This window comes from Rhinoderma darwinii, chromosome 4 (genome assembly GCF_050947455.1).
Source record: "Rhinoderma darwinii isolate aRhiDar2 chromosome 4, aRhiDar2.hap1, whole genome shotgun sequence".
Classification (NCBI taxonomy): Eukaryota; Metazoa; Chordata; class Amphibia; order Anura; family Rhinodermatidae; genus Rhinoderma; species Rhinoderma darwinii.
In genome coordinates, this window is record NC_134690.1 from 245,316,903 (window position 1) to 245,461,081 (window position 144,179).

At 40.4% G+C, this 144,179-nt stretch overlaps 1 protein-coding gene across 1 annotated transcript; it reads left to right on the forward strand.

The window, feature by feature from the left end:
- The first annotated feature begins 3,525 nt into the window (after positions 1-3,525).
- Positions 3,526-86,690, forward strand: RSPO3 (R-spondin 3). The gene is made up of 5 exons (XM_075864256.1): positions 3,526-4,332; positions 42,015-42,206; positions 43,666-43,812; positions 46,010-46,199; positions 84,813-86,690. Exons 1-5 carry the CDS (start codon positions 4,236-4,238, stop codon positions 84,943-84,945), a joined length of 759 nt encoding a protein of 252 aa, XP_075720371.1. The 5' UTR covers positions 3,526-4,235; the 3' UTR covers positions 84,946-86,690.
- Positions 86,691-144,179: the final 57,489 nt, after the last annotated feature.

The following is a 144,179-nucleotide window of genomic DNA, read 5'->3' on the forward strand; positions in this document are numbered from 1 at the left end:
CCCGGTGGCAATGCTTAGTAATGCTGTTACATCCATGGTATAATTGGTGCACAATAGTATCTACAGCTGCTGCCAACAGTGGACCAAGGAGCCACTTGTAGCGGAACATTTGTACCATTAGTGGAACACTTGTATTTTTAGGAAGATTGTCCCCTTCTTGATCCCTAGTTGGTAACAGTGTCAGTTATACATTTATCTTTAAATATTTGTATAAGGAGATAACCTAAGACATCTACTCCATTTAATAATAATAATAATATAATAATCTTTATTTATATAGTGCCAACATATTACGCAGCACTTTACAATTTAGAGGGGACATGAAACAAACAATATCAGACATTACATAGTGACAAAGTTCATTTACAATTCAAATCTGGGGAGTGAGGACCCTGCTCGCAAGAGCTTACAATCTATGAGGAAGTAAAGGAGACAGGCTTCGTTCACATCTGCGTTAGGGTTCCGTTCCGACGTTCCGTCTGAGCTTTCCGTCGGAACGGGACCCTGACTGACACAAACGGAAACCAAAGGTTTCCGTTTTCATCACCATTGATTTCAATGGTGACGGATCCGGTTCCAATTGTTTCCGTTTGTCTCAGTTGTGCGAGGGTTCCGTCGTTTTGACCGAATCAATAGCGTAGTCAGTCAGGGTCCCGTTCCGACGGAGAGCTCCGATGGAACGTTAGAGCGGGACCCTAGCGCAGATGTGAGCGAAACCTAAGGAGGTTTAGTAATCAATACTTTTTTAGGTTATTAGATTATATTGTATATGGTACTATAGATTAAATGTAATTTATATAGTATATTTGGTTATTGAAATATTTAAAATATGTCTTATATGTAATGAAAACAAGTATTCTATCTAATAATTGTCATGTTATTACTAATTACTTTATTGTATGGGGTTTATTGTATGTTCATTTTGTGGCGTTGCTAACAAGAATATTACAAAGATTGCAGATTGCAAAAACATTTATTAAACCCTGGGTTGAAACACATTGGTTTAATATTTATTACCTACATATAAATACATGCACATACAAATGTATTAATATAAATTATGATATATAATTGTGATGATAGTGATTATTTGTAATGGATGTGTTTGGGTGCATTAGGGTTCGGATGCTTCTTTCCATTGTATTCAGGAGAAGAGTAAAAAAAATAGACTTTAATAATTCTTGTAGTCAAAGCAATAGAACTATCGAAGAAACCACTTCTAGTCAAGTATCTCACATACCTGAATAACAATATATAAACTCCTTGGTTTTTCACCTGATGACTTTATCACCTAAGGCAGTGCCATTGTGGAAGAAGAAGATACGGATTAGCATATGGAAGGTGAGGTTAATCCCTGTAATTTCTGACCTCTCTATCTATCTTCCTATATTTACTTTGTAGGAGAACAATTCTTCTCCATTATGGTTGGACATGACAATTCTTTTCTTAAATGGAGTGTCATTACTGTGACTGGAATTTGGACATACAGAGCACAAAATAACTATAATTTAAATTTCCAAGTGTCTGTGTTGGGATTATTTTCCCACTTATCCAAATAGACAAAAAACGCCATTGAACAAATGACCAAGGGGATGACTAAAAAAGAGAGAGTTAATAAATGGACAAAAATTTTATTCATTTGTACTAAAATATGTCTGTATTTTTGTATCGTTGCAATATTTTGTTTGGCTATATACGGCAAGCCAAAGGACATGTCTTTTTGTTCCATATTCCGTACACGTTTTCATTCCAAACTTTCCAGGACTTTAATTGGCTGTGCCTGACGCGTGGTTAATGAGTTTAACATGAAATACTAAGTACTACTATTACTGCTAGTAATACTACTACTACTGCTAATGTACTGAGGCCGTTGTTGATATTATTACTAATATTATTGGTGGTAGTAGTAGTATATAATAACTGATGTTGATACTATTGATATTTGTTGATAAGCAGTAGTAGTAATTGTTGTAATAATGCAGTATTAATGTTGATATAAACAATATTAAAGTTGGATTTGCAGTAGTAATAAGATATACTGGTCTTGCGTTATTCAAGAGGATTAAAGAAGTCTATAGTACAGATAATATCACATTTTGTATTCTTGGTTATACTTCTACTCATAGTGAAAGCAGTATCGTTGTATTGGGTATATGTAGGTCATTGTTAGCAGCTAGAAAAACAGTTTTGCAATTTTCGATCTCTCACAAGATACCAACTGAGTCATAATGGTTGACTCGTTTAGGCCTAATTGACCAAATTGAAAAAATAACATGGACAACTTTGTAGCCATTTCGAGCCCATGGTTGAGCACGTTGAATCATATTGCTGTGCCAGGCTTGGAGACGGTGGGTCTATAGGTAAGTAAAATGTACATTTATGTGGTTATTATGTTCTTTTTATTTTTTATGAATGTTGTTGTTTTTTTGTAAGAATAAAGACTGTGGAAATAAATGTTCGATTTATTGGTTATGTTGATATTTTGACTATTAATAAGGAAAATACTAATACATTCTTGACATTATTACAATTAGTAGTAGTATTATTACTAATACTAATAACTGTCAGTGCCTTACTTTTCTGTCTGCTGGAATGAGTGCAAGGATGTCTATATGTAATACATTTATTTCAAATATTCTATAATATATACTTCGCTTACAAAAAAAAAAAGTTCTAGTTCTAGTTGACCTTATTTGTGACTATTTTCTTTGGTAATGGACACTTTACCAAATTAGGCTCATACAGGATTTCTGGTAATGCACATACACATTGGTGGTGCAATCACCCATGAAAAAAGCCCGTTAAGGAAAGTGTCAGCATAGCCATATAATGTGTGAAATGTGTTGAGAGACCACAAGAAAGTTGAGAAGGACAGTGACTGATACAAGCCCAGTGCAGACAGGATCCAGGACTGCTCCACACAGTCATTCACCTATAATGATGAAGTAAAAAGCCAGATGTGTTCTATTTACTTTCCCATCCAGTGAAAGCATTCAGTGTATGTGTGCGTGCGTGTGTGTATGTATTTGTAGGCACATACAGATGTAGCAGAGCTCCGTTTGTCATTTGGCTTAACTCTAGTTGATATTATATTGTGATATTTGTGGTTTTACATGGGACTGCAGGCAAACCATTTACATTATCATAACTCAGAGAGTTTTTACCATGCAACTTATGCAACCCTCACCAAATCAGCTCTTCTATAGCTACATGTATACAGAGATCTTTTCTATTCAGTTATTCTGTGTACTGTAGGTACTGTATGCTCTATGTAACTTCTATGCTGCAGTTATACATTTCACCCCTCTCGCTCTATGGTATAATTCGTCCCAGAGCACAGACTAGGACTGGCTTCCCTTTACACTTTTCTTTCCCCCAAGCACTGCCCAGGTCCCATTGTAATTGACTTGCACACTTAATCTTCGGCTTTCTTTTAAAAAGAGGAGGGGGTGTGTGGAGAGGGATAGGGGGAGGTTAAGTCACTGACATCGGTGTAGTGAGGGGAGTCTGACAGAAGCAGCCAGTCTTATAGAGTACAGCCCTGTGAGAGTAGGCAGTCAGCTAAGGGGGAGGCAGTTGATTTACAGTAACCTATACCAGGCACTCTGGCCTCAGCAAGTCTAAATGGTCTATGTGTTATGAAAGCTCAGTATATATATATACACACATATATAGTATATAGGCAGACCACCTTCTGATGCTTCATCACTTCATCTGGATGGATCACTGAAGCACAGGGAGCAGCTTGGATGTTATATATTACAGCAGAAAAGGATCTTCTGCATGACTTTACCTGGTAGGGCTTCTGGTGAGGTATCCCTTACATTTGGCAATCAGGGATCCTGGATGTTAGATGGATGTAGGAAGCACTTCACAAAGGAGGTGAGTGGTTTTTGGAAATTGACAGATGATCCCACCTGTGTGCAGGAGTTATCTAGTCAAGAAGACTTCTTTCTTGGACCTCTACTACCAGCATAGACTTTGGTGGCAACATGCTACCTGCATCCCACCAAGGGATCCTATCTGCTGACTTGGCCACATCCCTTGTAGGGTAATCTGCCTATCATACCATGCACAAATAGTCCTCTTATCATCCTGTTTAACTAATTGTCCTGTCCACTTATCTTCTGGAAGTCCTTGTGGATTGTGTTTGAATCACCTGGAAGAAGTAGAGACCTGAAGGACACTCCACTCCACACTGAAGAAGCTAGGGGGGGAATCATTACAAGGTTACTATGCAATTGCGACTGCTTTCTTTGTGTTTGATCATTGTGAACTTCTTGGAATACATTGAAAGTCAACACATCCCTAGAGGGAGGCGACATCGAAGAAGTAAGTGTAACTGCTGGTGCATGCAAATATTCACCTGTTCTTGTCTGCTGGGTCCAACCTCTATTATTAGTTCAACCAAATCCTAGGGAAGGTATGATGCACCTGCCCCATTAATGGGTACCTGTGTGTGTATCCTAAGAAAAAGTAATAAAGTCACAAAGACTCACTCTTTTATCCCTTGAAGCTGCTTATTCTATTACCTACCACTATTTTAGAAGGGTTATGTATACAATTAAAGAAGCTGTATACTTTTATGAAGCTGTGCACCCCTTCCCGATAAGCCTGTATAGACATTTTTATTATTATTATTATTATTAGTATTATTCTTTTAATGTACATTTTCAGGCTAAGTTATGCCACTTTATAGCACAACTCACACATTTAAGGACAGACTATGACTATTTCCTTTATGTATTTCAACAAGTAGATGGCAGAGGTAAAACACAAAAGTTCCTTAAATATGTCGTATTTAAGTGATGCACCTATATCTTTACAATAAATGAAGAGCTAGATTAACTACATTTCAGATCTGGACTAAACCAGTCATTTCTATATGTTCAATAAGGAATTCTAGAGACAGACCAAGTACTGGACCATTAAAAAAACGTTATTTCTTGTCAAGGTCTGAATCCATCTTATCAGATACAGATGGAGCTTTTCTTTGTCTTGTTTTGACTGAGCTGGTTAACAGGGGAAACATATACAGTTTCACCTTATGACCGATGGATCTATGCAATTTAAACTGAGATTAAGCCCAGACCACACCAGTGGCAGACGGAATCAGGAGGCAGCTCTGTTCTCCCTTCCATACACTCCTGTTCACATATCTCCAAGTTATTGGCTGGTGTGTTTCTAATGTTAAATCTACATACTCCATCAAACTTCACTGATATAGACAATAGTATCCTAGTTAAGCTCGACCTAGTATTAATGCAGTTTAATACCAGAAATGTAGTGTTACATACTCTACTCCATGAACTATTATTTAGATAGATTTCCTTCTAAGACCAAGACACTGATGTGTCCCCAGGCTGTGATTAAATATGTTAATATCTAAGCCTGATCCAACACTATCACTGGCTTGTAATGAGTTTGTCTGTATACACAGCCCCAAGCAGGATACACAAGTAATACAACAACCCGGCACTCTACTAGTTAAGTTTATTTACTCAGCACATCACTGGTAATTAGTTTGTAATTGGAATGTCTAGCAAATCCTATTATAGCAGATCCCAGCCCGTAACCAGGATCTCATATATATTGTTAGCATTTATCCCCCACATTTTTGTTTCTGTAGATCTGATTACTTCTGGACTAATATTGCTTCCCCTGGAGATGACTATTTCTATGTTTAGATTCCTATTAAGTCGATTTCTAAAAGATATTCTACAAATGATACATAGTAAAGTTGGTCACATATAGCAGAGCTGAGTTTCAGATTTGACACAATTCATTGTGATATCACCATGTGTTATCTACAGGTAATCCCTATGATAATGCACAACGAAATCAGCCCCAAAAAAGTTGAATTCACCTGTGTTAAATTTAATATGGTTTTAAGTATCCGCCAATTACTACTCCGTCTCCCACAAACTTTTAATCTAGATGTACCTGGGGCCATAGCAGATAAGCTTGGCTGGGTAATAAAATGCAGATGAACTGACCAATATGGAAATCCCTGTATCAGTAGGGACATACATCCAGCCCTGTAATCTGATCGTGATAGCAATAAAGGGATTTAAATGTACTTTTCAAGTCCGGAAATTCCTAGGAGGAATATTTAATACATGTGTGATCTCCCCTGAAATGACAGCACATAGTTGTGACTTGCCTGTGCCTATGTGGCTAGATGGAAGGTACATGTGTTCTGACTCTTACTAAACTACCTCAGCAAGAGAGCTCAGTGCGTTACTGTGAAAGTGCTTACAGATGGTACATGAAGGGTGGAAAGTGTCTGCCCTCCAGCAGGCACCAGCAATATGATCGGATCTCCAGACTTTTCCTTGTAAAGCGTTTGTGGCTGCAATGTGTTGCAGATGATACAAAATTGCCTGCATGCAGTAGATAAGTCACATCGCCGTCTTCACACCAAGAAGTTGGGGTGGTTGTGGTCCAAAAATAATATATACTCTAAAAACATAGAAAGTGTCTTAAATTCAAACAATACACATAGTCGATGCAACACAATTGGGATTGTTGAATTAACCCTTAGCTGTCTACTTCACTAAATCCATTTATTTGTATATTGTGTTTTATATACTGCACCAGTTCTTATGTAAATTAAGGACTAGTCTGCAAATTTGTTGGAGCACCATAGTCATGTAAGGCTATGTTCACATCTGGGTCAGGGCTCCGTTCCGACGTTCCGTCTGAGCTTTCCGTACGAACGGAGCCCTGACTGACACAAACTGAAACCCTAGGTTTCCGTTTCCATCACCATTGATTTCAAATGGTGACGGATCCGGTGCCAATGGTTTCCGTTTGTCTCAGTTGTGCAAGGGTTCCGTCGTTTTGACGGGATGAATACCGTAGTCGACTACGCTATTGCCACCAGCATCCAGCCATGTTGTTCCTATAGTGTATCACATGTGGATGACAAGACATAAACTTAAAGGCTATGGAAGCCTTCAAATGTTTTTGGGTTTTTTGCAAATTTAAATCAATGTATTTTTTTTATTCTAATCACTTTTTTAATTGACTGTTATTAAAAAACTGTTTTACTTTTTAAGATACAAATATGTCATAAACATATAATATACATATAGACTGAATTATTTTTTTTTACTAATTTGAAATATTTAAAAACATTCTGATAGAGTATTACTAATAGAAAATGTAAAATTTCACAAGTTTTAGAAGTTCTGTCTCCATGCACCTTGTGCATGCATTGAGATGTATAGCGTTAAGGCAGCTGTGCAATGCACCTCCAACCTCACAATGACGCACAACTATAGTTAGTGTCTAACCCTGACCTTAATATGTAGACTTACCTGCAGTGTTACAGAAACCCACTATCTATCTATCTATCTATCTATCTATCTATCTATCTATCTATCTATCTATCTATCTATCTATCTATCTATCTATCTATCTATCTATCTATCTATCTATCTTTCTCATATCTATCTATCTATCTATCTATCTATCTATCTATCTATCTATCTATCTATCTATCTATCTATCTATCTATCTATCTATCTATCTCTCTCATAATTGTCTGTCTGTCTGTCTGTCTGTCCATTAGCTCTTCTATGTATACAGTACTCTGCCACTCACATTGACATGCCTTTTAAATTAATTACAACTGATAAAGTCTTGGAGAATTGATTCAATTCGGTTTTAATCCCTATTTGCCTATTAAAACACTGTCCTTTGCATCTTTATTTTTTGTTTAAACCTTCACTTATCAAGTTATCATAGCTCATCGTTTTGGCTTTATTTCCAAACGACTCCAAATCCACTTTACATCACATATGGAGAGTATGCATGCTAAGAAAATGGAATAGTATTTGTTGAAACCTTGTCTGCTACTGTCCTTAAACTGCGTGACCAAATAGAATGGAAAAATTATGCAATACATTCAATTCTGTGTCTTTTACTGCCCTCTAGTGGCCCATGTGTGGGGTTTCTGTATAAATAAAACAAGGAAAAGTTTCATTGTAGCAGTAGTGCAGCCTACTTCAACCCTGCTTTTCATTTCTAGATTAAGTTTTGATATACTATATTCTAAAAGGAAATATTCCTTGCCATATGTTTCAGTAACTGTTAAACACATCTTCTGCCATTTCATTGTATCTATTCACCTATAGATGAAGTAAATTAATTTCTTACAGAACAACCTGCACAAATGCAACAATGGTGTGATATACACAAAACCAGGTACCTATAGACCCATATCTATGTTAACAACAGTCACTAATGTTTATTTAGACCAAATTGCAGCAGTGGTTCCATGGTCTGCCACCAGCATCCAGCCATGTTGTTCCTATAGTGTATCACATGTGGATGACAAGACATAAACTTAAAGGCTATAGAAGCCTTCAAATGTTGTTTTTTCCAAATTAAATTAATGTATTTTTTTATTCTAATCACTTTTTTAATTGACTGTTATTAAAAAACTGTTTTACTTTTTAAGATACAACTTCTATATTTCCTGTATACATAGACGCTGTATCGTTCTTTCTTAACCAATTCCGTCAGTTCACTGACACACAGGATCCAACGATCACAACTAAGTTATGAACTTACATGTAATCGATATTAGGTGGAGTTAAGACATGCAGGACCTCTCTCAGCTGAGCCGTCAGTTTAGCTGGACTGACAGAATCAACTGAGACAGAACAATACAGCTTTAATTTATCCTGTATACCTAGAAGCTGTACTGTGAAAAGTACAAAAAAAAATAATAACAGTCAATTATAAAGGTGCTTAGAATAAAAAAATACATTAATTCAATAAAAAACACACCATTCAAAGGTGTTCATAGCCTTTAAAATGTAAAAACTGGTGTCGTTATCAACATTTTCATCTGATTTTGGTGGTTGTAAGGCTTCGTTCACATTTGCGCCAGGGTCCTGTTCCGACGTTTTGACAGAATCAATAGCGTAGTCGACTACGCTACTGATTCCGTCAAAATGACGGCACTCTTGCACAACGGAGACAAACGGAAACCATTGGCACCGGATCGTCACCATTTGAAATCAATGGTGATGGAAACGGAAACATTTGGTTTCAGTTTGGGTCAGTCAGGGCTCCGTTCCGACGGAAAGCTTAGACGGAAAGGGATCTTGGCGCAGATGTGAATGAAGCCTAAGACTGGGAATTGTATTGCTCAGACAGAACAGGATGACCATTTGACCCTTGTTTGCATAAATTAGTAGATACCTTGAACTTATCACCAATCATTGTTAGTTTACATCAGCAAAACAACAAAGTGAAGATAAGAGTCTGTTTGGCAATTGTAGGCTCCATGTTTATCTCACTGAAATTACCTGGATTGTTGTTTTTTTAGGCTAAACATTTAGTAGATTATTTTATACATGACTCCCAGACATATGTATGTATCTAATTATCTTCTCATGACTATAGAAAATATCAGAAGCATTTTGTTCACGGATACTAATATTTATTTAACTCTTGAATTATTTATTATAATATTGTGTTTATATAAATTTTGCCTATTCAAATATAGGGGCATAGCTATAGGGGTGTAGAGGTAGCAATTGGACCCATGCTTTGGTTCCCCAGAGGCTCCTCTATCACATAAGAAGAAAGGAGTATTATTAATGGCACAGTGGTCGCCCTGTTACAGATTTTTCATTGGGGTCCGGGAACTTTAAGTTACGCCTCTGAACAAATATATAGCACTTCACTATAATAAGGAAGTAATATACAGATGTAGCAGGCCTGAATAATTAATGTTAACCTTTTATATGATCCACATATGACACACTGAAATATCACAATGATTTGTGCCAGATGACGGAAGTCAGCTCTGCTGCATCAGTCATTTTCCTGCAGCTATAAAAGTAGACATAGCAGTATTTTTATGATCCTATATTTACATAGCACCATCATATTGTGAACCTTATGACTTGCTGGAACAATATTTTCCAACCCCTGCAGTTGACAGTTGATAAGTTGTTGTAATTTATGACGTAAAAGCGAACATTTGATATGGTTCACAGCTATTTTCTTTTCTTCACTAGATATTATCATGAATACCCCTTTATTCACCAAGTCAAAAATGGCAATTTAATGACAGTAAAGTGTAAATTCATATATAATAAATGGAAGATTCTTCATTGTGACATATTGGAGCAGTTTACAAATATTGAATTGCTTTGCATTTACTTCAGTATTGATTCTTGACATATTGAACTGAGTAAATGAGTAAACTGTGTTCTGATGGCTACCACTTATAGAATGGACTGTAATGCACATTAGTTTTTGGTAGAATCTAGTAAACGTAATACAAGAGATGGTCAGATTCATACAGCTTCATGCCCTTTTACACAGGTACTCATATGAAGGCTTGTTCCCGATCATTGCCCAGTGTAAACAGGGCAGCGACCAGCTCTCGTTTCCATGGCTAGTATTGGGTCATCTAAAAGTTCCTTTAGAAGACAAAGTAACAATGATGACTATAGTGGTGCATAATAAATAATTGTACAAAGGAACATGACAAATAAGCAGGTGTAACACTCCCACAGTATAGATTCCATTGCTCTGATAACTTCAGGTTGGTATTTTGACTGTGTTTTTTGGCAAATGTGGAAATGTAGTCTAGACTGGACTCCATAGGAATATGTATGGAGTAGTTTGTAGGCCTAACCCCTTATTATCTAACAGATGTAATTTGGGTTTCTTTGTTTGTCATTGACCAGGCTATAGGTCCATATGGGCTTAAAGAGGTTGTCCCATGAAGGAAACTAATCACCTATTCACAGGATAGGTGATAAATGTCTGATCACTGGGACCCCCACTGATCCGTAGAAAGGAGCCCCCTTCATCCTCACTGCAGGACAGCAGTGAGAAGGAGTTAAAATAAAGCAGTGATCACGCATGCCGCTCCATTCAGTGTCTATGGGGTTGAGCGCTTTACCTGGCTGTTTCTGCAAGCCATATAGACATTGAATGGAGTAGCAGGGGACATGTGTGAGCAGGAATGGGGGGCTCAGGACCCCCGTTATAGTGATCAGTGGGGGGTCCCAGCGATCAAACATTTAAAAAAAAGTAAAACGCAAATCTCAATCCTAAAACACTGGAGTCATGCAGGATTTCTCTTTACTAATAACCTAGATGCAATGTAAATCGAAATCCATGAGTGGAAGACGGATATCACACGTAGGATACACTAAATCTGATCAAATCTGCCACGGCTACAAAGCATTGTTTGTATAATATTGCAGTTCTAGATATTTTTAAGAAGAAAACATTGACAGCTTGTTCAATATAAGGGTCATGGGTGTGAATTGTAATGAGTAACTAATAAAGCATTAAAGAAATGTGACTATAATGCATTATGTCAACAATGTGCAGGATTAGACAATTATTTTGACATATTGAATGCTGACTTTCATGGGTGAAATATAAACATAAAAACGTAAGAAATGCCTTGTCTTTTTTTTGGAGTATTATCATTATAGAGTTGACCAAGTGGGCGACCTGCTGTGACAGCACAACTGATCTAAAGAATGACTAATATGACAACATAAATGAGCTCAAAATGACATTGAAGAACATAATCACTGTTTTGAATGGTTCAAGATTGTATTGGTTGGAAAACCACATTGGGAGATGACAGCTAAAGACCATATCAGTATGAAACTATACATTACTTTCAGATGTAGAAATATCTGGACCTAAGGGGCTATATTGATGTATCTCATGTGGTCTGGTATCCATGTATATGAGTATATGAGACGTCAGGAATTTTCCAAGTAGTTAGACCCGCAGATTTTTGTACCAGGCACCTACTTGTGCATCCCAATATATGTCAGTCGGTAAACTTAGCTTTGGGAACCCAAACACTGTTTTATTTATGAGCCTTTCCTGTAAATATCATAACGCTAATATCATCCTAGACAAATATTTTATAAACCCACCTAACATGTACTTTCTAATAGCAAAAGCACATACAGACAGTGTTTAGTTATACAATGATACTATACATTTGTATGTGTGATGAAAAGTCAACTTTAAACACCAAAGCTTGGCTTAAAGATGCCATGACAAAGCAGTGAAGGATGGTGTATATAAAATGTATGCCATATTACAGATTGGGTTGTACGAATCTGTAATATGATGCCCAAAGCCTGCTTTGAGCCCATACTGTACCTCCAATTTTATACAGAGGCATGCTGGCATACCATATTACACAGATATTTGTATTGCTTCTAGAGTAGAATATAGTGTCTCATGGATGGACACAGACTTCCTACAGACCCATAATACCATATTGACTATATAGACTGCTGTACAGGGTCTGTTCTAACAGCTTTGCTGTGTGCATGGGCCCTAATCCAGATATATATTTAACTTACAAGTGAAGGACCCAAGATCTTTTATTGTGTGTGTGTGTGTACCTCATAGAGTCCCATGCGTAAAACTTGCATTAAACTAGCCAGCTCTGACTATTGCATATTAGCACTTTTTGTTTCGTACTATTTTATATGACCACTATGCTAGACTAGGTAATACTGTCTAAATACAATATATAGATACATTTCAAATTGTCTTTTCCTGAAAAAATGATTGCAGTCTTTCAAGGTAGTATCCATATTAGTTCAATACTTTTCTTTCTAGACATATGCAATTTAGAAAACACGTTGACAATATTATTAAACACATACAAATATAGGGCTAATTTTCAGTCCACTTTATTTTATTACAATAACAAAACAGTGTATGGTGGGTCTTTAAAAGTACCTAGTTGTTGGTCTTTAACACGAAGAACAAGTCTTGCTGATCTAGAATATGTTGCCCAACTACTATAAACGTCAATGATTTTTTATGAGACTGCTAAAATTCCAAGTCTACTTCTCTACTTTTGGATTAGGAAAAATGTATTAAACCTGATCTACATTTCGGTGGTATATGCACATACCTCCCAGGTGTTCCCAATTTTTAGAGCAACACTCCCTTCATTTGACCCAAATCCCTCTGTCCCCTTTTATTCCTGAAATGTCCTTCTTTTTGTGCAGATTAACTAATACATGTACTGTACTATATTTCACCTGAAAGTGTATATCTGGTTTCCTGGACAGCTTGTATATTTAGCTAATTGTATAATTACAGATTGAGGAGCATGGAAAACATAAGTAAAGTAGATATTTTGCACAATGAACCATAAAGGCTGGGTAGTTTATATTCCATTCCCCTCCTTATATAATACTGAATTTAGAGTTGTATATTAATTTGATTGATTTCAGATTTTATTACCATTAAAAATGAATATACTTAAATGGAATATAAGAATGATAAATATGTTAAACTGGATCTAAGTTTCTTACAGGTCACCATTCAGTTCCATTACCAAAGTCTGAAAAATATTTTATCAAGGCATAAAAGGTTAAGTGTCTGGATAAAAGTGGTAAGAAAAAGTCTTAAATGTTGACCTACATCAGTATTTTCTTTTCTTAATGTTGCCTTCTAATATGCATAGATATTGCATTAAATCTAGGATATACTCATAAAATAAGATCCATAATTCCATTGAAGTGTGAATATGTATAGCCGAAATTGCATTTAAGCATTTCTAGTACATTCCAAAGCACCCAAATTGGTGTTCCGGAAGGCGTCTTTCAGACGTAGTGCGGCTAGAATGTGCTTTCCAATTATATCATTCCCTGTCTACAGACAGAGTCTTGGTTTCCAGAATATCCTTTATGAATTATAATGATGTGGCATCTTAAAGACCCAGCTGGCGCTACTTAGTATGCCATCATACGCTTCGGTAGCTGGACATGCTGAAAATATGTTACAATTATGATTTTGCTATAACCCTATCTGTAGCTAAGCAGTACACCAAATGTTTAATTTAAGATTAAGAAGAACACTATAATAAATACCAATATTATTGTAGTCCTAATTACTTTACATAAGCAAGTCCTCAAAAACGTCTTGCTTTTAGGTTTACATTTTGTAATGTTAATGCATATAATCCATGCGTGCAGATCTTTTAATGCAACTGGATTTTCAAAGATGAAATAGAAACTTAAAACAGATTTGCAGCTCATCTACAAGAATTACAAACAGTATGAAAGTCCATAACAAGTCTGAAAAAGTAATATATGGAAAATGCGTATTAAACTTAGTAAGCTATGTGTCTATGCTTCATATTTTGGACCAAAAAGTGAGTCAATTTGAAAATGAGGTATTATGGTGGATATAGACTTAGAAGTATTGTCTATAAATTTATACTTAGAATGCTAGATGTGTCCTGCAGTCTTACTTTTTTACTACTGTGGTCTATGAAACTTATATGAAGGATTTATTAATAAAAACAAAATCCATTTTTGTTAATCCATTATGTTTTCAAAAAGTGATATATACAAATCTACCATACAAATTAAAAACATTCAAATGAAACTTAACTAGTTGTTATTAAGTTGAGGTTGTTGACATAATACCCATTACCTATCACCAAAAAGACCTATGTGCCTAAAACATAACCTTTATTGTATCGGTTAAAAACATAAACAATAAAGTGTCGAAATTGATACATGACAAAAATGCAATTTGCATGTAACAATGCATCCAAAATGCTTCGGTCACGGATGGGCAAAAAAACCTGTAGACTTAAGGTGATATTACACGGCCCAACGTGGGCCATATAAACGAGTGCCGATTAACGAGACTGCTTGTTGATCGGCGCCGCTTTGCTCTTTTCACAAGGAGCTAGTATGGGGACAAGCGCTAATTACTTGCATCAATCGTCCCCATACATTTGTATCATGTCGGCAGGGAGATGTGCTGCCGACAATAATAATAGTTTAGGCATTTAAAACTATACAATCCGCTAATGAACGATCGCTTTCTCGTTCATCGGCTGATCGTTGCCTTGTTAACACTGGGCAATTATTGTTAATGCTCGTTTGACTGATAATTTGATAATTGGCCGGTGTAAAAGGGCCTTTAGACCAAACGAGGAGCCATTCTGAGTTTTCTTAGTGGCCTCTGAATAGGAATTTTTGCAGAAGTTATTAGGAAAACACAAATTTCCAGTCATGCTGGCTATCTGGCTCCTGGGATGCCTTATCTACACTATGTTTAGTGTGTTAAATTGAGGTTTATTTGCAATTGAATCTGTTACAAGGGCAATAGTAATTGTATAATGTAGGACGTGCAATCATTTTCCTCCTTGACTTCTTGTATGTGTGTTCTTGTGTAGCCATCCACATGTTTGATCTTTCCATTGAGCCAAGAATCAAGTCATGTTTATATAAATTACAATCACATATGTTAATCAGAAATCTTCAATATTGCACGAGGAGATGTGCCAGCATTTTGGAAAATATTGTTTGGGTATACCAGGTTTTTCCACCATAAACGTTTATGATATGTCAACTACTCTAAGTCTTATTGGTGTGGGTCCAAACTGGGAATCCATGGATACCAAAAAATGTGGGTTCACAGTTTCGATTTCCAAGGTAAATCTCCATTAAAGTGAATGACAGATATACTGTATAAACAGGTGAATAAGCTTTAATAATAGAAACGTGAGCTTTATTCATAAATAGAGTAAGAATCGGCAATCCCAGCAACTCCTAATAATTTAAGGATTGGAAGAAGTCCTAATGACAGAGCTTTTAATACTGAAACATACAAACTGTCAAAGCAAATTTGGAGATATATATCTTGTATTTTTCTGCTTGTGTTTCTTGGTTAGTGAGTGAATGCTCATAGGTTAGTCAAGGAAATTCCTCATTGACATAATTGCTTTGTGGGGATGTAGTGCTATTTAGTTCTCAGAGACATTATAAAGCCCGGTTCATACATGTCGTTTTGGAACAGTAGATTTTAATCATTGTTGCATTGTCTCAATAACTTTCCTAGCAGCATTATATGTTCCCACACACAGACAAACATCAGTATCCAAACATTTCAGTTGTTGCCATTCACCATGTCAGTTATATATTCAAAATAAGAAAAAAAATGTTAATTTTAGTATCTTCCTACTTTTCCATTATGCAGCACTCTACATATATATATATATATATATATATATATATATATATATATATATATATATATATATATATATATATATATATATATATATAGATCATCATATTCAGGAGAATTTTTACCATCATAATTGCATAAACTGTCACAATATTGGTAAGCAATGTTCTGTAACTAACCGAAAGTTTATTTAGTATATATACTTAAAGAGTCTCTGTCACCACATTATAAGTTCCCTATCTCCTACATAAGGAGATGGGCGCTATAATGTAGGTGACAGTAATGCTTTTTATTTAATAAAACGATCTGTTTTCACCACTTTAGTAGCGATTTTAGATTTATGGTAATGAGTTGCTTAATGCCCAAGTGGGCGTGTTTATACTTTAGACCAAGTGGGCATTGTACAGCGGAGTGTATGACGCTGACCAATCAGCGTCATGCACTCCTCTCCATTCATTTACTCAGCACATAGAGATCCTTTTAGATCACTATGTGCTTTCTTATACTAACACATTAACGATACTGAAGTGTTTAGACAGTGAATAGACATTCCATGGGATGTCTATTCACTTCGTTACTGTTTCTATGGTAGTTACAGCAGAGGAGGCGTAATCTCGTTGTAACCTGTAATTTACTGCGTAATCTTGTGAAATTACGCTTCCTCTGCTGTAACTACCACAGACAGAGTAACGAAGTGCACAGACATTGTGAATAGACATCCCGTGGAATATCTATTCACTGTGTAAACACTTCAGTATCATTAATGTGTTAGTATAAGACAGCACATAAGGATCTAGCAGGATCCCTATGCGCTTAGTAAATGAATGGAGAGGAGTGCATGACGATGATTGGTCAGCGTCATACACTCCTCTGTAAAACGCCCACTTGGTCTAAAGTAAAAACACGCCCACTTGGGCATTAAGCAACTCATTAGCATAAATCTAAAATCGCTAATAAGGTGGTGAAAACAGATAGTTTTTTTCAATAAAAAGCTCTGCTGTCACCTACATTATAGCGCCGATCTCCTTATATAGGAGATAGGGCACTTATAATGTGGTGACAGAGCCTCTTTAACATTATGCCACCTACCAGTGTTTATATCACCAAAATCCATGTGAATTCAAATCTAAATTACATGAAAAAGACATACACAAAATATTCTATAGCTTTATACGGTACAACGTAGTCAGAGTGTCGTGAAATTGGCATCATAGGAGAGCAGTACTGACAATTGCTGTTCTCTATCATCATAAAACAGTACATGATGATCTCCTGCCGCTGACAAGCCTGCAGCAGTATCATCTGCTGTTGACATAATAAGTTCTACTTCAGAATTAGGAAACATATACAAATTCATGAGCATCCAGAAAGGGCTGAAAAAACAACAATGCACACCAACCAGAAACTCAAATCATTTCATGGATGTTCTTCAATTACCATCACACTGGACTGTATTTGTAGCTTTATGGCAAATACAAGATGCAATTCAAAATTTAAAATACTCAGGTCTAAATAAATTATCTACTAAATTGTAGAATATATTCTTAGACATATTAGTTGAAGTATTTGTACATTGGTAGCGTTCCTCCAAGAAACTCATATAAGCTTATTAATGTATGACCCACAAACTGGGCAAAGATAAATCATGATACCATTAACTGCAAAATGTACATACAAATTCTGGTATACAGAACAAAGAGATTTCATGCAAATTAGACAAGCGACAGATGATTAGAATTAAATATGATTCATTGTAAGACTTCAAGGAATGCATAAAACTGGCATAAAACACCCCTATCTTCTTGAAAAAGTGCATCAGAAATTGTTGCCCTGAATCTTCTGCCCCTTTGATTTAGCAATAGAAGCACCAGCTGAAGCAAGAGTCTATCTAGACACTAGAAGATGAATATCTCATGGCCATATTGAATTGAAAATAAACTTCTAGGCTAATGACATTTTACTATACCTTTAAAGCCAATATGTAGCCTTCAAAGTCTCTTCATTTCTCTCTTCAAAGTCTCTTCGTCTGAAACCACTTCTCACTTCTCACTTCCCAGTTCCTATCTTCACAGTCAAGTTTGGCCTTCAAATGCAAATATTTTTTAGCTTTTGCTACACCTCATTCTGAATACTTTTTTATCGACATAGCTATGTAGGGTTCTTTATAAACTTTATGAAATTTACTCGGAGGGTGAGTTATAGTTTTTTAGGCACAATGTAATAGTATGGTACATATACATTAGTGTTGAATTTATATAGATTTTTATTTTAAGGGAAACGAGACAGTTCTATCACATGATATGTTACAAGTATTTTTCAGGTTATTGGGGTAATGGGGATACCAATTATGTGTATGTTATTTGAGGTGGTGGGGAATATACTCAGTAAACATTTATTTTTAAAAATAACTTTTAATGTAATATTTATGACTTTTTTTTAATATAATTTACTTTTCTTAATTTTTTTTTAAATTCTCTTTAAGGACACTTTGATCCCAATTTCTAACTAATAATATACTGGCATATGTCTATTATTACACATGTAGTTGTTAGGCAATGGGAAAAGCCCCAAAGTCCCATTTTCGCAGACCAATTCTGGCTATTAAAGTGGGAGTGTGGCTGAGACACACACACACACACACACACACACACACACACACTTATCTTCGCTTGAATTTGGTCAAGGACTGCTAGTTCTCATGAAACCAATTCAATACAGTATCGCGACATGCTGGCAAAACCCTCAACAGGCTGCAATCCACATCACAAACACTGGGTGGCCACACATAGACATCTTGTGACAGAGTCTTGCGAAATCAGTTTTTTCTTCAAAGCTGTTCATCTCGCGCCACACATCTCAGGACATGTTGAGATAAGGACAGGCAAGGACATGTGTATGATTGAAATGTACCCAGCCTGGTTCTCTAATCATTACATACCCCTAGATGTCTCGTTTTTATAGGCTGTTTTATCTGATTTACTAACTATTGGAAATGTATTATCTGTTAAATTAATTCTTTGTTCAAGTTGAACTAATTATTTTGCCCAATTACAGATTGTCACTGAAAAATTTGCCTTGGATAAACCCATAGTAGTTATATATGAAATATCTTAATTATAAATCTGACCCTTTTAGCGTCTATAAACACTTTTGGTTTGTTTACACTGTAAGTTTACATGGGTAGGGTTAATACTTAACATATGCCTTTACTGTTATATTAGAGAGGATTGTTTCATTGACATTTGTACTTTTATTTTTATTTTATTTTACCCCTTCCCCCAATGGGGCACTTCCATTGTTAGGCTGGATTCACACGATCTATTTTCAGACGTATACGAGGCGTTTTTTGCCTCGTTTTACGTCTGAAAATACGTCTCAAATACGTTGTCAAACATCTGCCCATTACTTTCTATGGGTATAACGCTGTATTGTTCCCACGACGCGTAATTTTATGCGTCGTACGGCAATTACGACGCGTAAAATTACACCTGGTAAAAAGAAGTGCAGGACACTTCTTTGGACGTTTTTGGAGCTGTTTTCTCATAGACTCCAATGAAAACAGCTCCAAAAACGGACGTAAAAAACGCCGCGAAAACAGACGGAAAAAACGCCGCGAAAAATGCGAGTTGCTCAAAAAACGTCTGAAAATCAGGGGCTGTTTTCCCTTGAAAACAGCTCTGTATTTTCAGACGTTTTTGGTCACTACGTGTGCACATACCCTAAAGAAAAAAAATAAGTGTTAGGATATATTGATGTAGCAAAGCTGAATTTGTCATTTTAATATCTGGCATTATAGTTCTCGGAGGTAAATTAATACAGTAGGTGCACCTACAGATTACCACAGGATATACAATTTCATGTCACATGCAGTAAAGTCAAAAGCTAAACCTGTTTGCTATATTTGACAATCTTAGCTCTCCTACATCTGTACATGAATATGGCACAAACCGGATCATTTAGGCCACATTTAGACGAGCGTAGCTAACCTCGGACGTGAAAAACAGCACCTTGCAGAGCACGTTGTCACGGATCCCCCAAAGACTAGTGTCTATGGAGGAATGTGTGACACGCAGTAAAATCGGACATGTCCTATTTTTTCACGGACCCTCCACACCCTCCGTTAAAACAACAGTTGTGTGAACGGCCCCATTGAAGTACATGAGTCCGTGTGACGGCCATTGTTTTAACAGCCGTCACACGGACTACATATATGCTCCTCTGAATGAGCCCTTAGGGTATGTTCACACGTAGTCAACAAAAACGTCTGAAAATCCAGAGCTGTTTTCAAGGGAAAACAGACCCTGCTTTTCAGACGTTTTTTTACCAACTCGCATTTTTCCCGGCGTTTTCACGCCGTTTTCGCGGCGTTTTTTACGTCCGTTTTTGGAGCTGTTTTCATTGGAGTCTATGAGAAAACAGCTCCAAAAACGTCCAAAGAAGTGTCCTGCACTTCTTTTGACGAGGCTGTATTTTTACGCGTCGTCGTTTGACAGCAGTCAAACGACGACGCGTAAATAACAGGTCGTCTGCACAGTACGTCGGCAAACCCATTCAAATGAATGGGCAGATGTTTGCCGACGTATTTGAGACGTATTTCCAGACGTAAAACGAGGCAAAATACGCCTCGTATACGTCTGAAATTTGGCCGTGTGAACATACCCTTAGAGTGATCCCTGTTTGGGTGCATAGACGACATAGCACTTTCCTTGGAACGGTTTGCTATACTCATCTGTGCAAATGATGTCTTATAAATATTTGTTCTTAATCCTTTTCGCTGAAATTAAACAAAGGGTAAGTAGCATCTCCTAAGTGATAACGCTCGTTCATTTTAGTTAGTGTAAAGGCTACGCCTGGAGAAAATAGCTTAATGCTCCATAAAGCTTAGTGTAAAACCTGTACTGAAGACAGTGTAGTGTGCAGTAATGTGAGCCGCACTGTGTTATCATTAGGAACAATAATTGCAGATGCCGCAGACTGTTATTCTAACTTGTGATGCTTCACGGTCTACATGAAAAACGTGTTGGTAAATCACACAGAAAGAATGTGGACATTACCCTTTGAATCAGTTTTGTTTTTTTAATAACGGGCTTCGACTGAAATTTTAGAAAAAGCATTAAGGGCCACTATTATGATTAACGTGCATCAGTAAAAAGAAAAAGTACACTCACTACTCATGCACAATTTACCAAAAGCTGTTGGAATGTTGCATAAGAAGGGAAAAATGTGGTGAAGAACACATCAGATTCACTTGATTCTGTACGAGAATATGGTTGTCAAGGGTTTATTGCATGTCAGGACCCCACACATCAAACAATAATAGACAGTGCACAGATTCCTTTCACACTGATGTAAGAAAAATGGAGCCAGAATGGATGACAACTATATGAAATGAAAATATATGCCATTTTCTACTATATTGTATCAATTCCACATGCTCTTCAAGATCTCTGCTTGTAATCATTGAATGTGAATCTTCATTGTTTAATTCCAGAGGGTAAACATCTGTCCAAGTCATGTGATTATCACACAAGGGTACGAATCATTATATTTGACATAACTGTATTATTATCAGCAATGCACTTGTGTGATCATTAACTGTATAAGCTACACAATGAATTAACTTTTTAATGCTCGGACCCAAATACACCTTTAAATGATAATTTATCACAGTAGTACATTATTTTTTTTCCTAATCCGACAATAATTTTGAGGTTCTTAGGAAGTATATTGAAAGAGAACTGTGCATGACACTGTCGTTGACATGATTTTCACAGGGTAAATCAATTCTTTGCACAGCCTTGAGTACATATTTTCTACTCATACCTTTATACACATTATAGTCATAGCATCTGGGACCTGCACCCATCTCCCAAACGTGGTCCACTGACCCCGTCCTACCTGGTGAGGCAGTCGCCGGCCTCTGCATCTAGGCGACGCATAGGTGTACAATTGAGCTACGCTGTTTCATACCTCTAATTCATTTCTATAGGGGTTATGGAAATGGCGTAGCTCATGTCCTGTGGTGGCAAAACCCCTTTAACTGGTCCAGGTCCGGGCTATTTTGAGCCATTAAGTTAGTAAAAATGGCCTATTTAAACGGTGTTAGTTAAAGGGCTATAACTTTTTTATTTGTTGGGCTAGCGATGGTTTTTGTAACATTTTTTCCATAAACAACGCAGGTCTTTTAATACACATTATTTTCACTATTTTAGAATTTTTAGGCTTATACGATAGCTTGAAAATAATAGTCAAAAAATAAGCTTTTTACCGTCAGCTAAGTTTTTCAGGTAATAATATAGTTTTACTCTAAAATATAACTTTTATTTGTGATAGTCATTGTCTACTGTCAATTTTGATATATTCATATCTATTTTAGGGTAATGTGGTCAGGGCTAGCACTACGACAATGATTGGCGGAGGGAACTATTTTTTGGGTGGGTATTTTTTGTGTATTTATTATTTTGTTTATTTGCACTTTATTTTACTTTTATTATTTTTTTGTTATTATGGTCTGTCCCTCAAAAGGTCAGATAAGAAAAGGTTTTTTTCTTTTACACCATGTTTTTTCCATTGAAACATTTACAGGGGAAATCAGCCCTCTTATAGTGACTATTGTCACTAAGGGCATGTTCACACGTGGCGGATTTCCTCCGCAACTGTCCGCATCAATGCCGCACAGAATCTGCGTTGCAGATTCTGCGGCGGATCTGCCCAAAATGTGCAGAAAATTGATGCGGACTAGCTGCTGCGGACTGCGGGAAAAGTGCTTCCCTTCTCCCTATCAGTGCAGGATAGAGAGAAGGGACAGCACTTTCCCTAGTGAAAGTAAACGAATTTCATACTTACCGGCCGTTGTCTTGGTGACGCGTCCCTCTTTCGGCATCCAGCCCGACCTCCCTGGATGACGCGCCAGTCCATGTGACCGCTGCAGCCTGCGCTTGGCCTGTGATTGGCTGCAGCCGTCACTTAGACTGAAACGTCATCCTGGGAGGCCGGACTGGAGACAGAAGCAGGGAGTTCTCGGTAAGTATGAACTTATATTTTTTTACAGGTTGCTGTATATTGGGATCGGTAGTCACTGTCCCGGGTGCAGAAACAGTTACTGCTGATCGCTTAACTCTTTCAGCACCCTGGACAGTGACTATTTACAGACGTCTCCTAGCAACGCTCCCGTCATTACGGGAGCCCCATTGACTTCCTCAGTCTGGCTGTAGACCTAGAAATACATAGGTCCAGCCAGAATGAAGAAATGTCATGGTAGTAAAACCAATATGCTCCGCAGCACACATAACATGTGCATGACAGCTGCGGACTTCATTGCGGAAATTAGAATCTCCATTGAAGTCAATGGAGAAATTCCGCCATGAGTCCGCCACTGCTCCGCAACAGACAGAGCATGCTGCGGACACCAAATTCCGCTCCGCAGCCTATGCTCCGCAGCGGAATTTTACGCATCGTCTAAACGAACACTGCTAAATTAAAGTGGAAGTCAATGGACAAACGGCTCCGCTGCGGATTAACGCTGCGGAGTGTCCGCAGCGGAATTTAAGTGAAATTCCGCCACGTGTGAACCCAGCCTAATAGTGCTGTGCTGGGTCTAGTTAGACCCAGCAGCAGCCTCTTACTAACAGCATCCTGGCGATCATGTAAGCAGTCACATGATTGCCTGGACCAATAGTCATTGAGCGCTATGTACAAGCGATCTGAGAAGACAAAAGTAGTGAAAGCTGCTTCTGTCTTCTCTTCAGGGTTCCTGACAGTCATTGATCGCTCGGGCAGCCAACCAAAACCTGTTCCGTAAATACACTATGGCGCTTTTTTTAAAAACCTCAAACCAGGGAACCAGTTAAAGCAGTTCTCTTATAAAGACAACCCCTCCCAATATGCCCTATTAGAGCATATGGACATCACTTTGTTGCACTATGTACTTTGTAGAACATTCATCTGCAAGAAGCTACTGAAGGGGCTGGCTGGGGATTCCTCCAGAACAATCTGCTCCAAGGGGAAAAATAATACCCCCTGAACACCTATTTTTCTTTTTCCGATTTTTATAGCTGGTTATACCAGGTCTGCTGTCCTCCAGCTGTTTATTTACATCGATCCGTTTATACTGGGCATGCGCAGTACCTTTCATTTGCAGTAAAACCCAATGGAAGGGCTGTGCAGGCACAATGTATGGATTTGTACAGAGCATGCGTGGTTCAAAGAGAGATTCTCATGTGCAAACTGGATGCCTCGACGACTGGACAACTGAGGGAACGTCACTGATGACGAGCCGTTCGGGGAACAAGCGGGAAAAAGACTTAGTCCGGAAATTCAGAACAGTGAAACACGAAAATTTGATAGGGGCAGCGTCACGTAACCGAAGTTGCAATAAGAAGATATCAAGATCTTTCAAAAGGTAAGTATATTACAAAGTTTGTTTAATAGACATTTATTATGTGTCAGTAAATAGTTTTTTAAAAGTGGGAAAACCCCTTTAATAACTACCAAGCATGAAAACTTTTGAATCATGTCTGATCATTTTAATATAATAGGGATAACAATTATCATTAACGATTATTAATATCTACCATTAAATGTATGGGCAGCTTTTAGTCCCACTTACTGGAAACCTACACTTGAGCAAACTGTAGTACGAGTGCTTATTTTCACTGTAAAAACAAAAGAATTTAATCGAGTCCATTGAAATCAATGGGTTTCCACTGTTTTTAATGAATGTCAAGTCTCCCTTTTTGGCAGTTTTTGACTCTACATGGGACCCTTCATTTATCAACTCAAAATACCCTAATAGAAGAATTCTATATTTCCATAGAAGTGATTGTTTGAATCAGACAACCCCTAGAATAATATTAATTATATTTAGGCCCCATGCACACGACCGTAAAAATCGTCCGTAATTTCGAACCGCATTTATGGACACCTTCTCGTTTATTTACAGGAAGGTGTCCGGGCCGTAGAAGTCTACCGCAAAGATAGGACATGTCCTATCTTTTATTTTTTACGGATGTGCTCCCATACTCTGTATGGAAGCACGGTCTGAAAATGCAGGCGGCTGTCCGCTGCCGGCCATGCCCTCGATCGCGGCCCGTGATTACGGGCACGGCCATGTGCATGGGGCCTTATATGGTGATCACCAGCTATGGAGTTAGAAAGAGCTTATTTTGTTATCACAAGTACAACATTTTTTTTTCTTCTTTTATCTCTGGATCACAGAAGAGTTTATAATAGGTTGAGTTTGATGTATCTCTTTTCGTTTTCCTGACAGTGTTTGTGTGTGTTATGTTGGGAATATAAGCAGTATTAGGACTAGATCATTCAGATCAAAAAACGGAGGATGCCAATTTTAAATAACTATGGGCTGGGCTTTTTTTCAAAGGAACACAAGTCTGACCTGAGAAGTTAAATAATATTTCCCATATGAAGAACCTAAGAAACTTTACTAACATTTGTCAGTCACATCCAGATGTTTGCCAGCACACATCTGGCAGTAGCGCAATATTGTACATTTATGGGGTTTCCAAAAATGCATGCTTCTTAAAGGTTTGTTCTACTTATGTATTAGGCCTTGACAAAAGTAGATATATCAATGCTTATGTCTGTGTTTATCCCTTGCATGTATGTCTGTTGTAATGTTTACTACGACCTTATTATTATTTTTTCTATGACATGGACACCTTTTACAGCCTAAGGTCCAAGGTAGATTTTAGATCACAAATTTCAACCATCTTAATAGAATAGAGTTTATAAATGCTCACATGTAGGAAATGTCAAGAATTGCAACCAATAATGCTACAATCGTGTAGTTCTAGTGTGAGCTAGAGAGTATTATTCTTGACCTGCTATGTAAAATCTAATACAGCCTTTAAAATCTTACAACTTGGCAGCAGTCAACCTGTGTAAAAGTAGCCAAAGAAGGTCAAATGTTTCAGCCCAACACAACAGTGGGTGCAAGAATAGGGCCAAGTAGGGAGAGATATAGCGTACAAACAGAATTAGACCACATTTTTACATATACTTTAGATATCTATCTATCTATCTATCTATCTATCTATCTATCTATCTATCTATCTATCTATCTATCTATCTATCTATCTATCTATCATCTATCTATCTCTCTATACATAACAACTCTTGTCCAGATTAAACACTCAGGGGAAAATAAGTGGATCATAATTTTCACATTTCTTAAGTTATCTTAGGGTTACTGGCACTCTGACTATCCTAGGAGTTCAACATGAGATTCTTCAAGTTTATTCCCTGAATACACCAGGATAAATCACCAGATTAAAAATTGAGGCTAACCAATGCACTCGGTTGTACATAGCCATGGGTGAGATATTGTCTTCCACAGGCAAGCAAAGGTGTAATGAGTAATCATGTCAATGGTTGGCTGTAGCAAGGCTTTTAGGTACCAAATTACCAGACAGAGGCATCAATGAGGTTCAGGCAGGAAACACAGGAGCAGGATTAGGTTAGAAGTCACTCATAAAGGGGAAAATAAATAGGGACAAGAAGCAGCAGGAAATGTAGCTGGCATGTAACTAATGCAATAGGTGAAGTTACATATAGTATGATGTCTTATGAATGGCATAAAGAAAAGTGTACTGCTAGCTGCAGAGTTTTCGAGCACCATTAAATCACAGCCAGACACGTTAAATACAAGTTGCCAAGCATAGATATCAAAGGATGGACAGATATACTTGTATTCATAAATATAGTCCACGTAGAACAAGGCAGAACACATCAGTAGAAACCTCTCAGCTTTGTTCTTTTTTGTACCCCAATTTCTTATCAGGCATAAGCTTTGATTTCTACATTTAAGTTGTCTCAGATGGCCGTGTGTTTAATCTGCACATGTGTGTTTATATTCCCCATACTCAAATGACCCTTGGCAGGTAATTACATATGTGTTTTATACCAGTATTCTTGTCAGTACATCCCTATTACTCCTGTTCACGATAAGTGCTGAACATAATAGATGATATGTGTGACAGCCCAAGGCCTAGGAGAAAACATGCAGGAAAAATTAAAATCAGTAGTCAAATATGTATTCAGCAAAAAGGGTTTCCATCTCATTGGTCGTCATCAGTATCAACCTCATGACATTCCATTTTACATCACCAATATTTTACAGATGTGTGAAAGTGATCACAGCTGTCCGACACATGCATGTTTTTTCCTGATAAGGTCTAAAGATCGTGTAAGATGCACCAATAATTACTATGTGATCTAAAGGAATAGTACTCCGGAAATAAATTAAACTAAATTTAAAAATGACCCTTGTTTTTCTAGAACTTTCTTCTGCCATTACACTACTCATTAAAAAGTTACAGCAGGGCACCTCATTTAGAAATCAAGTACTCCCGCATCTCCCCTGTCTTGTATGTCTTATGCAACTCCCATTATGTAAGCTGGATTCAGTCATGTGACCCTGCATTTTATCAATGATGTATATTTATTTTGTATCTGTAAGCCTTGCAGTTGGCTGTATGTGAATTTGTTGCATTTGTTTTCTCAAATGTTCATTTATGTTATTAAAATGAATAAATAAATGCATTTAATTATATACACACACACACACACACACACACACACACACACACACACACACATATATGTATATATTATTGATATCTAAATGCTGGATCCTCAACCTACAAATGGATGTTAATTTAGGATTATTATATAAGGAGTTGACATGTTAGAAGATGACAGACATTTGCATATGCTTTGCATAGAAGCCCCGCAGTCCGTATATACAGACCTTGTCCATTATTTATATTGTAAACTGGTGGTCTCTTAGGCACAACAGGCGGCAGTGCAGACAGAATAGAGGGGGATCCCATAGCAAAGATCATACTCGTCCTCTCATTATAGTCATGTGATTTGCTTCCCAGGACAGAAGGGACTTACTGTTTCTTTTCACCTCCACACTCGTTGCATGACCCTTGGTCCAATTACCCACCCTCCTGCATTCTGTTAATGCAGTTTCTCTGCAGAGAGGAGTCCTGCATTGGTTCTCAGCACCTAAAATCAAAGGGGATAGGACCTACCAGGACTTCCTCTCTTCAATGGCCCCATAGTAGGCTCATGTCAGTCTGGATTACACCATATACTCATGTGCACTGAGAAATAAATGGAGAGTGAATCCATCTTGTTACCTTTTCCTCTCTAATCGTGCCCGGTCAAGATTGGCAAAGTAGTCCTGGATTGGTTCTCAACACCTAATAGCAAAAAGGGATAGGACCTACCAGGACTAGGCTATTTTCTCTTCAATGGCCCCATAACAGCCTCCTCTCAGTCTGGATTACACTGTATACTATTATGCACTGGGAAATAAATGTAGAGTGAACCCATCCACGTACCTTTTACTCTCTAAAAGTGCCCTTTGAAGATTGGCAGAGGCGTCCTCTAAAATTATATCTACAAATCTTCAGAGGAGTCAGACACATTCTCTAATGTGACATATACCGTCTTCTATCACGACTAAAGTTTACTTCTAAAATACATTAATTGTTTTATCTCATGCTGACAGTCACTTCCCTCATTAAACCTGATATGAACAAGTGCAATTCTAGAATATACAGGCAATACGTAAATAGCATTGTCAGTTGGGTTATATAAAGTCAGTGAAGCCTGTGTTTTAGATTTTCTTTCACAGGGAAGTGAGCCAACATGTGTGTTACCAGGATGTCCGCCATCCAATCCTATAAGATAGATGAAGTTCTGTTTGACATTCTTTTTGCATTTTGGTATGGGCATTATAGAAGGACTCTAAGCACAATAATTCAGTTTTCTGGATGATTGAGAACAGACATGGGTTTTCTTTAGTGAAGGTGAAATGGCAGATGTTTCAAACAACTCCTGCATCCTTGAGCAACTTTTGAGAAGTGAGCTTGTTAATATAGTATGTTTATTTACATTCTGGCATTAAACGGAAGAATTCAAATATTTGGTAGAAAAGTAATACTACCTACCTACATGTGTTTTAGGTCAGTAGTTTTGGCATAGAGAAACATTTGGAGGGACATATTGTGCCATTCTGCTAGTCTATCTGCTAGTCTGTCCCAGGCTGAATGCCTATAGCTTTGTTTAAATCAGGTGTAAATGTTACTCACCTTTTACTAGTCACCATTATTTTAAAAAAGTAACCTATCCTGACACTTAAACTGGCCATACAAATGAGAGAAAAGTCATCCGAACCCAACGATTTCGGCAAGATCTGCTATCTAAGATCCCCCTTCACATCATGTTCATTCCCTGCGTTTTGCATGTACATCTGAAAAGCTTCCGGTGTACATGCTAAACGTATACATAGGGCTCCATTAGCCCAACAGTGGACAAAAGAGTGTCTATTTGGCCTCCGTTGTTTTTTTTTTTAGGTATGCAATAGAGCAGTACACTATCCTATTCCATCCTGCGGGATCCCACAGAAAAAGTATACCGTGCTGTATACGTTTTCTTTAACATGGAAACAGATGGGTGACATATGCCACTGTATATGACCCCTTGATAAAGCTACAGGCGAAACGCGCGTCGGGGCGCTCTTTCACACCCTGGGTCACATTTACAGTCTCCTAAACATGGGTAAGTGCATCAGTTAGGGCTGATTAGGATTTATGTCACATACCTTAATGCACTAGTCATTTTAAAGCAAACACAAGCTTTTACATTGAGCTTTCTACACTCTGCTTTTGTATTATCCCTATTTCAGCCCACTAACATTGATGCATCCTATGTTAGAGTTACATTAATCTAATAAATGTTCTTATACTATATACAAAATGTATGTATATACCTTGATTAATGTATGTATTGGTGACCCAGACAAGGACTTATTTTAGATTCTCTTTTTTTTAATGTTATTAATAAAAATTGTCAATTTTTTCACATTTGATATATATGGACTCTTTTGTTCTCTAGTTTATAATATCTATTGTTAGAGTCCTTATCTCTAATAAACTTGAGCGGGTGGTTGAGACTTGTCTCCCACCTTGATATTTACATGTCCTGTGAGACTTCTTGTCTAATTATACGTCACAGGTATAAGTTTAATATACTTCATGAAAAGCTATTGAAAAGCCCAATGGGTACAATAAACTATAATGATATCCATTTATAGAATACGTCATGCACTCTCATAACCCCATTTCATGATATATCCATTTAACGGATCTCTATATAGTTTATAGTGATTGATGCCACTGTTAGGGCATCCGTCAGAGCCTATTCCTAAGCATATGTCGGTGTTTTCCGGTGTATATGTTAAAATAAGAGTGCAATAACGTCATGTGAAGGTGGCCTAATGTATGTAGAGGCCTCCCGGCTCTCCCCAGATGACAGATGTCGGGGGAAAGAAGGATCTGGCATGTTGGATTTCAACACACCCGATCTTTTGTTACCATAGGAGATAAACTTAGGCCTCATTCACACGGCAGGGTTACCCGGCCGGGTGCCGGCCGTTCATAAATCGGCCGGCACCCGGCTGCATTAGGAATAATAGACCCCTAATGGGGCTATTCACACGACCGATTTTTTGACGGCCGGGAAAACCGCCCGTCAAAAAATAGGACATGCTCTATTTTCGCCCGGGTACCCGGCCGCCCGGCTCCCATAGAAGTCTATGGGGCCGGGTAATACCCGGCCATCACCGGGATGTGTCCCGAGTGACGGCCGGGTTTTCCGGCTCTTGCGCTCTATCTCCTCCTCCTCACATGCACTCTGCGCTGTGAGGAGGAGGAGTTGATGCCATTCTGACGAATGGCATCGCTGTACACGGTGTGGCAGGGCCGGGGTGTACAGCAGGTGGAGGGATCGCTGCGCTGGCTCCCTTCCCCTGCTTGTTAAAATCACCCTGGCCCGGCGACACCTTTGATGGCGCCGCTAGCAGCTGCTGCTGCGGCTGCTACTACTGTAGCGACGCCACTATAGCAGAGCAGGGAGGTATCTCCCCGCTCTGCTATGTGCTAGCCGCACTTTAGCTCATTGAAGGAGCGGAATCCCTGTGTGTTCGGGGATTCCGCTCCTGGACAGAGCGCTTGATGTCTCTGTCCATATCTGGGCAGTGACATCAGGGGAAACTCTTGAAGCGGAATCCCCGAACACATGGGGATTCCCCTTCAGGAGTTGCCGCTGATGTCACTGTCCGGATCTGCCCGAATGGCCGATTTTACCGGCCGGCACTCGGGCTCGGACGCGACCCGGTCGTGTGAATCCCGCCTTACTCTCAGAGTGGTCTGGCAGCAACTTATTCTCCTCTACCAATAGAAAAAAACATGCACACTCGTCCGTACTATGTTGATGAAAGAGTAGGTAGGATTGTCTGACATCTGAAAGCATTTATCTCTTATGTATGGCTATAAATAGATAGCTAAGATGAAATCCATCCACATTGATCTTTGAGCTACACCGCATTGATAGTGCTTGGTTATGTTTGCACAATGCAGATATTGTGAAAGCCTAGTCACTGTCACATTGTGATGGACATGTATTCGTTTCAGAATAGAACTGAATTCTAGCGGTTATGTATAAATGTGTTCTAAGTGTTCACTGAAGATAACTACTGGTATCTAACAGTTGCCAATGACCAGTTAGGCCACTGGGCGCACAGCGATCACAGTGCAGTCCCCTCAATCCTCAATTCATTGGTGTTTTTCACCATTTCCACAGTCCTTGTGAAGAAATGTGTAAGTGACACTTAAAGAGGCTCTGTCACCACATTATAACTGTCCTATCTTCTACATAATGTGATCGGCGCTATAATGTAGATTACAGCAGTGTTTTTTATTTAGAAAAATTATAAATTTTGACCAAGTTCTGACTTATTTTAGATTCATGCTAATGACTTTCTTTGGGTGTTTTTTAGCTTTTAACAAAGTGGGCATTGTAAAGAGAAGTGTATGACGCTGACCATTCAGCTTCAAACACTACTCTCCATTCATGTACTCTGCACACAGTGATCCTGAATTCTTCACGATGGGCTGTCACTTACTCACACATTTACGTTACTGAAGTGTCTTGGCAGTGAATAGACATCGCCTCCAGCCAGGAGGCGATGTCTATTCACAATACCGACACTTCGGTAAAGTTTGTGTTGGACTTACAGCACAGCACATCGAGATCACGCTGTGCTGTCATTTACAGCGTGATCTCGCGAGATCACGCTTCCTGTCATTAAGACCCACACAAACGTTACCGAAGTGTCGGGATTGTGAATAGACATCGTGTCCTGGCTGAAAGTCATTAGCATAAATCTAAAATAGCTCATAACTTGGTTAAAATTGATTGTTTTTCTAAATAAAAAACACTGCTGTAATCTACATTACAGCACCGATCATATTATGTACAAGATAGGGCACTTATAATGTGGTGACAGAGCCTCTTTAAGGAGGACAGTCCTATCAGGTAATGGCTCTCCTCCAGTCAGCGGTGCTGAAAGAAAACACTCAACGCTGCTGACTGGTGGTAAGCCGCTAATTGACAGGACTCTCCTCCTCAGATGCCACCTGAACATCCTCTTCACAGGGACTGCAGAAGTAACAACTAGCACCCCACAAACACTGCTTTTGCAGAATCTTTTCTAGGTGCCTGTATTAAAAGTATCACTGTTTCATGACAGTGGCACTCTAACGTCTATATGCTATGTGAGTACCGGTCCTGGTAGAAATATACAGTACCTTTACTAAACCATCTGTATTTTTGGCATTAAAACACAGTACACCATGTTAAATTATTACCATGCTATATTCATGAGGACTTCTCCAGCAGCTGGTGATCTCTCATTGGGACCCTTATGTTACTTTTCTATCTACATCTGACAAGGTGCACTATAGTGCAGAGGTGAAATCTGGTCGAAATTCAGTACTTCAATCAATTTGTCAACATTATCATTCTCTTTAGTACTGCAATATATCATATCTTTCACTAGTGGGGAAGCATTTAGTATATCAATGTAAAAATGACATCTTCTGTTATGTAGGCTATTGAAATTAATGGACATTAATCCTTTGTAAAATAAACATATGTTATGTACAATAGATATATAAAAGAGTATATTAAAAGGCTTTGGCTAAACAAACATTCTCATTTAATCCCAATTATTAAACACAATCTAAAATTGTAATTATTCTTGTAATATCGATTTCAACTGTATACATTTAAAAAGTAATGATTCCCAAATAAATTCGTTCTCATGATCATTAATTCTAACAGTAATAAATTGTCTTTCATGTCTCTATCTTTCAATGTTTCTATCTGCATTAAGCAATATGTTTATAAAAAAAAAAAAACTGTCATATTTTTAACATGTGTGTATCTGCCTACAGGTCTATCTATAGCTCTGGTATTTCAGAATGGAAATTTTGCAAGATTGTGCTACAGCAGCTGGTAGAGAAAATATTAGACAATGTAAAATGTAAAAAAAAAAAAAAGAGTATGGTTACATTCAACATGTTCAACAAAAAATGCCCAATAAGATGAAGCGATTATGTTTCAGAACTCAATGACTACGAGTATTGTTAACCATAAGTGCTCCTGATACATAGAAAAATGAAACAAAATGATAGAAGAACAATAAAAATAATATCTATATATTCCATTCATATAAAAATGTAAACAAAATCCCATGCATGCATGAATGGAAGTGTTAATGAAAGAGATCAATATTGCTACTTGGAAATTGTTCATTGGCAATCACTATATGAACAGGGCATTTCTAGAATAATGCAATAATGGTCATTTCTAGAATACTGCATGAATGGCTACTATATCTGAAAACACTGGTAATTGTATATAGTATGTTCCATTACCGTGTTCATATATGGATATAAAACAAGTATCTGTCAATATACCAAAGTAAAAATAAAACCAAAATAAATATTATAAGACAAGCCTATATCAATAGGTTACAATGACAATACAATTCTGGTACCATAAGTGCACAAAGACAAATGCAATACAAGGTATATACCTAAAGCAGAAGAGGTAGGATTGTGACAAATATCATAAACATCTGCTGAGTTTGAGCTTCCATAGCAAGTATATGTGAGTGACTTTAGTGGCTCAGTACAGGCATCTATAAGATTTCCTCATAAGGGGTCGTTCAACCCACATTAAGGTCATTATACACAAAAAGATAGTCGATGGTTTCAACCTATGAAATTTTTTGGTCCATCAGGATAACTGATTATTAAACAGTACATAACCCACATTTAATGTAAACATTATCAGTAGATTAGCATATTGTGTCTCAATTTAGCTTCTAAAGTGACTCAATGTCCATGTCTCATATACGTAAGAGATATCTGATGATGTTTCAGAAAATAGAAAATACGTCTAAAAAAGTGGTTCTCAATAAATCAAATTAGCTATGTATAAAAGTGTAACATTTTCCCAAACCCACTTTGCGATAGAGTCCCTTTAAATTATACAGGCTATTACCTTTTTTCACTCAATTTCAGTATGTGATTACACTAAATTCTCAAGCAATCCTTTTACAAACTGTTATCTTTCTAGTGTCATCAATCACTTCTGCATGGAACATGTTGGGAATTTGAATGATGCACAGTGACAATTTTATCACAGTTTTCTTTTTCACTCTAATGAGGCATATACAAAGTTTTTTGGAAATACCCCATTGCAATTTGCTTGTAACCACAAGCTTTCTCTGCTTAATGTGAACTTGTTAGTGGTTCACATTCCTTAATAGATCACATTCCTGTATATATTTGGAATAGACAGATATATAGATAAATAGATATGAAAAAAATAATTTAAAAAATAATAATAATAGAAAATATATATATATATATATATATATAAACACTGAATGGCTACTTTGTTAGAGACACCTGCCCTTTCACGATTGGAGCTTCCCTGTATGGAAATTAGACACGTGTCCCCGGAGTGCAGCATAAAATCAAATGAGAAAGTTTTCCGTGGATCAGTCTCAGTGTGTATCCAGGTTAGAAGGGGAAAATTGAGCGATCTGAGTGACTTTGAACAAGGCATGGTCATTGGTGCTAGATTAGCTGGGGCCAGTATGTCACAAACTGATAGCCTTGAGGTGTTTTCTAAGAGTTTACAGAGAATGGTGTGATCAAGGAAAAATATTCAGTGAAATGGGATCCTGTGAACGTCAACAACTCGTCAACTAAAGGGGTTAGAAGAAGATGTCAAAAATCATTCTGATGAACAGGTAGTGCAATTCAATCAAATTGAACCCGAATACAGCGCTGGTGCTCCTACTAACGTGTCCGAACACAGAACTAATTGTTCCTTAGCATAAATGGGCTATAACCGCAGACGACCAGTTCGAGTGCCATTGCGGTCTAAAGAAAACAGAAGAGCAAAACTCCAGTGGGCAAAAGAGGACAAAAATTGGATTACTGAAAATTAAAAAAACATCGCCTTGTCAGATGAATACAGATTTCTGTTGCAAAATGCTGATGGAGGGGACAGAATTTGGCACAAGCAGCACAAAACCATGAACCGTTTCTGTCAGGTATCAACAGTTCAGGCTGATGGAGGTGAAGTAGTAGTGTGGGGAATATTTTCTTGGCACACCCTGGGCCATCCGAAATCTGTGGATGGACATTTGAACAGTAGGGCTCACCTAAGCATTGTGACCGACCAAGATAATCCCTTCATGGCAGCTGTGTACCCGATGGCAGAAGTATATAGAAAAATTGCCGAGGCAATAGGAACACGTTTTTTTCCCAACTACTTACTAACTAATAGAATAGAATAGTACAATAAATGAAATACCTTTATTAAATTAGGGACAAACAACATGAAAATGTAAAACTACAATGTGTATTGGCACATGCAATTTGCAGACATAAATCTGTCTATAGAACATGAGAGATATAACCCAATGCAAAGTTGACACTGAGTATAACTGATAGCTATAGTCAATTATATGAACAATCAGCTCCAGTTAACATTGCACTAAAAGTCTAGTGTAGCCCCTCCGACATGTTTCACCACAGATGCAGCGTCCTCAGGGGATTTATATATAGTATGTATATAGTGGCACGCTCCAAACAAACCAGCCTCTTTATGGACTTCCACTAGAACGAGAACACGTGTGTGGCTATGTCTAGCCAATCAATGTGTGTATTTACCCTAAGGAACCTCCTCCCTGCCAGATAGACTTGAAATGCTGAGACTAAATAGAAAATCAGCGCTACTGAGCATGTCAAAGGACTTTGAAAAAATATCAGGCAAACTTCTAGTAGATGCCGAGACTAAGTGTAAAATCAGCGCTACTGAGCATGTCAAAGGACTTCGAAAAAATATCAGGCAAACTTCTAGTAGATGCCGAGACTAAGTGGAAAATCAGCTCTACTGAGCATGTCAAAGGACTTAGAAATGGCAGTAGGACACTTTAGTGTCAACTGTGAGAAGCTATTCTGCCCACATGGGTCAATATTCCTGCAGAACAGTTTCAACACCTACTGGAATCTGCGATAATGATTTGCTGCAGTTCTGAAGACCAAAGGCAGTCGAACGTGCTACTAGATGGATTTCTCTAATAAAGTGGCTATTCAGTGGAGATAAATAGATGATAGATAGATAGATAGATAGATAGATAGATAGATAGATAGATAGATAGATAGATAGATAGATAGATAGATAGATAGATAGATAGATAGATAGATAGATAGATAGATAGATGAATAGATATGGGATAGATAGATAGATAGATAGATAGATAGATAGATAGATAGATAGATAGATAGATAGATAGATAGATAGATAGATAGATAGATAGATGATAGATATTATAAAAGTTTTTCCTGTTTCTTTTGAGCCCCACCATAATATGTTCTCTTATTATACATAAAAATACAGATAGGTTGATAGGTTGGATATAGTGCCAGGTGACAAACTTAGCTTTATTGTGTATATGTTATAGTGAGAGTAAAATAAAAAATTATTTCCAGGATCTACGTTTTTTGTATTGTCAGTCCAAGGATAGCAGGTGGACCAACATGTGATGCTATTAACCACATGTTGAATTGTTTTGCCAGGTACAGTAGTATTAAAAAAATAGCAGTGAGTTTAAAAAAGCAAATAAAGCGTAAAATTATTCGAATAACTTTTATTTGTCTACATTCAAATGCACTGGAAATCCTACACATTCAATTCCAAATCAAATTAACAACAAAATGTATCAAGGTTGTGTTAATGCTTTACAGAAATAAAGAAAAAGGAATATTAGGCTGTTCAAAAAAAATTCTTTAATAACTCAAAAATGTAACGTATAAACGGAAAAAAAGTTTCAGATGTCACTTTACTGAACTATTTAGTGGCATAACCATTGTTCCTGAGAACTGCTTGACATCTGTGTTGCATGGAGTCGACCAACTTCTGGCACCTCTGAACAGGTATCCAGTCCAGGAAGATTGGACGACATTCCACAGTTCTTCTGCATTTTTGGATTTTGCTTCATAAACCTCATTTTTTGTCACCCCACAAGTTCGCTATGGGATTGAGGTCAGGGGATTGGGCTGGCCACTCCATTACCTCTATCCTGTTTGTCTGTAACAAAGATGTTCGCTTACTGGTGTGTTCTGGGTCATTGTCGTGTTGAAACACCCATTTCATGGGCATTTCTTCTTTGGCATAGGGTAACATGATCTCAAGTATTTTGATATATTCAAACTGATCCATGATCCTTTGTATGCGATAAATATGCCCAACACCATGGTATGAGAAACATCCCCATATCATGATTTTTGCAGCACCCTGCTTTACTATCTTCACAGTGAACTGTGGCCTGAATTCATTTCTCGGGGGTCGTCTGACATACTGTCTGCAACCACTAGACACAAAAAGAACAATTTTGCTTTCATCAGTTCACAAAATGTTGCGCCATTTCTCTTTGGGTCAGTCAATGTGTTCCTTGGGAAATTTTAACCTATTCAGGACATGTCTTTTTTTCAACAACGGGACTTTGCAGGGAGTTCTTGCTGGTAACTTGGCTTCACTTAATCGTCTTCTGATTGTAGCTGTGCTCACTGGTAACTTCAGATCTTCATTGATCTTTCTGGCGGTGATCATTGGCTGAGCCTTTGCCATTTTGGCTATTCTTTGATCCATTCGAACATTAGTTCCCCGCTTCCTTCCGTATCTATCAGGTTTTGGTTCCCCTTCAAGGCATTTGAGATCATTTTATCTGAAAAGCCTAGAATTTGCTGCACTTCTCTATATGCTTTTCCCTCTCCAATCAACTTTTTACCCCAAGTACGTTTTTCTTAATAAAAATGTCTGGAATTACTCATTTTCCCCAGTATTTCAGACGGAAATGCACTATAACCAACATGTGCAACATTTGCACATCTCGTACCTTAAATAAGGGCCAAAATTGCCACCTGTTGTTCCACAGAATGAAGGACTTCACCAATGTAACTCCTCACTGCTATTATTTTGAACAAGCCCCCCTCAATGATTCAATTCCTCAAAATGAGCGGCATGCAGGTCCTAATTGTTGGCTCTGGTTTTTTTTTTCTACTACACTTACAGGTAAATTATTTGCTATGAAGAAATATCACTTCTATCAAAAACATTGATTTATCAGATTAATGATGTTGGACTGCTATTTTTTTTCAACACTACTGTACATCTTGTATCTCTATACTATAATGCAGTAATGAAGTCCATAATCCCTTAAAGAGTCATAATAAAAAAAAATACATATTAAAAATGGTCAAAATGGAAGCTGTATCATATAAATATAGACATCTGTTGAAACAGGGTGCATCAATTATTTTAACATGGATCCATATCTTTATAAACTGTTCATAGAAATATCAGCTTCTCTAGTTTTTTATAGTATTTGTACAAAATTGTTTTGTATTTATTGAGCTCTTCTTTATGCTTTCTCGTTATTTGCAAACCATGTAGGAAAATGTTAAATGTAAAACCCTACGTGTTCAAAATGCTTATATTGGACATAAAGTATCAGACGCAGCGGGAAATCTTATAACTAAACCAAGGCTCGTTTATTAGATTACCAAAAGAGGTATAATGTGATATACAGTTTATCTTTCACAGCTGGAATCCTTGACCCATTCCGGGTAAGTTGCTAGTCAATGTATGTATACACATATAGATCTATACTGGCTAAAATATAAGACCATCAGGATGACTGTTGGCATTTAGGGTGTTTTTCATTGACCCTCCTAAGATAAGGCTTGCAAATTTTAAATAATGCATGTGAAATAAATTTTCTCATTTAAGCCTAAGTGAGATGCAGTCTTGAGGCGATATATCCAGATGAACTCTATTTGTAACAAACTACCTCCCAACTATCGTGTAGAGTGACAATTTTTTTCCTTTTAAGCCATACCTCTAATCCCGCCCAATCCCTACCCATACCCGTATCATGCTCTCATAGTGTCTCCCACAAAGTATAATGCCAAATAGCTGCCACCACACAGTATAATGCCCCCATAGATGCACTTATACAGTATAAAGTCAACACAAATGCCCCCATACAGCATAATGCCCACACAGATGCCCCAATACAGTATAATGCCCACACAGATGCCCCCATGCAGTATAATGTTCTAACAAATTCCCCCATACATCATAATGCCCCATAGTTGCCTCCATACAGCATAATGCCCTCATAGCTGCCCCATACAGTATAATGCCCCATAGCTGCCCCATACAGCATAATGCCCCATAGCTGGCCCCATAGCTGCCCCCATACAGCATAATGCCCCCATACAGTATAATACCCCCATAGCTGCCCTTATATTGTTTAATGCCCCATAGCTGCCCCATACAGCATAATTCCCCCACAGCTGGCCCATATAGTATAATGCCCCCTTAGCTGCCACCATACAGTATAACGCCCCTTAGCTGCCCCATACAGTATAATGTTTCATAGTGCCCCCATACAGTATAATGCTGCCTTATCTGCCCCCATACAGTATAATGCCCCCTTAACTGCCCTTAGTGCCAGTGCCCACTTAGACAGTGCCACAGTGCCCATGTAGATAGTGCCACACACAGTTCCCATGTAAATATCGCCACAGTGCACCCTGTAGATAGTGTCCTTATACAATGCCACAGTGCCCATTTAGTTAGTGCCACACACTCTAGAAGATAGCGCCACCCCCTGTATATAGCATTACCCCTTGTAGATATTGCCACTGGGACTCCCTCTAGGAGCGGAATCCCCAGCCAGAGCATCAGCCACGCTGTGGCCGGAGATTCTGCTTCAGGAGGAGCCCCTGACGTCACTGTCCATATATGGACAGTAATGTCAGGGGTTCCCTCTAGGAGCGGAAACCCCGGCCACAGCATCAGCAATGCTTTGGCTGTGGATTCCATTCCAGGAGTAGTCCCTGACGTCACTGTCCATATATGGTCAGTGATGTCAGGGATTCCCCCCTGGAGCGGAATTCCCGGCCAGAGCGTCAGCATTACTCTGGCAGGGGATTTCGCTCCAGGGGTAGCCCCTGACGTCACTATCCATATATGAACAGTGATGTCAAGTGTCACCCCCAGGAGTGGAATCTCTGGACAGAGCATCAGCTACGCTCTGGCAGGGAATTCTTCTCCTGAAAAAGCCACTGAAGTCACTGTCCATTTATGGACAGTGACATCAAAGGCCTCCCCAGGCTTAACGCTTAAAGTAACACTGTGCCCGGAGAGCCCTCGACGAGCGGAGGAGCTCCCGACTGCTCCTCCGCTCTGAACTAATGCTGAAGCAGGGAGCTGACTGTTCCCTGCTTCAGCATTGGGTTCAAATGTATCTGCATCCTGAGGACAACGGGACATACCCCCGGCCACCCGGGACACCACCCAGAACCCGGAACTGTCCAGCTGAATCGGGGACGGCTGGGAGGTAAAAATAATTTGTCCAATTGCCTCTCCGGCTACTCCACTATACTACTTTACTGCTTACATATCGGACAGCTCAGTAGTCACCTACGTGACAAAGATGCAGGTGTCTTGCCACCAGGGTGACTCTTTTGTGAATGATGTCACCAATCCGACCAGGAATACGTTGCCGGAATTGTCTATGTGTTTTGCGCACACATATGCAGTGGCACATTTGCACACCAGTTTGTAGATCACTTTACGGGTTTTGCAATTCATGAAGTCCCTAATGATATAGGCACCGAAAGGCATTTGATGATTTTTATGAAAGCCAGGTATGTTAGATAGGTCTTCTTGGATAGTGGCTGTTGGCCAGGTGGTCATGTAATTGTCTTCCTATCTAAAGGTGATCTGCTCTCTTTTGTAAAAACCACCTACAAGTTACTAGCTTCCTGAAAACACAGGATTTTGATGAATACGTAAATACCTCTTGATATTTATTTAGTTTGTCTTGTTAGGGCTTCATGATAGCCCGTTGCTTTTAGACTACTCCTGTGAATCAAATTGAACATAGGACCCTAGTAGACATATCAATAACGGACATTTTCTGTGGCAAGGATCTTAAACCTTAGCCTGGATATTTACTGTTGTGTGGTCATTATATAATGCATAAATAAACCATTGCTAATCCAAAGTTTTCCAGACTAAGGCATCATACACACAGAAAAGCTGAGTGAAAAGAGTCTGTATTGCGCCAAAAAGTGTCCCTATGTTTTGGTTCTATGGTGCTGCAGGTACTCTGTGTACTGTTGTATGGTATCTCCATACTACGTCATGCAAGGGAACATGTCACTTTTTTTTTCCACAGATGAATCCTTGAGAAAAAAATCTGAATGTGCATTATAGTTCCATAGATTTCTATAGGTGCCTTATTATAGATCACTACAACACAGATCCATAATACAGCCTTACATGATAAAGGTGCAGGGTGTAGGTGCCGATCAATTTCTTCCGTTCATTTTACATTATAAAGTATATGTTATCATGGTGAAAGTATTATTTTGGAATTATGTTTTTCTTTTTCTTTTTTATTATATTTATACACGTAAAAGGTCATTAAAAATATTTTTTATATATCTTTATATTTTCTTCAGTGCATCCCAATGTCAGCCAGAATTGCCAAGGTGGATGTGCCACATGCTCTGATTACAATGGCTGCATGACATGTAAGCCAAGACTGTTTTTTGCTCTTGTAAGGAACGGTATGAAGCAAGTTGGAGTTTGTCTTCCCTCATGTCCAACCGGCTATTATGGGATACGTTCTCCAGGAATTAGTGAGTGTAAAAGTAAGTGAAATGTAAACAATTCAATTTTTCAGTCCAATACTAAAGCTTGTGTATGTATCGTATCATTACACTTCTTTGTATTGCTATATTGCTAGTAACCATGTGCAAATGTAGTAGTGTGGAACAAGTTATTTCCTATTCTGTTGCATTAACCATTCTGCTAGCTAACATCTTACGCAAAGTAACAGTATAACAAATAAGTTTTGCCCCATTTGGTGCTCTATAAGCAATGTGAGTACATATATGCTAGCATTCCACCACAGGCTTATATACCCTATCCAATACCCGCCTCCCCAAGTACTAAGGCAAAGTGGGGGGTGGTTGGTCAATTTATGATAAACTCTTTATTTAAAGGAGCATATGAAAATATAACACTATCTATTTATTTTCTGCCCCTAAGCCATACACCTTTGATGGGAAAAAATAAATGTAGCTTAATTTGCCATCTATCAGTCTCTGTTACTTAGGATGCAAAACATAACTAAGTAAAGTAACAATAAATGTAAGGGTATGTGCACACACACTAATTACGTCCGTAATTGACGGACGTATTTCGGCCGCAAGTCCCGGACCGAACACAGTGCAGGGAGCCGGGCTTCTAGCATCATACTTATGTACGATGCTAGGAGTCCCTGCTACTCCGTGGAACTGCTGTCCCGTACTGAAAACATGATTACAGTACGGGACAGTTGTCCTGCAGAGAGGCAGGGACTCCTAGCATCGTACATAACTATGATGCTAGGAGCCCGGCTCCCTGCACTGAGTCCGGTCCGGTACTTGCGGCCGAAATACGTCCGTCAATTACGGACGTAATTAGTGTGTGTGCACATACCCTAATGCTAACAGATACTATAAATTAAAGGAGTTTTCCAGTGAAAATAAATTGATGAACTATCTTCAGCTGAGCGGTGTCGGGAGTCGGACCCCTACTGATCACATATTGATGGCCATCAATTTCTTCTAACTGGAAAACCCCTTTAAGTTCATAGAAAGCAATAACTATCATTTGCACATATGTATATAAATGTTTTTATGGAGATTGTTGGAACTGAAATTATAGTTGATAAGGTTGAAAAAATACAAAGGTCCATTAGGTTCAACCTAAAATCCTACCGTGTTGATCCACAGGAAGGCAAAAACTTGGCTAATTTCTCATATTAGAGGGAAAAATTCCATCCCTGACATAAAGTAGAAATACCATTGATGTACCATTGATGTATTGAAATACCATTGATGATGGTCCCTGCTCCCAGGCACCAATAGATAAAATTTAACTCCACAGTAAATAGTGATAAGATAGACCGAAGGTTTTAGCGGTCATTTAAAACAGGCCATACATTTTCTGATCGACTTGTTGAAGGTTTTTGTTTTGGACAGCAATGCCATAAGTGAAAATGACAAATCTCAGATCGATCTCTGCCTTGATCCATGGCCTGACTGTATTTTTCTGTACTTTCAGGATGTAAGGCTGACTGTGAAACATGCTTCCACAAAAGCTTTTGCACAAAATGTAAAGGTGGATTTTATTTGCACAGTGGGAAGTGTCTTGACACTTGTCCAGATGGGTTTGAGAACAATAACCACAGTATGGAATGCAATACTATTGGTAAGTAGTATCTACCATTTGATTTACAACTATCTGCCTTTAATAAAGTATAGTCAGCATTTCTGGTTTACCACAAATCTATGGTTTTTCAAGCTGGAAAAATAAATGGGAGGGGGTTCGTAAAACACTGAAATCCTAAAGGAAAGGCTGGAAATGAGAATCCTCTGGGCCTTGCTTAATATAATAAAAATGTCAAGGTATAAACTGATTGAGTGGAAGATGCCTTTTGTACAGTGATATACATACTTATAATTTTCTATAGAATTTCCACCAATAGAACCATCCAGGCCTTGTCTCCGTAAAGAATTATTCTCTAGAAACAAATGATTCTCCATAATTATGACATTCTAACAACCATATTAAAAGGAGTTGGATCAAAGTAATCATTGCTGTATGTGAAGAGGTATTTTCAAGCGCTGGATTTTTACATTCTTTTGCCGATAAGGTGTGTTATTGTTACTGGTTATGATAATGACACCAAATATTTCCCATGCATTCGATTCTGTCTTAAGCAAGGAGCTTGCAGGTAGTGCTTGTTATCTGCACTGAATGACTTGATATGATTAATGTATGTATACTCTGCTTGAACATAGGTCACTGCACGTTCCTTTGACTTAACACACATGTAAAGTAAATTAGACATGTAATCTAGGGTTTGAGTTGTTTCTATTCCTAAACTTATTTTCTTTGTCTGTTTTGGCTCATTTTCAGTATAACTTCATGACTGGTTAAATGATGCAGTATATTCCCTCTTTAACAACACAGCCTCTGTTGATAATTTAGTGGTATTGTCTGTTGCGATCTACAGTTTAAACCACATTATCCACCCTTAAATGTGCCTCTGCTTTTAAGGAATTTTACAGAATATATTATGTATTATAAAATGAATGGGCATAGATGCACATATGGTTTAGACACTGCACCCTATACTGACCACTGATAATCTGGGTGTCAAAGTTAATTTAAAGGGGTTATCCAGTCCCTAAAAATGGAAGTCCTATCCTCAGGATAGGCCATCAGATGGGTCGGGGACCGTCTCCCGGGACCCCCACCGATCAGCTGTTTGAAGGAGCTGCAGTGCTCGTACGAGTGCTGCTTACCCTTCATTTCTACTTGCTCACTGTGAATTGTCGACACAGATGTAGCGGCGATTCACAGGTATTGCAGCCTTCTTCTACCATTCATTTCAATGAGAGAAAAGCCTGCAATACCTGTGAATCGCCACTACTTCCGTGTCGATGATCAGCGCTCGCTGATCGTCTGGGGTCCTGGGAGTCGGACCCCGACCCATCAGCTATTGATGGTCTATCCTGGGAATAGGCTATACATTTTTAGCAACTGGATAACTCCTTTTACAATCTTCTTAGAAAAATTTAAATTTGTTCAATTGGTTGCAGCACATTTATTGGGCATGTTTGCAACGTCCAGTAATTTTTACCTGTTGGATGTAGAGGACCTGCTTCCTCTGCCAACACATCTATTTTAGTAAATACGTGTACTTCCAATAATATAACAATTAAGGAGCATTTGACGCTACATTGTGCCATTTCTCTGTGATTAAAAAATTAAAAACTGTGTGTTACCATTGCCCTTGTCAAAGTGGTGTGTCCCTACTGGGTTTCACTCTGTCAACATTGTTGGACATTGTCAGTCTGTGTAAAGACACACACCCAACTAGTAATACCCAGCTGTCAATGTTTTCATCATTTTGTAGGAGGAATCACAGAGGAATGGCACAAAGATTCTCCAGAATTGTTGTTTCATGGGGAATACAAGTATTTACTAAGGCAGACTTGTCAAGAGAGGTTAATGGGTAGAAATGTAACTACTTGTATAACGCTATTAAAATATCAAAGTGATGTCTAATAGGTCTGTTATAGTGACATCGAATAATCATAAATTGGTTATCATGGTTACCGTTACCATCTAAATATCAAATGGTTGTTATTAGGCTGTATACAGTAACACTCAGTAGTTAATTCTAAAAATAATCCAAGTTTTGTATTTTGTATGAAAATGTTAAAAAATTTTGTTTTTTTGTAATTCGTATTTTGTTTCACTGTAAATTAAATTCTTTTCATTATTAGAATCTTTATAATCACTTGGAAAAACATTAACCTAATTCAGCTCCATGCATCATATATCTGATAGAAACGCTTTCTGAAAAATATATTTAAGCCGTGTTTTGTTCCTACAGTTCATTGTGCAGTCAGTGAATGGAGTCCTTGGGGTCCATGTACAAAGAGGGGGAAGACCTGTGGCTTCAAACGGGGCAATGAAACTAGAATTCGTGAGATAGTTCAACATCCATCTACACGTGGTTTCCCTTGCCCGCAAACATCTGAGACAAGGAAATGCATAGTGCAAAAAAAGAAATGCTCAGAACGGTAAGATTCTTTTAGATTTTTTTTGAAAACCGAAAGCAGGTCATCCATTCACACCGTAATGCCAAAGTGACTGCTGTAGTCCAGTATTTCTTATAATGTAAGTTGAGTTTGACACAGTGAAACACTTTCTTATTTTACCCCATAAGAAATAAGACTCCTCGAATCTCCCAAAATAAATGATGACAAAAATCTCCGCAAAACGTATTGCGGGAGATTTATCAAACTAGTAGGGATTGCTCCTTTGATTTTCAAAATGCCTCTTAAAAATGATATCTAGAATCTACAACTATTCCAGGTTTTATAATTCTTCCCCGTCTATATATACACACATTGTATGGGAGATGGGAGCAAATCTGTGATTTCTAGGAAATAGACAGTCTGAATTATTAATGGGTTTTATCAGGGCTAGCATGAGTCAAGGTGATCAACATGCCTGAATTAAGAAAAAATACATGGAATCCGCCAACCCAGAACCAAGTTGTTAATCCCTAATATACTCCCCTGTCAGGGAAACAGATTGTTATATTAGAGCACATGTGTGGCTGGCCCGGGTGGGAGAGCAGCAGTTACATGCAATGTTTGTGAAATTTCTAGGCAGGAGGATTTGATAAGTATGCAGTTGGCTTATATTCGCTATGTTTTATCATACTTTGATTGGAGTTCAAAAATATGCTGAGGAAAAATTCCCAAAACCATGCATCAAGATTAGAGTAAATGTTACTTTAGCTGGAGATAATGTAACATAATACCAAGAGGCTTAAAATATTAAGTGTTAAATTCCCTTCTCTTCCACCCACTCATGCTCATCATAGACACAATCTGATGTAACGCAGATAGGCAACCGGCTAGATATCAGATTTAATGATGTGCTTGATGGTAATATTGAATTAATCCACTTTACTCAGCAATTTTTTTTCTTTTCAATGCAGACACCCATCTCTTGCAATAGTCATTTTCATGAGGGTTTAAGAATTTCTTCCATAGATAAATTTTTACACAAAAAATTACTTTACCACATGAAGAACTGCATTGAACTTTTGTGTTCTTTAGGATAAACGGGAGCCCCTGGGTGGCACTCCGTTATGATCCATGCCTAGGTTGTACTTTTTTACATTCCCTAGTTTATATTGCACAGCTTTTTTCCAATGCTTCCTGAAATTTTACCAAATGAGTACATTGAAAGATTGTTTTATATAAAGTTTCATATAAAACATGCAGCAATTTTCCCCTATAATTATATACATTGCCTCTGTCAGGCGTTTTTCACACTAGAATTAGATTGTTCTATACTCCATTCCTTTTATTACGCCAAACATAGGAATGAAATCCAAATGAGGAAAAACTTTGCTACTTTCCAAACTATTCTCATTTTTGGAGAATAAAAACATTCTGGAAAAAGGTGAACAACAATTGTATGCACACATTTAACTTATTATTGTGTTGTTTGTAAAATGCAAAAGGTTCTGTCTTGGTGACAGTGTCCAGTGCGTAAAAATTGATCGCCAGTCCTCAGGATAGGCCATCAATAGCTGATAAGTCGGGGTCGGGACCACTTTCGATCTGTTTTGAAGGGGATGCAGCAATCGTAATGAGCGCTGCTTCCCCTTTATTTCTACTTGCTCACTGTGAATTGCCAACACACATGTAGCAGTGATTCACAGGTATTGCAGCCTTCTTCTCCCATTCACTTCAGTAGGAGAAGAAGGCTGCAAGACCTGTGAGTCGCCACTAAATTTTTTTTATTTTTTCTAAAAAAATTTCAGCTATTCACAGTGAGCAAGTAGAATAGAAGGAGAAGCAGCGCTGGCACGAGCGCTGCACCCCCTTCAAAACAGCTGATCGTTGGGGGTCCTGTGAGTCGGTTTTGCGACCGCATCAATTTTTAGGGACTGGAAAACCCCTTCAAGTGCCTTAAATGTATTCTCCTGCAGTTTATTGATACACCTAAATTGAAATATTTGTAAAGAATGCAAATATGAGATTTTTCTAGTAAAGGTATATTTTAAGCTAATAATTTAAAACTTTATGCAAATTGGACTGTTTGCAGAGTCTTGTTGAGAAAACGCTATTGCACGCTATTGTGGGTAAAAAGTGCAGTATAGAGAAATAATGGTTAAAGTAGTTTATATGAAAGGGAGGTATATTACAGCATGATTTTTAACTGCTAAAGCTCATATGGGCAGATTACTAACATAAAGCCCGTAGGATTAAGATGTAACAAATTTATTAAGAGGCGCAGGCCTCTTCAGCTGTCCATGTGCCACAGAGTATAATCTATGCCAGTTAGGAGCTGGCATAGATTTCTGCTATAATTTATGCCAGTTTCTGGTGTAAATTACAGTAAATGTATCAGGCTGCCCCTACACTAAGCTCTACCCACTTTTAATGCGTTGTGAGCAGCAAAACGGCACAGAAGTAAAATTTTTTCTGCAAATTGCGGCTTTTGTGCCCTTTTTTTTCACTTTTCTATATAGGAAAGTTCATACATTTCACACATAGAGTGTAAAAATTATTTGCTCTCAGTTGCAACATTCACTACTGAGGTACAAAGTATCTCTAGGAACAAGATCCACCCAATAACTATCTGTCAGGACTTTCATTGATTGGATTTCTATAGATGAGCAGCTCCATCCAAGCTTATGATCACCCTGTGCATTGCCAAGAATGACATTCTAGAGAATTGTATACTTCCATCATTGTGGAAAAAAAACTTTTCTTCTTTCATTATGACAATAAAATCATGTATAAAGTGAGGTTCATAAAAAATAGTTTGCCAAGATTGTTGTAGAAGAACTTAGTTGGTCTAGTCAAAGCCAGACCTCAACCCTATCATATATTTTTGGAATTGATTAAAATGCCAACTAGAAGCCAAAACTTGTCACCAAACATTAGTGTTAAACCTCACTAATGCCCTTGTGGCTGAATGGATGTGAATCCTTAAAATCATGTTCCAGAGTCTAGTAGAAAGCCTAGAAGAGTGGAGGATGTTATACCAGGAGAGGGGGGACTGCTCCATATTATGATGATCAGATGTTCAAAAATCACATACGGATGTCATGTTCAAATGTCTATATACTTTTGACCATGTAGTGTATATTATTCTACAAAGAGCAGCATTGTGAAAAAGGTTATATATGGGAATCAGGAAAAATTTGGTGTTGCATGATGGCATACCAGTTGAACCAGTAAAAAAAATACCTTTTTGTTGCAAGGGTACTCTAAAAATAAGATGATCAATAGGCTGAGCAAGTGTTCAATTCCCCTTCGCATCACCTGAGGGGAAATGAAGAATTAAATAGATGAATGGGATTTCTGTGTAAAGACATGCTTGGTCCTTTAGAATAAGCGAAATACACTTTTTGTAGCTACTTTCTTATTCTCTTCATTTATAGAGGTCCCAAATGAGGGGAATCTCTTTAATAAATAAAGATTTGGTAGTGCAACTGATTTTAAGTATCAAGTGACAGCTGCAGTCCACAAGATTGCATGCAATTCCATGTATTCCTTCGGACTGCAGCTGTAGCTCAATAGTTAGAATCAATGAGTCATGCTTCAAAAAGTCTCCATGTAACTCCAGGACTTACTTAGAATTCCTTAATAGGGTATTTTAAAATTCGTTTTCTAAGCTAGACAACCCCTTTGAAGATGTGTTTTGTCCAAGCAGGAGGAACAAGAAAAAACTTCCCAAAGAAAAGTTTTGGGAAAATATTCCTAAGAATATAGAGGTACAGTACAGGGCTCATGCACCTCTAGGGCAGTCCTATTATAGATTAATACAAACCGGAGCTGTAATACAGCTGTGTGGATGAGCTTTTACTTCTAATGATATTAATACAAATTGCTTGAAATACACAGTTTGATCTAGAAAATCAACTGCAATCTATTGGTATGAAAAAATTCCATGTGCGTCATCTAGCTGCTTATTAGAATATTTTAATATGTCTACGTTTAAAACATAGAAAGTCTAAACATCATTTTACTTTAAAAATAAAAATGTTTAGTTTACAAAATCAACAGGAAAATTAGTCTCTAATCTCACAGTTTATTCATTGTGGAAATAAATGAGTTCTGGTATATTTCCGGTTACTTTATCAAATATGACAGCGTAAACAAAGTGCAGCCGTGTCAAACACTCATGTGTAGGAGGATTTAAAGGTAACTACTATGTGCTGTTGGCATTATTGTGAAGGGACATTTACAGAGAATATGCAAACAAATTAGAACGGCCAATTTTGGGCACATTCTATACATGATTTTGAGCGAGAAGACGACTTAATCAGAAAAAGAAATAAACACGTATCCTCTTGTGGTGCATGAAGCCTAAATCAGGGTCACAATGGTTTGTAACGCAGCAGACAGAAGATTGTAACAGTACAGCTGAGAAGCGTGTGTTTCATGTGTTAAAGACACTACGCTGGTTAATGACCTTACTGTGTGATAGTTCCCCCGGCCTCTTAAACTCCAAAATCAAGCTTAAACTAATTACTGTTTCCTGATGTTTATATGTTACATATACTACAAGGTCAGCATTAAATATTTAACAACCCATTATGAGACAGTCTATTTTAATTCGGCATAAATTATAATTAGCACATTCCAAAATGTTTTTAAGTATCAGGATATATTCTCTTACTTATATCTAGCGACAGTGTTATCTCCTTAACGCTCCATGACCTACCATTAGGTCATGCTAACTATAGCGTTCGCGCTCAGTGACCTAATAGTAGGTCATGGAGTAAACACGGCGCCGTTCGCGCGGCGCGCATTCACGAGCTGTGACAGCTGCTGTTTCCGAGAGCAGACTATCACAGCTCAATGTGCCGGGACCCGTTACGATGGTCCCGCCTCGCCGATCGCCGCTATTGGTCAGTCAGTGACTAACTGACCAATAACGGTGATCTCTCCCTTCACTTCCTCTTCTGACCTCACATCCTGCCGCACCCGCCCTGAACGCCTCTGTTGGAGTTAGCGAGGCGTTCGGAGCGGTTGTGAAAGAGAGGAGAGAAGATAAAGAGTGCTAAAAAGTGAAAAAAAAGTTAAAAATCAAACTTTTTTCTGCTTCCCACCTCCCCAATCCACTACCCAAACTACCCAAACCTGTACCCTTCGTCCTTGTGTTCCCCCCACATTTTTGGTCAGTGATTTTCTATCACTGACCACTTGTTAGTCTTCAGGACCACATTTCTGGTCCCTGGGGATTTTTTTATTTTTTTATTTATAAAACAATATAAAAAAAAAATATATATAAAAAAAAAAAAAAAAAAAAGGGCAGTTTAGAAAATTTTGACAATTTAACTTTTAGTTAGTTTAGTATTAGGGTTAGTTAGTGTCAGGGAACCATCCCAAAGCGTAGTTAGGTATAGCGTCAGGGAATTTAGCGTCCGTCACCGTAGGTAGATCTAGCGTTAGGGATCCATCACCGTAGTTAGGTTTAGCGTCAGGGAAGCTTGGAATAATTTAGATAGGTTTAGTGTCAGGTACCCGTCACCGTAGTTAGGTTTAGTGTTAGGGAAGCTCGGAATAATCTAGTTAGATTTAGTGTCAGGGAAAAGTCGCCATAGTTAGGTTTAGTCTCAGGGAAGTTCAAATAAAATCTAGTTAGGTTTAGTGTTAGGTACCCTCGCCCCAGTTAGGTTTAGTGTCAGGGAAGCCCACTTGTTCTATAAAAACAAATTTTTTGGCTAGTTTAGGTAGCAGCCTATTGCTCCAAACAACCATGTCCCAACGGACATTTAGTGCCGAAGAGGCATATTCATTTCTTGCCTCCGACACAGAGTCGTCGGGTGGTGAGACTCTGTTCTATTTATCCACCTCCTCATCCAGTGACGAAGAGGAGGAACCCCCTAGGAGACGCTCCAGGACCACCACTGCAGTTGTAGCCCCCGAGCGAAGTGACCCCTCCGAAGTTGTAACCCCCGAGCGAAGTGACCCAATTTGGACACCTACACCAGATATTTATGAGCCCCAAATCCCCGAGTACACGGGCAACCCGGGGATCAAATTTAATACGGCAGGGCTCAGTGAGATGGACTTTTTCAAGAAGTTCTTCACTGATGTGTCCAGGCAGCTGATAACAGCCACATGTAGGGTATTGCCATACCCGGGAGAACCCACATTACAGTTTATGGGGTGTAGGTCTCCGGTCAAAATGCTCACTACACCTCTAGATGAATGCCTTAAGGGTGTAGTTTTTAAAACGGGGTCACTTCTTGCGGGTTTCAACTGTACTGGTACCTCAGGGGCTTCTGCATACATGACTTCGCACTAGAAAATCCCCAGTAGGCCAAATGGTGGTCCTTTCCTTCTGAGCCCTCCCATGGGCCAAACGGCAGTTTATCACAACAAATGGGGTATTGCGGCACTCAGGACAAATTGCGCAACAGAATGGGGTATTTTGTTTCTTGTGAAAATAAGAAATTTTCAGCCAAAACTACATATTATTTGAAAAAAATAATTTGGTTTTCATTCCCAGCCCAATTCAAATAAGTTCTGTGAAAAAACTATGGGGTCAAAATCGTCACAACACCCATAAATGAATTCCTTGAGGGGTGTAGTTTCCAAAATGTGGTCATTTGTGGTTGGTTTCTATTGCTTTGACACCTCTGGGGCTCTGCAAATGCGACATGGCACCCGAAAACCAATCCAGCAAAATCTGGACTCCAAAGAACACACAGCGCTCCTTTCCTTCTGAGCCCTCCCATGGGCCCATACGGCAGTTTATCACCACAAATGGGGTATTGCCGCACTCAGGACAAATTGGGCAACAAAATAAAGTATTTTATTTCTTGTGAAAATAAGAATTTTTGAGCTAAAATGACATATTATTGGAAATAAAATATTTTTTTTAAATTCCCAGCCCAATTCAAATAAGTTCTGTGAAGAAACTATGGAGTCTAAATGGTTACATTACCCATAAATGAATTCCTTGAGGGGTGTAGTTTCCAAAATGGGGTCACTTCTGGTGGGTTTCCATTGCTTTGATACCTCTGGGGCTCTGCAAATGCGACATGGCACCCGAAAACCAAACCAGCAAAATCTGTACTCCAAAGAACACACAGCGCTCCTTCCCTTCTGAGGCCTCCCATGGGCCCAAACGGAAGTTTATCACCACAAATGGGGTATTGCCGCACTAAGGACAAATTGGGCAACAAAATTGAGTATTTTGTTCCCTGTGAAAATAAGAAATTTTGGTAAAAAATTACATCTTATTGGAAAAAATGTCATTTTTTTAATGTCACAGCCCAATTGAAATAGGTGCTGTGAAAAAACTGTGTGGTCAAAATGCTAACAACAACCATAAATGAATTCCTTGAGGGGTGTAGTTTCCAAAATGGGGTCACTTTTGGTGGGTTTCCATTGCTTTGATACCTCTGAGGCTCTGCAAATGCGACATGGCACCCCAAAACCAATCCAGCAAAATCTGGACTCCAACAAACACATAGCGCTCCTTTCCTTCTGAGCCCTCCCATGGGCCCAAACGGCAGTTTATCACCACAAATGGGGTATTGCCACACTAAGGACAAATTGGGCAACAAAATGGGGTATTTTGTTCCCTGTGAAAATAAGAAATTTTGATCACAAATGACATTTTATTGGAAAAAATGACATTTTTTTCATTTCACAGCCCAATTCAAATACGTGCTGTGAAAAAACTGTGCAGTCAAAATCGTAACAACAACCCTAAAAGAATTCCTTGAGGGGTGTAGTTTCCAAAATGGGGTCACTATTGGGGGATTCCTACTGTTTTGGCACCTCAACACCTCTTCAAACCTGGCATGCTGCCTAAAATATATTCTAATAAAAAAGAGGACTCAAAATGCACTAGGTGCTTCTTTGCTTCTAGGGCTTGTGTTTTAGTCCACGAGCGCAGTAGGGCCTCATGTGGGACATTTCTAAAAACTGCAGAATCTGGACAATACATATTTAGTAGTGTTTCTCTGGTAAAACCTTCTGTGTTACAGAAAAAAAAATGGATAAAATTGAAATTCAGCAAGAAAAATGAAATTTGCAAATTTCACCTCCACTTTGCTTTAATTCCTGTGAAATGCCTGAAGGGTTAAAAAACTTTCTAAATGCTGTTTTGAATACTTTGAGGGGTCTAGTTTTTAAAATGGGGTGTTTTAACAGGGTTTCTAATACATAGGCCCCACAAAGCCACTTCAGAACTCAAGAGGTACCTTAAAAAAAAGGCTTTTGAAATTTTCTTAAAAATATGAGAAATTGCTGTTGATGTTCTAAGCCTTGTAACGTCCAAGAAAAATAAAATAATGTTCAAAAAACGATGCCAATCTAAAGTAGACATATGGGAAATGTGAACTAGTAACTATTTTGGGTGGTATAACCGTCTGTTTTACAAGCAGATGCATTTAAATTCTGAAAAATGCAATTTTCTCAAAATTTTCTCTAAATTTTGCAATTTTTCACCAATAAACACTGAATATATCGACAAAATTTTACCACGAACATGAAGCCCAATGTGTCACGAGAAAACAATCTCAGAATCGCTTGGGTAGGTTTAAGCATTCCGACGTTATTACCACATAAAGTGAAATATGTCAGATTTGAAAAATGGGCTCTGAGCCTTAAGGCCAAAACTAGGCTGCGTCCTTAAGGGGTTAAAGGACTTCTAGCTTATTTAAAAGTATTATTTCTATGTACAGCCACAATTTCAAATGTTCCTTTGTATACACCAAGTATAACATATTAGTCTATTATTAACCCAAGTTAAAATATATAAAAATGTATATTATGAAGATTTTTTTTATTTAGGTGATATAGTTGTACTGTAAAAAGAACACCTATGTAACATTCCCTAGCAATAATTGTTATGTAGATGAGAAAAGTCCAAGTCCAAAAATGCAATATTCTTCTAACATTTTATGAGTCCTTTGTAAAAGCATAGGTAGCAATCATTTGATCACTACAATTGACCAAGCACAAATGATTCCTCCCTATACTTATTGACGTCTAATAATTAATTCACATGTGTAATTCTTTTGACATGTTAAGGCCTCATTCACACATTGCAGATTTGGTCAGTATTGTGCAAAAGTGGATGGAAAGAAGAGAAGTAGTATAAATCTTTCCAGTAAAATTCAGTCTTCCGTCTGTGACGCCTAATTTCCCACAATGTCTAATGAGTTGGCTTAATACACTATATGGACAAAAGTATTGGGACACCTATAGGAGCTTTTATGACATCCCATTCTAAATTTTAAGGCATTAATATGGAGTTGGTCCCCCTTTGCAGCTAAAACCTCTTCCACTCTTCTGGCTTTCTACAAGATTTTGGAGTGTGTCTGTGGGAATTTTTGTCCATTCATCCAGAAGAGCATTTGTGATTTCAGATACTGAAGTTGGGCTTGCTCGCAATCTCCATTCTAGTTCATCCCAAAGGTGTTTGATGGAGTTGAGGTCAGGGCTCTGTGCAGGCCAGTCAAGTTCTTCCACCAAACTCACCCAACCGTGCCTTTATGGACCTTGCTTTGTTCACTGGGGCACAGTCATGCTGGAACAGAAAAGAGCCTTCCCACAAAGTTGAAGCATACAATTGCCTAAAATGTCCTGGTATGCTGAAGCGTTAAGATTTCCCTTCACTGGAACTATGGGGCCTAAGCCAACCCCTGCAAACAACTCTATAGCAATATCCCTCCTCCACCAAACTTTACAGTTGGCACGATGAAGTCAGGCAGGTAACATTCTCCTGGCCTTCTCTAAACTCAGACTTGTAAATCAGACTGCCAGATAGAAAAGCGTGATTCATCACTCCACAGAGCATGTTTCCACTGCTCCAGAGTCTAGTGAAGCGTGCCTTACACCACTACATCCGACGTTTCACATTTGGTGATGTACGGCTTGCATGCAACTGCTCCACCATGGAAAAACATACCATGAAGCTCCCGGGGTACAGTTTTCGTGCTTATGTTAATGGCAGAGGAGGTTTGAAACTCTGTAGTTATTGAATCAGCAAAGCATTGGCAACTGTGCGCCTCTTCACTTTGCGACCCCACTTTGTAACTTTAAGTGGTCTGTGGTTCCTAAACGCTACCACTTTGCAATATTACCACTAACAGTTGATCGGGGATTATGTATGGGGAAGAAATATCATGAACCGTGGCATCCTATTTCAGTACCACGCTCAAATTCAGTGAGCTCTTTAGAACGCCCCATTCTTTCACAAATGTTTGTAAAGGCAGACTGCATGGCTAGGTGCTTGCTTTTATACAGTGAAGGAAATAAGTATTTGATCCCTTGCTGATTTTGTAAGTTTGTCCACTGTCAAAGACATGAATAGTCTAGAATTTTTAAGCTAGGTTAATTTTACCAGTGAGAGATAGATTATATTAAAAAAAACAAAAAAAAAAACACATTGTCAAAATTATATATATTTATTTGCATTGTGCACAGAGAAATAAGTATTTGATCCCTTTGGCAAACAAGACTTAATACTTGGTGGCAAAACCCTTGTTGGCAAGCATAGCAGTCAGACATTTTTAGTAGTTGATAATGAGGTTTGCACACATGTTAGATGGAATTTTGGCCCACTCCTCTTTGCAGATCATCTGTAAATCATTAAGATTTCGAGGCTGTCGCTTGGCAACTCGGAACTTCAGCTCCCTCCATAAGTTTTCGATGGGATTAAGGTCTGGAGACTGGCTAGGCCACTCCATGACCTTAATGTGCTTCTTTTTGAGCCACTCCTTTGTTGCCTTGGCTGTATATTTCGGGTCATTGTCGTGCTGGAAGACCCAGCCACGAGCCATTTTTAATGTCCTGGTGGAGGGAAGGAGGTTGTCACTCAGGATTTGACGGTACATGGCTCCATCCATTCTCCCATTGATGCGGTGAAGTAGTACTTTGCCCTTAGCAGAGAAACACCCCCAAAACAAAATGTTTCCACCTCCATGCTTGACAGTGGAGACGGTGTTCTTTGGGTCATAGGCAGCATTTCTCTTCCTCCAAAAATGGCGAGTTGAGTTAATGCCAAAGAGCTCAATTTTAGTCTCATCTGACCACAGCACCTTCTCCCAATCACTCTCAGAATCATCCAGATGTTCATTTGCAAACTTCAGACGGGCCTGTACATGTGCCTTCTTGAGCAGGGGGACCTTGCGGGCACTGCAAGATTTTAATCCATTATGGCGTAATGTGTTACCAATGGTTTTCTTGGTGACTATGGTCCCAGCTGCCTTGAGATCATTAACAAGTTCCCCCCGTGTAGTTTTTGGCTGAGCTCTCACCTTCCTCAGGATCAAGGATACCCCACGAGGTGAGATTTTGCATGGAGCCCCAGATCGATGTCGATTGACAGTCATTTTGTATGTCTTCCATTTTCTTACTATTGCACCAACAGTTGTCTCCTTCTCACCCAGCGTCTTACTTATGTTTTGTAGCCCATTCCAGCCTTGTGCAGGTCTATGATCTTGTCCCTGACATCCTTAGAAAGCTCTTTCGTCTTGCCCATGTTGTAGAGGTTAGAGTCAGACTGATTAATTGAGTCTGTGGACAGGAGTCTTTTATACAGGTGACCATGTAAGACAGCTGTCTTTAATGCAGGCACCAAGTTGATTTGGAGCGTGTAACTGGTCTGGAGGAGGCTGAACTCTTAATGGTTGGTAGGGGATCAAATACTTATTTCTCTGTGCACAATGCAAATAAATATATATAATTTTGACAATGTGATTTTCTTTTTTTCTTTTTTATATATAATCTATCTCTCACTGGTAAAATTAACCTAGCCTAAAAATTCTAGACTGTTCATGACTTTGACAGTGGGCAAACTTACAAAATCAGCAAGGGATCAAATACTTATTTCCTCCACTGTACATGTGTGGCAATGCGACTGAATGAAACACCTGAATTTTATGATTAAGAGGTGTGTCCCAATACTTTTGTCCATATAGTGTAGCTTATTTAACGCGAATTATGCCTGTTAAGAAGCACATGGTGTCCCTTTGGTTCTTTACTACAGGGCCACTGTATGGTCCCTCTGTACAGCACAGCATTAATGAGGTATTCCTCTCAATGTTTCCAGGGGAGCATATCTCGTAATATGGGATCCAATGGAACATGGCACCATTTATTTATTTTTTCCACATGACGCAAAGAGGAATAACCTCAGTATGCCTACACATGATTTCCAAGGCATATGGAGGTACAGTATAGGCCCAAGAGAGAAATTCTGAAATAATTTTTCAAACCCCATCCACTTTATTGGCTGGAAACATCATAATGATAAAAAAAAAAGCACACTAGTTCATACTATTGCATAATTGGTCATGGGATTTCAGGATAATTTAACCACAACACGTGTTTGAATTCCTAAAACAAACTTTTTCTATAATTGCTGAAATTTTAGAAATACTTTCACAACTTTATACACTATAATATATCTCATGCCACGACTCTTCGTAAAATCCTCCTACACTACAAATATGAGGAAATTTCTTTCTATTTGTTTACATTCTATTCTATTATATATATATATATATATATATATATATATATATATATATATATATATATATTCACTATAACGTTTTCAGATGCATATTTTCCACTTAGTACAAGAGAATGAAATCTTTAAGCGGTGTTGCAATCTATGACTCAACAGACTTTACAACGTAACATGGTCAACAACTTTGTCAAGGTGATCTTGTTACTCTCTTGATGATTCACAGACATGGTAGAGTTATCTTATAATATTTACATAAGTATCCAACATACAGAAATATCTGGAATTATCAGGATGGAATGTAAGCTTCCCTATATAATATGGTATTACAATGTGAAGAATCTTTTCTGCAGTGGATTAGATTGAAAAGACCTACAAACTTTCAGCATCCTGAAATATAGCTATAAGATGATGAATTTCATGCAGATAATATGGGCATTTTAATGAGAAGGAGACACAGACCTTATCGCCATACACATGATGTATTTCTTTGTCTCTAAAGGCTTATGTATAATAAAGGCAGCCCGAGCAGCTGCTATAGGACCCATGGAGTGAACTGCAACAGTTCAGGTTAGCCCCATCCATCTCTGTAAGTCTAATCAGTAGCATCTGGAGTCCCCAGCTGCTATGTCGGCTCAGGAAACCACGTCACAGCAACTTCCCTGGGGTAGTCCCAGCGACGTAACTGCCCCATATATGGACAATTACGTCGCTAGGACTACCCCATCGCAACTCCAGTGATGTAGATTTCCCGGGCGGCTGAAAAGCAGCAAGGGACTCCGGCTGCTTTGAAAATGTTAAAGAGGTGATAGATGGCGATGCAGGTGGGTTGCAGGCTTTGATCAAATTTGCACATGGTGGCAGCACAGGGGACAAGATAGAGGGATGGGGGTTCATCATTCCCTTCATCATCTTCAAAGCAGCTAGAAGGGAAGCTACATGGGTGGAGATAAGTAGCCAGGTACTCTGGTTTCTTTAAAGATCTTGAAGAGGGGATAGTCTGGCTGTCGGCTGCAGCAGGGGACTAGGTCTGATGGGGAAGCTACAGTGATAACTGGCTCCGATGGGGAAGCTACAGTGAAAACTGGGTCTGATGGGGAAGCTACAGTGAGAACTGTTCGTATATAGACAGTTGCATCACTGGTGCTTCCCGATGCATCCGTTAAATGGAGACTGTGATGCATGCCGAACAGTGGCATCTGTCTACCATAACCCAAAATACTACCCGTTAAACATACAATACCAGTCAAAAGTTTGGACACACCTTTTAATTCCATGTGTCTTTGTTTTTGTTTTCTACATTGTGGATTCATATTGTAGACATGGTAACTATAAAGGAACACATATGGAAATAAGTAGTAATCAAAAACGTGTTCAACAAACCAGAATATGTTTTATATTTTAGATACTTCAAAGTAGCTCCTGTTTGCTTTGATGACCGCTTTGCACGCCCTTCGCATTCTCTAAATCCGCTTCATGAAGTAGTCACCTCAAATGCTTTTCAATTAACAGGTATGCCTTGTCAAGAGTTAAATTGTTTAATTTCTTTCCTTTATAATGTGTTTGAGACCATCAGTTGTATTGGGCAGAGGAAGGATTGGTACACACTTCCATACAGTGTTTAGCCCTGTTTAACTACGGTTCTAATCCACATTATGGCAAGAACCACTCAACTACATAAAGAGAAACAACAGTCCATCATTACTTTAAGATATGAAGGTCAGTCAATCTGGAAAATTGCAAAACTTTCAAGGTATCCTCAAGTGAAGTCATGAATACCATCAAACGCTATGATGAATATCGCAAATCAACAGCACCTCAGATTAGAGCCCACATGAATGATTAACAGAGATATAGTGCCAGAGACATCTCAACATCAACTGTTCAGAGGACACTGTGAGAATCAGGCCTTTATGGTCGAATTGTTGAAAAGAAGCCACTACTGAGGAACAAGAAGAAGAAGAAGAAGAAGAGAATTGCTTGGGTCAAGAAACCCAAGGAATGGACATTAGACCAGTGGAAATCTGTACTTTGGTCTGATAAGTCAAAATGTTAGATTTTTGGTTCCTACCGCCATGTCTTTGAGAGAAGCAGAAAAGATGAGCAGATGGTTTCTACATGTATAGTACCCACCGTGAAGCATGGAGGAGGAGGTGTGATGGTGTGGTGGTGCTTTGCTGGTAACACTGTAAACGATTTATTTAAAATTCCATGAACACTCAGCCAGCATGGCTACCACAGCATTCTGCAATGACATGCCATCCCATTTGGTTTGCGCTTAATGGGACCATCATTTGTTTTTCATCAGAACAAGGACCCCAACACACACCTCCAGGCTATGTAATGGAAATTTGACCAAGAAGAAGAGGGATGTAGTGCTGCGTTAAATTACATGACTTCCACAATCACCCGACCTAAACCCAATTGAGATGGTTTGGGATGAGTTCGACCGCAGAGTGAAGGAAAAGCAGCCAACATGTGCTCAGCACCTCTGGGAACTCCTTCAAGACTGTAGGTAAACCATTTCAGGTGACTACCTCATGAAGCCGATTGAGAGAATGCCAAGAGTGTGCAAAACTGTCATCAAAGCAAAAGGGGGCAACTTTGAAGAATCTAAAATATAAAACATATTCTGGTTTGTTTGACACTTTTTGTTTACTACTTAATTCCATATGTGTTCCTTTATAGTTATCATGTCTTCAATATGGATCTACAATGTGGAAAATAAAAAACACAAGATAAACCATGGAATGGAAAGGTGTGTCCAAACTTTTGACTGGTACTGCATATGTCACAAACAGAATGATGACAGTTCATGACATATACTGTAGGTTAAACGGATCAATAGAAGAAAGGACTACAGCACTCAGGTATCCAAAAGTAGAAGATTTATTCACCAAGCATAAAACTGCAACGTTTCAACCCCAATAGGGTCTTTGTCAAGCATGCAGTCCTTTCTTCTATTGCTGCGTACAGGTTGTCCTGTTGGACCTGGGACATTGTTACTGCTTGCTCCGTCCCTGATTGGGATATCTACCTTGTTCCCCTCTGAAGGAATTCTACTGGTCGTGCTGCTGATTTCTCACATATTGTAGGTTAAACGGATACCATTATAGTCAATGGGTGATGGACACCATTGTATGTCACACGTCACAGACTCTGTTTAACGTATAACGCATTTCGGGAGATTTTCTTGACGTATATGTTAAAATGGAGACCATAACTCAGTGTGAACAGGGCCTAATTGGTAGTGCTAATCTGCAAAGCGCATTGAAGCATTTCAAACCTTAAGGGAAGGGAGTTGTCCCTCTTGATTTGGGATGACAATAATGATGGTGTGAGAAAGTATTATTTGAATTTATTTGGATTTTTTTTACAATGGGAACTCCTCTAAGCTATGTACACCAATGTTGGACATTTTAATGATCAATCAAATCCTAGGCCATATGGTAACCATGTCTTATAGCCCGCTTGCATTGGTAAATAACCTTTTTGTTTGCACAACACCATTGTGCTTATAAGTAACTGTAATTTCTTGCAAACAGTTTCTATAAATGTCTATTCTTCTGTTATGTCTCCGCTTCAATGTTCTAGCAAAAGTCTATTTCTATGTCCATTTGGAGCATTCTAGTTTTAATTATTTCCAAATCTGTCTGATGTCTCATATTCTCTTAAGCAGCATACTGTCAGTACTGCATAACAGTAAAATTAACAAAAAAACTTAAATGGCATAGTACATGTGTTACTGCCAACCCACATCAAGGTAATGTGAAAATTATTTGCCAAATCTTTTGATCTAATTTTTTAATATTCCGAAAGTCCCCAATTTATAAACCACGGGCTCCTCTTCTATATTAGATGGGTGTCTCCTTCTTTTGTCTATTTGAAGTTGTACAGTACATTTGTGCAGAATCGTGCAATAAGGAATTTCCATCTGTATTTGATTTGCTGATACAATGCTAAGTAACAGATCTTTGTGGCTATATTGCTAACATGCTTACAGAAAAGCAAGGCTTCCCTCGAGCATCTGGCATTTCTAAAAATTCACTAAATATCAGGCAGTAGCAAAGAACAGTAGCTTACACACCAAGATTTACAGCAGTCAACCATGGCTATTTAGATTATATCTGTCCCCATAGTCTTCCGTCTGATATACCCCTTACCCATTAGTCATCAACTTTCTGTTTAGGTAAAAGGAGGTTTTAGGCTTGATATCTCAGGAATGTAGCTGTGTTTTATCTACATAGACCACTGTAGATCCACCAAGACATGAATTTCACATCCTTTAATCCATACAGCCCATGAAAAACACAAATTTCCTCTTTGATGCTCCAAGGATGCATATCTCATTTGAAGACTGACCAAAGTACAAATAGCCCCTGTAAATTATAGTTAACCTTTGTTGTGAAATGATAGAAATCTTATGGACTTAAAGGCTATGTACACCTCTGAAAATAATTTTTCTTTTTAATAAAAATGACAATGAGGTATATTTGGTGCAACTTTATAATTAGATTTTATTCAAAATAATTTTTACTTTTTGAGATACAGCTGCTCTGTATCCAGTATACAGAGCAGCTGTATCTAGTGCTGAGGCCTGGATCCGTCAGGTCCGCAGAACTGACGGGTTCAGTGTCAGCGGGTCCTGCGTGTCTCTGACACGAAGGATGCACCTGTAATCAATCACATCTGTTATGAACTTAGAAGCGATTGTTACCAGCTTGATCCTGCATGTCAGAGACACGCAGGACCCGCTGACATTGAAACCGTCAGTCAGATGGACCTGACAGATTCAGTTTTCAGTGCTAGATACAGCTGCTCTGTAAACAGTATACAAAGCAGCTGTATCTCAAAAAGTAAAAATAATTTTTAAATAAAACTATTATAAAGTTGCATCAACCATACCTGATTGACCTTTTTATTAAAAAAAATAATCCCTTTCAAAGGTGTACAAAGCGTTTAAGAAAGCATTCTCAAGAGATACTCCTCTGGGATATTGAGGTACAGCTGCAAGGGGATTATGAATCATTACCAGAATCTCTATAATGGTATAAAATGGAGTCAAATAGTAATCAAAACTCTTAATGTTACCAAAGAAGCCACAATAAGTTCTCATAACACAATTCCGTAATATAATTATGTAGCTCCAAACAAAAGCTTTACAATAAAGTAGGATATTGGCCTTTTTTCTATTTAGTTGCGGCAACCATTTATGTAAAAGTGACAATGGGAAGTGCAGCCATATTGTTGTCACTTTTAAATTAGCTCTTTTTAAACTAATGATCATCTTTAGTCAATATATTCTATCAATATCAAATGGAGAGTTATAGCTTCATCAATTTTACATCAGTTTTTGAGAAGGTACATTAATGTTAGTGACAACTAATATGGCTGCACTTCCTGTTGCCAATATGCCAATATCTATAAGGAAAAAATAAATAATAGCCAAAATTTTGTTTGCTCCTCTGACTTCTGATTTATGAAAATAGGACATTTTTTGGGCTGGAAAACGACTTTGTATTAAAAGTTAACCTATGCAGGCATATGACGGTCTCATTCATTTCAATGGGAAATCCCATGAACACATGCTATATACCAGAGTTTCCCAACCTTTTCAGGCTCGAAGCTCCCCTGGAAAAAAAAAATTCCTCAGGGCACCCCTAGCAAAAATTGTTTACAAAAAGACAAAAAATGGCAAAAAACAAGCACTACACTTTTAGGGTATGTTCACATGGCAGGAACATACCCTAAGGCAGGGTAAGGCAGAAAAAATCTACCTCTAAATTGCTTTAGGTTTTTTCTGCCTCCTATTGATTTCAGTGGGAGGTCAGAGGTGGAAACCGCTCAACACCATCTGCCCCCACCCACAGTAAAATGACCATCCGGCCCCACTCACAGTAAAATGACCATCAGACACCCTCACAGTAAAATGACCATCAGCCCCACACTCACAGTATAATGACCATCAGCCCGCCAATCACAGTATAATGACCATCAGCCCGCCAATCACATTAAAATGACCATCAGACCCCACTCGCAGTAAAATGACCATCAGCCCGCCACTCACAGTAAAATTACCATCAGCCCCTAACTCACAGTATAATGACCATCAGCCCCTACTCACAGTAAAATGACCATCAGCCCCCATTCACAATACAATGACCATCAGACCCCCACTCACAGTAAAATGACCATCAGCCCCCACTCCCAATAAAATGTCCATGAGCCCCTTACTCACGGTACAATAACCTTTAGACCCCCACTTACAGTAAAATGACCATCAGACCCCACTCACAGTAAAATGACCATCAGACCCCACTCACAGTAAAATGACCATCAGTCTCCACTCACAGTAAAATGACCATCAACACCCCACTCACAGTAAAATGACCATCAACACCCCCCTCACAGTAAAATTACCATAAGCCCACCACTCACAGTACAATGACCATCAGAACCCCACTCACAGTAAAATTACCATCAGACCCCACTCACAATAAAATGACCATCAGTCCGCCACTCACGGTAAAATGACCATCAGCACCCCACTCACAGTAAATTGACCATCAGCACCCCACTCAGAGTAAAATGACCATCAGCCCCCACTCACAGTAAAATGACCATCAGCCCCCACTCACAGTAAAATGATCATCAGACCCTAACTCACAGTATAATGACCATCAGCCCCTACTCACAGTAAAATGACCATCAGCCCACCACACACAGTAAAATGACCATCAACACCCCACTCACAGTAAAATGACCATCAACACCCCCCTCACAGTAAAATGACCATAAGCCCACCACTGACAGTACAATGACCATCAGAACCCCACTCACAGTAAAATTACCATCAGACCCCACTCACAATAAAATGACCATCAGTCCGCCACTCACGGTAAAATGACCATCAGCACCCCACTAACAGTAAATTGACCATCAGCACCCCACTCACAGTAAAATGACCATCAGCCCCCACTCACAGTAAAATGACCATCAGCCCCCACTCACAGTAAAATGATCATCAGACCCTAACTCACAGTATAATGACCATCAGCCCCTACTCACAGTAAAATGACCATCAGCCCACCACACACAGTAAAATGACCATCAGCCCCCACTAACAGAAAAATTACCATCAGCCCCCCTCACAGTAAAATGACCATCAGACCCCCCCATTCACAGTAAAATTACCATCAGCCCCTAACTCACAGTATAATGACCATCAGCCCCTACTCACAGTAAAATGACCATCAGCCCCTACTCACAGTAAAATGACCATCAGCCTGCCACTCACAGTAAAATGACCATCAGCCCCCGTCACAGTACAATGACCATCAGAACCCCACTCATAGTAAAATTACCATCAGAGCCCACTCATATTAAAATGACCATCAGTCCGCCACTCACAGTAAAATGACCATCAGCACCCCACTCACAGTAAAATGACCATCAGCACCCCACTCACAGTAAAATGACCATCAGCCCCCACTCACAGTAAAATGACCATCAGACCCTAAACCACAGTATAATGACCATCATCCCGCCACTCACAGTAAAATGATCATCAGACTCCACTCGCAATAAATTGACCATCAGCCCGCCACTCACAGTAAAATGACCACCAGCCCCCTACTCACAATAAAATGGCCTTTATCCCCTTACTCACAGTACAATGACCATCAGACCCCAACTCACAGTATAATGACCACCAGCCCCCCCACTCACAGCATAATGACCATCAGCCCCTCCACTCACAGTAAAATCACCCTCAGCTCCCTACTCACAGTAAAATCACCCTCAGCCCCCTACTCACAATAAAATGGCCATCAGCCCCCTACTCACAGTACAATGACCATAAGCCCCCCACTCACAGTAAAATTACCATCACCCCCCAGTAAAGTGACCATCAGCCCCTCCTAGTAAAGTGACCATCAGCCCCCCCAGTAAAGTGACGATCATAGACAGACGTTAGAACACTATAACGCCGCTACAATTACATCATAGAGATGTGATTGTAACGGCACAAAAGTGTGCTTACTCCTGGAGAAGGAATAAATACTTACACTGCCCAGTTAATGGCTCCTCTCCCTCTGGCAGGCTCTTCTGGCAGAAAGTGGTGGGCGGTACTTGTAGCAGATGTGCGTGTCTGCTACAAGAATAGTTAAAGAAGTAGGCATCAGGACGGAGATTGTAGCAGACGTGCATGCGTCTGCTAAAAGCTTTTCTTTTTTTTTTATGGGAGTGGATGAGCGGAGTGTTGCGGCGCCCCGGTTGGGAACCACTGCTATATACATATAATCTATTAGCTAAAAGTCTAGGAACAATCCACACATGTCGTTTGGTGGCGTTTTTTTCCAGGGAGGGCCTAACATTGTGGTCAGATGTTTGTTGGCACTGTATCATAAATTATGAGAATATCTACATACACAGCACTTTGTTTTTTGACGTTGTAGTGGCATTTTTGGGGTTAGTGGTATTTATTTTCAAAACACTGCATGGCATTTTGGTGCTTTTTTCAGGCTTTCCCATAGACTTTTAAATAAAACGACTGGATCAAAAACTTTTGTTTAAATAAACACTAATAAGAAAGCATGTAAAAAACGCATTATAGAGCAGGAATTTTTTTACATGTTTTTTAAAATGCAAAAAAAAGCAAACTCCGTCTGAACCCAGTCTAAGGGCATGGCAGGCTCTGCAGGTCCTTTTATTCTTGTGGTCAGTGTGGGTTTCATGCCACAGACCCCACACCGATGATATCTTCTGATAAGTCCCAGTGAATTGTCACAATAGGTCTAACGGTAAACCTTCACTTTAATTTTTCACCTCTTTAAAATAAGCAATAGGTAATTTGCATCATGATAAGTTGTATAATGAGACTTTAGGGATGCATTTATACAGTGGAGGAAATAAGTATTTGATCCCTTGCTGATTTTGTAAGTTTGCCCACTGTCAAAGTCATGAACAGTCTAGAATTTTTAGGCTAGGTTAATTTTACCAGTGAGAGATAGATTATATTTAAAAAAAAAAAGAAAATCACATTGTCAAAATTATATATATTTATTTGCATTGTGCACAGAGAAATAAGTATTTGATCCCCTACCAACCATTAAGAGTTCAGCCTCCTCCAGACCAGTTACACGCTCCAAATCAACTTGCTGCCTGCATTAAAGACAGCTGTCTTACATGGTCACCTGTATAAAAGACTCCTGTCCACAGACTCAATTAATCAGCCTGACTCTAACCTCTACAACATGGGCAAGACCAAAGAGCTTTCTAAGGATGTCAGGGACAAGATCATAGACCTGCACAAGGCTGGAATGGGCTACAAAACCATAAGCAAGACGCTGGGTGAGAAGGAGACAACTGTTGGTACAATAGTAAGAAAATGGAAGACATACAAAATGACTGTCAATCAACATCGATCTGGGGCTCCATGCAAAATCCTCACCTCGTGGGGTATCCTTGATCCTGAGGAAGATGAGAGCTCAGCCGAAAACTACACGGGGGGAACTTGTTAATGATCTCAAGGCAGCTGGGACCACAGTCACCAAGAAAACCATTGGTAACACATTACGCCGTAATGGATTAAAATCCTGCAGTGCCCGCAAGGTCCCCCTGCTCAAGAAGGCACATGTAGAGGCCCGTCTGAAGTTTGCAAATTAACATCTGGATGATTCTGAGAGTGATTGGGAGAAGGTGCTGTGGTCAGATGAGACTAAAATTGAGCTCTTTGGCATTAACTCAACTCGCCGTGTTTGGAGGAAGAGAAATGCTGCCTATGACCCAAAGAACACCGTCTCCACTGTCAAGCATGGAGGTGGAAACATTATGTTTTGGGGGTGTTTCTCTGCTAAGGGCACAGGACTACTTCACCGCATCAATGGGAGAATGGATGGAGCCATGTACCGTCAAATCCTGAGTGACAACCTCCTTCCCTCCACCAGGACATTAAAAATGGCTCGTGGCTGGGTCTTCCAGCACGACAATTACCCGAAACATACAGCCAAGGCAACAAAGGAGTGGCTCAAAAAGAAGCACATTAAGGTCATGGAGTGGCCTAGCCAGTCTCCAGACCTTAATCCCTTCGAAAACTTATGGAGGGAGCTGAAGATCCGAGTTGCCAAGCGACAGCCTCGAAATCTTAATGATTTACAGATGATCTGCAAAGAGTAGTGGGCCAAAATTCCATCTAACATGTGTGCAAACCTCATCATCAACTACAAAAAACGTCTGACTGCTGTGCGTGCCAACAAGGGTTTTGCCACCAAGTATTAAGTCTTGTTTGCCAAAGGGATCAAATACTTATTTCTCTGTGCACAATGCAAATAAATATATATAATTTTGACAATGTGATTTTTTTTTTACATTTTTTATATAATCTATCTCTCACTGGTAAAATTAACCTAGCCTAAAAATTCTAGAATGTTCATGTCTTTGACAGTGGGCAAACTTACAAAATCAGCAAGGGATCAAATACTTATTTCCTTCACTGTATATTCAATTCTGGCACATTGATATTTGCAGCAAACCAATTCAGGAATATAGAGCATTACCCCAAACTTGTTAACATAGAGGCTCATATGCTATACATAAGCTATAGTGCCAGAAAAGTCAACCTATGCAATTCTACATATTTCAAGATAAATAGTTAGTAAAAATGCATTAGGTTCCAATAACAAAGAATATTTATTTCTACTCATGAGTATTAAACAAATGCATGTATTTATTTTGTTCTCCTTTCTTCTCCACTATAACGCATGTTATAAATATGACAGGCGTATTACAATACATAAAACTGTTCCATAAAATGTGCATTAATTCATTGTTAGTCTATGTGTATTAAGCCTGCCGATGTAGTAGATTTCCATAAAGCACTCCTTAGCTTACAAGAATGGACCTTAACACTTCTTGCGCAGTTTCAGAAGAGGTCAGATTTGGAAAGATCACAGCTGCTAGTCTTGGAATTCCCTTCTTAGTGGTCATTTACAATTAATATTAATGAATGGCAGATGACAGATGTTTATATCCTATTCTTTGCCAGGCATTGCTAAACAAAAGCATAGTGCTTTATTTTAACTCAGTCAGTGATTATTTTCTGCCCCTACAGATTAAGCAATTTCAGACCCAAGATTCCAGCTTTGTATGGAAACAAGACTCCATTCTTCGCATCCATGTTCTTTCTACATATGTTGTCATTGGAATTAGAGTAGACCTCTTACCTTACTTATGCTCCCTTAGGCCACATTCACACGGCAGCATTTTGGTCAGTATTTATTTCATAATGGAAAGATTTGAACCTCTTCGGTGTTTCAGATCCGCTACTGGTTTTGGGTTATAAGTACTAATGCAAAATAGTGACTAAAATACTGCCATGTGAAGGTGGCCCTACAAGACCATCTAGACCAGGGGTCTCAAAGTCGGCCGAGTAAATGGGCCAAACATAGAAAAAAATTGAAGTTGACCGGCCGCATTACTTTCAAATATGATAAAATACAAAATATTGTTAATCAATGTGTTATTTGAACTATTATAACAATGCTACATTACTATAACTATACTACGTTACTATAACAATACCACAAAAATATAATAATACTACATTACTATAATAATACTACATTACTATAACAATACTACATTACTATAATAATACTACATTACTATAACAATACTACATTACTATAATAATACTACACTACTATAACAATACTACATTACTATAACAATACTACATTACTATAATAATACTACACTACTATAACAATACTACATTACTATAATAATACTACACGACTATAACAATGCTTCATTACTATGATAATACTACATTACTATAATAATAATAATACATTACTATAACAATACTACGTTACTATAACAATACTACATTACTATAATAATACTACAGGGTGGGACATTTATATGGATACACCTAAATAAAATGGGAATGGTTGGTGATATTAACTTCTTGTTTGTGGCACATTAGTATATGGGAGGGGGGAAACTTTTCAAGCTGGGTGTTGACCATGGTGGCCATTTTGGAGTCGGACATTTTATATCCAACTTTAGTTTTTTCAATGGAAAGAGGGTCACGTGACACATCAAACTTATCGAGAATTTCACAAGAAAAACAATGGTGTGCTTGGTTTTAACGTTACTTTATTCTTTCATGAGTTATTTACAAGTTTCTGACCACTTATAAAATGTGTTCAATGTGCTGCCCATTGTGTTGGATTGTCAATGCAACCCTCTTCTCCCACTCTTCACACACTGATAGCAACACCACAGAAGAAATGCTAGCACAGGCTTGCAGTATCCGTAGTTTCAGTTGCTGCACATCTCGTATCTTCACAGCATAGACAATTGCCTTCAGATGACCCCAAAGATAAAAGTCTAAGGGGGTCAGATCGGGAAACCTAGGGGGCCATTCAACTGGCCCACGACGACCAATCCACTTTCCAGGAAACTGTTCATCTAGGAATGCTCGGACCTGACACCCATAATGTCACCCATAACTTGTAAATAACTCATGAAAGAATAAAGTAACGTTAAAACCAAGCACACCATTGTTTTTCTTGTGAAATTCTCGATAAGTTTGATGTGTCACATGACCCTCTTCCCATTGAAAAAACTAAAGTTGGATACAAAATGGGCAACTTCAAAATGGCCACCATGGTCAACACCCAGCTTGAAAAGTTTCCCCCCTCCCATATACTAATGTGCCACAAACAGGAAGTTAATATCACCAACCATTCCCATTTTATTTAGGTGTATCCATATAAATGGCCCACCCTGTACATTACATTACTATAATAATACTACACTACAATAACAATACTACATTACTATAATAATACTACACTACTATAACAATACTACAATACTATAATACTACATTACTATAATAATACTACACTACTATAATAATACTACACTACTATAACAATACTACATTACTATAATAATACTACATTACTATAACAATACTACATTACTATAATAATACTGCATTACTATAATAATACCGCTATGTTTAAACCGGAAATCTGCATGTTTACTCCACGTGTATTTTAACAATCTAGTTTTACAGTTTAGCTGTCGCTAAACGCAGTCTGGCTGCTCAGTTGGCAGTGTTTGGCAGACACAAGAATGTCAAGATTGGGCAGCCCCTTTTTAGATAGTGCCACAGTGCCCTCTGCAGATAATTTCGCAGTGCCCTCTGTAGATGGTGTCACAGTGCCCTCTGTAGATAATGCCACTGTGCCCTCTGTAGATAATGCCAAAGTGCCCTCTGTAGATAATGTCACAGTGCCTCTGTAGATAATGCAACAGTGCCCTCTGTAGATCCACAGTGCCACACCCACCAACATGTAGATAGTGCCATCCACACCCACACCCACATGTAGATAGTGCCACACATACCCCTTTGTAGATAGTGCCACACCCCCCTATAGATAGTACCCCCCTATAGATAGCTCCATTGGGGCTCCCTCTGGGAATGGAATCCCCAGCCATTGCGTTGCCGACGCTCTGGCTGGGGATTCCTCTGCTGAAGGAGACCCTCAAGTCACTGTCCATATATGGACAGTGATGTCAGGGTATCTTCCTGGACTGGATTCCCCGGCCATAGCTTTGCCGACGCTCGGGCTGAGGATTCCTCTGCTGGAGGAGCCCCTGTCCATATGGACAGTTACATCAGGGGCTCCTCCAGCAAAGGAATCTCCGGCCCGAGAGTAGGCAATGCTCTGGCTGGGGATCCCACTCCTGGAGCAAGTCCCAATGGAGCTAACTACAGTGAGGGGGTGGAACAAATATGTGATGTGGGAACATAGCCTTAAGTTGGATTCACGTGTGGCAGATTTTTTTTCAGATATTTCTGCGGCTGAAAATCCGTTCCATCCATCTGAATGAGGTTGTTTCTGCAGCAAGCACATGGATTTCTGCAAATTCCATGCAGATAAATGGAAGAGATTTTCAGTTGCAGAAATTTTTGCAACAAAATATCTCCCGCTTGCAAATCCACCCTTATGCTGGGTTCCCACACAGTGTAAATGCTCTGCTGTCAGTTGTATACAATTGAGTCCCCGTGTGACGGCCTCCATGGGCAAGATGAACAGCAGGGCACCGGTCAACAGATCAGTTTTTACTGGCCATCACACGGATGGCTTTCTGAAATATGAGCGTTAAAAACTGATCCATTGACTTCTATGGGGGCCGTTAGTCGTGTGAATATAGCCTTAAAATTACTGTGTGCATTTTCTTTATTGCCATATATTTCTTTAACCCCTGGAGGAAACAATGGAGGAATCACAGTTTTTTCGAATTTCAGCCCGAAAATTATTTTTTTTCAGTTTCCCAGTACATTTTATGGTACTTTAAATGGTGTTAATAGAAACTACAACACATATGGGGTATTGCCGTAATCGGGAGAAATTTCTTTACAAATGCTGAGGTGCTTTTACTCTTTTATCCTTTGTGAAAATTTAAAAAATGCAACATTTTAGTGGACAAAAATGTTGATATTCATTTTCACAGCCAAATTCCACTAAATTCTACGACTAACGGCCCCCATAGAAGTCAATGGATCAGTTTTTAACGCTCATATTTCAGAAAGCCATCCGTGTGATGGCCAGTAAAAACTGATCTGTTGACCGGTGCCCTACTGTTCATCTTGCCCATGGAGGCCGTCACACGGGGACTCAATTGTATACAACTGACAGCATAGCATTTACACTGTGTGGGAACCCAGCATAAGGGTGGATTTGCAAGCGGGAGATATTTTATTGCAAAAATTTCTGCAACTGAAAATTTCTTCCATTTATCTGCATGGAATTTGCAGAAATCCATGTGCTTGCTGCAGAAACAACCTCATTCAGATGGATGGAACGGATTTTCAGCCGCAGAAATTTCTGAAACAAAATCTGTGTCGAGTTTCCAAAATAGGGTCACTTTTCCACTGTTTTCGTCCCTCCGGGGCGTTGCAAACCCGACATGGCACTAAAAACCAATCCAGCAAAATCTGCACTCCAAAATCCAAAAGGCGCTCCTTCCCTCCTGAGCCCTGCTGTGGGTCCAAACATCAGTTTATTACCACGTATGGGCTTTTGCCATAATCAGGAACAATTGCTTTACAAATGTAGTGGTGCTTTTTCTCCTTTATTCCTTGTAAAAATGAAAACGTTCTATGTTTCCACAGAAAAAAATGTGATTTTCATCTTCGCAGACTAATTCCACTAAATTCTGCAAAAAAACTGTGGGGTCAAAATGCGAATTATACCCCTACAAAAATGCCTTGAGGGGTGTAGTTTCCAAAATGGGGTCACTTTTTGGTGTTTCGACTGTTTAGGTACCACAAGACCTCCTCAAACCTGACATGGTGCTTAAAATATATCCTAAAAAAAATGGCCCCAAAATCCACTAAGTGATCCTTTGCTTCTGAGGCAGATGCTTCAGTCCATTAGGACACTAGGGCCACATGTTGGATATTTCTGATAACTGCAGAATCTGGGCAATAAATATTGAGTTGTGTTTTTCTGGTAAAACCTTCTTTGTTACAGAATTTTTTTTATTACAAATGAACTTCTTTGCCTTAATTCCTGTGAAACGCCTAAAGGGTTAAAATACTTTTCTGAATGTGGTTTTGAATAATTTGAGGGGTGCAGGTTTCAAAATGGGGTGATTTATGGGGACTTTCTAATATAGAAGGCCCTCAAAGCCACTTCAGAACTGAACTGGTCCCTGAAAAAATAGCCTTTTGAAACTTTCTTGAAAATATGAGAAATTGCTGCTAAAGTTCTAAGCCTTGTAACGTCCTAGAAAAATAAAAGGATGTGAAAAAAAACATATGGGGGATGTTAACTAGTAAGTCTTTTGTGTGGTATTACTATCTGTTTTACAAGAAAATACACTTAAATTTAGAAAAATGCTAATTTTTGCAAATTTTCGCTAAAATGTTACGTTTTTCACAAATAAATATTGAATTTATCGACCAAATTTTTTGACTAACATAAAGTACAATATGTCACGAGAAACCAATCTCAGAATCTTGGATAGGTAAAAGCATTCCAGAGTTATTACCACATAAAGTGACATGTCAGATTTGAAAAAATCATCTGTGTCCACGAGGCCAAAACAGGCTGTTTCCTGAAGGAGTTAAAGCCATATAGCTTGGCTTTCCCTGTCCAGTAATGCTAATAGGTAATTATCAGTAGCAATATGTCATACTATCTGAGGGAAAAAAGGAAATGGTTCATGTTTTTGGTTTAGTCATTACTAATTTTTAAATATTTTTCTGTGCTGCCCCTTTAACCCAGGGACGTGACGCACACTTTTTCTTGGCGGGCACTAAAAAATTAGCATGAGTGATTTTCTAAGCATCCAATGTTTCAGACAAACTAGCTTTTTTCCAAGAAACAAATGAGAAGAGCATGCAAAATGTCATATCCAGGGCTTAGGCAGGTAACCATATTATGATTAGGGGAAAATAAATAAGAGGTGAACTATACCGTCAGAATGTCTGATTATTCAGTTTATTATCGAGATGAAGATATTGTTCTGTACCATTAGGGCAGGGTTAAATTTGAAGTTGCAATCAATTCTTAGACCTTATTAACAGGGGGTTTCTATAAGAAACAGCAAATATCCATAGGTACTGACATTCTGGCAGTTCTGCATAAAATCTCAAGCTGCCCATAGATGTAAAAATTATTGTTAAAGATCTAAGCATTTTAGTTATGGATAATTGTTATGCTTATGGTACTAAAAAAAACTATTGGTTGCTGTCCAATAGAAACCTGCCCCATCCGTCATTTATGCTTCAGAATTTTCCTTGGTTGTTTGCTATGATTGCAACGGTTATAATGATCCTCCATGAAATGCTCCTTACCCCACAAGTTTCACAATTGCAAAAAGTACTCAAACGCTCATCAGGTTGGGATAATCTTTACATCTTTGACCAGTTGTATTCCACAATACATCTAATATAATTATTTAACCCCCTTTTATCACCCTTGCTGTGTAGTCATATCCTGCAGTCATTTATAAGGCTCCATTCACACTGTCATTATGGCTTCCATTCATATCAGAGCCATGACAACTATAACGGATCAGTTTTCGTACGTCTCCCAATGAATCCTGCCCGATCCATTTAACTTATAATTAAATCTGTCAGGTTTCAGATATTTTTGACATACTACAGACAGTGCTATTCTTTCCGTGAACTACCGGAACTCCTGACAGAAAGAAAACATTGCTAATGTAAACAGATTTTTCCTCCCTCCCATGTGTCCCAACTTCCACTATCTATAAGTTAGAAAGAAGAGGGGGCAGTGGTAGTGACACATAAACAGGAATTGTTTATAGTCTGTGCCCGTGGAAACACATAGCTCCACATAGGAGGTGCATTCACAAAACGGTAGGTTTGCAACGTTTTAGATGCATTGGAGCAATATAAAAAATGGCCGCCTAGCTGTACATATCCTTTAAATTATTGTCTACCTAAATGCAACCCCTTCTCAAGAGGAAATTGCCAACATAGCACATAGTTCACTGTCAAGTGTAACAGTGGTAAATAAAAATCAATATGTACTGTAATCCAGCCATTTTGATGCCAAGTATAGAAACAACAAAAAAATAACTCAATGACATGTCAGCAATGCAAATGCTGTATTATAAACTAAACTAAACATATCCCATTGTATGAATTGAGGTGAAGATCAAATGATCACACTAAGTTTCTCCAATATATAAGATCTCTGAGGTCATGCTTGTCAGAGCCCTTCAGCAGAAACCTAGTGGCAGCTGCAGGCAGAGACTTTTATCATCGAACTCGATGGTTATGTGAAGGAAAACAGTGGATTTACAGTTCTATATCAAATCAGGGCTTTAACCCCTACATATATGGAATTTTTGACCTATTTAGATTAAATTATATTAAATTATAAGTACACGCAGGGGCGGATTCAGGATTTAAATCCGAGGGGTCGGACAAACAGCGGCGCTTTCTTTGGTCACGCCTCTCACCGCTCCCTTAAATATATAAACCACGCGATCGGCACAAGAAGAAAAATAAAAGTGTAACATAGAAAAACCTAATCACATGGTCAAGGACAGGCGTTGCTTTTTCAGTCAGGAACAGCAGCATGCTACCAATATACAGTACAAGCACCAAAACAACCAATAATACCACCATACAGTGACCATATATCAGTTCTACAGAGGTGCTCTATAAAGTATTATCACACTGCAGTCTATAGAGTGACCATATAGTCGTCAGATACCAGTTCTACACTGTCGCTGCAAACTATGTTCTGACGCTGGACAGCATCATGACCCAGAGCGGCGGCCACCAGAGCAGAGAAGCCCGAGAGCAATCAGTGTAGACTACAAGAAATACTGGGTATTACCCCCTTAACCACCCAAGGGCTAGGGCTACACTGAGACTTTTTTGTAGCACTACTGATTGATTTTAACTATTGAGTGACAGCTGCAGTCCACAAGATTGCATGCAACCCAACGTATTCCATTTGAACTGCAGTTGTAGCTCAATAGTTAAAATAAATCAGTAGCGCTACAAAAAGTCTTAGTGTAGTCTTGGCCTTCTAACACCACCGGAAATATGACATAAATAATATCACCCACCTAATAACCGCCCAATATAAAAATGTGTGATGTACTGAATGTAGAAAGGTGGAAAAGTGAGTATATAGCACCATGGGGCATTTTGTGTTCTCCACTGTGGCCACAAAAGCCATTGGAATCTCTCCTGTAAAAATCCTGAGTTATTTTTCACTTACACAGCCTTATATTTTCTCAATCACATGGCTAGGTGATTAAAGAGCCTTTTACACGGGCTATTGAACACTTGTTCCCGATCATTGTTCCTGATCAGGGCAACGATCAGCCGATGAACAAGCAAACGCTCGTTCATCGGCTCATTTATGCTGCCAATAAAATGGTCACTAGTCGGCAGCACATCTCCCTGTGTAAAAAGGGAGATGTGCTGCCGACATGATGGAAATGCATGGGGATAAATAATTGTGGTAACAATCGCTCGTCCCCTTAAATAACCAATCATTGCTCCTTGTGAAAGGAGCAAATGAGAGCTGATCGACCAGCTGTCTTGTTGATCGGCACTCGTTTTCACAGCCCATATTGGGCAGAGTAAAAGGACCATAAAGACCCTATTACAATGGTCGATTTTGTCTGGTGCAGCGAGCGCCAATCAACGAGACATCGTTGATCGGCACTCGTTTGCTCCTGTCACACGGAGCTATGGATAGGGACGAGCAGTCGTTATTCTGATCCCTCGTCCCCATCCATTATTATCACGTAGGCAGCGCGTCTTCCTGTTTACACAAGGTGATGTTCTTCTGACAACGATAATATTTAACTTTTGCTCGTTCATCTGATCGCTGCCCTGTTTACACAGGGCAATTATCGTCAACGAGCGTTCTATGAACGCTTGTCTGCCCAATAATCACACAATGTAAAACCCACTTTAGTCAGAACCGGGTTAAGTTATGTTTATATGAAGTGTTCTACAATTGATGACCAAACAACTGTCCAGCAAAGAGTTATCAGTCCTGATTCTGCATCTTTGTCAAACAAGGAGGCGACTCCTCTGGCACCATTTAGGCTACATTCACACTCACACGAACGTGGCCCACCTCGGATGGGAAAAACTGCAGTTTTCCACATCTGCGATGGACCCGTGTGGGACGCGTTGTCACGGATCCTCCACAGACTACAGTCTATGGAGGGATGCGTGATACGAAAGAAAATAGGACATGTCCTATTTTTCAAAAGACCGTTCACACGTTCCATTGAAACAATGGTCACGTGAACGGCCCCATTAAAATACATGTTAAAATTGTTTTAACGGCCGTCACATGGAAGAGATTCATGTTCGTGTGAATGAGCAATTACAGTATCTTAAGGACAAAATCAGAAAAATCCATCCTGTCCAATCCATGTATCTCTACACACCTTTTAGATGGACAGTTGACAGAAATCTATTCTCTTTAGACAATGTAGACTTTAGAATAATACAATTAACATTATCTTTTGCTGGTTTAACTTTACTTGAGTAAGGATGCCACCCAGTGGTAGTTTCAACGTTTGCAAGTAAAGGTCCGGCGTTTAATTATTTGTTACAATGTAATAATTTTCTAATACCCAATTAAATCCCGATGAGGGTTTTGATGTTTTCTTAAAGATTAGCTAAGGCCAACAATAGGAGTCATAATATGCAGCTTGTCTTGATATTTCCAGGATTTCATAATTTTTTTTTTATCCTTCTTTTTTAGGCTTCGTTCACATCTGCGTCAGGGTCCCATTCTGATGTTCCGTCGGAGCTTCCAGGCAGAATGGGACCTTGACTGACACAAACAGAAACCATAGACGGAATGAATAGCGTAGTAAAAACAACGGAACCTTTGCACAACTGAGACAAACGGAAACCATTGGCACTGGATCCGTCACCATTGCAATCAATGGTGATGCAAACGGAAACCTAATATTTCCGTTTGTTTCAGTCAGGATCCCATTCTGACGGGAAGCTCCGACAGAACATCAGAACGGGACCCTGACGCAGATGTGAACGAAGCCTAAAGCTTTGCCCAGTAGGGGAGATGTCTTAAAGATAGATAGTATAAAACTAGACCAGACACGCAGAAATTAAAACTGCACCAAATATATCACGCATTTGCGCACACTGTATGATAAATTTTGCATGTCTTGCTTGACACTTTTCTCTTTTTTATGCCACTTCATGGCTGGCGTACTTTACATCAATATTTTGCAGTAAAAAAATGGTGCATGCCATTAACAAAGCTGGAGCATTTTGGGACTCCTCTTGACCACGCCCATTTTTCTAGTAACTTTTCAAAACTGTCTAAGGGAAAAGCATAAAAGAGATGCACATTGATTTCTATGGTCAGGACAGGTGCCCTAATTGTGTAGTTTGTGTATACATTTTGTGTGCTTACATCGGATCCTTTTTTTTCCATGTCCTGAAAAGCGTGGTCTACTACATTATTCAGCACTTTTCAAAAACGTATGCATTTTTATTTTGTATGGAAGTCAATGGCGACGTATGGACAATGTATGCAATCTTATACTCTGTTTGCATACGTAAAACGTATACGTATTTGTCACCATACAGTGAAGGAAATAAGTATTTGATCCCTTGCTGATTTTGTAAGTTTGCCCACTATCAAAGACATGAACAGTCTAGAATTTTTAGGCTAGGTTAATTTTACCAGTGAGAGATAGATTATATAAAAAAGAAAAAAGAAAATCACATAGTCAAAATTATATATATTTATTTGCATTGTGCACAGAGAAATAAGTATTTGATCCCCTACCAACCATTAAGAGTTCAGCCTTCTCCAGACCAGTTAGGCCAAAGCCACACGTGGCGGAATTCCTCTTGAATTCCGCAGCGGACACTCCGCAGCGTTAATCCGCAGCGGAGCCGTTTCTCCATTGACTTCCACTTTTATTTAGCAGTGTTCGTTTAGACGATGCGTAAAATTCTGCTGCGGAGCATAGGCTGCGGAGCGGAATTTGGTGTCCGCAGCATGCAAGGGATGTTGCGGAGTTGTGGCGGACTGGTTGCGGACTCATGGCGGAATTTCTCCATTGACTTCAATGGAGATTCTAAATTCCGCAATGAAGTCCGCAGCTGTCATGAAAATGTTATATGTGCTGCGGATGCGTCTTGCTTTTTTGACATGACATTTCTTCATTCTGGCTGGACCTATGTATTTCTAGGTCTACAGCCAGACTGAGGAAGTCAATGGGGCTCCCGTAATTACGGGAGCGTTGCTAGGAGACGTCAGTAAATAGTCACTGTCCAGGGTGCTGAAAGAGTTAAGCGATCGGCAGTAACTGTTTCTGCACCCTGGACAGTGATTACCGATCACAATATACAGCAACCTGTCAAAAAAATAGAAGTTCATACTTACCGAGAACTCCCTGCTTCTGTCTCCAGTCCGGCTTCCCAGGATGACGTTTCAGTCTAAGTGACGGCTGCAGCCAATCACAGGCTGCAGCGGTCACATGGACTGCCGCGTCATCCAGGGAGGTCGGGCTGGATGGCGAAAGAGGGACACGTCACCAAGACAACGGCCGGTAAGTATGAAATTCGTTTACTTTCACTAGGGAAAGTGCTGTTCCTTCTCTCTATCCTGCACTGATAGGGAGAAGGGAAGCACTTTTCCCGCAGTCCGCAGCAGCTAGTCCGCATCAATTTACTGCACATTTTGGGCAGATCCGCCGCAGAATCTGCAACGCAGATTCTGTGCGGCATTGATGCGGACAGTTGCGGAGGAAATCCGCCACGTGGGGGCATGCCCTTACATGCTCCAAATCAACTTGGTGCCTGCATTAAAGACAGCTGTCTTAAATGGTCACCTGTATAAAAGACTCCACTGCTAGGCCTCCGTCACAGCCTTCATTTAACGTATAAGTCAAGAGATTTTCCCGGTGTATACGTAAGACGCAGTGTGAAAGAGGGCATTATGAACACTTCAAATATTAGTTCCCCTTTAAACTATAGCAAGAGTAGCAGAATAAGGCTAAATGCGGAATTTGCGGAATTTGGTGCAGAAAATCTGCATCAAAACCGCAGGTATACGCAGGTAGTTCCGCAGGTAAATTCTGTGTTTTTATGCGGTTTTTACATTTTGATGCGGAAATAGATTCGTTTTTATGCTGCGGATTTTGGTGCGTTTTCTTTTAAAACTAGTCAGATGCGCTTCTGCTTGCGAATTGTAAGATAAATTGACATGTTGCAGAATTTAAATTGCGCACAGCAGGTCAATTTCCGCGTAGAAAAAAAATGCAACGTATAGATAAGATTTCTTGAAATCTAATTTACTTTGCTGCTACTGTATTTCGCGGCGGATTTGCCGCATGAAAAGACGCACGGCAAATCCGCACGTAATACGCATCGTGTGCATTTGGCCTAAAGCTGACAAATGTAACCTTGTATCACCTGGTTGCGCAGATCTGATAAGGTGATATTTATAACTAAGTAATTTTGAGACCTTGAAAAAAAATTCAGCTTTTTTTTTATCAGTTTAATTCTTAAAAAGCATCTGTACTATATTATTTAGGAACACCAAGGATAAACCTTTGTGGTTTCACCTCCCTCAATATCGCCACAAGTGATTCTGGCGATCTTGCTTCATTTCTCACTCTGTACTGACTGGTAGAGCACTAGAGAAGAAACTGGGCAGGACAAGTACTACTTCTACAGATCTTGCCCAGCGTTAATGTATTCAGGATGACAAAACCCATTCACTATTTACTATAGGCACTAAAAATATTGTTGTGGATATTATTACATATTCGGTCATTGTAATTAGTTAATTATGATAAAAAATGGAAAGTGGTCAATGAGCACTTGACCTGCATATTAAATGAAATTACTAAATGTTTTGGAAGGTCTGGTGTGCATGGCTCTCCTACGCATCATTGATTGTACGATTTACTCATACATGCCGTGAGTACCAGAAATATCTTTAACACAGCTCCCATAAATCATAGATTGTGTTTCACATGGGTTCTTCTTTAAAGGGGTTTTCCCATCAGAGACATTTATGACATATCCAGAGGATATGTCATAAATGTCAGATAGATGCGGGTCTCACCTCTGGGACCTGGACCTATATTTAGAACAGGACCACCTAAACCCTGTTCTACTGCTCTGTGTTGTGGCTGAAGTGTGTGATTTCCGGCCATGAATTATGGACAAAGCGTAACTCGCTGGGCTACGCTGTTTCCGTAACTCCCATAGTAGTGAATGGCAGTTACGGAAGCAGCGTAGCATGCGAGCTACGCTATTTCCATAACTACCATTGAGCTCTATGGGACTTACGGAAGCAGCGTAGCTCAGCTTTTCTTTCTTGATGGTCGGAAATCACACGAGTCAGCCGGGGGAACAGAGGTAGAACAGGTTGGGACCTGCACCTATCTAACATTTATGACATATCCTGTGGATATGTCATAAACGTCTCTGATGGGAAAACCCCTTTAACTTCAAGCACGTTATCAAGGTATCTAGAATGCGAAAGTATTATGTGTGTGTGTGTGTGTGTGTGTGTGTGTGTGTGTGTGTGTAGGTGTGTGTGTGTGTGTGTGTGTGTGTGTATATATATATTTATATTATGCAGGCCTAAATAAGTAGATATCTGTGATAGAGGAAATGCCAAAGTAATTCATATTATGTGAGCAGAGAAAAAATGGACTTCATGTAGGAAAACTATAATTTAGAGTTCAGCTATCATCTTTTCAGGCAGTTTAGAAATTAAAATCTGAACCCACATTTGTTACGTTTTCCCATTTCATACATTAGACCCATTATATGAGCTATTATTGGTGATAAAATTACACAACAAGTTTAAAGAGTTCTACCAATGACAAGGTAATTTCAGGGATGAATGGCATCTGCTTTATAGGGAAGGTGGAGGCAACTACAGCTAAAAAAAACAAAAACAAAAAAAACAAAACAAAAAAACAAAAACATTTCTGCCGTTCCCATCATTGGTTTGTCCACACTAAGTGTTTATTCAGCTATAAGTAATTTCTGAAGAGCATGAGGAAAATAAATATTTTTTACCTTTGATACATGTATCCTGATTTCATCCACATATCAATGTAAATAAGGTGGAAATGCAGTCCAGTAAATAGGAACCTGCACATTAGGAGCCCTAAATACATTGGGTAGATGTTCTGAGAGGGAGTTTAAAAAAAAACACTGCGGGGGGGGGGATAACGAGTTTGTAACAGCATTATCTCAGCACCAGAGCATTTTTTAAAATGAATACAATTGAGAAATGAATGTGTTTTGTGTAATTTAAAAGAGAAATGTAATATTTAATTACGGGACAACCCCTTTAATGGTTTAGTGATGTCATCTCCATATAGGCTGTATGGAATTTTCTACTTTACATTCAAATGATTTCACATTGCTTCGTGCACATATGCTTATACGTTCAATAAGAAATGTATGCTTTATTATTCAGCTAAATTACTTTTTGCACCAATGACCTAGTGACTGAGGAGAAATCTATGTATTTTTCATATGTTGCAATATTTTCAGACTTGGGTAATCGCTCGTAACAGCTGTAAGATGTTAGGTTAGCGTTTGTGGGGGATAATGTCAAACACTCAATATCTGGACTGGCTCCACATAGAAAATAAAAACATATCATCAAGCTTTTTAATGTGTTATGCTTGCTTGAGCAATACAGTGTAAGAGGGTTTGCATTTAGCTTGTACCCCACAGGTCTGTTTTTTGTCACACTCCTTTAGAACAGATCATTAGGGTGTAAATATTATTTAATATTAATGCTGACTTTGACTAGCTAACTTTTAATAAAAGCTAAATATTTCATTAAAATATATTTTATTCAAATATTCTACAATTTTGCTCTATAAATTTGACAATGTTCCACTAAGCTGTAAATATATAAGATACATGCTACCCAAAAATTATTTTCACCAGCAGTTGACACGCCTGATAACTTATTAACTGTCTCTGGTAAAATAAGGGATGAGTACAGGTGTCCCATACGATAGATTTACAATGGGGCCCTGTTTTGGTGCCGGTTAACACCACTACACTCCTAACCACCTAGGACAGAGAACTTGGTGCTTATTTGTCCCCCAGATCCTATTCATCATCCTTGGGTTAATTCCCCGTACACGTCTTTGCTAATGTTGTCGGGTCTGTGGAGATTTACACCACCCATTAAAATAAGGGATAAAGCCAACTTGGGCTGGGCTCCCTTTTTTACTGCAGGGGTCACGTAAAAACTGCATGTTTTGCCTCTATGTTATGTATACCCTTGGATGAGCATAACACAAGGTCCTCCATTCTGTCTTTGTGGTTTCTATGACCATTTTTACGAGTGTCTCTCTGAATGCTATCTTCATAAGAATCATAGTGATGTTCTGGAAGTCTAAGGAAACAAGCGACATGATCTATAACCAATGCTCCTTATTCAGTCCATAGAGGACATAGGGCCAACCTTACTTACTTTACTGTGTGCTATATGTATGGAATGTGTTATGGCATCACAAAATATATTGACAGACATTTTGTCTTCTTCTCAGTAAATTTACTGGAGTCTTATTTGTAATTTCAGGGTAAAAGGCAAAGACGAAACGAAAAAGAATAAACAGAGAAAAAAAGAAGGAGATGTGCCAAGAAAACAAAGGCAGAAAAAGCAGGAAAAGGCTCAGCGAGGAGAAGGCAAGCAAAGAGAAATCAGAGCTTAGGAGATGAACGAGAAGAAGATGCAGCCAAAATCTTTCTTGAGCTCTTATTGGACCTGAAAGGCGTTGCGCCATTTTGACTGACTTCTTGTGCTGCTATATTAATCACATCCCCAGGTGTCGAAGACTCTAGATGGATTGGATAGTTCTCATGCAGCCAAGGCCTAAGCAACATTCCAAGCCTCTTGTGTATTTTCTGCGGAATTACAGACAAAGATGGAGTGTAAAGACAGACAGCCGAATTGCTGGAAATGTTCTGTGGATGCTTCAGAATTATATGCTTGTGTGCATCTGTAAAAAAAAAATCAGACTTTATATAATTGTTAATAGCAACATTTCCTCTATTTTGTAAAGTATTTTTCACTGATTATTATATGTTGAAGTCTACCGCATTGTTTTGTCTAACATATTTCTGTGTTAAGTCATAAAAAATTACACTTACCGATGGTACACATGGCATGCCATAGCCAGTAAAATAATGGTTACCTCACCCCTTGCTGCCTGAAGAATTGGAATTTCTCAAAATATTCAATTCAGCTTAGGTACGAAGTATGGACTGAGTTTTATTTGTGTCAATTATTGACACTGCCTTACATAAACTAACCGACAAAATTGTGCTGGAGGATAATGTTACTTATACGGCTATCTATAGAAAGAACGGCAACACTAATCTCAAAGCAAAGCTGCTCTGTTTTTGTAAAATGGTTAGACATTATTTTAATTTATTAGCATTCACATATTTAACTGCTGACATAATCATATCCCCAGTAAAAGTGTATATGTGTTTGTTTGCTAAACCGCTGTCAATGGAGCAATCCAGTGGTCAAAGTTGTATCTTGCTTAAGATGATAGACCCAAGAAGAAGAACTATCAGCCACCATGACAGCTGGATTCTCATTTCTTCTTGCTACTTAGCATTTCCATAAGAAATTCACCTAAATAATGGCCTAATACATTCAGTTCTTGACTGAAGAAGAATCTGTGATGGATCAGGTAAACAGATGCAAGTAGTCAATGGTCAATATGTTTAGATGTGTTACCTAGATTTACTACATGAATATATATGACCAACAACAGGCTTTTTTTGTTTTCATTACTGGACATTAAAATATAAAAAAATAACACTTGGCCTTGCCTACTATCCTTTCTATGGTGAACAAATAAAAAAATATAAGATACGCTCATACATTTTAGAAGTGCAGTTGGCAATTCTAAAAGCTTGTAGTGGTTGTCTCTCTGCAACCTCGGAAGAAATTCTTGAAGGGAATATTATCGCGCTTTGCTAGAAATTCTGTTTAATGTATTGAATATCAGAATGGTTTCCAGATGGACGTAGTGTCCCAAACAGAATTGTGCAGGGCAGCATGTTCTATCCTTTGCTTTTATTTTACTGCTATATCTATCAAGCATCTTTCGGCATGTTAAAAAAAAAAAACCTTCTACTGACCTAGACCTCTAATCCTTCAGTTGTTGGGATGGTCTTGGAAACATTGATCTGCCAGTTGCAGTCCCTTCCAGCAGCTAAGAAGTTTGGTTGTGAGGGGCAGAAGCATTAAGGAATACAGAACGAAGCAATAGGTCATGAAAGCAATGTACATTTTTCCAGTTATGTTATCTTCTGGAAAAGCTAAGTATTATTTTATAATCTGCTTATCGATCAGCATGGAGGATGAAGGGGCACAACTTCAATAACGTTGTGTCTATCTGTTGAAAGAAATTCCACTACAATAAATATATTTCTTGAACAAGTTTGTGTTTTACAGTTAATAATTGAATATTCTGGTTTCATTCACTATACAATCACCTTGAAGAGGATATGCACTATTTAGTAGAATTGAAGTTAAGATAGAATCTTTTCTTTGTTTTTCAAAGTTTGATTAACTTTTTCCAACAGATTAATCACAAAATAAAATAAAAGAAACACTATCACAAAGCTTTATATAATGAGGAGATAGTGGCAGGATTTTCAAAAAAGGTTTACGCCACTTTGGTCACATTAAAATGTTCCAAATAATGGGATACAATAATTTTAGACTTTTTACCATTTTCCACCGCTTTCGCTACTTTTAAAAAAGTAAGCAGCGCTTAGCAAGAGGTGAGAGCCACCCACAGCCAAACACTTTTACTATAATTTACGCCAGAAATTGGCATAAATTATAGCAGAAATCTACGCTAGCTCTTAGTTGGCATAGATTTCACTTTCTGGCGCACAGACAGCACAGGCTGCGTCTCTTAAAAAATTGGTTGCACCTTAGTTCTGCAGGCTGCAAACTAGGTGTAATGTCCGGGGCTGCGGGCTGTCAGCTCCAATCCCCTCCTGATAGCCGCAGCCACGAGTCGGCAAGCGCTGGCCCCAGCCTCCTCCTCATGAGCTGCCAGCGCTCGCGTCCACTCACCTCAGCCAGATCCCGTAGGGTGTGCGCACCGGACCTTTTGATGAAGTTTGACCCATGAGTACCCTGGACTATAAGAGGTGTCCAGTCGCCTGCTTCTATGCCTGAGCATTGTTGTTGTTTCCTAGTTTGTCTATGTGATGGCCTCCTAGTGTGTTTCCTGTTCCTGTACCTATTCCAGTTCCTGTTTCTGTACCTGTTCCAGCTCCTGTTCCTTGCATTCCATACCATCCTGGTCTAGCACTGTGCTGTGCCAAAGTCATGTCATGCTGTATCCACGTCTGACCTGCTTCACCTCGCCTGACGTCTACCTGCTGCTTAGTCCCAGCCGAGCCTGCCCTGCTGCTGTCTGAGCTGCCACAGGTACCTATATAAACTATAGACCTTCACCTGCTCCCTGTTGGCCATCTGCCTTACCGCCAAGTCGGTATAGCCCAGTGGGTCCACAGACCCTTTGTGACACTAGGACTGGCGTATCAAACAATAGTCTTACTAAATATTTGTGTATCTAATCGCATTGGCCTGATAGGTCATCAAACGTATTTGTGACACCTTCACTCTTTGGGTTGTGAAAGCGGAATCTAAAAAAGGAGTATAATTGTAGGTATTGTAAGTAACGGTGTCTAGAGATTCCAGAGTGAGTTAAAGGGAAGGTGTCGCTATAATTTTTTTTTATTTTTTTTTTGGTTAAACAATTACACATTGTTTTAATTTTTTTAATTTTTTCACATTCACAAGTCAGGAAATATTATAAATTAGATTCTAATTTATAACATTTCCATGTGCTGGCCACTAGAGAGAGCAGTTCCCAAAATTGCAGCATGGTCAATGTGGTAAAGCAACCTCATTGCTTTATGCTGCAAATTTGGGGTAGACACACTCTCTCTAGTGTCCTCACACAATCCCCCCTCCCTTATTCTGGCTAGTGCCAGGAGAAGGAGGGGTTTGAATCTTCAAACCTCCTACACTGTGTGCTGCCATTTTCTGAGCAACTGCACAGTGTAGGAGGATTAGATACAGTGCTCAGCAGACTGTATAACACGAACATACACGAACATAATACACACATCACATACACCAACATAAATTACCTGCTCCTGCCACCTTTGCTCCTATTCCTTGCGCCTTCGCTTCCTTGAAGTCGTCATCCTACTGTCCGGCAGCAGCTTCCGGTCCACATGAAAATGGCACCGGATTTCGCTTAGTTGAGCTTAGTTTTGGTCTGTGTGGGAGCGGCGCATGCGCCGTTCCAACACAGACGGCGTACACTGCAGTGAATGGAACGGCTCCCATTTGCATTCTCTATGGGGTTGTAAGTGCCGTATTCCATCTCTGTATGTGTCGTTAATCGACACATACAGAGATGAAAAAAAATGGCAGCCCCCATAGAGAAGTAAAAATAAGAACAAAGTAAAAATTAGAACACGAGAATATAAATAAATACAATTTATGTTATTATCATATTAAAAGCAATATGATAAAAAAAAAAAAAAAATTAATGACACCTTTCCTTTAACACTTCACTGAAAGTGAGTCATCGCTTACTCTCAAAATTTAATAGTTGTTTGGGAGAATTAATTTCTCTATTTCTATATTGCCTTATGAATTTATTATCTACACCTGCCATAAAAGCCAGATGTCCCCAGAAAGGCATGTGCTTGGAGATGAGAAATGGGAATTTGAAACATTTTCGCCGTTCTTTCCAAATAACAATAGTGTTCCTTAAAACAATGTAGGCTTTAAGTTTTGTGGAGCTTGGTATACCTGGTATGAAGCAACGATTTGAAATTCCATGGAGAAGCTAAATCTTTTAATGAGGTGCCAGAATAATGGAATGACTAGTTTAATCAATCAATCACATATGAAGAGACAAGCAAGATTAGATCCCAATAAATTTGGAAAGTTAAGTCCACCATACGGTTTGCTCAACATAAACTTTTGGAGGGCAATACGTGGCTTCTTCCAACCCAGATAAACCTGACAAAGGCTGATTTTAAGAAAAAGATACTATATGTTTATGTTGGGGAAGGATAAGGATTGTCTAAAGAAAATAACAATTTCAGAAAGGAAATAATTTTAATCAGATGCTAACGTCCTAAGGAAGTAAGATGTAGATGTTGTCACCTGTTGAGCTTCGCACATATTTTAGTAAAGATAGGGGGATAATTAAAATTGTACAGGGTATCCAGTGTTTTGCCAATTTTTATTACAAAAGATGTAATATGGGAATGAGTGGAGCAGAGTGATCTTTCCAGGGTTTTCCAGAAGGCCTGGAGAAAAGGATTTCCCAATTCTAAGACTTAGCTTTTTGTCACATTGATGCGGCAACCTGAAAAGGTCCTGTATTTCTTAATTAGCTGTAAGACCTTTAACAGGTGGATGCGGGTGTCTCTGAAAAAAAAAGGATGACATCATCAGCGAATAACGCTAGTTTAAGTTAGCTAGACCCTATTTCAGTGTCCTGTAGAGGGTGAAATCCCTTAGATACTGTGCAAGCGTTTCCAAGGTAATTTTTAAATAAGAGAGGCGACAGGGAACAACCTGGTTAAAGAGCTCTGAAAGAAAGGCTTGCATGTAAATCCTAAATAAGCACTCATTCACAAAGACTGCAGCCGACAACAAGAAAAACTAAACCCGGCCAATTTGTAAGCCAAAACCAGGATTGGGACATAAGGAGAGAAAAAATATAATGGAAATATCTGCACCTCTTTTGTGTTTTAGGCCCTCTCTTAGTTTTGGCTTAAATATATGGATGCAAAATATTGACCAAAATCTGCAATTGTGAATCATGGAATTTCTCTAGCTGGAAGTGGCTCACTGCTCTTTTTGTGGACTTTAAATGGTGGATATATTTTCTACTGAATACCATTGCTTTCCACAGTTACATATCAGTGTACAGTCCTGGCCAAAAGTTCTGAGACTGACACAAATTTTGGTTTTCACAAAGTTTGCTGCTTCAGTGTTTTTAGATCTTTTAGTCAGATGTTTCTATGGTATACTAAAGTACAATTATAAGCATTTCATAAGTTTTTAAACTTTTATTGACAAATACATAAAGCTTATGCAAAGACTCAATATTTACAGTGTTACCCCTTCTTTTTAAAGACTTACGCAATTCGCCCTGGCATGCTGGATATCAGCTTCTAGGCCAAATCCTGTCTGATGGCAACCCATTCTTGCCTAATCAGTGCTTGGAGTTTATCACAATTTCTGTGTTTTGGTTTGTCCACTCGCTTTTTGAGGATTGACCACAGGTTCTTAACCCCTTCCCTCTTTGGCCACTTTTGACCTTCCTGTCAGAGCCTCATTTTTCAAATCTGACATGTTTCACTTTATGTGGTAATAACTACGGAATGCTTTCATCTATCCAAGCGATTCTGAGATTGTTTTCTCGTGACACATTGCACTTTAAGTTACTGGCAAAATTTGCTCAATATGTTCAGTATTTAATTGTGAAAAACACCAAAATTTAGCGAAAAATTGCAAAAATTTGCATTTTTCTCAATTTAAATGTATTTACTTGTAAGACAGGCAGTTATAATACACAAAATTCTTGCTAATTAACATCCCCCATATGTCTACTTTAGATTGGCATCGTTTTTTGAACATCCTTTTATTTTTCTATGACATCACAAGGCTTCGAACTTTAGCAGCAATTTCTCACATTTTCAAGAAAATTTCAAAAGGCTATTTTTACAGGGGCCAGTTCACTTGTGAAGTGGCTTTGAGGGCCTTATATATTAGAAACCCCCAAAAAGTCACCCCATTTTAAAAACTTCACCCCTCAAAGTATTCAAAACAGCATTTAGAAAATGTCTTAACCCTGTACACATTTCACAGGAATTAAAGCACAGTAGAGGTGAAATTTACAAATTTCATATTTTTTTTCAGAAATACATATTTAATACAGTTTTTTTATAACACAGAAGGTTTTACCAGAGAAATGCAACTCAATATTTGTTGCCCAGGTTCTGCAGATTTAGGAAATATCCCACATGTGGCCCTAGCGTGCTACTGGACTGAAGCACCGGCCTCAGAAGCAAAGGAGCACCTAGTGGATTTTGGGGCCTTATTATTGTTAGAATATATTTTAGGAACCATGTCAGGTTTGAAGGGCTCTTGCGGTGCCAAAACAGTGAAAATCTCCCAAAAGTGACCCCTTCTGGGAAACTACACACCTCAAGGAAATTATCTAGGGGTGTAGTGAGCATTTTGACCGCACAGGTTTTTTACAGAAATTATTGGAAGTAGGCCGTGAAAATTAAAATCTAAATTTTTTCAAAGAAAATGTAGGTTTAGCTAATTTTTTATCATTTCCACAAGGACTGAAGGAGAAAAAGCACTGCAAAATTTGTAAAGCAATTTCTCCCGAGTAAAACAATACCCCACATGTGGTAATAAACGGTTGTTTGGAGACAGGGCGTGGCTGAGAAGGGAAAGAGCGCTATTTGGCTTTTGGAGTTCACATTTAGCAGGAATGGTTTGCGGAGGTCATGTCACATTTACAAAGCCCCTGAGGGGACAAAAGAGTGGAAACCCCCCACAAGTGACCCGATTTTGGAAACTAAACCCATTGAGGAAATTATCTAGGGGTATAGTGAGTGTTTTGACCCCACAGGTTTTTTGCATAAATTATTGGAAGTAGGCCCTGAAAATGACAATCTAAATTTTTTCAAAGAAAATGTAGGTTTAGCTAATTTTTTATAATTTCCACAAGGACTGAAGGAGAAAAAGCACCGCAAAATTTGTAAAGCAATTTCTGCCGAGTAAAACAATACCCCTCATGTGGTAATAACCGGTTGTTTGGAGACACGGCGTGGCTGAGAAGGGAAAGAGCGCTATTTGGCTTTTGGAGTTCACATTTAGCAGGAATGGTTTGCGGAGGCCATGTCACATTTACAAAGCCCCTGAGGGGACAAAACAGTTGAAACCCCCCACAAGTGACCCCATTTTGGAAACTACACCCATTGAGGAAATTATTTAGGGGTATAGTGAGTGTTTTGACCCCACAGGTTTTTTACATAAATTATTGGAAGTAGGCCGTAAAAATGACAATCTAAATTGGCTGAGAAGGGAAAGAGCGCTATTTGGCTTTTGGAGATCACATTTAGCAGGAATGATTTGCGGAGGCCAGGTCACATTTGCAAAGCCCCTGAGGGGACAAAACAATGAAAACGCCCAAAAAGTGACTCCATTTAGGAAACTACACCTCTTGAGGAATTCATCTAGGGGTGTAGTGAGCGTTTTGACCCCACAGATGTTTCATAGAACTTATTAGAATTGGGCAGTGAAAATAAAAACAATCTTTTTCTTCAATAAGACGTAGTTTTAGCGCAAATTTTTTCATTTTCTCAATAAATAAAGGAAAAAAAGAAACCAAGCAATTTCTCCCGAGTACGGCAATACCCCATATGTGGGCATAAACTGCTGTTTGGGCAAACGGCAGGGCTCAGAAGGGAAGAACCGCCATTTGGAGTGCAGATGTTGCTGGATTGGTTTCTGGGCGCCTGTGGGCCCAAAACAGTGGAAACCCCCCAGAAGTGACCCCATTTTGGAAACTACACCCCTCAATGCATTTACCAAGGGGTGTAGTAAGCATTTTAACCCTGCAGGTGTTTTGTAGAAATTAGTGTGCACTCAATGTTGCAGAGTGAAAATGGGATTTTTTTTCCATAGATATGCCAGTATGTGGTGCCCGGCTTGTGCCACCATAACGAGACAGCTCTCTAATTATTATGCGGTGTTTCCCGGTTTTAGAAACACCCTATATGTGACCCTAATCTTTTGCCTGGACATATGACAGGGCTCAGGAGTGAAGAGTACCAGGCGGAGTGGAGGCCTAATTTGGCGATTTACAAAGTATTGGTTCACAACTGCAGAGGCTCAGATGTGAAATAATAAAAAGAAACCCCTGACAAGTGACCCCATTATGGAAACTGCACCTCTCAAGGCATTTATTAAGAGGGAGCTGTAGTGAGCATTTTCACCCCACAGGTCTTTTCCATAAATGAATGCACTGCGGATGGTGCAAATTAAATATTTATATTTTTCCCTAGATATGCCATTCAGTGGCAAATATGTCATGCCAAGCTTATGACGCTGGAGACACACACCACAAAAATTGTTAAAAGGGTTCTCCCAGGTATGACGATGCCATATATGTTGAAGGAAACTGCTGTTTGGGCACGCTGTAGGGTTTAGAGCCGAGGGAGCACCATTTGGCTTTTGGAGAGCGGATTTTGCTTGGTACTATATTTGTTTGAGTATTGCTGGTGTTTCCATTTATAATGTGGGGGTACATGTAAGCTGGGTAGAGTACATCAGGGGCATAGTCAGGGGGTATAATAATGGGGTAAAAAAATAAAATAAAATAATCCATATATGTGTGTTACGCTGTGAAGCAATCCTTTCTGCACAGGCTGGTGTCGCACTGATAAATGGCGTCCTTTTTTATGCCCCTTTTGGTCCACACTCCGCACCTTTGTAGTTTGGGGAATTTTGCTGGGAAAGTGTTGTCCTGGTATAATACGGGCACCGTCGCTTCCAGCGGATATGTTTGGGCTCTCCCCTTCATGGTTCCCTAATTTTAGGTCCTTGATAAATCGCCTCTTGAAACAGAAGAAATGTTCCCCTCGGGCACAACTGCATATTTTTTTATTTCCTGACTTATTGGAGCCATAACTAATTTTATTTTTCATAGATGTAGCGGTATGAGGGCTGGTTTGTTGCGGGACGAGCTGTAGTTATTATTGGTACCATTTTGGGGTACATGCAACTTTTTGATCACCTTTTATCCTATTTTTTGGGATGCCAGGTAAACAAAAAAACTCAATTCTGGCACAGCTTTTTTAGTTTTTTTTATACAGCGTTCACCATGCGTTATAAATGACATGTTAACTTTATTCTGCGGGTCAGTACGATTCCGGCGATACCTAATTTATAGCACTTTTTTATGTTTTACAACTTTTTGCACAATAAAATTACTTTTGTAAAAAGAATGTATTTTTTCTGTCGCCAAGTTGTGAGAACCATAACTTTTACATTTTTTTGTCGACGGAGGTGTATGAGGGCTTGTTTTTTGCGGGACGAGCTATAGTTTTTATAGGTACCATTTGTTGGATACGTGCGACTTTTTGATCACTTTTTATTCTAATATTTGTAGGGCAAAGTGACCAAAAAACAGAAACTCTGGTAAATTTTTTTAAGTTTTTATTTACGCTGTTCACCGCGTGCAATAAATAATATAATATTTTGATACCTCAGGTCGTTACGGTCGTGGCGATACCAAATACATATGGTTTATTATTATTTTTCAATAATAAAGGACTTGATAAGAGTAAAAGGGGGATTGTGTTTTATTTGATTACTTGAAACTTTTATTGTTTTCAAACTTTTATTTTTTTCACTTTTTTATACTTTTTTTTCACTTTTTCTCAAGTCCCACTAGGGGACTTGAAGGTCCAATGGTCAGATATTTTTTTTTCTAATACATTGCACTACCTATGTAGTGCAATGTATTAGATCTGTCAGTCATTCACTGACAGCAAGCCGATTAGGCTTCGCCTCCCGGCGGGGCCTAAATCGGCTTCCGTAATGGCAGAGCAGGAGACCATTGTGTCTCCTGTTGCCATAACAGCAGTCGCCAGTCCTGATTGCCTGTCAGGTCTGGCGATCTGCTACTAACCGCTACGATGCAGCAATCGCTTTCGATTGCTGCATCAAAGGGGTTAATGGCAGGGATCGGAGCTAGCTCCGGTTCCTGCCGTTACAGGTGGATGTCAGCTGTAAAGTACAGCTGACTTCCACCACTGATGACGCCGGATCAGCTCCTGACCCGGCGCCATCTTGCCGGCAGCTACGGAAGCCGATCAGGCTCCGCCGCCGGGCGGATCTTGACCGGCTTCGGTGCTAGGCAGACCAGGAGGCCAGTATTAGGCCTCCGGTTGCCATTGCAGCCACCGGAAGCCCGGCAATTTCATTGCTGGGGTTCCGATAAGCTGCAAACACCTTAAGGGGTTAATGGCGGGGATCGAAGCTAATTTCGGTCCCCGTCATTACAGTCGGATGTCAGCTGTAAGATACAGCTGAGATCCGACGATGATGGCACCGGCTCAGCTTCTGAACCGGTGCTAAACATTTGCCATAAATATACGGCATTTTGCGGGAAGTCAATGCTTTCCATGACGTACATTTACGGCAAATGTCAGGAAGGGGTTAATGGGATTGAGATCTGGGGACTTTCCTGGCCATGGGCCCAAAATTTCAATGTTTTGTTTACTGAGTCACTTAGTTATCACTTTTGCCTTGTGACATGGTGCTCTATCATGCTGGAAAAAGCATTGTTAATCACCAAATTGTTCCTGGATCGTTGGGAGTACAGTTGCTCTTGGAGGAAGTTTAGATACCATTCTTTATTCATAGAAGTTTTCTTAGGCAAAATTGTGAGCGAGCCCACTCCCTTGGGTGAAAAGCAACCCCACACATGAATGGTATTAGGATGCTTTACTGTTGGCATGACACACGACTCATGGTAGCGCAATTTTTCTTCTCCGGACAATCATTTTTCCAGATGTGCCAAACAGTCTGAAGGGGGCTTCAGCAGAGAAAATAACTTTACCCCAGTCCTTTGCAGTCCAATCCCTGTAATTCCTGTTGAATATCAGTCTGTCCGTGATGTTTTTCCTGGAGGAAAGTGGCTTCTTTGCTGCCCTTCTTGACACCAGGCCAGCTGCCAGAAGCCTTCCCCTTACTGTGCGTACAGATGTACTGACACCTGCCTGTTGCCATTCCTGAGCAAGCTCTGCGTTGGTGTTGAACCGATCCCGTAGCTGAACACTCTTCAGGAAACGGTCCTAGCACTTGCTTGACTTTCTTGTGTAGCCTGAAGCGTTTTGCACAGCAATTGAACCTCTCTTTTTGAAGTTATTGATGATACGTTAAATGGTTGATTTAGTGGCAATCTTCCAAGCAGCAATGTCCTTACCAGTAAAGCAATTTTGATGCAAAGCAACTATGACTGCATTTGTTTCCTTGGAGGTAACCATAATTCACAGAAGATGACAATGATTTCAAGCACCCTCCCCATTTTAAACAACCAGTCTGCTCTTATAATTCAATCAGCATGACAGAGTGATATTAGCTGCCTTATACTTGTTAACACATTCTCCTGAGCTAACAAGAAGATCACTGAAATTATGTTAGCAGGTAATTTTATGGCAGGGCCAAAATGCAGTGGAAATTGGGTTTTTGTGATTAAGTTAATTTTCATGCTGAGGAATGACTTTGCATTTAATTGCAATTCATCTGATCACTCTTCATAACAATCTAGTGTTAATGCAAATTACCACTTCAAAAACGGAAGCAGCAAACTTTGTAAAAAGCTACATTTTTGACAGTCTCAAAACTTTTGGCCAGGACTGTATACATGCATCTATAATTTGAATCACGAGCCATGTCAGACACATTTAATCTGTATACTAAATTGGAAGCTGAGAGAATATGGAAGATGATAAGGGGGCGTGCTGCTTTGCTTCAGCAGTCAACTCCCACCAATGAGAATCTTTGAAATGTCTCTATTACACGCCAGAAATATTAAATAGCATTTTTTCTCTTTGGTACATCTTTAACCGGTTCCCGACTGTTGGCTGTGTATATACGTCCAGCAGTCGCGGTCTTTAAAACAGGCACCATAGAGTATTTATGGAGCGGGTTTTAGCTAGCTGCCTGAGCAATCTTTCCTTTGCATGTATGGACAGTGATGCCAAGGGCAGAGCAGGAATCCCAGGCAGAGTGCTAGTAGTGCTCTGCCCGGGACTATGGCTCTGGGGTTGCCCCTGACAACACTGTCTTTATATGGACAGTGACATCAGGGGCTTCTACTGAAGCGGAATCCCCAGCCATAGCGTAGGCAATGCTCTGGCTTGGAATTCCACTCCTAGAGGGAGACCCAAAGGCGCTACATGCATGGAGGGGGGCTGTATGGCAGTGCCAGGGAGGGGGCTATGTAGTACTACAAGAAAGGGGGGCTGTGTGGCACTACCTGGGAAGGCGGCTGTGTGGCACTACCTGGGAGGGGCAGTGTGGCACTACCTGGGAGGGGGCGGCAGTTTGGCACTAACTGGGAGAAGGGGGCTGTGTGGCACTACTTAGGAGGGGGGCTGTGTGGTACAACTTGGGAGGGGGACTGTGTGGCACTACCAGGGAGGGGGCTGTGTGGCACTCCCTGGGAGGGGGGCTGTGTGGCACTACCTAGGAGGGGGTTATGTGGCACTACCTGTGAGGGGGTGTAGTGTAGCATTACCTGGGAGGGTTCGGCTGTGTTCCACTATTTACAGAGGGCATGAAATTTATGGGGGTAAGAACTGGGGCCTAACTTCTATATGGGGGCATAAACAGGGCCTAACTTCTATATGGGGGCACAAAGTGACGTTTTCTGCCATTTTACTACCGGCATGAGTTCCCCCGTAAAGGGGCCTACTAAGTCTGTGTTGCCCAAGGGACCACATAAACCTGGAGCTTGCCCTGCTAAACGTTGTCTTGTACTGAAGGCTCAAAATAGCCCAGTCCTGAACCGGTTAAACTAAAAAGCGAAGTTTCCCAAAACTTACTACAACTATGGACCATAGTGAAAAATTCATATAGATGTACACCTTTAATAAAATGCTGTTATTCAGTCATCTCCATCTTGATGTCCCTCTATATAAATCCTTCATGTGGAAAATGTTAATTATTAGCATTCAGCTATTTTTCCCAAATATCTAAAAGGATACAAAAATATGAGTTTTACAGCTCTCATCTAAATGCTTCCTCATGCACACGACCATAGTGTTTTTTTTACTGTCCACAAATATGGATTCATAGTCATCCGCAAATCATTCGCAAGTCATCCGCATATCTGGCATGCTGTCTGAAAATACGACCGGTAGTGCATCCGCATTTACAGATAAGCAAAAAAAAAGGGAGGCTACAACTAATGTCATCAACATGTCTCAACCACCTAGAAAAAGTCACATGATCGCTCAGGCACCATTTTCTTGAGGGATTCCCTGCTGACATAGAGCAAAGCTTCCGCAATTATGGATGGCTACGGATGCACATCCGTAGCCGTCCCCAATTTTGCACGCGCCCAAAGACTTCTATGGACGAGTCCATGCTGCAATTGCGGACAGGAATACGACATATTATTTTGCAGATCATTTCTATGGCCTGGACACACATCCGTAATTATTGCAGATTATCAGTAATTAGGGATAACTAAATTTTGTATGTATGTTTCTACATTACTCCTCTGGTCTACAATCGTTGTAGAAACCTGTCCTTCCAAACAAATTTGAATATTCATTCCTATCTGTTGCCTTCTTCCTCCAATCTCTGGTTCTAAGGTATTTGTGGTGGTTCCCTATCTCATTCATATTTTGCTGGTTGACTTTTTTTATACCCACTTCTAGCTGTCCATCTTCTCTGTGATTCTGTGTTACTTTATTTGACCGTTTCTGGTCTCGCTTATAGTACCTTTGTTCTAGTTCATTGCTTGATCTGATATGTCATGTTTTGCTTGACTGGGCAAAAAAATCTAGTCCAATATCCCGCTCCCATATACATAGACTGAAGAACCTTGCACACAAATCGTTACAACCCTAATCTGAGCATTTTCATCATTACAGTTGTTGAATATACAAGGACATTTTAGAACGCAAACTATATCGTATAAGAAGTACAGTTGACAAACAATAATTTTTGGGTATGAAAATATTTTTATTATTAATACTTTTATTGTTTATTATTAATCATTTTGTGCATTTACATTTGGCAATTATTATGAAGATAATTGTTGTGTGTAAATGGACCTTTATTCCACTTTTCCACTTCATATGTGACAACTCGTTTATTATTGTTCTGTAGATTTAGTTTGGACTGTCCATTTATTCTGCAGGATTTCACCATGTTGAGTGAAGTATAGTAGCACTTTTTGCCTGCAAGCTGTTCTTTGATCTCAGTGCTAGCCTTGTTCTTATCAGTGACACATGATCCAAGATACTTGAACTGGTCCTCTCATTTAAAAGTTCTTCCTCTCAGGCTGACTTGCTATCTGATATCATCTGTGGCTCTGGATAACATCATATTATGTCTATCAACTCAATGTCTTAGGTTTATATCTCCAGCTGTAGGTATGTTTTTTTCAGAGCTCATTATGTTCTGCCAAATAAATCAACATCATCTGCATATGTGAAGTTGCCCTCCCCCCCCCCCCCCCAAAAAAAAAATGAACAAAGGTCCATCTCTATTTGTCTTGATGCTCTTATTTACCGAAATCAATCACTTTAATCCCATGGCCATTAGTCTCCTTGTTTCCCTATTAATAGCAACTATATGTTATATTTGGGAACTTTGGTCCATCTGGCCATAGGAGTCCTCAGTTGGAATGTGTGCACATATCAGGGAAATACACTTCTCAACATTGAAATTGCAACACTAAGAAGCAACAGTTTGGAATTGTGGAAATCACAGGATCAATAGATATGTTACTGATATGCAAATTATAAAAAATTGTAAACAAAATATTCCAAACATCTGGATTTATTCAGTATCGAGTATGAGCGCCATGTGAAGAAATAGAAATTAACTTAAACGCCTTGGCATGCTATCAATGAGGGTATTAATTTTTGTCTGAGGAATGTTATGCCACACTGAATGCGTTTGGGCACGCAAATCATAAAGATTGACTACTGACAGCTCCCTTTGCCATTGCTGACCAATGACGTCCCAGATGTGCTCGATGGAAGACAAGTCCGAAGACACTGCAGAACATGGTAGCATGTTTAGATCACGCAGGCTGCTCATTGTAGCACGAGCAACATGCAGTCTGGCTTTGTCTTGTTGAGAAACTGCTTCTGAGACACTTTGGAGAAATAGCCGTACCACTGGTTCCACGACCAAATCAATGTAACCCTGAGTTACAATAGTGACTTGTCAGAAGAATTGTTTGGTGGGGGTCCGAGCACTGAGACCCCCACCAATGGCTAAAATTAAGCGGCAGAAGTGTTCGTGTAAGCGCTGAGCCACTTTGTTTCTGTTCGGCTTATTCCGGAAAGTCGATGTAGCGGAGTACGGGCTCATAAACTTTCTATTGAGTCCATACACCGATACATTTATTTCCGGAAAAAGCCGAACAGAAACGAAGCGGCTGAGCACTCACACGAGCACTTCTGCCGCTTTGTTCTAGCGATTGGTGGGGTTCTCAGTGCTCGGACTCCCACCAATCAAAACTTCTGACATGTCACTATGTCACTATGTCACTGTGATTATCCACAGCACTCACTTGGTCGGAATATATCCATTCAGTTTCAGCAGGATGCAAATTCCTAGTCCTGGGATCCCTTCCGGACAACCGATTGATACCAAATGTGGGTTATAAAGACATGCCCCTGTATATAATTTCATCCAATCAAGTGAAAGTGTTACAAGCATTCCCATATAACACACGTGAATGTACTCATACATAACAAGCATCAAATCAGTGAAAAACATATTATATAATACTTACATGCTGTTGGATGTCGCTGCCCAGCCTCGCAATGCCATTCAATCTCGGCGTCCCGGATGTACTACTGCGCATGCGTCAGTCAGTGAAGTCAGTGAAGCATTCACTGTTCTATGGTACAGGCGTAGCGGCCATCTTACTTACTGGCAAAAGCTCTAACTATAGTACTGCGGTTGCGCAGTAGAAGGGGATCAACAAAGGTAACCCAGCAACCCTATCTGTGTACCGCTGAGCTCCAAGGCGTTCGCCGTATCGGACAGTTAATTCTGGAATGAAAACTCAGCAAATCGTACAGAAAGATAACCCTTTAGACAAAATATTTAATTGTACCGAGGATAGAGGGATGGAAGAAATATTAATCACAAGATCTAATTCGGGAGTTTTTTGCCCATATATCTCGTCTGTCTTCTTGAGTACTCCGCCGGTGTTTATGACCGCCCCTTCTGGTCTGATGTTTGGTTCTGTGAGGCAGACCTCCCCTTTGTCTTGCTAGCTAAGATATATTGATGATGTGTTCCTGGTGTGGCAAGGTACATTAGACGAGTTGAATTTGTTTCACCAGGAATTAAACAGCAAATATCTTGAACTCCAGTTCACACTGTGCTGGTAAGAGAGTAAGATCTAATTCTTGGACACAATGATATATAGAGAAAATAATAGATTGAGATCAGATCTTTACGTAAAGGCGACAGACAAGAATAGCATGCTGCATTATCGAAGCAGTCACCCAAGACATATGATGGATTCTCTGCCACGGAGTCAGCTACTCCGAGTTAAGCGAATAGTGGATAGTGTGGAGATTTTGGACACGAGATTGGATGCAATGTGTAGGAAGATTTTAGATAGGGGTATCCCAAGAGATTGGTCTTGAAACTTAGACATACGATTAGCAACATGAGTCGGGATACACTACTTACCAGGAAAGCTAGAGAGACTGATTTGGACAGAATACCATTTGTCTCTACTTTCAGTCCCATGAGTGGACTCTTTGCATAGGCAATTAGAAAGAATTGGTCATTGATCAAAAGGGGCTGTCCGAATATACCGTCCTTTGATCCACCACCAATTACGTCCTATCGTCGAAGCAAAAACTTGAGTGACTCCTTGGTACGCTCCGATATAGGAGTAACAAGGGGTCCTGTACAAACCTACCTGAGCACTCCCAAAAAAGGCAACTTTCCTTGCCTAGGATGCTCCTGCTGAGGTAACCTCTTAAAAGATTTTCTCACCCTTTTCTCACCCATACACAGAAAGGAAATTGAATATACCAGCAAGGTTTACTTTTGCTACTAACTATGCAGTATATATGATCACCTGCCCATGTGGTATTGTGTACGTGGGAGAAACCACAAATGTGGTTAGGGATCACATTAACAAGCATAAAAGTACAATACGGAGGAAACAAATCGATCTGCCAGTGGTTAAGCACTTTAGAGAATTCAAACATGCGGTCAATCAGTTGAGGTTTAGGCTGGGTTCACACAACCTATTTTCAGACGTAAACGAGGCGTATTATGCCTCGTTTTACGTCTGAAAATAGGGCTACAATACGTCGGCAAACATCTGCCCATTCATTTGAATGGGTTTGCCGACGTATTGTGCAGACGACCTGTAATTTACAGCTGTCAAACGACGACGCGTAAATTTACTGCCTCGGCAAAGAAGTGCAGGGCACTTCTTTGCAACGTAATTTGAGCCGTTCTTCATTGAACTCAATGAAGAGCAGCTCAAGATATACGAGCGTCACAGACGCCTCGCATAATACGAGGAGGAGCTTTTACGGCTGAAACGACGCAGCTGTTTTCTTCTGAAAACAGGCTGTCATTTCAGCCGTAAAAGCCAGCTAGCGTGTGAACATACCCTTAGGGTTATTGACCATGTACCAGTTCTGCGAAGAGGAGGTGACAGACAGGGGCTTCTTAAAAAGAAAGAATTAAAATGGATTTTCCAATTAGACAGTCTACAACCCAGGGGTCTAAATTTGGAGTATGCAGTAGGTACTTTCATCTAGATCCTATTCTTTTTGCTTTTGCTTTCCATTTTTAATGGGTATTTATGTTCACTAATTGTTGTATTTTTTTCAATCTAGACACTTCACACATGCTTGTGGATGTCGGAATGCCGCTACATATTGACCCAACTAATCTAGATGCGTACAACGGTCCATACCTAACAGTATAGCATTACTTATGTGGTTCCTATTGGCGACACAGTGTATTAATAAGAATTAAATAAATAACAGATTGGACAACATATTGTGTCACTGATAATTTTGTGGAATAATAGGCAACATAATTGGATGTTCTTCCATGAATTTAAAAAGTTTCTCATGTTTACATCTAATGACTATCCTCCATAATTAATATGGGATGAATCATAATATGGTGGTGGATTTAACGGCGTGTTGGATATTTTGACACATTGACATAAGGGCAGGTTTATGCTTTGCCCTATTGTTGATAGGGCATGATCGCCACCTAGTGGTTGAAAATATACCATAATAGGTTGTATATATTTTGTATGGGCTAGAATATATCCATTTAAAACGTGCATCCACTTTATAGGCATAGTTAAAAGTGATCTGAACTACATATTTGACTTTATTCTGTGAGCTAGGTCTGTGAGCTAGTAGAAATCTATTGCAGGTATGCGGAGATCGAGTTTTCATTCCAGAATTAACTGTCCGATACGGCAAACGCTTTGGAGCTCAGTTACACAGACAGGGTTGCTGGCAGTGGCGTAACTACCGTGGTAGCAGCCGTAGCGGCCGCTACGGGGCCCGCGGCTTGAGGGGGCCCGTGACGCCAGCCCCATATGCTCGGTGGCGCCGCTAGCAGCCGCTATGGCTGCTACAGCAGTAGCGCCGCTACTATGGTGCCAGCGCCTCCGAGCCTCCAACAAGTATGGGCCGGGCGACACAGGCCCTCCCATGTCTGTAGGCGTCGCTAGCACCGGAGGGGGCCCCGGTGCAAGCAACAGTCAAATACATGCATTAGCGCTGAATTACCGGACAATGACGCTGATTGGCTAGTGGCACGATGACGTCATCGCGCCGCTTCCATGCTTGAAAGGAGCTGATTGACGGGACAAGTCATTCTGCCCCGCCAATCAGTGTCATTGGATGACGCTCATTCAGCTCCTGCAGACACGCACAGAAGAGAGCATGTCTGCATTGCCAGCGAACAGCGTGGGAATGGGATCATGTGAGTATGTAAAGTTTTTGGTTTTTTTTCTCATAAAACTGGTAATGGCATTCTCTATAGTGGGGGCTCAATCTACAGGGGGTCGTCTATATGTGGGGCACTAGCTACAGGGGTGGTCTATATGTGGGGATGTGGGCCACTATATACAGGGGGGTCTATATGTGGGCCACTATCTACAGCGGGGTCTATATGTGGGGCACTATCTACAGGGGGAGCTATATGTGAGACACTATACAGGGGTGTGCTATATGTAGAGCACTATCTATAGGGGAACTATTTTTTTAGGGCACTTTCTATAGGGGTGGGCTATATGTGGAACACTATATACAGGGGTGGGTTAACTGTGGGGCACTAGAAACAGGGTGGCTATATGTAGGGCACTGTCTACAAAGGTGGGCTATACGTGGAGCACTACCTATAGGGGAAGCTATATGTAGGGCAGCACGGTGGCTATGGGGGCACTATCTACAGGGGGCACGGTGTGTGTGTGTGTGTGTGTGTGTGTGTGTGTGTGTGTGTGTGTGTGTGTGTGTGTGTATGTGTGTGTGACAGTATATGGTACTATTATAATCAGGGACACAGTGTATGGCGCTATTATAGTTAGAGGTGCAAGAGATGTTGAGAATTTTAACTTTGTTTATAAGTGCAGAAATGTATTAAAAGTGAGAAGCTGAAGACATCTGAGCGGAAAACTGCAGAAATGGGTAATGGCCGGTAGAAATCCATCATAGATGTCTGGACCGGAGGGAGAATAAAATAACTAGAATCTGAGACGTCACCGGTGAGTCACTTAATGTACCGTAAATGTTTATTCTGCCTCTAATCAGCACTGTAGTCACTGTATGATCTGCAGCGAGATGATTATGATATGATTTTTTTTTGTGAAACAGCATCTCCCAGCATATCCTCACCATTGTTCGGGCCATGCTCTGAGCCGTAGTTTTACGCCGTACAAACCTATACGGCAGGGGTTGCACTAAATTGAGCTGTATTTGTTCTGGTGTTGTATATATGTACTGGTCTTGGTTTTGATGCTGTATGTAAGTACTGAGCTTGGTTCTGGTGCTATATATACGTATGAGATTGGTTTTGGTGCTGTGTATATATGTAATGAGTTTGGTTCTGGTGCTGTATATATGTACTGAGCTTGGTTCTGGGGATGTATTTATGTACTGAGGTTGGTTCTGGTGCTGTATTTATGTACTGAGGTTGGTTCTGGTGCTGTATTTATGTACTGAGGTTCGTTCCGGTGCTGTATATATGTACTGAGCTTGGTTCTAGTGCTGTATTTATGTACTGAGGTTTGTTCTGGTGCTGTATTTATGTACTGAAATTTGTTCTGGTGCTGTATCTATGTATGGGCTTTGTTCTAGTGCTGTATTTATGTACTGAGCTTGGTTTTACTGCTGTATATATGTACTGAGCTTGGTTCTAGTGCTGTATTTATGTACTGAGCTTGGTTCTGGTGCTGTCTATATGTGCTTAGCCTGGTTCTCGTGTTGTATTTATGTACTGATCTTGGTTGTGGTACTGTATTTTTGTACTGAGCTTGGTTGTGGTACTGTATATATGTCAGAGCTTGATTCTGGATGTGTAGTTATATAGGATATATTTATAATAACATAATTGCAGGGCAGATGGAATTGTTCTCAATTCATTGTATATTTAATGGGAATCTGTCAGGTAGTTTTAACCTCTTGAACCGCCACCATGCGGTAATACATGACCTGACAATATTTCCAAACATTCCCCTGTATGTTTTTTCAGATGCAGCAAAAGTCTCAAAATCCACTTTTAAAACAGTGCACACTATATGCTAATTACTCATTAGAGGGTCATGGGGCAGTGCCGCTATCCTGAAGAGTCACATAGTCCTGCCTTCAAACCCACCTTTCCATGTTTGAGTGACATCTCCCTGGCTGATATAACTTTCTCGGATGCGCCATTGCCTTGTGGTACTATACATAATGGGGGGGGGGTGGGCCTGTGTGGCACTATACACATAGGGGGCTGTGTGGCACTATACACAAGGGGGAGCTGTGTGGCACTATACACAAGGGGGAGCTGTGTGGCACTATACACACGGGGGAACTGTATGGCACTATTTATAAGGGGGAGGGCTCTATGTATAGGGGGCTGAGTGTGGCGCAATCTACAGGGGTCTGTGTATGGCACTTTCTACTAAGGGGGGGCTGTGCTGCACTTTCTACTAAGGGGGGGCTGTATTGCACTATATACAAGGCAGGGGGCCTGTGTGCCACTATATACAGTGGGAGCTGTATAGCGCTATATAAAGTGGGAGATTTATAGCAATATCTACAGGGGGCTGTATGGCACTATCTACAAGGTGGGTGGGGGCGCTATCTACAAATGGGGTGTGACACTGTCTATAGGCAGGGCTATATAGCACTGTCTACAGGGGGGCTGTATGGCACATTCTACAGGGGGCACTATTTACAAGGGGGGCTGCTTGTGGCACCCGGGGGGGGCACGGTGAAGAGTTTGCTATGGTATGCTAGTCTTTCCTAGTTACGCCCCTGTTTGCTGGGTTACCGTTTGTTCATGCCCTTCCACTGCGCAACCGCAGTACTGTAGTTAGAGCTTTTGCCAGTAAGTTTGATAGCTGCTACGCCTGTACCACAGAACAGTGAATGCTTCACTGACTTCCGGTATGTACTGACGCATGCGCAGTAGTACATCCGGAACGCCGAGATTGAGAGGCATTGCGAGGCTGGGCAGCGACATCCAACAAGTGAAAGTGTTACAAGCACTCCCATATAACACACGTGAATGTACTGATACATAACAAGCATCAAATTAGTAAAAAAAAATATTATATAATACTTACATGCTGTAAGTATTATATAATATGTTTTTTACTAATTTGATGCTTGTTATGTATCAGTACATTCACGTGTGTTATATGGGAATGCTTGTAACACTTTCACTTGACTGGATGAAATGATATACAGGGGCATGTCTTTATAACCCACATTTGGTCACAAGAATTTTATGCTTGACAACGACTCCTGCGGATTCGAAACATAGCATTTTACTATTGGGATGTGTTAATAAACACCTTTTACAACTTTGCCATATGGATGCTGTCCTCAAGTTTTTTTGGTATGTCACTATCACATGTCAGGAGTTTGTTGAATGTTTAGATACCTTTTAATGACCAAGTAATTTTTTAAGGTTTTCCATTATCGCATTCAAAGAGATATAACTTTTTTGTATTTCTGTCGACATAGATGTATAAGGACTTGATTTTTTTGCGGGACAAGTTGTATTTTTTATTTTATTTGGGGTACTTATAATTTATTAATTAACTTTTATTAACTTTTTTGGTGGGGTATTAGGAAAAAAAAACCTGAAATTTTGCCACTCTTTGTTTGTGTTTTTCATTTATGCCGCTTACCGTATGGTATAAATAACATAATAACTTTATTCAGTGGGTCGTTACGATTGCAGCGATACCAAATTTATATTGTTTTCTTATGTTTTACTAGTTTACACAGTAAAAACACATTTTTTTCTAAATTATATGGTTTTGTGTATTTTTTTTTTACTTGGGAGGCTTCAGAGGCACCCTGCCTAATGCGGGAAACTACTTCTGAAGTGCCGCCGTGAAAAGGCGGCACTTCAGAAGAAATTCCGCCGGTAGCTACACTATAGAAACACTATACGTCGGTCGTTAAGGTGTTAAGAGTGAATCAATAAAAAAAAAATATTTTTATCCTCTTGAGTTAAGAGTATGAGTACCTGAATGTGTACAGTGAAACATAATTGAATAAAAGAGTACAAACATAGTGATCGAAAATTAACAGTGAAAAATTACAAATACATGTTCCCGACTTTCCCTTCCTCTTGACCTCTTTTTGTGAGCATTTATTTGGGTATATAAACATACCACAGTTACCCTAATTACCCCATACAACACTACTTTCATTTATTGTACTTTACACGGTTGTTGATATTACACTTTTGTTGTTAATATTTTATGCAATACCTCAATAATTACAGAATGACTGAATTCACAATATTTATTCACTACCTCTCAAGAACATGCTAATAAAATTTAGGCTGGGTTCACACGACCTATTTTCAGACGTAAACAAGGCGTATTATGCCTCGTTTTACGTCTGAAAATAGGGCTACAATACGTCGGCAAACATCTGCCCATTCATTTGAATGGGTTTGCCGACGTACTGTGCAGACGACCTGTAATTTACGCGTCGTCGTTTGACAGCTGTCAAACGACGACGCGTAAATTGACGGCCTCGGCAAAGAAGTGCAGGGCACTTCTTTGCCACGTAATTTGAGCTGTTCTTCATTGAACTCAATGAAGCACAGCTCAAGATTTACGAGCGTCTCAGAGCGTCTCAGACGCCTCGTAAATTACGAGGAGGAGCATTTACGTGTGAAACGAGGCAGCTGTTAACAGTCTGTCTTTTCACACGTAAATGCCTCTCATCGTGTGAACATACCCTTACTTTGTTAATACTTTGCTTTTCGCACAGCACTTGCACTTTTATTTGGTTTTGCTGTGTGTCACTTCACTGTGTTTTTCTCACTTTGAACTGTTTCATAAGTTGCTGTTTCTTCATTTGGCCACTAGAGGTCATTATAACTATTCTAAATTACTTCCCTTAATTATACTGATCATGTGATGACAGATGAGATAACCATCTCCCCCTTGTACCCGCCCACTCATTACTATGCACTGATGCTTGTTTCCCCCCCCCCCCCCCTTCACCATGTGTACAGAGATGATTAGTAGGAGTGTTATTTCATTACAAGAAACCTTGTAGCCGGTGTCTTGTTATCTCCTCATTGGCCAAGTCCTAGATTTAAACCAGCACCAAAAATTGCAGGTTGAGACTCCCCAGAAGAAGCAGGGTGAGTTACCCACTTTGGTCTCTATGTTCCACTTCTCCTGTATCTAGGTATTTGATTGGCTTATTGTATGCACTTTATAGTTCACTCCAGTCCTAGACTTATGTGGCTTACATTGATTGTAGCATTTGCACTTTCCATTTTCTATATGTACTGTATCTGATTCACCATAGACCTTGGGGTTAATCCTTCATCGTGGGTATGTTTACATTTTCATGTAATTTTATCTATATGTAACAATAAAGTTTTCATTAAAATTATAATTCTAGAGTGTTGCTGTCATTTAGTAAGACGTAATTAATATTTAGACCGCACCTGTTTTCCTTTTCGGAGCAAGTACAAGCCTGTTTCTCATAGGTGCTATGTCACCAAAGTAGTTGGGGCTAAGCTAAGCCATCAGGGTCACTGCCCTTTCTTTTTAGGTAAAGTCATTTAGCCTTTAAAGAGGCTCTGTCACGACATTATAAGTGGCCTATATTGTACATGATGTGAGCGGCGCTGTAATGTAGATTACAGCAGTTTTTTTTATTTAGAAAAACGATCATTTTTGACGGAGTTATGACCTATATTAGCTTTATGCTAATGAGTTTCTTAATGAACAACTGGGCGTGTTTTACTTTTTGGCCAAGTGAACGTTGTACGGAGGAGTGTAATGTAGTGACAGAGCTTTTTTAAAGTCCATTTCCTACCCGCAAGGTTGTGAGGTTTATAGTTTATTGGATGTCAGCTCTCACACATATGCCTTGCGGTATCTCAAAAATAAATCCAGAGGCAATCAGAAACCTTCACCTTGATACTTTGGCACCTTGGTCCAGCTATGTTTTATCAGGTTTTTCCTTTTTACATCTAACTCCTATATATGAGGGCTATTTTGCCACATCCAACATGTCCGGTTTAACGTCCGTGGTTGCTCACCACAAATTCCTTCCATCTGGTCGATGCCCTTCTCTCCAGAGATGTCTGCACATGCGGCCGTCCTGTTTCACAGTGACCACCAGGGTGCGCTCGTGAGCTCAGTCCAGCCTTAAAGGAACAGTGTCATCACAAATAATTTTTTTATATGTTAAAGATGTTAGTGCTTTAATAAAAACGTTTATATTCATTTGTGTGTTTGTGTTTTACTGTTTCTTATTTTTACACTTTTTCTTCCCTATGGGGGCTGCCATTTTTTGTTCCATTTCTGTGTGTGTCGATTAACGACACACACAGACATGGAATACGGCAGCCACAGTCCCATAGGGACTGCGAACGGCTCCCGTCCCATTGACTGCCGTGTACGGCGTCTGTGTGGGAACTGCGCATGCGCCGCTCCCACACAGTCCTATTCGAAATTGGCGCCGTCCGGCGCCATTTTCCTGTGGACCGGAAGTCGCGGCCGGACAGTAATATTACTACTTCCGGTCGCGGCTTCCGGACTTGTGCACATGGAACAGCGGCAGCAAACGGAGCGGACGGGCCGGAGGGAGCCGCGGCGGCAGGAGCAGGTAAGAGATTTCAATGTATGTTAGTGTTTGTGTGTGTTTACTACTGTATGTAAACCTACTACACTGTGGGTTACCTCAAAAAATGGCGACAGACAGTGTAGGAGGTTAAACCTTTCAAACCCCTCGTTTATCCCGGCACTAGCCAGGATAAAGGAGGGGGGGATGCTGAGAGCTCACTAGAGCGAGGGCTTTTAACCCAATGTTGCAATGCTGCAATTTTGGGAACTAGCTCCATCTAGTGACCAAAAATGGGTAGTATTATAAATTAGAAAAAATTTATAATATTTCCTGACTCGCGAAAAAAATAAAAAAAATTTGAACAATGTTTAATCACCCACACACTAAATGTTTAATTTTTTTAAAAAAAAACATGTTTTTCTGGCAACACATTCCCTTTAACGAGCCAGAGAGCACACAGGTGTGAGATTGAGCTGATTGCTCCAAGAGCACCCTGGACTATAAGTAGGGCACTGCCCCATCCTGCATTGCCTGAGCTTTGTTGTCGTTACCCTAGTCTGTCTTTGCAAATGGTCTCTTAAGTGTTTTCTAGTTCCCAGTGTTTCCCATTCCTGTAACCTGTATCCCGTGCTATCCTGGTCAAGTGCTGTATTGAGTTGGAGTCGTGCTGCGCTGAGTACCACGCTGGTCCTGCTACAACACGCCTGGTGCCTGCCTACTGCCTAGTCCCATCCGAGCCTGTCTTGCTACTGTCTGAGCTACCACAGGTACACCTATACGAACTATAGACTCTGACCTGTGTCCTGTTGGCCAGCTGCAATACCGTTAAGGCGGTACAGCCCAGTGGATCCACGTACCCAATGTGACATTAAGCTCAGGCCATGGACCCCGCTGGTCAATCCAAGACCATGATGATGTCACAAGAGATGCGGGTGGATATGCTAGATCTCCGTTCTTGACAGAACCAACTCCTCCAGGCATTGAACATTATTGCACATCGGCTGGATGTGCAAGCTTCCGTTCCTCCTACTACACCTCCTGGCAGTACAGATCCTCCGACTACACCTCCTGGCAGATTCTCTTTGGAGCTTCCTGACCGCTATGATGGAAACGCGAAGACCTACAGTGAATTTTTGAACCAGTGCCAGATCAACTTTAGCCTGTATGTAAGGGCATTTTCTGCTGAAAGCGCAAGGGTCGCTTTCATCGTCTCTCTCCTCACTGGCAGGGCCCTTGCATGGACGAACCCTACCTGGGAGAAACAAGGACCAGAGACCCGTGACTTCCAGGGGTTCCTACGGACATTTTGCACAGTGTTTGAGGAGCCTGGACGAGTCTCGTCTGCCGCCGACTTCTTGCTGAACTTACGCCAGGGGGACACCTCCGTTGCCGAGTACGCCATTCACTTCCGCACCCTGGCGGGAGAATTGTTATGGAACAATGAGACCCTGGTGGCTACATTCTGGCAGGGACTGTCTCCTGAGATTTAGGACGAGCTTGCCGCTCGAGATCTACCGTCTACTCTGGATGACCTCATTCTTCTGGCCGCCCGGATTGATATAAGGATCCGAGAACGGTTCCAAGAAGCTCGTCGGGAGGGACGACTCCCTAGCCCTGTTCCTACTTTGAAATCCCTGCTGTCCTCAGAGGCTGATCATCCAAAGAAGTCTGTGATGACGGACCAGTTTAAGCTGTCTACTCAGGAGAGACAACGCAGACTCACCTCGGGACTCTGTCTATATTGCGGCCTCGGAGGCCATCTTGTGCGTCTGTGCCCCCAAAAGCCCCATAACCTAGGGTTGGTGGGAGAGACAACCCTGGGCAAAGAAGGACTTTTGTCTAAATTGTCCATTCCCATGACCATAGTGTCCGGCGAAAAAACGCATCGGGTCTCTGCTTATCTGGACTCAGGATCCGCTGCTAATTTCATTCATAGAGACCTGGTGGATCTTCTCCAATTGCCCACAACCCCCCCTGGAGAAGCCTTTGATGGTTGCATCTGTGAATAAACTACCTTTGCCAGACCCAGTTGTAACTGTGACCAAGCCACTGAGGCTCCAAGTGGGAGCCCTCCATTCCGAGCTCATCTCGTTCTTTGTCCTGGCTATAGCCGTCAACCCTGTGCTGCTGGGCCTGCCCTGGCTCAGACTACATGCCCCAGTCCTGGACTGGAATTCTGGAGAGGTTCTCCAGTGGGGTTCCGAGTGTCTCAACCGCTGCCTGGTACAGATTCATTCGGCTCAGCTTCCTCTGCCTCAGTCCTTGGCAGGATTGCCTTGTCATTATTCTGCATTCTCAGATGTCTTCAGCAAGAGAGGCGGAGACACTTCCCCCACGAATACCTCTCCCTGTTTCCACTATGTCAGAGGTGCCTGCAGTCGACTCTACATTCAGGGACTTTCTACAAATCTGGTAGCGGACCCGATCTTCTATTCTGCTAGCAGTCGACCACATGAAAAAGAAGGCAGGCACAAGAAGACGAGAGCCTCCCCAGTTTCTTCCAGGCCCCAAGGTCTGGGGCTGTCCTCCAGAAATATTCAGCTGAGGGTGCCATCTTCCAAGTTTGCTGCCAGGTTCCTCGGACCCTTCGAGATCTCAAGCTTCGGCTGCCTCCTACCCTTCGGATCCCCACCTCCTTTCACGTTTCTCTCCTGAAACCAGTGGTCCTGAACCGCTACTCTAAGACTCTTAGCCCTGCAGTTGCCCCCAGCAGGTCTGCCGAGATATTTGAGGTTAAGGAGATCCTGGACACCAAAAAAGTGAGAGGATGAACCTTTTATTTAGTGGATTGGAAGCGGTTTGGTCCAGAAGAGAGGTCCTGGGAGCCTGAAGAGAATCTCAATGCTCCTACCCTCATTAAGAAGTTTCTCTCGCGTTCTGGTCCCAAGAGGAGGTGGCGTAAGTGGGGGGATACTGTAACGTCCGTGGTCGCTGACCACATACTCCTTCCATCCGGTCGACGCCCTTCTCTCCAGAGCTGTCTGCACATGCGGTGGTCCTGTTCCACAGTGACCACCAGGGTGCGCTCGTGAGCTCAGTCCAGCCTTAACGAGCCAGAGCGCACACAGGTGTGAGATTGAGCTGATTTCTCCCAGAGCACCCTGGACCATAAGTAGGGCTCTGCCCCTTCCTGTATTGCCTGAGCTTTGTTGTCGTTACCCTAGTCTGTCTTTGCAAATGGTCTCTTAAGTGTTTTCTAGTTCCCAGTGTTTCCCGTTCCTGTTACCTTTAACCTGTATCCTGTGTTATCTTGATCCAGTGCCGTATTGAGTTGGAGTCGTGCTGCGCTGAGTACCACGCCAGTCCTGCTACACCACGCCTGGTGCCTGCCTGCTCCCTAGTCCCATCCGAGCCTGTCTTGCTACTGTTTGAACCACCACAGGTACACTTATACGAACAATAGACTTTGACCTTTGTCCTGTTGGCCAGCTGCCATACCGTTAAGGCAGTGCGGCCCAGTGGGTCCACGTACCCAATGTGACATCCAGTAGTACATGCTTACCCTTGAGTATTTATGTACAGTACCGTTCAAAAGTTTGGGGTCACCCAGACAATTTTGTGTTTTCCATGAAAACTCACACTTATATTTATCAAATGAGTTGCAAAATGACTAGAAAATATAGTCAAGACATTGAGAAGGTTAGAAATAATGATTTTTATTTCAAATAATAATTTTCTCCTTCAAACTTTGCTTTCATCAAAGAATGCTCCATTTTCAGCAATTACAGCATTGCAGACCTTTGGCATTTTAGCTGTTAATTTGCTGAGGTAATCGGGAGAAATGTCACCCCATGCTTCCAGAAGCCCCTCCCACAAGTTGGATTGGCCTGATGGACACTTCTTGCGTACCATACGGTCAAGCTGCTCCCACAACAGCTCTATGGGGTTGAGATCTGGTGACTGCGCTGGCCACTCCTTTACAGATAGAATACCAGCTGCCTACTTCTTACCTAAATAGTTCTTGCATAATTTGGAGGTGTGCTTTGGGTCATTGTCCTGTTGTAGGATGAAATTGGCTCCAATCAAGCGCTGTCCACAGGGTATGGCGTTGCAAAATGGAGTGATAGCCTTCCTTATTCAAAAACTCTTTTACCTTGTACAAATCTCCCAATTTACCAGCACCAAAGCATCCCCAGACCATCACATTACCTCCACCATGCTTGACAGATGGCGTCAGACACTCTTTCAGCATCTTTTCAGTTCTGCGTCTCACAAATGTTCTTCTGTGTGATCCAAACACCTCAAACTTCGATTCGTCTGTCCATAACATTTTTTTCCAATCTTCCTCTGTCCAATGTCTGTTTGCCCATATTAATCTTTTCCTTTTATTAGCCAGTCTCAGATATGGCTTTTTCTTTGCCACTCTGCCCTGAAGGCCAGCATCCCGGAGTCGCCTCTTCACTGTAGATGTTGACACTGGCGTTTTGCGGGTACTATTTAATGAAGCTGCCAGTTGAGGACCTGTGAGGCGTCTATTTCTCAAACTATGGACTCTAATCTACTTGTCTTGTTGCTCAGTTGTGCAGCGGGGCCTCCCACTTCTCTTTCTACTCTGGTTAGAGCCTGTTTGTGCTGTCCTCACACCGTTGTAGGAAATCTTCAGTTTCTTGGCAATTTCTCGCATGGAATACCCTTCATTTCTAAGAACAAGAATAGACTGTCAGGTTTCACATGAAAGCTCTCTTTTTCTAGCCATTTTGAGAGTTTCATCGAACCCACAAATGTAATGCTCCAGATTCTCAACTAGCTCAAAGGAAGGTCAGTTTTATAGCTCCTCTAAACAGCAAAACTGTTTACAGCGGTGCTAACATAATTGCACAAGGGTTTTCAAGTGTTTTCTAATCATCCATTAGCCTTCTAACACAGTTAGCAAACACAATGTACCATTAGAACACTGGAGTGATGGTTGCTGGAAATGGGCCTCTATACACCCATGTAGATATTGCATTAAAAACCAGATGTTTGCAGATAGAATAGTCATTTAACACATTAACAATGTATAGAGTGTATTTCTGATTAATTTAATGTTATCTTCATTGAAAAAAACTGTGCTTTTCTTTCAAAAATAAGGAAATTTCTAAGTGACCCTAAACTTTTGAACGGTAGTGTACATTGTCAAAACTTGGTTGATGTCAGTTGACCAATACATACCCCTGTATACCTATAAAATTAAGTGTCTGTATCTTTTGTACAGATGAGTTTGTCCATATGACTAGACGGATATTGAAAAAACACACAGAGAATACTCACAAAATAAGACTAAAGCAGATGAGTTAGTCTGGAATTATGTAATTGGAGCAGTATAAATTTGGCCTTCAGGTTAGGACCTTTTTACTCTGTTTCCCAGAGCAGCATAAACTTTAAAAACAGTGTTTTCTTTTATAAGTATTTTCTCAATTGAAACAGTAAACATGTTTATATTCTATCTAAAGAGAAAATATATCTATGTTTAATCCTAAAAGCTTGTGGCTAGGATGACATGCAGACAATTTCTCTCCAATACTAGCTGAGGAACCAAATGTTAATATTTAAAGTTCATATGTTAATGGTGATGCGTCAGAACATAAGGTTTCCTCATGTCCTCTCTCATACTGAACTAGTTACAAGGAAAACCATTGTTTTGAAGAACATTTCTTGCACCATGAAGATTTGTTAGAATTATGAACACATCCTTTCTAGAAAATGACAGCATAAGTGCTTCCACATGAGTCTATTTTCTGTCTTTTGATAAATGACTATACCACCTACAATATTGCACTAGAAGTTCTAGTGCAAACTCTGTACATTTGATGCCATTCTTTCTCACACATCACTATCCTTCAATACAATCAGAGTAGATTGGAATCCTTTAAGTGAATGTATGCAAACATACATTTATATGACAAGCCTTATATATTTAAACGTTACCTACATTAATTGTTTGTATTGCTCTGATGATGGCAAACCATGAAATTGATATCCTCATTTTAACATCATATTGGTTTTAGGTTCAACGTTTTGTGGCTGCATTGCGCCAAATCCACTAAACAGACACAGAACAAAATCCCCCAGATTTACGAAGTTAAAAGCGCCAGAATTCTGGCTCAATTTGCACCAAAAAACTGGCGTACATGCTTTGTGGCAGAATATTTATTATTATTTTAAACACCTTTTGCTCCTCACTAGACAGTTTTGAAAAGGGTCTTGAAAACAAGCAAGGCATAGTGAAAAGGTAGTGTGGCTTGAAATTTGCTAAACTGCACCAAAATATTAGCGCTAAATGTTGGTCTAAGGTGCCAACTAGAGATGAGCGAACCGGGACAACCGAACCCGGTTTCGGTCCGAACATCGGGAAAAGTTCGGTTCGCAGTGAATCCGAACTTCACCGGGTTCGGCCAAACACGTTTTGACCGAACCCGGCGGAGATAGTCACTGTCCAGGGTGCTGAAAGAGTTAAACGATCGGCAGTAACTGTTTCAGCACCATGGACAGTGACTTCCGATCACAATATACATCAACGTGTAAAAAAAATATAATTTCCTATTTATCGATAACTCCCTGCTTCTTCCTCCAGTCCGACCTCCCTGGATGACAATTCAGTCCAAGTGACCGCTGCAGCCAATCCCAGGCCAATCCCAGGCTGCAGCGGTCACATGGACTGCCGCGTCATCCAGGGAGGTTGGGCTGGATGTCAAGAGAGGGACGCGTCACCGTTGCCTTGGTGACGCGTCCCTCTCGACATCCAGTCCGACCTCCCGGGATGACGCGGCAGTCCATGTGACAGCTGCAGCCTGGGATTGGCCTGTGATTGGCTGCAGCCTGTGATTGGCCTGTGATTGGCTGCAGCAGTCACTTGGACTGAACCGTCATCCAGGAATGTCGGGCCGGATTTCGAGAGGGACGCGTCACCAAGGCAACGGCCGGGAGACCGGACTGGAGGAAGCAGGAAGTTCTCGGTAAGTATGAACGTCTTTTTTTTTTTTTACAGCTTACTCTATATTCTGATCGGAATTCACTGTCCAGGGTGCTGAAACAGTTACTGACGATCAGTTAACTCTTTCAGCACCCTGGACAGTGACTATTTACTGACGTCGCCTAGCAACGCTGGCGTAATGACGGGTGCACACATGTAGCCACCCGTCATTACGGCAGCTCCATAGACTTCTATGGGCTGCCCGTGCCTTTATTACGGCCTGAAATAGGACATGTTCTATCTTTTTCAACGGCACGGGCACCTTCCCATAAAAAAACGGGAAGGTACCCGTGGCCAATAGAAGTCTATGAGCCCGTTATTACGGGTCGCAAATACGACCCGTAATAACAGGAGTTTTTACGGTCGTGTGCATATATGCAAATGAGCTTTGAAATGGACAACTGGTCGTTTTTTTTTCGTTATGTCTGGGCGTGTATTGTGTTTTTAACTTGGCGTGTTTATGTGTATGACGCTGACCAATCAGTGACCAGTCAGCGTCATACCCTCCTCAACATCTGCACGCTCCTCTCCTGAAATATTCTGTGCTGCTGTGAACTCTGCTCTTACCATTACGTAGCTCTCAGTCTGTTACCTCTCCTCCACTCCTGTCCTCAATAACACCTTCACATGATTGGCAAGTCACCACCCCGCACAATATCCGCACGCTCATCACCTGAAATACTCTGTGCTGCCTTAAACTCTGTGGACAGGTCAGGATCCTGTTTCTTTTAAATGCTGCTGGGGAACCCGCTCGATTCACTATATAAGGCTGTGCCTCCATCCTCTTCGCTCATCTCCTGAAATACTCTGTGCTGCCTTAAACTCTGTGGACAGGTCAGGATCCACTATATAAGGCTGCGCCTCCATCCTCTTCTGCCCCAGTCACTTATTCCCAAGCACTGTAAACTTTCAGATTGGTTGCGCTGTGAATATTCGGAGAACGTGATTGGTTTATGTGCAGGGTAATGAACATACAGACAAGCAGTAGAAGACTGAATTCAATGAAATGCTCAGCCCTTAGTCAGTTTTCTACTGCTTGTCTGTATGTTCATTACCCTGCACATAAACCAATCACGTTCTCCGAATATTCACAGCGCAACCAATCTGACAGTTTACAGTGCTTGGGAATAAGTGACTGGGGCAGAAGAGGATGGAGGCGCAGCCTTATATAGTGGATCCTGACCTGTCCACAGAGTTTAAGGCAGCACAGAGTATTTCAGGAGATGAGCGTGCGGATCTTGTGCGGGGTGGTGACTTGCCAATCATGTGAAGGTGTTATTGAGGACAGGAGTGGAGGAGAGGTAACAGACTGAGAGCTACGTAATGGTAAGAGCAGAGTTCACAGCAGCACAGAATATTTCAGGAGAGGAGCGTGCAGATGTTAAGGAGTGTATGACGCTGAGAGGCCGCGGCAGCCTGTGATTGGCTGCAGAGGCCGCTGCAGCCTGTGATTGGCTGCAGAGGCGGTCACGTGACGTGCGTGACCGCCACTACAGCCTGTGATTGGCTGCAGCGGCGACATGGATGAAACGTCATCGCTGGAGGCCGGACAGGAGGAATGTAAGTATGAACGTATTTATTTATTTTTTTATTACATTAAAATTGTATTTTCCGCGCGCCTAACATGGTACTGTCAAGGTTGCTGAAAGAGTTAGTGCAGTCCATTAACTCTTTCAGCACCCTGGACAGTACCATGCTCGGCGCACGGAAATTACAGGTTCAGTCAGAACTAGTTCGGTCCGAATCAAACTTTTTCGTGAAATTCGGCGAACCAGCCTAACCAAACTTTTCATAAGTTCGCTCATCTCTAGTGCCAACCAAGAGGCAGCTCAAGGAAAAAAAGTGTCTAACAAGATGTGCTAAATTTATCATACAGCATGCACCACTGTGATAAATTTGGTGCATCATCTGTTTGCCTAGTCTAGTTTTAAGCTGTCGGAGCTATATGGAGAATGGTGAGAGCAGTGTAACAATACCTGGGGTGATGGTCATGCAGGTTGCATGACCTAGAAATCCAGATTTTAATGTCCCTGGTGCCACGATCCCATGTGCTACAGAAGAGGCCCCTTCATGTTCAATGCTCCAGGCTCTCTTCACTAAGGATGTATTTAAACGCTGCAGTTTTTGTCGTGCGGCCAAAAGCCGTACCGAAAAACGCATGCCTTTTCTACAGCGATTTGCAAAGTGAGTGATTAACCTCTCAAAAAAATTGTAAAGCATTTTTGCATATCAACTAGGCTAAACAAGTTTACCATTATCAAAGACTTACAATTGTCTGGACAAAATCTCATATACAGAAAAATATTTCATATTCAATAGAGAAATAGAGACCCAAATATTATACACAAGACTCAGCAACCCTCTTTATAATGTCTGAATGGGAACAATAAAACAATAGAGATCTAGAGGAGCTGCTCCTTGAAAACACTGGAAATGAAGGTGAAAATGAAAAAATAAAGAAACAAGCAATTTACTTTGTAAGATAAAAACTTTGAAACCCAAATTAACTTCCATACTTCCCTTGGAGACATGTCCGGCAGTTAAGATCTTTGTTGACATGATCAGAAGAGACATTTTAGTTTGGACGAGTCAGATTTAGTGAGAATATCTCTGCAGATGAACGCAGGGCTCTACACCGCATTCCAAATTATTATGCGAATGTTATTTTTTATTGATTTTCCTAAATAGTCGATGCAAATGACAGTCAGTATAATCTTCAAGCCATCAACCGTTGGAGTATAATGCGAATTTTATTGAACAAATCTCCTAATTAGAGATGAGCGAACCGGGACAACCGAACCCGGTTTCGGTCCGAACATCCGGAAAAGTTCGGTTCGCAGCGAATCCAAACTTCACCGGGCTCGGCCGAACCCGTTTTGACCGAACCCGGTCAAAAATATTATACAAATCGGCAGCCACTTATCTCTATCAAACACTGATAGAGAAAAGAGGCTGCTGATTAAAAGCATTTCATACGTACACCGGTCGTTGTCTTGGTGACGAGTCCCTCTTCTTCCTCCAGTCCGACCTTCTTCTTTTCTGACGCGGCAGCCTGTGATTGGCTGCAGAGGCCTCTGCAGCCTGTGATTGGCTGCAGCGGTCACATGGGCTGTATCGTCATCCAGGAAGGTCGGGCCAGATGTCGAGAGGGACGCGTCACCAAGGCAACGGCCAGGAGACCGGACTGGAGGAAGCAGAAAGTTCTCGGTAAGTATGAACGTCTTTTTTTTTTTTACAGGTTACTCTATATTGTGATCGGTAGTCACTGTCCAGGGTGCTGAACAGTTACTGCCGATCAGTTAACTCTTTCAGCACCCTGGACAGTGACTATTTACTGACGTCGCCTAGCAACGCTGCCGTAATGACGGGTGCACACATGTAGCCACCCGTCATTACGGGTAACATATTTTATAATGGGAGCACGGCTCGGAAAAACGACCGGCTGCCCGTGGCCGGCCGTGCCCGGCCATGCTCATCTCCTTAAATACTCTGTGCTGCCTTAAACTCTGTGGACAGGTCAGGATCCTGTTTCTTTTAAATGCTGCTGGGGAACCCGCTCGATCCACTATATAAGGCTGCGCTACAGTGCAGCATTTAAAAGAAACAGGATCCTGACCTGTCCATAGAGTTTAAGGCAGCACAGAGTATTTCAGGAGATGAGCGTGCAGATTCAGTGCTGCTGTGAACTCTGCTCTTACCATTATGTAGCTCAGTTGTACCTCTCCTCCACTCCTGTCCTCAATAACACCTTCACATGATTGGCAAGTCACCACGTAATGGTAAGAGCAGAGTTCACAGCAGCACAGAGTATTTCAGGAGATGAGCATGCGGATCTTGTGCGGGTTGGTGACTTGCCAATCATGTGAAGGTGTTATTGAGGACAGGAGTGAAGGAGAGGTACAACTGAGCTACGTAATGGTAAGAGCAGAGTTCACAGCAGCACAGAGTATTTCAGGAGATGAGCGTGCAGATTCTGTGCTGCTGTGAAATCTGTTCTTACCATTACGTAGCTCAGTTGTACCTCTCCTCCACTCCTGTCCTCAATAACACCTTCACATGATTGGCAAGTCACCACCCCGCACAAGATCCGCACGCTCATCTCCTGAAATACTCTGTGCTGCTGTGAACTGTTTGTGTGTGTGTGTGTGTGTGTGTGTGTGTAGATGTTTGTGTGTGTGTGTGTGTGTGTGTGTGTGTTTTTGTATATGTGTGTTTGTGTATATGGGTGTGTGTTTATGTGTGTGTGTTTGTGTATATATGGGTGTGTTTGTGTATATGTGTTTGTGTATGTTTGTGTGTGTGTGTTTGTGTGTATATGTGTGTTTGTGTATATATGGGTCTGTTTGTGTACATGTGTTTGTGTATATGTGTGTGTTTGTGTATATGTGTGTGTTTGGGTATGTGTGTTTTTGTTTGTATATGTGTTTGTGTATATGTGTTAGTTCGTGTATATGTGTGTGTGTTTGTCTCTTTGTGTGTGTGTGTGTGTGTGTGTGTGTGTGTGTGTGTATATATCTTGTTGTGTTTGTGTATAACTGTGTATATGTGTTTGTGTATATGTGTGTGTGTGTGTGTGTGTGTGTGTGTGTTTGTGTATACATGTGTGTGTTTGTGTATGGTTGTTTGTTTGTGTGTGTGTATATATGTGTGTAGGTGAGTAGAAGTATTGTTATTGTTCACATTGATAACTGTTTTTTTATGTTGTTGCAGATTTTGATGTACCGATTGGACTACATCTTCGATTCGTTGGACTACTGCGTAGATCTACGGTTTTTCAAATTTTAATAAAATGGTTAACGAGGGTTTTGTTGGGGATTTCTTATTTCAATAAAAAAGAATTGTCTTTGGGGTTTTTTTTAAACTTTATTAGTGCCCAGATAATGGCAGTTGGCTGATTGACAGCGTCCATTATTAAGGCGGTACTTAGTGTTAGCCGGTGCAGAGGCTAGCACTAACCACCCATTATAACCCCGGTACCCACCACCACCAGGGGTGCCGGGAAGAGCTTGGTACGATCCAGTACCCGACCATCTGTTGTGATGGTCGGGTACTGGGGCGGCCGTAGGCTGGTATTATGAGGCTGGGAAGGGCCAAAAACAGTGGACCTTCCCACCCTTGTAATGCTAGGCTGCTGCTGCTGCTGTGTTGTATCGGGCTGGTTATAAAAATGGGGGGGACCCCCACGTCGTTTTTCTTTTTTAATTTAACAAATTTAACAATAGACGGGTCCCCCACATTTTTAATAACCAGCCATATACAAGGCCGCAGCAGTCTGGCATTACATGGGTGGGAAGGGCCACTGGTTTTGTCCATTCCCAGGCTAATAAAACTGTGTTGTATGTGGCTGGTTATGATAAATTGGGTGGAACCCCATGTCTTTTTTTAAAAAAATTAAAAATTAATAAATAAATAATTTAAAAAAATGCCGTGGGGTCCCCCCCACTTTTATAACCAGCCAGATACAACACAGCAGCAGCCTAGCATTACAAGGGTGGGAAGGTCCACTGTTTTTGGCCCTTCCCAGCCTCATAATACCAGCCTGCGGCCGCCCCAGGGCCCGACCATCACCAAACCTGTAAAAAAATAAATTAAAAAAAATGAAATAAAACATGTCGTAGGCTTAGATTCAGTTTAATGTGTGATACTGACTGTTATACCATGTATAGAAGCCTGCCGCGAAGTTGACTTAGATACAGGGCACCAGCAGACAGTATCATACATGCCCATACAGACATATATACAAACAAACATACATGCAAACATACATACATACATATATACAAACATACATACATATATACAAGCATGCACATATATACATGCAAATATACATACACTACCGTTTAAAAGTTTGGGGTCACCCAGACAATTTTGTGTTTTCCATGAAAACTTACACTTATATTTATCAAATGAGTTGCAAAATGACTAGAAAATATAGTCAAGACATTGACAAGGTTAGAAATAATGATTTTTATTTGAAATAATAATTTTCTCCTTCAAACTTTGCTTTCGTCAAAGAATGCTCCATTTGCAGCAATTACAGAATTGCAGACCTTTGGCATTCTAGCTGTTAATTTGCTGAGGTAATCGGGAGAAATTTCACCCCATGCTTCCAGAAGGCCCTCCCACAAGTTGGATTGGCTTGATGGGCACTTCTTGCGTACCATATGGTCAAGCTGCTCCCACAACAGCTCTATGGGGTTGAGATCTGGTGACTGCGCTGGCCACTCCATTACAGATAGAATACCAGCTGCCTGCTTCTTCCCTAAATAGTTCTTGCATAATTTGGAGGTGTGCTTTGGGTCATTGTCCTGTTGTAGGATGAAATTGGCTCCAATCAAGCGCTGTCCACAGGGTATGGCATGGCATTGCAAAATGGAGTGATAGCCTTCCTTATTCAAAATCCCTTTTACCTTGTACAAATCTCCCACTTTACCAGCACCAAAGCAACCCCAGACCATCACATTACCTCCACCATGCTTGACAGATGGCGTCAGGCACTCTTCCAGCATCTTTTCAGTTGTTCTGCATCTCACAAATGTTCTTCTGTGTGATCCAAACACCTCAAACTTCGATTCGTCTGTCCATAACACTTTTTTCCAATCTTCCTCTGTCCAATGTCTGTGTGCTTTTGCCCATATTAATATTTTCCTTTTATTAGCCAGTCTCAGATATGGCTTTTTCTTTGCCACTCTGCCCCGAAGGCCAGCATCCCGGAGTCGCCTCTTCACTGTAGACATTGACACTGGCGTTTTGCGGGTACTATTTAATGAAGCTGCCAGTTGAGCACCTGTGAGGCGTCTATTTCTGAAACTAGAGACTCTAATGTACTTGTCTTGTTGCTCAGTTGTGCAGCGGGGCCTCCCACTTCTCTTTCTACTCTGGTTAGAGCCCTTGTGTGCTGTCCTCTGAAGGGAGTAGCATACACTGTTGTAGGAAATCTTCAGTTTCTTGGCAATTTCTCGCATGGAATAGTCTTCATTTCTAAGAACAAGAATAGACTGTCGAGTTTCACAAGAAAGCTCTCTTTTTCTAGCCATTTTGAGAGTTTAATCGAACCCACAAATGTAATGCTCCAGATTCTCAACTAGCTCAAAGGAAGGTCAGTTTTATAGCTCCTCTAAACAGCAAAACTGTTTACAGCGGTGCTAACATAATTGCACAAGGGTTTTCAAGTGTTTTCTAATCATCCATTAGCCTTCTAACACAGTTAGCAAACACAATGTACCATTAGAACACTGGAGTGATGGTTGCTGGAAATGGGCCTCTATACACATATGTAGATATTGCATTAAAAACCAGACGTTTCCAGCTAGAATAGTCATTTAGCACATTAACAATGTATAGAGTGTATTTCTGATTAATTTAATGTTATGTTCATTGAAAAAAACTGTGTTTTTCTTTAAAAAAAAAGGAAATTTCTAAGTGACCCTAAACTTTTGAACGGTAGTGTACATGCAAACATAAATGCATGCAAACATAATTACATGCATGCACATATATATAAACATACATGCAAACATACATGCAAAAATAAAAACATGCAAACATACATACATATATATACATACATACATACATGCCAACATACATACTTGCCAACATACATACATGCAAACATACATACATGCAAACATACATACATGCATACATGCAAACATACATACATGCAAACATACATACATACATACATACATACATGCATGAAAATATATACATGCAAATATACATACAAACATGCACATATATACATACATGCACATATATACATACATACATACATGCCAACATACATACATGCAAACATACATACATGCAAACATACATACATGCAAACATACATGCAAATATGCATACAAACATGCACATATATACATACATGCCAACATACATGCAAACATACATGCACATATATACATACATACATACATACATACATACATGACAATATACATACCTACATGCCAACATACATACATGCCAAAAAATAATAATAATACGTTCATACTTACTTTCCTCCTGTCCGGCCTCCAGCGATAACGTTTCATCCATGTTGCCGCTGCAGCCTGTGATTGGCTGCAGAGGCGGTCACGTGGGATGAAGCGTCATCCCTGGAGGCCGGCCTTCTGACGTCATCCTGACGTGCGTGACCGCCACTACAGCCTGTGATTGACTACAGCGGCGACATGGATGAAACGTCATCACTGGAGGCCGGACAGGAGGAAAGTAAGTATGAACGTATTATTATTTATTTTTTATTACATTAAAATTGTATTTTCCGCGTGCCGAGCATGTACTGTAAAGGTTGCTGAAAGAGTTAGTGCAGCCCATTAACTCTATCAGCACCCTGGACAGTAGCATGCTCGGCGCACGGAAATTACAGGTTCGGTCCGAACTAGTTCGGTCCGAATCGAACTTTTTCGGGAAATTCGGCGAACTAGCCGAACCGAACTTTTGATAAGTTCACTCATCTCTACTCCTAATGATAACAGATTTTTTTTTAGAAGTAAAAAAACTCAAAATGCACTGTTTCAAATTATTATGCACAGCAGAGATCAAAACATTTTAAAGGTTGTAAGGAGAACTAAAATGGTAATTTGTTGAATTTGCAGCATCAGGAGGTCATATTTACAGAAATCAAAAGCTCTTTCAATCAAAAAAAACATAACAGGCCAAGTTACATGTTAACATAGGACCCCTTCTTTGATATCACCTTCACAATTCTTGCATCCATTGAATTTGTGAGTATTTGTACAGTTTCTGCTTGAATATCTTTGCAGGATGTCAGAATAACCTCCCACAGCTTCTGTTTTGATGTGAACTGCCTCCCACCCTCATAGATATTTTGCTTGAGGATGCTCCAAAGGTTCTCAATAGGGTTGAGGTCAGGGGAACATGGGGGCCACACCATTAGTTTCTCTCCTTTTATGCACATAGCAGTCAATGACACAGAGGTATTCTTTGCAGCATGAGATGGTGCATTGTCATGGATGAAGATAATTTTGTTATGGAAGGCACGGTTCTTCTTTTTGTACCACGGAAGAAAGTGGTTAGTCATAAACTCTACGTACTTTGCAGAGGTCGTTTTCACACCGTCAGGGACCCTAAAGGGGCCTACCAGCTTTCTCCCCATGATTCCAGTCCAAAACATGACTCCGCCACCACCTTGCTGACGTCGCAGCCTTGTTGGGACATGGTGGCCATTCACCAACCATCCACTACTCCATCCATCTGGACCATCCAGGGTTGCACGGCTATCATAAGTAAACAACACGGTTTGAAAATTAGTCTTCATGCATTTCTGAGCCCACTGCAACCGTTTCTGCTTGTGAGCATTATTTAGGGGTGGCCGAATAATAGCTTTATGCACACTTGCAAACCTCTGGAGGATCCTACACCTCGAGGTTCGCGGGACTCCAGAGGCACCAGCGGCTTCAAATACCTGTTTGCTTCTTTGCAATGGAATTTTAGCAGCTGCTCTCCTTATCCTATTAATTTGTCTGGCGGAAACCTTCCTCATTATGCCTTTATCTGAACGAACCCGTCTGTGCTCTGAATCTGACACAATACCATCCATGAGTTTAATTGAAAAACTAATAATTAAATGTTTATGACACTTAAATCCAATGTGCATAATAATTTGGAACACGATGTAGATGAATTAAAAACATGGGATGTTGTAGTGTATAAACAATGAGATAGGGGGTAACATGGTCATCTGGCCTAAAGACAAATACATACATGAAGCTTAAAGACAATTACTGGACAAAAAGTGCTATAAACCATTATAGGGGGACCCGACAGCTCAATTCCTACAAGATTACATGGGGATGGTCCAAGAAGGTTTTTGTAAAGGAACGTGTCCCTATATATATATATATATATATATATATATATATATATATATATATATATATATAATACATATATATATATATATATATATATATATATATATAAAACATATAATGTCTCATGAACCAGGGCTGTAGAAACAGAGCCCTGGTCATGAATCTGGTTGTAAACAAAGCAGGACAATTAGCATTGCCCTGCTTTGTTTGGAAACCATGGAGAGAGGAGATAGTTTGATCTCCTGTCTCCATTTCAAATCTCCCGTGGGCGCTCATGAGTCGGCTGGGGATACATTATCACCATGCCGACCCATGCTATCAAGGGCCACTTGTCCCCCGCTGTGAGCGTACCGGCAGGGTTAAATAGCCCTGCATCGGTACGCTCAGCAGCTGAAGACCACCTCACCACTCCACCAATGAGGAGCAGCTGGGACCTGCCTGCCTCCAACTCCACCAACGTCAGCTCACCTGTCCTGCGGTCTCCTATCCTACGGAACTGCTCTGCCACCTGCCTCTGCTTCCCTGTACCACCAAATACTAAGTATCATAGTGTAGCCATGGCTAAACTTTACCTCTCACTCTCTCCGTTGCTGTCCCTGAGTTAACCCCTTGTTGTAACCCTTGCTGTCCCTGAGTAAACCTTGGTGCTCTTGAGTCCCTGTTAACCCTTGCTGCCGAGTCCCTGTTGACCCTTGCTGCCCTGAGTTAACCCTTGTTGTCCTGAGTTCCCTGAGTAACCATTGCTGTCCATGTGTTAACCCTTGCTGCCCTGAGTAACCATTGATGTCCCTGAGTCTCTAAGTTAACCCTTGCTGCCTTGAATTTGACCCTTTCTGTCCCTGAGGTTAGCCTTTGCTGTCCCTGAAGTTAATCTATTGCTGCCCTGAGTTAATCCTTACTACCCCTTGCAGTCCGTGAATCAACCCCTTGCTGACCTGCGCATCTCCTCTTATATCCCTGGTTTAACCCCTTGCTGACATGCACATTCACTGTTGTATCCCTGGTTAACCCTTGAAACATTTAACCCTTCCCACTGTAGACCCTTTTACCTGATTATTAACACCTAATATACGGGGACAGTTATATTAGGAGGGAGCGGGACAGAGATAGTGAGTGTGTAAGAGTTACAAGTAACTTATGTGTATTGTAATGTAACTTCTATGTATGCTTAGGTAAGTGGGTGGCGGTATAGATTAGGATTGTGATACCGTGTTTATACTTACATAGTTACATAGTTAGTACGGCTGAAAAAAGACACATGTCCATCAAGTTCAACCAAGGGACGGGAAAAGGGAAGTAAAAAATGACTACACATAGGAGCGAATACTTTTTTGTTCTAGGAAATTATCTAACCCTTTTTTAAAGCCATCTACTGTCCCTGCTGTGACCAGCTCCTGCGGTAGGCTATTCCATAGATTCACAGTTCTCACACTAAAGAAGGCTTGTCGCCTCTGCAGGTTGAACCTTTTTTTCTCCAGACGGAGGGAGTGCCCCCTTGTTTTTTGAGGGGGTTTTACATGGAACAGGATTTCACCATATTTTTTGTATGTGCCATTAATATATTGATATAAATTAATCATGTCCCCCCTTAGTCGTATTTTTTCAAGGCTAAATAGGTTTAATTCTTTTAATCTTTCCTCATAACTTAAATTCTCCATGCCCCTAATTAGCTTCGTTGCTCTTCTTTGTATTTTTTCCAACTCCAGGGCATCCTTTCTATGAACTGGAGCCCAGAACTGAACTGCATATTCTAGATGAGGCCTCACTAATGCTTTGTAAAGTGGCAATATTACATCCCTGTCCCGCGAGTCCATGCCTCTTTTAATACACGACAATATCTTGCTGGCCTTTGAAGCAGCTGCTTGACACTGCATGCTGTTATTTAGTTTATGATTTACAAGTACACCCAGATCCTTCTCAACAAGTGACTCCCCCAGTGTAGCTCCCCCTAGGACATATGATGCATGCAGGTTGTTCGTACCCAGATGCATAACTTTACATTTATCTACATTAAACTTCATCTGCCAAGTGGATGCCCAAACACTTAGTTTGTTTAAATCCGTTTGCAATTCATGAACATCTTCCATAGACTGAACTATATTGCATAGCTTGGTGTCATCTGCAAAAATAGAAATAGTGCTATTAATCCCATCCTCTATATCATTAATAAATAAGTTGAATAATAGTGGTCCCAGCACTGAACCCTGGGGTACACCACTTATTACCGGGGACCATTCAGAGTAGGAATCATTGACCACAACTCTCTGGATACGGTCCTTGAGCCAATTCTCAATCCAATTACAAACTATATTTTCTAAACCTATAGTCCTTAATTTACCCATTAGACGTCTATGAGGGACAGTGTCAAATGCCTTTGCAAAGTCCAAAAACACTAAATCCACAGCGGCCCCTCTGTCTAGGCTTCTGCTCACCTCTTCATAAAAACAGATTAGGTTAGTTTGACAACTTCTGTCCTTAGTAAAACCGTGCTGGCTGTCACTTATAATGCTATTTATTGTCACATAATCCTGTATATAGTCCCTCAATAGCCCCTCAAACATTTTCCCCACAATGGATGTTAAGCTTACTGGTCTATAATTACCCGGGGAAGACCTAGAGCTGTGATTAGTTACTGTGATTAGTTACTGTATTTTATATATGAGAGTGATTACTGTTAATAATTATTACCTTTATTATATGGTCTTATTCCCTTGAGTAGCAGCAAAGCAATTAGATCGACGTTAGTATAAGGAAAAGGTAGGGGAACTAGGCACAACCCTAGTGACCCTGATAATAAAGGAGGTAGTAATAGTGGGTGACACTAACCAGTGAACCCCGATATTACCCAAGCCCTTTCACAGTTTTGATCAGGGAGCAATAACAAAGAATGAGATGGACAATCTCACTGTGAAAGACCCTAAAATTGCAACATACTATATGTTCCCTAAAATTCATAAAAACCCTGAGAACTCACTGGGTAGGCCTATTGTTTCTGGTATAGGAAATCTTAGAGAAAACTGTAATATCTGGCTTAACAAAGAATTAAGAGGTTATGTTTACCAACTGCCCTCTTATTTTACCAGACACACTATGCAGATCCTGAAAGAAATGAAAGTCCTGACTATGTTCCAGAAGAACTACTGGTGACTTGTGGTGTAGGGAGTTTGTATACAAGCATTGATCATGAAAGAGGCTGTGCTGTTGTTGAGATTTTCCTGTCAAGAGATAATGGGTAAAATACGATGGGGAAAAAGTTTGTACTTCGGGCTTTAACGTTTATAATAAGACACAACAATTTTCTTTTTGACAACCATTTTTATTCACAGGATACCTTTGAACTAAGATCTGCAGAACTCAAATATAGATTACAAGAGAAATTTTTACAACAGAGCCATTAAAAAGGCCTACAACTCGGGAGATGCGGCTTTGTGATGTGTGGAGACTGACCCATCCAGACGATAGGGATTACACATTCTATTCGTTCGCACATAATTCCTATAGCAGGATTGATTATATTTTAGTTCATCATAGTCTACTGTCTTTTGTGAAAGAGTCCTCCATTGGCAGTGTGCTTTTATCTGACCACGCTCCGGTGTCTTGTGTGATGCGCTTTTCACTTCATCGTCGCAACGGCTTTACTTGGCGCTTAAATGAATCTCTGCTGATGGACCCATTGTGTAGGACAGAATTGAAGCAAACGGTGGAAAATTTTAGGGGAGATCACACTAGTGATGATACGGCTCCAGCAGTGAAGTGGGAGGCGCTGAAATGCGTGCTACGGGGAGTGCTAATCAAGCACGGAGCGCGTCTTAAGAGGGAGCGGGGGGCGAAGCTTCAGGCACTTTTAGTAAGAGCACAGTCCCTAGAAACCCAGCATAAACAGACGCTACAGGAGCGCACTCTTAGGGAGCTTACTAAGACTCGACACGAGATCCAACTTCTACTAGATAAGCAGAGTGCACGGCTCCGTCAGGTGGGTGCCCGATATTATTATGAATGGGGTAATAAAGCGGGGAAGGCGTTGGCACGGGCCCTGAGGGTCCAAGGGGCAGCCTCCTTTATTCCCTCGATACGAACTGTAAATGGGGACCTGGCGTTTAAGACGGAGGAGTTAGCAACGGCCTTTTGTGAGTACTACGCCTCGTTGTATAATCTGCCCAACCCGGCCCTGGGCACAGCCCCGCCTGACACACAGCTCTCGTTAGTGGGGGTATATTAGGGAAACAGCGCTGCCTCAGTTATCTCCAGAAGAGGCGGGGGGCTTGATCTACCATTTTCCAGAGAGGAATTGCTGCAGGTCATTAAGAATCTACCAGCAGGGAAGAGCCCGGGGCCTGACGGGTACACAGCAGGTTTTTACAAAGCCCTGGCAGAGGAATTGGTGACGCCGCTGCAGGAATCGTTTAATTCCATTTCAGAGCAGGTGAACTTCCCAGATTTATTTTTACAGGCTCATGTCACGGTCATACCAAAGGGGGGGAAAGACCCGCAGCAGTGTGCGAACTATCGGCCAATCTCTCTCATAAACACGGACGCTAAAATGTATGCGAAGTTGATAGCGAACAGACTAGCCGGGTTCCTGGGATCCCTGATTCACCCGGATCAAGTGGGATTTATCCCAAAGCGCGAAGCTAGAGACAACACGCTAAAGAACTTCTCTTTGATTCACCATGTGACTAAGAAGGGAGTTCCCTGCATGTTGTTGTCACTGGATGCGGAGAAGGCTTTTGACCGGGTGGATTGGGGTTTCCTGGAGGTGGCGCTGACCCAGATGGGAGTGGGGCGTATAATGGTGAAGCGTATAATGTCTCTTTACAATCACCCCCAGGCGCGGGTTAGGATTAACGGATCTCTGTCAGACCCATTCAGGATTAGCAATGGTACTAGACAGGGATGTCCACTCTCACCCCTGCTGTTCGCGGTGGTGATGGAACATCTTCTGGTTGCAGTTCGGAATAACGCTGACATTCGGGGGGTGCGGGTAGGGGAGATGCACTTCAAGGTGTCAGCGTTTGCTGACGATTTACTGTTTTATATCACAAGCCCACACCTCACATTGCCGCCCCTGATGAAAGCCATTCGAACTTATAGCTATTACAGCAATTACAAGATGAACATGTCTAAGAGCGAGGCCATGAATATAACACTGTCAGGGGAGGACGTCCGGCAGGTACGGAGTAATTATCAGTTTGCATGGCAGACGGGCTCGTTGAAATACCTAGGAGTGCAGATACCTGTGGCTCTTGCGGACTCCTACTCACTCAATTTCCTGCCTATCCTCCAAACTCTAAGGGCAGACTTAGATAGATGGGAGCCCAAGGATTTTTCATGGTTGGGTAGGATTAGCGTGATAAAGATGAATATTCTGCCACGTCTAATGTATATTTTTCAGAGAGTCCCGTGTATATTGCCCAGGGTCTTTTTTATCCAGTTGAATAAAGCGCTGGCCAGATTTGTTTGGCGGGGCAGACCACCGCGAATTGCGAAAGCCACTTTCTTTGGGATTACCGGATTGTTTGGCCTACTACTTTGCGGCGGTGAGTGCCAGGATTTTGGATTGGTTCCACCATGAGGACTCTAAGTTGTGGGTGAGGTTGGAGAATCTCTTGGCACCGGTTCCTCTCACGGTTCTTCCATGGCTACGGAGGAGGTACTTTAAGGGGAAGGAAAACAACACGCTCCCTTTGGTGACGGGACAGGTGATACTCATCTACAAACGCTATCGCAGTTTGGCCATAATGATCCCATCTGATGGCCCGTTAGTGGCAATATCCCATAATGTGGACTTTCCTCCGGGTAAGCAGCCCTCCTTTCTGTCCTTTGGGTCTAGGCCTTCGCCACTGACGTTTCGGCATCTGAAGTCGTATGAGACACTTGTCCCGGAACCAGAGAGAACACCGGTGGGACGGTGGGATTTTTTGAAGCTGCAGCACTTCTATAATACTAATAGGGAGAAACTGTCGTTGGACAGAGATCTAACACCAATGGAACAATTATGTGTTGCTGACTCTCCTCCGGAGCGGGCTATCTCCCTTCTTTACAAGAGTTTGCAGGAGTTACAACGGGAGGTCCCTCTGTCCTATGTGAGAGGGTGGGAAAGAGAGCTGGAGTCGCCTCCATCACCGGCAGATTGGGCAAAAGCTTTTAAGCTGTGTCATAGTTTCTCCATCTCTTGTAAAGCACAGGAAACCAATTATAAGATTTTGTCACGCTGGTATAGGGTTCCAGCATTGCTGCACTCCTTTTACCCGGCGGTGCCAGATGTGTGCTGGAGGTGTGGCGGAGGTGGGGGTACGATGCTGCACATTTGGTGGGAGTGCCCGGTGATTCAGCCTTTTTGGGTAACAGTGGTGGATCTTGTACAAAAAATCACGGGACAAGCACTACCCAACGCCCCGGAGGTGCTGCTTCTTTCCATGCTCCCTGGAGCGATTAAATCATACTCGAAAACCCTGATCAGTTTTCTGTTGATTGCAGCCCGCACAGTTATTCCACGTCTATAGAAGACCAGTAGTGCGCCAACTATCACGGAATGGTTTCGGGAGATTTTGTTGCTGCAGGGAATGGAGGAGGCAACTCAGGCCCAGCGGGAACACTTGAGAGCGGGTCGTTTGGTTTGGCAGGAGTGGCAGGAGTTTTGTGAAGAATATCTCACCTATGCATAGGCCATTCGGGACAGGGCAGGGGGAAGCGTGGGCTTGATCCGTCCGGAGGAATCTAATGGAAGTGAGGGTCCTCTGGGTCTATTTGTGTGCTTTTGCCTCTCTCCGATGTGGACTAAGCAACTGATGCACTGTCTGATGTCGGAATACTCTAGTCGGCTGCCGTGATGCCCACTGTCCTGGATGCATTCTCAATCAGGTGGGTAATATATAGCAATGTGCCCACGAAATATGGATGTCTAGGCCGAAGTAGTAACTGGGCCTCTGCGGATACAGAGGTCTAAGGGATAGTATACTGATGGTAGGATTTATAACACGGCTGGTTATTGTTATATTGCGCGTCAAATGTTATAATTGCTACTTTATGTAAAATGGAGGTGTATTTTTTCTGTATTACTGCTTCTGTATGGCCTGTTATGATTTATTTTTGTTGAAAAATACCAAAAATAAAGAATGTTAAAAAAATGGCCTACAACATAATCGTGAGAATGAACCGGGAAGAATGTTTGACGCCCAAAAAACGGGGGTATTAACTCCCGCTATCAATTACTCTTCATTACAAATTATAATGAAGAATGGGATGGGATGATGAGCATCCTTGACAAATATTGGGGTATTTTACAAACCAACTAAGATCTGAAAAAACATCTGGGAAATAGAGGTTTGTCAGGATATCGGAAAGGCATGACTATTTCAAACTAGTTGGTTTCAAGCCATTTTTCAGAAAGGAGAAGCAAAATCTCTACCCCGGGTTTTTTTCCATGCAAAATGTGCAAGGCATTCAGAATACTGATAACTAGAAAATAGTTTTTGGATGGGTTTGTAAGTAAATGCCAGATAAAAAAAACACATGAGATGTTCCTCAGAGGGGGTAGTATTCTGTCTGGAATGTCAATGTCGACAAAACAGAGACCTTAGAACGAATATCACATTGGCACAATTGTCAACTATGATAAAAACGAAAGAGAACACCGTGCCCGAAATAAACCATTTAGCCCTATCCCCATTGCCAGGCATTTTAAAGCCAAACACAATTTAGACTGGACAACTCTTAAGGGATGGGCAATTTGCCAAATTCGTCAGGGAATAAGGAGCGGGAACTTGGACTAAGCCCTATTAAGAAGGGAAAGCCAATGGATTTTTCCGCTGAATTCCGTAAGCCCAAATGGGTTGAATGAGAACTTCAGATAGAACATAGATGAGACCCCTTTTTTTTGAAAATTACATTAGGATAATCTTAAACATCATGATATACAATATCAATGTAATTTAATTTCCTTTACATATGATCCATTTGGAACAAACTGGCTACTTCCTGCTTCTCCCCTTCCCCTCTCCCCATTTTTTAAAAATATTTTTTTCAATTTATTTGGTTTTGATTTAACCTCCCGAATTTCAATCCCTTATGCGAATCCTCATCCTCCAAGAATATGGATCAGGACAACCCATGAAAAACTTTATTTTATAATAATTTTATTGATGCAATTTAATGTGTGACATATATAATTCATCTGTCATAATTTCATCGTTTCATCATATCCAAAATACCAGTAATACTATGTAGGTTTAAGATAATGACAACTATAGTCTGTGAAAGCTCACTCTATATCTAAAAGGTCACTTTAACTATTTAAAATGTTACTATTTAGCCTGAATTCAAAGAAAGTGTATATATAACCGCATTTAAAATGTGACACTATATTGCAAAGTTAATACTATGGCAACATTATTTTGCAACATATATTGTAAACATTAGCTAGTTCTCACACCAGATAACACAATATTAGGAGAATACTAGTCTTCTATTGCCTCACACAGATGTCAATCGTGTGAAGCCCTACAAAATGGCTGTTTGAACGGTGGTCCCCGCCCCTAGGAGCCGGAAATGTAGTCTTAATACAATAAACAAAAAATAAATTTAAAAAAATATTTGCCCTAGTATGTGGCATGTAAATTTTATGATGAAATACAATTTGCAAATAAGGCAACTAACCCTATTTTCCACACAACTAACAGAAGGTATTTTGGGCTCATGGGTTGTTTTTAGAATATAGGCTACGTGCCTTTAATAAAGGTTATTTTCATTATTAGGAATTATGTGAATAGAACAATTCAATACCTTCTGTTAGTTGTGTGGAAAATAGGGTTAGTTGACTTATAGGCAAATTGTGTTTGGAAATATTGTTTTGTCTCTTGCATTAGGGACAGTTTATGAAGGCAGGGATAATCCTTTCCATGTGGTATACTCACAAGGATTTAGGGCATTTGTACTTGAATTAACACCACGCGGCTGCACTGAATAAACTTAACAGCGCTTACTATCGCTGTGACGACGGTCAGAGCGTAGCATAGCAACTACCACCATGCCGCTGTATACAACACACTCTACAGCGCATGCTACATGCTGGGATGATGGTCTCCATATAGAAATGTCCCTGCACGGGGCTTAATAAGCCAATCTGTATGTACAGTACCAAGCAAAGCACACTAATTCTTACCATGCTATTAAATTAAAACTTCATCAGGACTCAGCCTGTTTTGGCCTTGTGGACACAGGCGATTTTTTAAAATATGAGATGTGTTCTTTATGTGGTAAAAACTTTGGAAGGCTTTTATCTATCAAAGCGATTCTGAGAATGTTTTTTCATGAAATATGGTACTTTATGTTAGTGGAAAAATTTGGTCGATAAATTCAGTATTTATTTGTGAAAAACACCAACATTTAGGAAAAATTTGCGAAAATTAGCATTTTTCTAAATTTGAATATATCTGCTTGTGAAACAGATAGTAATACCACACAAAATAGTTACTAGTTAACATTTTCCACATGTCTACTCTATGTTTGCATTATTTTTTGAACGTCCTTTTATTTTTCTAGGACGTTACAAGGTTTAGAATATAAGAAGCAATTTCTCATATTTTCAAGAAAATTTCAAAAGGCTAGTTTTACAGGGACCAGTCCAGTTCTGAAGTGGCTTTGAAGGGCCCATACAATGCAAACCCCCATACATCACCCAATCTTAAAAACTGCACCCCTCAAAGTATTCAAAACAGCATTTTCTTAACCCTTTAGACATTTCACAGGAATTAAAGCAATATGGAGGTGAGATTTACAAATTAAATTTTTTTTCCCCAAAATTAATTTGTAATACATTTTTTGTCTGAAACACAGAAGGTTTTACCAGAGCAACGCTCAATATTTATTACCCAGATTCTGCAGTTTTTAGAAATTTCCCACTTATGGCCCTAGTGTGCTATTGGATTCAAACACATGTCTCAGAAGCAAAGGAGCACCTAGTGTATTTTGAGGCCTCCTTTTTTATAGAATATATTTTAGGCACCATGTCGGGTTTGAAGGGGTCTTCTGTTGACAAAACAGTGGAAACCCACTAAAAGTGACCCTGTCGTGCAACTACACCCCTCAAGGAATTTTTGACCCCACAGGTTTTGTTTTTGCAAAATTTAGTAGATTTAGGAATATCAACATTTTTCCCACTAAAATTTTGCATTTTTTCATATTCACAAAGGGTTAAAGAAGAAAAAGCACCCTAATATTTGTAAAGCAATTTCTCCCAATTATGGCAATACCCCACATTTGGTCATAAATGTTTTTTCATTGGAAATTAATGAACCCTTTCAGGGCTGATCCTTTTTTGCTTTTCCATTTTAGTTTTTCATTCCCAACTTTCCAAGAGTCATAACTTTTTTTTATTTTTCCATCAATAGAGCGGTGTCAGGGGTTATTTTTTGCGGGAGGAGTTATAGTTTCTATTGACACCATTTAAAATACCCTTTAATATACTGGGAAACTGAAAATAAAATTCTTTGAGGGCTGAAATTGGAAAAACCGTGATTCCTACATTGGTTTTTGGGTTTTGTTTTCTCGTATTTCACCATGCGGTATAAACAAAAACGTAACTTTATTCTGCGGCTCAATACAATTACGGTGATACCAAATTTATATAGTTTTTTAAAAAATATTTTACTACTTTTACAAAGAAAAACTGTTAAATAAAAAATTGTTTTGTTTCACCACATTCTGACAGCCATAACTTTTTATTTTTTGGTTGATTGAGCGGTGTGAGGGCTTATTTTTGGTGGGGCAAGCTGTAGCTTTTATTGGTACCATTTTTGGTACATACAACTCATTGATCACTTTATATTCCATTTTTATTTTTTATTTTTTTAAAGCTAAGATGACCAAAAAACAGCGATTTCTGCGTTTTTTTTACGCCATTCACTGTGTGCTATAATTGATAATTTTACTTTATTCTGCGGGTCGTTACGATCACGGCGATAACATATGTATATAGTTTTATTTAGTTTTGCAGCGTTTACTTAATAAAATAATAATTTTTTTTTGTCTTCATATTCTGAGAGCCCTAACTTTTTTTTATTTTTCAGTCTAAAAATCTGTGTAAGGACTTGTTTTTTGCGGGACAGGTTGTAGTTTTTATTGGTATTTTTGGGTAGATGCAACTTCTTGATCACTTTTTATTGTGTATTTTGGGAGGAGTGGTGACCAAAAAATAGCAAATATGGCATTGTTTTCTTTTGTTGTTTTTTTGCTGTGTTCACCGTGCGGGAAAAATAACAATATATTTGGGGTCGTTACGAACGCGGTGATACCAAATATGTGTACTTTTTTAATGTTTTGTTTTTTTCCTATAATGAAAGACCTTTTTTGAAAAAAAGCAGTTTTTGTAACTTGTAACTTTTATCTTTACACTTTAAAAAAAAAATGTACACATAATTATTACGGGTTTTTTTTTGTCCCACTAGGAGACTTGAAGATCTGCAGCTCTGATCCCTGCTAGAATACATTACACTACCTATGTAGTGTAATGTATTCCAAAAGTTAGTTTGACAGTGACATAATAGGAAGCGTATATGGACCAGCCGGAGGCTGATCCTCATGGGCTTCCGTACATGGCAGACCCGGAAGCCATTGTCTGGCCTCCGGTTGCCATGCCAGCCATCGGCAGCCCCTGAAATTGCATTGTGAGGGCTGCTGACCTGCTAAAAAACCCTTAGATCGTGATCGATCGCATCTGTGAAAGTGATTAAAATAATGTTTAAATTAATCCATTTTGTGCAGCAGCCATCTTGTCTGGAGTCCCCATCTTGGTTCTTTTGTAGTAAATAAGAAAGTCATTACTCCTTTAAGACAAGTTTGTATGTTTCTAAGATAAGTTATCTTTGATCTTGGTTCCCATGCGAAGCTTGGAAAGAAGGCAAGGGGAGGGAGCGAGATGGGAGAGGGAGACACATTCACATATGTATGTGGGTATGTTTCCCCCATCTTAAAAGAACGATCTATTATATCCTTGCCAAGAGAGATAAGCCACCTGCAATCCTGATGTATGAAGAATTCTAATAATGCATTTGAAATTTATCATATGTCTGTAATTGGCTGAATTTGAAATATTGTCACATTGCCTCTGATTGGTTAACTTCTAGCCTACACCCCTTTTGAATGATATTATTGTAATTGAGTTTGGCAATAAACCTCAGAGGAGTATTTTGAGCATACCAGCAGCGTCTGTGTGTTACTCCTCTCTATAGATATAGATAGATATATCGATAATGCATTATTTGAAACTGGATAAATCACTGGAGGGCGGGTATCGGTTGTTGCGTTAACAGCATTTAAGGGGTTAATTGCAGAAATCAGCGGAGATGGACCGCTGACTGGCAACAGAGGAGTGTCACCTGTCTCCTGGTTTCCAGTGTGAACGGGAACGATTCGTGTGGGAAGTAACCTCCTGCGACGACGTATAGTTACTGACTCGTAGGGGTTAAATACACTTATTCGCTTAAACAATGATCTAAGCACAGTAGCATTTTCAAGCTTGGCCTAATAAGTCGAGTTTTATGCAAAGTAAAGTATAAATCCGAATAAGCTAGCGCTTTGCAGTCAGTGCTGCTGAAACCTAAGGCTGGGTTCACACGACCTATTTTCAGGCGTAACCGAGGCGTATTATGCCTCGTTTTACGCATGAAAATAGGGCTACAATATGTCGGCAAACATCTGCCCATTCATTTGAATGGGTTTGCCGACGTACTGTGCCGACGACCTGTAATTTACGCGTCGTCGTTTGACAGCTGTCAAACGACGACGCGTAAATGGACTGCCTCGGCAAAGAAGTGCAGGGCACTTCTTTGCCACGTAATTTGAGCTGTTCTTCATTGAACTCAATGAAGCACAGCTCAAGATTTACGAGCGTCTCAGAGCGTCTCAGACGCCTCGTAAATTACGAGGAGCATTTACGTGTGAAACGAGGCAGCTGTTAACAGTCTGTCTTTTCACACGTAAATGCCTCTCATCGTGTGAACATACCCTTAGGGCATTTCCTAGCAGCGCTATTTAGTATTAAATATTGCAGGAGACTTTTAATAACTATTATTTTTCCTTCAATTTTTCATAATAAAGGTTATTTTTTTATTCAACCCCTTCACACTGCAGCCATTTTTATTCCTTTGTTTTTTCTTCCTTACCTTCCAAACCCATAACTTTTTAATTTTTTTTATCTATAGAGCCGTATACGGGCTTGTTTTTTGCAGGACGAGTTGTAGATTTTCACTGCACCATTTGTTGTACTATATAATGTAGTGGGAAACAAAATTTTTTGGGTTGGTTTCGTTCACGCCGTTCACCGTGCGATTAAAAACGGCATGTTAACTTTATTCTGCGGGTCAATACGATTACGGTGATACTAAATTTATATATTTTTTTATGTTTTACTACTTTTAGAAGGAAAAAACTGATTGTTAGAAATAAAATTTGTGGGATGTGTTGTCGCCATATTCTGAGAGCCATAACTTTTTTTTCCGTCGATTGAGCGGTATGAGGGCTTATTTTTTGCAGGGGTACATGAGACTTTTTGGTCAATTTTAATTCCATTTTTTGTGGGAGATGAAGTGACCAAATAACTACAATTTTGACGGTTTAATCTATAAAAAGAAATGTTAGATGTTGTACAGATATGTGCAACATGTAACATGTCTTTTTACAGATTTCACATAATTTTATATCCCTAGACCATCGGGTCTTAGTCGTATCCAATATACTTTCTCTTTGTCCCTCCAGTATGGGGATATAAACAAATCATCTATATCCTAGGAATCATCCAGCTGGAAGCTCGCCTCCTATGTTAATTAGCCATGTGCTAACATTATACAACAATACAATATATTCTCATTGAATGATGCTCTGTTACGGTGATTAACACTCCTCTTATGCTAATTAGCCATGTGCGTGCTCTAACACAACATTAAGATGCGTAGCAGTGACCACTTCCAGCTCCCCGCTACTTCCGGTCCTTCATCGCTGTACGCTCCTGCCTTCTCTCCACTCTGTAATCCCTACGACGCCGCTCTCGAGGCCGCCAGGACACACCCCCTACTATGCACTGGCGTCAGAATTGACGTCAGTGCTCTCCATGTGACCCGCGTCACCACTCATATCGGTTTATAAGGGAAGGTCATCGGCCATGCTGGTAGAGCCTCCACAATCGGCCAGCCGCCATTCTAAAAGCACCATTTTGCAGGATCCAGCATACTACAGGTAGTATATAGACCATGCATATGTTCCTCCTCAATATGTCTTAAATATGCACTGCATGTTTATAACTAAGTTCTATAATACTTTATGTATATATACAGATATATATATATATATATATATATATATATAGATAGATAGATAGATATATATATATAGATATGTATATATAGATATGCATAACTTTGTATATACTCCAATATGTTTTATTAGATCAGCCACCAGAGATCATGGATAGTATTTTTTACTGATTATATGACACAATACGTTCCCATCTAGTATACTCTAGTTCACATAACAATGTGTACATTCCCTACACATACTTACTCCTCATGCACACAACCACTCGTTTTTGATGGCATCCGAATGGCACCCGATAGTTTTCACGGACCCATTCACTTTAGCTTGGTGAATCGGGTCCGTGAAAAATTTTCAGAGTCTCCGATCCGAGGAAAGATAGGACATGTCCTATCTTTCCTCGGATCACTGACGGGACTCGGCCAGCGCGCACGGTCGTGTGCAAGAGGCATTAGGCTGCTCCATCTATATTATATTTCACATATCTCCGAATGCATCACCCCCCCCCCCCCTTTTTACCTTTCCTTAACAATTATCAGTAGATACTACTTCTCCTCGGTAGGAACATCTGTGACCTGTTAATGACTTCACCCAGAATACTACATGTTTTATACTAAGCACTATTAAGTTTGCAATTTTTTCCTGTTCTTGTTATATTCCTCTGCATTATATGTAGTGCAGTATATGTATTGTATGTACCACTTTATATACATTGTTTGGATTCTATGCATATTGTGACGATTAGATCGGTTTGTACAACTTCTAACTATCAATATCTCATATTGCTTTTAGCGAAGCTCTTTGTATGATTTCATATGTTTAGCCTCAATATAAGTAACTTCACATGTTTATTGACACTGTTGTTATTTGGAGTTTAATATATACTCCTTCATGAATTTTACAGTGCCTGAGGAAGGTCAATGATATGACAGAAACCAGTGGCGTAACTACCGCCATAGCGGCTGCTACGGGGCCCGCGGCATTAGGGGGCCCGAGTCGCCCGCCTGCACGGGCCCCCACCATGGCCGGAGGCTCCGCTAGCAGCCGCTATGGCTGCTACAGCGGGACGCCACTGAACAGTACGGCAGAGCAGGGAAGTATCTCCCCGCTCTGCCATTAAACATAAGACATGTATCCCCTATCCACAGGATAGGGGATACATGTGTGATAGCTGGCAGCGATAAGGAGAACGGGGGACTGAAAGTCCTCTGAAGTTCTCCATCACAAACCTCGGAGCTGCGCAGACGCCGGAAGACCGAGGTTAGTCATGGAGAACTTCAGGGGGACTTTCAGTCCCCCGTTCTCCCTATCGCTGCCAGCGATCACACATGTATCCCCTATCCTATGGATAGGGGATACATGTCTTTTATTAGGACACAATGTAGGTCGCATTTTTTTGGGAGGGGGGACGCTGTATGGCGTTCCCTACAGGGGGGGATGCTGTATGGCGTTCCCTACAGGGGGGGGAACGCTGTATGGCGTTCCCTACAGGGGGGGACGCTGTATGGCGTTCCCTACAGGGGGGACGCTGTATGGCGTTCCCTACAGGGGGGCGACGCTGTATGGCGTTCCCTACAGGGGGGGACGCTGTATGGCGTTCCCTACAGGGGGGGGCTGTATGGCGTTCCCTACAGGGGGACGACGCTGTATGGCGTTCCCTACAGGGGGGGCTGTATGGCGTTCCCTACAGGGGGGGCTGTATGGCGTTCCCTACACAGGGGACGCTGTATGGCGTTCCCTACAGGAGGGGGGACGCTGTATGGCGTTCCCTACAGGGGGGGACGCTGTATGGCGTACCCTACAGGGGGGACGCTGTATGGCGTTCCCTACAGGGGGGGCTGTATGGCGTTCCCTACAGGGGGGCTGTATGGCGTTCCCTACAGGGGGGCCTGTATGGCGTTCCCTACAGGGGGGGCTGTATGGCGTTCCCTACAGACCCCCCTGTAGGTAACGCTATACAGCCCGAAAAAACAGAGATGATCCAGCGATAATGATATCAAAAATGGGAAAAAACTTGGTTTCCACTTTATTGAAATACAAGCTATTGGAGCTTGAAATAGAACATCAGGAGGAAAAAACAAGGTGGTGATGCGGCAATAGATTAGCCTACGCGTTTCAAGCACTTAGGCTGTGCTCTTAGTCATGGCTGTATCGAGTGAGCTCCTGCAAGCTGAGAGTGAATAAATACCTAAGAAATTGGAGGTTGGACCTTGAACGAAACGACTTGCTCAGGTGTGATAATTACATGTCAGGAAGTAAGTCCTCCGTAGCGAAATAAATTAGAGAATGTATAATAACTAGTGTTTATATACCAATGTCATCAGTATATAATAAAGAATCTATACAGCCCCCCTGTAGATAACGCCATACAGTCCTCCCTGTAGATAACGCCATACAGTCCCCCCTGTAGATAACGCCATACAGACCCCCTGTAGGGAACGCCATAAAGCCCCCCCCACCATAGATAACGCCATACAGTCCCCCCTCTAGATAACGCCATACAGCCCCCTCTGTAGATAGCGCCATACAGCCCCCCTGTAGATAGCGCCATACAGCCCCCCTGTAGATAGCGCCATACAGCCCCCTGTAGATAGCGCCATACAGCCCCCCCTGTAGATAGCGCCATACAGCCTCCCTGTAGATAGCGCCATACAGC

What these genes read in the sequence shown, in the direction of transcription:
- RSPO3 (XM_075864256.1), top strand. Translation starts at nt 4,236, where the DNA reads ATGCAATTGCGACTGCTTTCTTTGTGTTTGATCATTGTGAACTTCTTG. An exon ending in AGGAATTAGTGAGTGTAAAA is followed by an intron (nt 42,207 to 43,665) that starts GTAAGTGAAATG and finishes CTGTACTTTCAG; the next exon opens with GATGTAAGGCTGACTGTGAA. An exon ending in AAAAAGAAATGCTCAGAACG is followed by an intron (nt 46,200 to 84,812) that starts GTAAGATTCTTT and finishes TTGTAATTTCAG; the next exon opens with GGTAAAAGGCAAAGACGAAA.